At 37.0% G+C, this 144,179-nt stretch overlaps 5 protein-coding genes across 10 annotated transcripts in view; 2 read left to right on the top strand and 3 right to left on the bottom strand.

Moving 5' to 3' along the window:
* LOC121322825 (cohesin subunit SA-1) overlaps positions 1-20,145 on the bottom strand; it is a 44,115-nt gene extending 23,970 nt beyond the window's left edge. Inside the window, exon 1 of the mRNA XM_041263175.1 lies at positions 19,989-20,145. The gene's annotated coding sequence lies outside the window, so the exon portion shown is untranslated. The remainder of the gene's footprint in view (positions 1-19,988) is intronic.
* A 21,403-nt stretch (positions 20,146-41,548) lies between these two features.
* On the top strand, positions 41,549-45,964 carry LOC121323394 (solute carrier family 35 member G2-like). 3 transcript variants are annotated; one of them, XM_041264435.1, is made up of 2 exons: positions 41,549-41,725; positions 43,893-45,964. In XM_041264435.1, exon 2 carries the CDS (start codon positions 43,897-43,899, stop codon positions 45,148-45,150), a length of 1,254 nt encoding a protein of 417 aa, XP_041120369.1. In that variant the 5' UTR covers positions 41,549-41,725; positions 43,893-43,896; the 3' UTR covers positions 45,151-45,964. The 3 variants fall into 3 exon arrangements, with proteins under 3 accessions (XP_041120369.1, XP_041120368.1, XP_041120367.1); XM_041264434.1 differs by lacking the exon at positions 41,549-41,725 and adding an exon at positions 41,821-41,989; XM_041264433.1 differs by lacking the exon at positions 41,549-41,725 and adding an exon at positions 41,996-42,135.
* Positions 45,965-52,369: 6,405 nt separating this feature from the next.
* On the top strand, positions 52,370-107,458 carry LOC121323219 (cytoplasmic protein NCK1-like). 3 transcript variants are annotated; one of them, XM_041264136.1, is made up of 6 exons: positions 52,370-52,499; positions 70,447-70,608; positions 77,508-77,560; positions 84,908-85,151; positions 105,283-106,001; positions 107,252-107,458. In XM_041264136.1, the coding sequence occupies exons 4-6, from the start codon at positions 84,926-84,928 to the stop codon at positions 107,444-107,446; spliced, it is 1,140 nt and encodes a 379-aa protein (XP_041120070.1). In that variant the 5' UTR covers positions 52,370-52,499; positions 70,447-70,608; positions 77,508-77,560; positions 84,908-84,925; the 3' UTR covers positions 107,447-107,458. The 3 variants fall into 3 exon arrangements, with proteins under 3 accessions (XP_041120070.1, XP_041120069.1, XP_041120071.1); XM_041264135.1 differs by lacking the exon at positions 70,447-70,608; XM_041264137.1 differs by lacking the exons at positions 52,370-52,499; positions 70,447-70,608; positions 77,508-77,560; positions 84,908-85,151 and adding an exon at positions 93,962-94,190.
* Positions 107,459-118,112: 10,654 nt separating this feature from the next.
* On the bottom strand, positions 118,113-129,139 carry bdh1 (3-hydroxybutyrate dehydrogenase, type 1). The gene is made up of 5 exons (XM_041262677.1): positions 128,860-129,139; positions 122,213-122,323; positions 121,446-121,587; positions 119,599-119,751; positions 118,113-119,160 (listed from the first exon to the last, which is right to left on the bottom strand). The coding sequence occupies exons 1-5, from the start codon at positions 129,061-129,063 to the stop codon at positions 118,691-118,693; spliced, it is 1,080 nt and encodes a 359-aa protein (XP_041118611.1). The 5' UTR covers positions 129,064-129,139; the 3' UTR covers positions 118,113-118,690.
* Positions 129,140-137,526: 8,387 nt separating this feature from the next.
* LOC121322868 (glycogenin-1-like) overlaps positions 137,527-144,179 on the bottom strand; it is a 10,735-nt gene continuing 4,082 nt past the window's right edge. The window contains exons 5-8 of one of the 2 annotated variants that reach the window (XM_041263322.1): positions 141,105-141,231; positions 139,556-139,775; positions 139,258-139,308; positions 137,527-138,925 (exon numbers count right to left, since the gene is read on the bottom strand). In XM_041263322.1, coding sequence (XP_041119256.1) covers positions 138,758-138,925; positions 139,258-139,308; positions 139,556-139,775; positions 141,105-141,231 — 566 coding nt within the window. In that variant the 3' untranslated portion in view covers positions 137,527-138,757. The remainder of the gene's footprint in view (positions 138,926-139,257; positions 139,309-139,555; positions 139,776-141,104; positions 141,232-144,179) is intronic. The other variant, XM_041263323.1, reaches the window with a different exon arrangement.

Genomic DNA, 144,179 nt, shown 5'->3' on the forward strand with positions numbered 1-144,179 from the left:
AAACGAAATCCTTGCTACAGTCTTGATGCAACAGATTGTTTTATTTATTTATTTACTTACTTGGTGGAAACATATTCATAACACATATTTAATTCCAGATACCTGCTCTGCAAGCCGTGGATAGGAACGGTTTAAACCCCCAAACTGCTTAGCCTGCCACTAGATGGCTGCATGTTGTAGGTAGATTAATTTAAGTTTCACCTTGCTGGTACTACTATGTGCAACTCTCAAAGTGGTGATGCGTCAGCAGAGTTTTCACTTTGCACACTATATGCAGTGCATTGCCAGCAGAGGGGTCTGCTTGATCAGAAGAATTTTAAAACACTCACATTAGCATGATTCAAAAAGTAGTAAACTGCAAAAGGAAGAGAAAGCCGTCCTCCTATTCACAGCACACAGAAGGGATTGCTGCAGGTACCAGGTCACGGTGCAGTGGTTTCAATTGAATGAGAGCTTGGCTATTATGTCAAGCCGTTTTGGGATTGCCACTCTATTCTCTTTAGGCCGTTTAAGAATAGCTGGATAATGTCTTCATGCTGCCCTGGCAACCAGGAGCCTCACAATTATTTATTTTTTTTTCTATTACTGCTGGTTTGATTACACTAGAGTAAGGCTCCAGCCAATCTCCTACTGGAAATGTTTTTGTATGGAAATAGCAGACACCACCCCTCCCCCATTCTGCAGCCTGTGCAAGCTCTCTGGAGAGGGATGGGCTCTGCCCAAGAGCTCTTTCATTCTTATTATGGTTAGCAGGAAAAATCACGTAAACATCTGCATGATTGTCTTCTTAAAACAATGCAGGTATAAAAACACCAGAGATGAAATGAGGGATTCATGAACGTTCTTTTCCCTCACTACAGTGTTTTGGATTTTAACAGTTTCCATTTCCATTTTTTTATTTATATGAAATTATGTTCCTTTCTTAAAACATATTACAGCTGCCACTGAATGCACTCAGTTTGTATTTGTTTCTGCATTCATTGTCCAGGAACTGAACAAACTTGGCTGTCCTGGCATGCAGCAATACTAAAAGAAATTTACAAAATCCAATGACAAACATTTAAACTACAAATCTTTCTCAATGTCAGCCATTTATTGCAACAGAAATACAACACCAAGTGAACGAATGTGGGGGAGGGGGTATAAACTGAAATGGTGGTTTGTACAAGACTTTTTGGCATTTGTTCAATAAGCAGGCCAGGGGCAGTGACCTGGGCATAGGAGAATTATCGATATGCACCCTTGGACAATAACCTTAATCTTAAAGTGAGACAGTAAAGACTTTGAATTACACCTGAATATAATAAAAATCAACTGCACATTAAAAAATCCCTCAAAACTAATTGCAGATTCTACATTAGGAGATTAGAAATCAGGGTAATTGTTAATGATTGTCAATGGTTGGTGCTGTTAACCAAAGCTCAAGCCTAGACTGAAGAGGATGGGAGTAGTTACCCCATTCACTGCAGCTAGAGGATGCCATGCAATATTAAAATACAGGGTACAGGCATAACCAGGTGTATGGTTTAATGTTATGAATAAGAAACAAAAAGGATGAAATAAAAGCAACTGATTTTTGCATATGAATTTGAATATGTTTTTTAAATTCCCTCAACAAAAAGACAAGACCTCAATGTTTAATATATAAGATAACATTACAAAATTGAAATTGTTTTACTGGTTTCAAGGAAATGATACTGTACATATCTTAATTTACATTTAAATGTAATAAAAAAATAATTAAGAACAGCCTTGTCACATGACTGTCACCAAACCATCCATTTATAGTGGACGATTACAGCATAATACTACTGCCGTGTATCAAATGTAAGCTGTTAAAACGGCTTTCAATCACATAAGCAAGTCTCTACATGGAACATATCTGCACAAACCAATTTGTATTAGATGAAGACCTCCACAGCTTATGGTCCTTGGTGTTGATTGGGCTAATGCACCATCACAAATTCAAGCAGCTGCTTCTTCACTTGTTTTACTCTGAATGGTAAAGTGGCCCAATCAACACCAATGACCCTCACCTGACTGTCAGCGTCTGATTTCTGTGGAGAGCTCAATCCGAATAAAATCGGTTCGTGCAGCATCAACAGGTTATGCTTCAGTCACAGATTCTCAATGAACACGTTTGTTACAAGGCTGTCCGTTGCCTTGAAAATTTTGTTTCTCAATAAAAAAAATTTGGGCGTGAGCAATAAATGTTACATACAGCAAATCCCTCAACTGGGACCTAAGGAAATTCTGATTGCACCATTTGCGACCTTTTCCCTCATTCACTGTAGCTCTCAAAACAGAAATAGCTCATCAAATTTTAATGAGTTGTCGGCTTTATTTTCAATTCAGGGTTTTAAATCTACAAGTACTTCTCTTTAATATAAAATCTATGCCTCAGACTGTTCTGTTTTCATATTCCCTGCCATTGAAAAAAAAAAAAAGCTGCCACAACACATCTAGACTAACTTAAATTGTGCATCATTCGTGCTTGGATCCTTTAAGTCTACAGCAAACTACAATGTCTCATCTGCATTTTGGTTACTTTTCCTCAATCTGTTTACAGCTATGGCTCCCAAGAGGGCTAAAGACATTTCTAAGAGCAGCCAAAGTATGTAAAATGATGAGGCTTCTTCCACGAAATCCTGTTTTGGTAACACTTGCAGCATCTGGCCATTTTACAAAATTAAACTAAACTACAAGAAAGACTAAATTATGCTGGCAATGCTCTCACACAAAAACTAAATAAAATAATGAAAAAATAAAATGTAATTTTGCATTTCAGTTTGCCCCCAAACTAGAAGCAAAACTAAAAGGCTAAATTAACAGGGGTATCAAAGTGGTGTGTCAATGACCAAACCTAGCCAAACCATAGAATTCTCTAAATTAAATGTTCCATAATTTGTATCAATGACACATCCTGCTGAAGCCTATAACTGAAGCACCACCTTAAAATGTGTTCCATGCCAATAAGCAGTTTGGAAACCAGCAAAACAAGTACAGGAAAATGAAGGAAATGGGAGGTGTGCTGGTATGTTGCTCCCAATCCATTGCCATTTCTGCCCTGAATTAATAAACTTAAAAAGGTGCAAGATTGCAGTTCTAAAATATTGAAATAGCTTTCTAAATACAATTTCACAGACAAATATTTTCAGGAAAAAACTGTATCAGTTCTGGAAATTAAAACCAACCAAATATAAAACTGAATCTTAATACTGTTTAGGTGTACTCCACAGCATCCCTTGCTGGCAGGGTCAATTAAGGGGCAGCAGTCATCTTTCTCCGAGCAGATGCACCCAATAATATTCCCCAACCAAGCAAGTTTGCTGGCAGAGAAGGATCTGCAGTAAATATCTTGCTCACCTCTAACAAGAGGAAAGCACCCCTCCCCCTGTGTCTTACAAGTCTCAATTATTAATCACTTTAGCTGCTGGACAGCCAGCTACTGCTTTGCCTCACCTCCAAGATTATAAACAAAAAAAATGCTCGTTCCAAACTACCAATCTACTTAAAGTTACCATTTTACTGTTTCACAAAATGCAAAACTTCCATTGTAAATCCCAAAGCTGAAGGGGCAAAATGTAAATATATACAGGCAAAATGACAACATTTTGCAACCAGCACGATACCACAGGGGACACAATAACCTACAATCCCCTGCTTTTAGCTTTCCTATTTCACAGAGCTTGATGTTGCCATGCTGAGGCATTCTTAGGAACACTGTGCTACTGAGAAAACAATGATGAGTAATTATTTTGAATGCCAAGGCATAGAACGGTATTTAAAAGTAGAAACCTGCGCTCAAAAGGTAAAGTTAAGTGTGATGTTGATAGGGTCAATAGTTTAAGATCTTTGACCCCCTGACAATCACTCAACCAGCTCTAAAGGGACTTTGCTAACCATTCTTGGCGGAAGCCCTTGAGCTCATGTGTGCTGGAGGGAGATGAGGACAGGACTGAACTGGGCCCAGGAACTGAAAACTCAGCTTAAGATGGTTAATAACTGTGCACTCAGAATGTGGAAATAACTGAAAAATTGAGGCACACAGTCTGTAGATACTTTCTGGTCTGTTCCAAAACCATTATAATAAATGCTAACAAACTCTGCTAGCTATTCCTATCATTCCAATGATGCAATCCACATCTGTAACTCCTTCCAGCTGTCTAACTTTTACTGCAACAACTGGCGGTGATGACCTTTCTATTCTTGCTTTTCAAACTCAATAGCGGACACCTTACATGCAATTTACTTATTTCTGTTGCCAGTTTGTTGGAAACAAGGAACTGTTTCCAACTCCTTCCAGGAATCTTCAATGGCATGGGAGGCAGCAGAGGAATTTAGCTATGCTCACTAATCATTCTGGCAGGACTACTTATAAAATAACAATAACAACAACAACAATAATAATCATAAAAAAGCTGAAAAGCAAGTTGAGTTTCCTTAGAAGAAGGCCTTTAACTTTGGGGAAACAAGTCAAGTGATCCAATTAAGATTCATTTTTCAGGTTAAGACTGTGAAAAAGGTACTATACAGTACTGCAATTCAAGGTTAGTCTTTCTGTAAAGTAACTTGGCATTGAACGAGTTAAATGCATACAAAACCCACCTATGGCAACAAGGAGTCAGACAGTTCCATAACAGTTTCTTGCAATTACAGGACACAGTGAGTTATTACAGCCAGCAATTACATGCACAGAAGAATGACCTTGGAATAATTTCTGGTTTGTAAATAAACTGCATGAGATTGTTAAAATTCAACAGACTGCCACTACAGAATGAAGGAATTTAACCATTTGGTGCACTGCATCTCTAGTCAGGAATTATGCATGGAATCAGATGTTGAAAATGCAAGAAAAAGGAACCATACAACATTCAGGCTCTGTTGATTTTGAGCAGGGCAATTTCCTTATTGCATTCATGCATTCTCACCGTCACTAGAATCTTCTACATTTTTTTTGGCTGACTAATTAAGCTAGCATTAAAATGAACAAAATGTTTTCAATAAAAAAGTTGAAAGCTTATTTATACTGCCAAATGTCCATTTCTAGATGCAGGTTTAACCAGTTGCCCCAAAAAAATAAAATAAAAATACAGCACGCCTATAATCAAAACTGAAAGGTGGCCACCTGTAAAAACAACACTTACTGTTGATATACTGTATATTGTTGATTCAGTTCTGATATAAACCATTTCCTATACTGTAGCCTAGATGATTGCAACACATCAAATATCATAAAGCAAACACTGGAGGAAGATCTACGTAGGCGTAGGAAAGCAAACTACACTGCAACTGAAGCACTGATACTGTATTCATGTGAACAGAGAAGGCATCCTGGTGACCACAATGTAACACCTGATTAAATGGATGTGAAAAAGCATTTAAAAATAACACTACAAGACATGACCAGTAGATTTTGCAGCAGCAGATATCAAATCCCCTCAAGCTAACCCATTTATAATGTTACAATCCTAGATTAATTCATTAATACCCGTTGCCGATTAAATTGTAAAAATCAATTATTTTAAAATTGTGTATTCTTACAACCAACCAATGACAAAAACAAAAATGGCCTGAAGGGATGGCTAATGCGTAGTTTCCTTCTCTCACTGGTTGATCAACCAAATCAACTATCTGGTCTGCCACAGTTTGGATGTTTACATGAACATTCTTCTTTATTCTGTTTAGCTATATTTTTGTAGCTTGAGACACACCATGAGCCAGACTGCAGCAAGGACAAAGAAACATTTGCTCTAATCAACATGCGGGTCAATGGTTCAATCCAGAGAAGCTTGGATGGAAGCACCAGTAACAAACTGCTTCCGGGTCACTCATACGCGCATTGTTTATTTGCATCTTCAACCCTGCTTTATCAAAAGCATTGTGAAATCGCATAGCTGACCCACATGACACCAGGTCCTGACCCGGGTCAGTTCCGACCCTTGTAAAGCATGCCATTGTGAAAGGGACTTAACAGGATTGATTTCAAACTGCTTTCAACTCAGTCCTAGTCTTAAGGCTCTAAAATAATAATATACACCTAAACCCTACTTTCAGTTGTTTCAAAATCTGCCTGGGGTATAAAATTGTAAAAATCTCTTAAGGATGCATTAGATGCATGAGACAGTCCTGTTTCACTAATTCAACTCTGACCCTTTTCTGTAAGATTTTACAAAGCAACAATCATTGAGATGGTTATATATATATATATATATATATATATATATATATATATATATATATATATACACACACACACACACACACACGTACCTCCACTGATTGTTTTCAAACACACTTTCCCTTGACAAAGGTATGTTGGGAAGTTGGTGCTGCTTATACAAAAATTGCTTTTTACTTAAGTTCACTTAAACTGAACTAGGTTACCATTAAGTCCTCATTCAAAATTGTTTTATCTGCATTAGCAGCTATTTAAAATTGAATCCCTGCTACTACTTTGATCCATTGGATAGTCTCAAAAAGACAGATAAAGATAAATAAACAAACATTTAAAAACAACTGCTTTGTTTGGTCTAGCTACTTTTTTCGCTCACTGAATGTATTTTTTTTTTTTTTTTTTTTTACTGTCAGCCAATCACATCAGTTGAGCAGACTGTGACCTACAAGACAGTTGCCATGACAATGCTTGCCTTCTGGAATACATGTCATGCATATTAAGTGCCTTGCGCACACACCCCCAAACTGCCTTGGACTGTACCAATAGCAAAGTCGTCAAAATAACAAACAGAATGCTTAACACAGAAAGAAATATAAAATGAACCAACGGCACACAAACAACATTTAATTATATTCCTACACAACCATTTTTCTTTACACTAAACAAAAATAAAAACAAATATTAAAAAAAAAAAAAAAAAAAAACACCCCTTTCCATCAGCAAGTTAAAATAATGGTACAGTCTGGTATGTGCTCCAGAATTAAGCTCTTGACTGAGGATTAAAAAAATAAATAAAATAGCTACCTGCTATGTGCAGCTTTATCTACACACCACCAAAATCTAGCAGGTAATACTGGACTACCCAGCAAAATGGTTGTACATTATTTTATGAAAACAGATTTTCACCAGACTTATGCACTGGCCCAGAGAACAGTGTATAAAGCCTGTGAATGAAGAATTTGAAAAGAACCTGTTTTTTTTTTTTTTTTTTTTGTACAGAAGCTGTTAGCAAATTATAAAATTCTCTGGGCTGAAGATAAATGAGCCATTTTTTATAGCAACTCTTTTGACACTATGATGGCATTAGTCCAACAACATAGTCTAAAGGAGAGACTGCTTCAGAGAGTTCAAACAAGATCCCATAGTTAATTACAACTTGGTTTGCTGAGGCAGTAGCTTGAAAACAGCTTTGCCTGCACCACGGTGGCTTTGCGAACGCAAGGATTTATTGTGTTTAGTCAAATGATTTGGGGGATATTGAACATTTCCAGTATGGGGTTAGATCTGCTAAATATCTATGTTCCACCAATCTGATTATACCTTAAAAAGGGGCTTCAGCTGCAACAGAAATTAATTCACACATACATCAGCATCCTCAATCTCAGACTACATTAATCTATGGGTTAAAAAAAATAACACAACTCAATTAATAAAAACAACTCAAAATAGTATGCAAATTAAAAGTATAGTATAAATCATGTTTTTAACTACAAACATTTTTATTAAACAACTTCTGCTTTTTTAATTTTTTTTCTTTTAAAAATATAACATTGACCTAAACTGACCTCACAAAGAAACCATTTAGTTGCCATAATTTCTCATTAGCGGAAATAATGGTAACGTAGTCCCCCACTGTATTTAATTAACTGCCTGTTTACAGTAAATACTGCCCACACCCTCTACAAAAATACAGTAAGATCAAATAAATATATTTACACTGCCCTGCTATTGTGGCCCTACTATTATCGCTCCAAATATACAAGAACTAGTTAGAACTACCGTTTCCCTTCAGACCGTGTCTATGGAAAAGGCTGAGCCTTGACAACTACGATTACAAGTATTTTCCGTATAAAACCTCCCAATTAAAAAAAAAAAAAAAAAATTCTATTGTAGCGATACATGCAGTTGTGTTTGTGTACTGCAATTACCGCTGTAATTGCGTTCCCCTCCATCTCTGCATTTGCTGCCGCTTGTTTGTTACCTGTCTGTATAATACGATCCTGCGTGCAGGCACGTTCTGTGTCTCCCCTGTGATTAGTTGGTGTCTCAGTCCTCACTGGCTATTTGTCTGTGCCCATTGGTCCTAGTGTGTGGCCGAGGGCCAGTGGGATGTGTGACCAATAAGGGGGTGGGGCTAAAGTGAAAAGGCGGCACTGCGACGCCATTTTGACACCCAGAGCCATGATCTTTGTGTGTCGGAGAAAGGTGTGCTGAATAAAAGCCCTTTGGCAAGAAAGTGTGTCTCGTTTTCTGCCTCCAGCTGAAATGCTACACTGTTATCCTTAAGAATTTTTCATTTTTTACTTTTGCATTTAGTTTTATTTTGTATTTGCGAAAAACGTGGGGCTCTAGTTACCAGTATTAAAAACAAATAGAATCCTAAAAGTTGTAGACGGAGGCTTGATAAAAGTTAGGAGAATATTGGTGAAAGACAGACGAACACAATACGTGCACAAAGGTCCACATTTAAATGTTTTATTTTTATTTAGGGTCTATTTTAAAGTCACTTCACTAGTTTGTCAAATCAAACGGCTCGTGAAACTCTGGGTTTAAAAATGACATTGAGTTCTCTCATTCAGTAAGTAAATAATGATCAGTTAGACTTGGCAAGCATTGCAATACAAAATGTTAACAATTCAGCTTTGACATACGTTATATTGTTTGATATCACTGGCACAGATGCAAACACCAAAACACTGGTAGACAAACAAGGAATATTGAATAAAGCTAAATTAATCTGTACAGCACAAGACAGAAAACCCTAAATACAGGGAAATAAAATACATACTGCACAGCAGCTTATAGATCAAAAGGTAGTGTATCGTATGTTGTAGTAATTTAAAAGACAGAACTAATGAAGCTGAACAGCTGCTTCAGGTAATGAAATCCACCGGGCGCTGCTGCTACAAAGGGAGAGGGACAAAAGTGTAGCACAGAAACAATTCTGTAACAGATTGTCTCGGGGATGGATTATGGCTCTAAGAGAAAAAAAAAAAAAAAAAAAAAAGAAGAAAACCACATATGCTACACAATCAGTGACTGTAAAAAAATAAAACAAGATCGGAATTTCAATCCAATTGACCCCCAAAGCCCAGAGAAATCAAATTTTGATGGTCTTTACTTATTTTATTACTGCATATTCTATAGTCCTCGTGATTATTGTACAATCAATCGATGTAGAACAATTGTTAGAGCTGGAACAGTCCAATAAATAAACAGTTCTCTTCCCTCTAATGTGTGCATTCCCCATTTTTTGTGAAAACCCTAATTGACTATTCTGTTAACTGCTCAGTCCTGACTGCAACAAACAATGTAAATATTATATGAATATTTCAGACTGGTCTTAAAAAGAACTACCCTGACTACAGACAAAACTCCCGAACAGCTTGCATTGTTACCACTACAGCAACTGAAATACTCCCATCCCATCCCCCTAACACACACACATTTACATCACTTTTCAAGCAAAATCAATCAGTGAAATGCAATGATTAGTAGAGACCCTGCAGCTGTCCTTGTGTTGGAGGAGGGTCTGAGTGCTCAATGGCCACCACTGTTCTTTGTAAGCTATTAAATATTACCTTGCAGAAGGGTTCCAACAGCAGCCAAAACTGAAAGCAAAAACGCTAAAGATATCTTGCCAACGTACAAACCATTTACTCAGGAGTAAGGTTTAAAAAAAAAAAAAAAGGTCGAAATATTGCATTTTATCAACTTAAGACTTTAATGAATGAATTAAGAATTTATCCAAAAGATGTTTAAACTTCTGTTAAATGTGTAATCTTGTGTACGGTGGGGAAATAGTTTTAGGTTTCTCAAATGGGGCGGACATTGGTAAATGCTTTTGCCTACATAATAAATATTTAGACATATGGTATTTCTATTTTATTTATGGACACCGTACATGCGTGGACCAATTCACAATTTGTTAATGATCAAATCATGAAATTACTAATATAATTTTGGGGTGGGGGGGGGGGGGGGGGGGCGGCGGCTATGACAGCACCATTCTTTAACATTAAAATGCTTTAAATGAAAACACTTCAGCACTGCAAAACAGGAGGCACTTCAATACCCTCCTCTCACTCGTATCCTGGCGGAAGAGTAGAAAACAGCTTTCTGCCTACACCAATCCTGTCCAACAATTTAATTAAATATCAAGGTGGGAACAGGTACACCATTAAACAGGAAAGCAAATCGCTTTTTACTAGGGGTGCACCAATAACTGGTAGCCTATAGGCATGGTACCGATACAAGGGAAAAAAATACAAATCGGCTAGCGGCAGTTTGTGTTACTTTAGCCAATAACGTACACCGAAGTTCATGCTTGAATTTCTTCCAGCACAGGATTTAAGGTTTGGTCAGACGTGTTTACTAATGACACAAGAACACTGATAGTCATTTTCTCAGTGCTGTGCAACGTTTGGATTTTTTTTTTTTTTTTTTTTTTTTTTTAATATCTGAAGACAATAGATAGTGAGTTGTGTGCAGAACACTTGATGCTACATTAAGTCCAATGGTGAACTGTGATTATTCTGATGCTTCAAAATAAATTCTCATGCTTCCTAAATATAAATGATATTTAATTATTGTTCAAATACAGCATCAATGTGTGGTTAGTTACAAAACTGCCTCTTGTCCGTCTCTCTTTGGCAGGTTGACATCACATCAGGTACTCCTCAGTAACTCACTTGATCAAATCTTTGACCATAAACAGTTTAGCTTAAAAGCCCTTTAAGACCATGACTACAGCAGCAACGATAACAATCTCTCTTACTTCCAAGGAGTTGTGGGCTCTGAGCGTTAAGTGGTTATTACCTTTTGTAATTTTTGTTTCTTGCTGTGTTTGTTCATCTTGATCTGCATTGGTTGCAGGTGTATTAGGTGGCATTTTGAAGCTGGAATTTATTACTGTGCCGTCTTGGTTAGTAACAAATTCAAGTTTGACTGAATTTTGTAACCAGATATTTTCATTACATTTTTGTTTTTGATTAAGTGAACAATTTGTTGGGCTGCATTTTTAAGCAGTGTATGCTTAAAATAAGATTTTAACGAACACTGATGTAGCTGACATTGCGTAGGGTATTTTTTTTTCCTACTATACCGTACAGGTCGAAGTTATAATACGCAATGCTTGACAGCAAGTGGCTATAAAAAAAGTTAGTCATATTGTATATTCTTTCTACACAAGTGTTTTAACTAGTGCAAATGCAAAGTGTTATTTGTGTGACTGTTGTAAAACAAATGTATAAATGGCTGTCAAGCACACAATAATATTATGTTATTGTTTGTATTCATTTTCTGAAGTAAATGCAAGAAATAAACAATTCCATGTTCTTTTTTGTAATAAATACAAGTAAAACGATATCTTAATTTTTTTTTTAACATTTATAATTCTAAAACAGTTTAAATATAGGCTCTACGTCTTGTTCTAGTAGTTGCAGTAGTAGTACCTGCACTGTCTATTTATTATCGGTATTGGCCGATATGGGTAGATAACCATTGGCTATCAGTATCGGCAGAGAAAATCTTATTGGTGCACCCCTACTTTTTGCTGTTAATTGCAAAAACCATGGATATCTTACAAAACGTAGCCTACCTATTTAATTTACAGTACAAGGGCATAACAGGCATCACTAACACGCAGCCCAAACATCTGAGTTAGTTAACCTGAAAAATTAACACAATAATTATTAGTTCTTAAAATAAACCAAGGAAGGATACCAGGTTATTCAAGCCAACAACTGGGCCTTGATTTGCAAGTAAATAGCTGCATGCAAGGATCGGATTGGTCATAATACTTTTGATTAACCAAACCCTGCAGGTACTATTTGTGCTCTCCAAAAAGTCAGTTAAATAGAGGGGGAATAATATTTATTAAAAACAAACAAAAAAAAAAAAAAAACAGTTTTTATGGCTTTTCGAAATCGTTTTCAAAAGCTAGCAAAAGTTTAATAGCGTTTTAAAAATTTATAATTTTAAAAAAAAAAAATTTAGTATTTTTGATTTTTTAATAAAAACTCAGTAGATTACATAGCGTGATGTACAACCAGTAAGCAAGGCTTCAAGGTGTTTAATCGTGGTGGAAATGCATGAAATATGGGTATTTAATTTGTTTATTACAAAGTCCAGTGCGACAAAAAACATTGGGAAAGACGTTTCCTATACAACACCAGCACCCAATCAAACAGATGGACAAAGCAACCATGTTTTAAATGTAACTTCTGACATTTAGCATTAGGTGGTGCATTATGAACAAAAAGTAAACTTGAAATGCTAGAGCAGAAAAAAAAAAAAAAATACAAAACACTGACACTGACATCGATTATCGTGCAAATTCTACCAACGATTATCAATCACTATTGAGTTAAAATGCTTTTTTTTTTTTTTTAAACTTCCCTCACAGTAAGTTTAAGGAACAATAAGTCCTCTTTTTAGAGAGCATAGTATAAAAAACTAATTTAAACAAATCCTGATGTTTTAAGGCATGTTTGATAAATACATTGGCATTTAAATATTGCACTCTCCAACTTTCATATTCCTGTCGTCACTAGCCGCTGCCTTGTTGTGTGAAATCTGACAATTTCCATAAAAACATAACGGTAAATTAAGAAAAATAAATTTAAAAAAAGTCAACCCCACTGTCCAAAGGAGAAAAAAAAAGGTCTAAAACATACATTAACATTATGGCCTACTGACAAGGAAATAATTCGATCTCTCAATTTTTAATTTGTTGTTGGTTACTATTTATGAATTACATGCTCCTGCTTCTGCTAGTGAAAGCAGCAGTCCCTTCCAATGTGCCGTGGCTGTAGAGATGCATTTCATTTTTGTGCCGTCACACTTTAATCAATTTTATATGACTTTGCACAACTTGTAATCACTGAAGATAATGCAAATCTATTGTCATTTTTCCCCAAACAGTACACTCAAGGTAGCCTACCCTTTCCTGCAACTGACCTTTTGACAGCGACAACTCCGGCTGATAATTATATTTTGCATCACAATACTTCATTATGTATAATATCCCTCTTTCATACATATATGTAGATTTAGTATTAATTGACTTACTGCCCACATCGCAAACAAGATATGTAGAATCTCTTTCACACATGTATAGGCCAAATCAACCTACATACCACATCGCAACCAAAAATGTGTCACATACTGGAGTGCTCTGAGAAGCGTTTCATCCCTGTGGATTCGCTTACACTTTATACAGTACATTACTAAGGCCCTACCCATTTCATGACTCTGAAACACGTGTCACGGACTGTAAAATTCACTCTTCACCATGAACTGTATTCTGTATACTTTTACCTTGCACTTAAATTAATTAAGTTGTGTATCGGTCCAGGTTCCTGATGGGATTATAAGCTTCTTTCAATTTCAAAAACTGGACAGGATTTATTGATTGACACTTGACTGCAGTCAATAACCACTCTGGTTTCTACCCACTGATAGGCAGATATGGGCATCCGGTTGGGTTTAGTATCCTAGGCGCTCTCAACTGATATTGTTGAGAGTGTCCAAAATGAATTTTTAAAAAAAAAAGTACAATAATTTTGCATTCTATTGGTGGCAAACTATTTTGTACAGCCTGCAATGCTTCAATGGATCACATACGTCGAGCTATGATCCAGTAGCTTTTAGACTGAGACAGCAATGAAAAACAAAAAAGGCTGCGGATAGTGCATTGCTTCAAAACCAAAAAGCAATTTCTGAAACAATGTTAAATATTACTAGTTTCACTCAAGACAGATGGCTACAGTTAGGACTGTTTTAAAACAAACATTTATAAAATACATTTAAGCAGATTACTCTTGATCTCCGCAACATCATCCTGTATATGCGTCTGCGAACAAATTCTCAGTACCTTTTAGAAGTAAAAACACAGATTAGGTTCTTGACAGTAAGTTAACATATACAAGACATGGTTTTAGTTTCATGGAATATTCGATTTCATTAGAATATTATCTATTTGTTATCGTGGGGTCCTAATCAATAAATAATTAAATTATTGTTATAAGCCTAGCAACTAGCATCAGTAAGTTGATCTTCTAGTCTGTAAAAGTATTATTTTCTTGCAAAATTTGAATACTTAACATTTTGCACGTTTAATGACTGTTATGCATTACTTAACTGACTTATTCAAAATGTTTCCACCAGGTCCCTTCATCACGACAACACTTAGATGTTGAAACTTTTGGTTTGTTATTAGAATTACCTCAGGATATTTAAAAAGCAAAAAAAAAAAACAAAAAAAAAAACATTGAATCCATGTAGTGGACATCTACAGGTTAACTTCCTGTGTATCAAGTAAAAGGCCCCACCTGGTACCTGCCCATACGATACACTGCAGGACTGGGTCTCACTGTAACATAAGGGTTTTAATACAATCATATTAGCTAACAATTTATTGTAGTGAAGGGATATTTGTGCACCTCAATAAATAAGCCAAGAGACTTAAACTGAGTATTAAATATGGAACATTGCATTAATCAGAGCAAGTAATGAACAAATCATTTCTATCGTGTCAAACGACAAACTATGTCCATAATTTATGCACTTACACTGAAACGTTGTACATATCATAATTCATTCATGCCTTTACAAAAAATAGCAGAAGCCATTACCAGAAGAAAACATTGAAACAAGATCGTTCCATTAAATGTTATATTGAATAAATATATTCAAAATAGCCTCTTTCCTATTGCAAATTCCAGCAACTGTGTTGTTTTCAAGTCTAATCAGAAACTTAGGCATGGAAAAATCTTCTAACACATTTTGACCACAGTTAATTCCACAATGATTAACACATACGCTGACACCCAAGGTTTGAGGTGTTACTAGGCTTTTGCAGTCAAATGTGCTGTTAACATTTGCAAGTCTTGCTGGATACAGTTGCAAAGAAAGAATTGGTTTAGCCCCCAACCTGAAATTTTAATTAATCTTAAATATGAAAGGATTTAAAATGAGCAGTTCTCACTCCCCAGGAAAAAGTAAAGACTTGGTCTCTGAATAAGCATACTTTATCAACACCAATAGAAAGGGAATGTATTTCCCCCCCCCCCCATGCAGATTATCTTGGCAACAGTGAATTGATAACAGCCCTGTCCTACAAATAGCCTCCAGGATTTTATCACATACAAAGAGGATAGTTCAAAACCAGTCAGCTATGACTATGTTCACATCAGCCTCAAACCATAACATACACTGCATTTATTTATAAGTTCAAAACACAATCAGCCACCCCCATCTGCTTTCCTCATAAATGGCAGATGTGTTTAAGCAGAATTATGTTACAAAATGTATGAGTCTTGTATGAATCATATATTCATGTACTCATGTCCATTATAACACAGCAAAGTCAAAACAGTACATGGAGACAATCTGTGTTGAAAAGGCTTATCAAGCTGAATTCAATGTTGTCCAGAGTGGTTATATGTATGTACATTTGCCAGCTATATTCCACTTGCCCTATACCAAGAGAAAGTTTTGAATCCCTTGTTTACATTATTATTATTGGGATTAATGATACTCATAACAGTACTGATCAAAACTGGGAACAAGTGAAAGCCTCAATAAATTCCAATTCCAATAGAATTACCCATGAAGTCAATCCACAAAGCAAGAATCTAGAACAAGTGCAATTAATTTTACTGGTCACTGGTATTACCTTCTTTTTGTGCTTCTTGCGCTTTTTGCTGCATTACAGCCCTTCATTAATTATTTTCTTTATTTTAAGTTTCCAGAGCATTTTGTTAATGGCAGGTGTGCAATACATACACCTTAAGGGTATTTTTGCTTGTTGCTGTTCTTGTTCTACGTTTCTTAAATACTTAAATACTCTTTAAGCTACTTTTTTTTTTTTAACACAACAGTACTCACACGTTTGATCACTATCACAACTGTTGCAAGAAACTAGTGTTCCCATATTCTGCTGGTATTAAATTTCTGCACTTACAAGCATTTTTATTAGATAAAATTGATACTGTCTCTCGCACTTCAGTTTATTAAAACATATGATATGTGTTTTTATACAGACCGACGTCATGTCACATTCGTAAATACTGACACTTGCACATTTTTGTGCCTAACCCCTAAAAAACAGTTGCACAATATTTTTTGTTATTGCATTTGTAACCATTTTAGTCAGTCTGGCGCCATGCATCAATATTTCTCATTTCTCTGCAATTCAGTGGTACAAAGATTGATACATTACGATGATTCAATTGAGGGAGCATTGTGTTTTGAGGAATCACATCGTCATAACGGACTGTCGATGCCTATCAGTGGAAAGCCTGTTGTGTACAAGTAAAGGTACGTGTGCCACAGGTTGAAAACCACTCAGATAGAGCCTATTCTACTTTTACAGATTTAGAAGGACGAGCCTTAACAGGAATTCTTATCAGGGGACTATTTTAAAAGCTGTACCCTACTGTACAAAGTGTAAATTGAAACATACAGCAAAACTGAACTGATACCTCCAAAAACCTATGGTATTTAAAATACTTTCTTTTTTGTAACGTAAACTAAAACAACTTTACAGCCTATAGGCCTATTTAAAATACATATCTGAGTTTTACATGACTATAGCAACACAATAAACCAAGGCATTGCAAGTTTAAACCCAGTTTTTATAACTGTATATCATGTATTATGCATTTCTCTATTTGAAGTATTATGGGTGTTCTTGTTGTCACTGCATCTTGTAAAAGCGCTTTGTGATGGTGGTCCACTATGACAGGTGCTATATAAAATAAAGATTGATTGATTGCAGGATACAAGCACCGTATTTGCATGAGTCATTCATAGTAACCAACAAGGAAAGGGCTAAGGCCAGCCTTCATTGGATATGGTGGTTTGACAAATCAATAATGGGCCCAACATGGAATGTATTTCTTAGCATGCATGCCAGAAAGAAACCAATCACTCTGCTAGCACTGCTGTAGATGAAATGTTTAAATTCATTTCTTGCACATTAGATCTTATGGGTTAAAAGAGGCTTTGTAAAGCAAGTTGTTTTTCTTGACTTACAAAGCCTGGATGGTAGAGTATTGGACATGAACCCTTGTTGAAGCTAGCGTGTCTCTATTAGATATATGCACTGAATATAATTAACATAATGAAAATAGAAAAGCTGGTATACTCAGTTATTCAGAAAACATTGACCCATGGATTTGTTTACCCAATAGCACTGGTCTGATGCTTCACCCAGTTCTTGACACTTTCTCATTGTAAGAAAAAAAACAAACATGCAAAACAAAGCAGGTCCTTCTGCATTTAAGACTGGAGCTTTCCACTTCCAGATTTTCTATATTTTGGAAAACGCTGATTTTTTGGGGGGTATCCAAATCCAATGCAATGCTAATCCAATTGAATACTGTATCAAAAATCATCTGAACAGAAATGCTGTTCACTATATATATATATATATATATATATATATAATTATATATATTATATATATATATATATCTTTAATGTTACTACCCGTTGGGCAAAACAGAAGCATTTTCAATATCACCAATATATGAATAACAATACCAGACAAGATTGGAATCAAATCATTTGCACAAGTTGGGACAGACACTTTACTCTGAACTATTCATCAAAAACTTCAATGTTTGTGAAAAAGATGAGCATGCATCTTACTGGACTGCTTTTCAATAACCCAGACTCACCCAAGGCCTGATATTCCTTCCCTGTTCAACACCCCACCCCCTGCTTCTACCAATTTTCTGACAGATTATAAATAGATTAATCTTGCATGGGACCACCTAGCATGACTCATACAGACAGTGTCTTAACAAGTGATCTCAACCTCATTACATAATGCTCAAGAACGCAACTGTAAATGAGTAAATTTTAGAGGAACTTATTAAGCAATATAAGCATTAAAAAGGTCTAAAATGTTGTCATGTCATTGTATTTTTTTCTGTTTTTCTTATTCCTACAGTTTTTTGAGGTAAACAAAACAAAAACATATCTATATATACACATGACATTGTAACTGAAGCATTAAAATGAGGACATCTCCATAATGCTTCGATCATAGAAGCCTTCAAGGCTCAGAAATCATCCTATGGTGCCCCATGCCACAGCTTCTACTGCAGGTTATGTAGTACATAACTAAAACAGCACACCATAGACATTAAAAGAAATTATCAAAGAAGTAGTTTCACTCAATATCTCAATTTATTGGAAATAAAATAGTACTTCCTGAAGGCCTCAAAATAAAATAAAATAAAAATACCCTGACAGCAGCCACAACAGTAAATTCCCAAGTTTCCAAAAGCTGGCATTTCAATAAATCACTCCTTATACTACATTTGATTATTTATTTATTTATTGCAGTAAAAAACGGACTTATCAAGACCATTTTCTCCAGGCCACTGCACTGCCATACTTTAGAAAAAAAACTAAACATTGCAGATCAGACCTGATCAGGTGTTTGGACTGAAGTGTCAGCTATACAAAATTCTTCCAAAAATGGTAAACAAACTACTTTGAGCTCTTTTACTAAAATTAGTACATTCAAAGTTAATAGGAGATCAAACAAGCAATGCACTGTAGAGAGTCATGCAACCTCTATACTGGTGGATTTTTCCTTATTAAATCACTATAAAAAACAATCAGTTTAAAAGAGCAGGTAATATAAATCTCTAGTGACACTTAACCCTGATCCCCATCTCTGTGCACTTTTACATGTCTGATGGAAAGTTATCCTGCCTGCTGGTTATTTTCAGCTGTGGGTGATCTCAATACATCGGGTGCTATGCCAATTAGCAAGGTGCAATGTGTGTGATTTTGCATGTACACAGCCCTACACTGTTATAAAAAGAAAAAAAAAATGGTACAAGACAAAGATGAGAATTTTGATTTGCTGAATTAATGACGGTGTCACAACTTTGGAGGGCAGGTGGAGACAGAAAGTCCACGCATTACCGTGATAAAAAAAAAAAAAAAAAAAAAAAAAAAAAGTGTATTCCTTAATATAAACTCTCCAGTATCACCGAAATAGATGTGTGTTACAACACAGTAGCGGTCAACAACAACATACTGCAGGGGGTACAACATGCAAGCAACGTTTAAGTGTGTGACCATAGCTGTTGTTGATACATGATCCCCTCCCCCTTATAAGATTTTTTTTTATTAGCGCATTTCACCGCTAATCTTCAATAAATGCGTACCAATTCTAAAACAAACATCACCAGCATACCGTCATATTATGAGTCAACTTACAAATTAATGAGTAGGAGGCTGAATTTTCCCCACAAACAGTATATTGATTATAAACAAATAAATACTCCCCAATAAAGTTTTTTTTTTTTAATTCACAAGACAATTGTACACAGTTCATTTACAATAATCAACAGCCCTATAATTTATTGCAGCATAACTCAATAATGCACAGCACACACTGTAAAGAAATTACCACTCCAGTGCAAAACAGTACAGCACAAAAGGGGCTCCTGTGAGACTGGCTTTGTAAGAAGGCTGCCCATGTCTGCCTTCCACAAAACGTGGCTCCTGACATAAATTGTAAACACCTCAACACACACACGTGTGTCCAAAAGGAAGCCCACCGAAAGCAGTTTGTTACTGTGTCATTTTGTACGGTTAAAAACGGCGAGAAAAAAATGTAAAACCTTTAATAACGCAAGCCAGTAAAATAAAGCGCATTCCCCCCTTCAGCCGCTCCCATCCCCCACCTGCACGCTCCCTCTCCCTCTCCGTCCTCCATCTTTAATCCGCACTCCTTCATTTTCGCCCTCAGAAAATCTCAAAGCCCAAACCGACTCACCTTTCCCGTCCATTACTGTAGCGTTTAACTATCTCCAGTTGAAAAATTAGAAAATATTTTTTTTAAAACGGCAAAGGTTTTTAATTGGAAATTGGACCGCGAGCAGAACCGCGCCTTTCAGTAGAGCAGCAATCCTAAGCCGCCATCTGGTGGTATTTTCCACAATCTAATGGCGCAACAGCAGTTCGGAACCAGAGCGCCCTCTGGCGGACACAAGCGGGTACAGCAACAGCGTGCCGCTGCGCTGAAGGGATGGCTTAAAGACCCCGCCATTCATGAGAGCCAACAGAAGACGAGCTTGTACGCGGATAAGGCGGGATGCTGAGGTTAAAGAAATGGGGCGGGTCTTTATCTCAGGCGTTTACTGTACTGTTTTTTTTTTTTTTTGTTGTTGTTGATGTTTTTTTTAAACATCTGTGGCAAACAAGCCACAGCAGACAGGAGCATGTAGCAACAGACGCAGAGCACAGAGGGGCGCAAGAGCATCTTGATGGTCAGATTTGAACCTACGTGACCAGATTGGTAAAATCAAAGCAAATTGCAGGGGAGCAACCTGTGCTGTGTGCCCGTTCATTCCGGCAATCTGGGTTGGACGATCACTGTTATCTGGAGCACAGAATCTCCAACTTCACTTAATAAAAGTGGTTTAGCACTGACAAAATACAAAAGCACAGCCCTTTTTAAAATCAAGTTTGTACAATTCTGACAGTGTTTTATATAATAATGGACTTTCTTATCAAACAGATAATGATTAGGATATTATTATTATTATTATTATTATTATTATTATTATTATTATTATTATTAAAATGATCATGGTGTCATACACTCAGAAGTGGAACCCCATGGTTCAGCACTGCCCAAGGTGCATTGGTATTTGTCTAAAACCACAGTAACCAATGTGTGTTTGCTCAAACTGAGCTGGTTTATCCACATTGCATGATTCAAGCTTGAGAGTAATCATTACCAAAAAGCAAGAAAGTACCAACTGGAAAAGGAGTTTGTGGCTTGAATTTTCTATGATGTGAATAGATCATTTCCAGCTGGTGCTAGAAATTAAACTCATTTAACAACTTTTAATTAGATTTTCTGTTAAGCGTTTAAGTTTCTTAAGGACATTATGACTCATCACAAAGCTTCTGTTGGAATGAGTCATGATTATGTGTATTTCAAAAAGAGTTGGGCCCATACGTAGTAGAGATACTAGTGCCAATGTGAATTACATTGAGTTTAAAGATGCAGAATGTTTATACAGTGTTCATTTCAGTATGTATATGCAGATTAAAAATATTTCCATAAATCTCACTTCAATTCACTATATAGGTCTAACCATATAGGGTTTTGAAAGAAACACATGTTTTAATTTTATAAACGTATAAAGTTAAAGAAAGCTCTTTTTCCATGCCTCACTTTAAGATAGGCTTGTCATTCAATGACTTCTGTCCTGAGCCAACTTATGACATGCTTTACAACCAGTGACAGGCTTTCATCATAAAATTTGTGTTGTGGTGAAAATACCTAGGACGTGAAACAGTAACAGGCAACCTATTAAAAAAACTGGGAGATTTCTCTAACCCAGTAAAGTACCAGGTTCTACCAGCTTCTATTTTTTTTTTTTTAATAATATCAAAAATAAAATAAAAATGGTACGCTGATCCCCATACATGATTTAAGGAATCATTACATTAGCTTTAACCATTTTAAATAACAGCACCCGAGGAACTACAAAGATAAAGACTGACTTGCCAAAGATTGCACGATGAATCATTGTCTGTGCTGGGGTTCAAAATTCAATATCTTTTGATGTTATTGTCTTGTTATTTCCATTAGAACACACTGTCTCCTGTATTCCTTAGCTATTTTTACACCAGTGTCCAAGGTTATTACTTCTGACATTTTCTTTACTGCTTGGAAGCTACTTGGAAGGTTTTTTTTTTTTCTATAAGATTTATTTAGCTGTTTCCTGAGAGGCAGCGAGAAAACAAAAGTGAGTCATGATGAAGCTAGGACTAGTGTTTGGACTTTGGAAACTTTTTGTTTTTCTAAAAAAAGACTCCAACCTTTTCTTTCATCCAAAGCCAAATACGTCAATTTTACATTAACTGCATGTGACCTTCCTGTCTTTATTACACTTGCGACTAACCTGGGTTCAGTTTTGAAAGAACTCTGTGTGATATATAATTTGCAACTGCCACATAAATACTGTGGAATGTCTAAAGACCCATAATTAATCTTGGTTCCTTATCTGACCCATCTCACACATGGATATAGAAATGTTCTGTCATCAATGAGACATCTTGAGATAATTGCCATCTGTTCTGAAAGAGCATACAATGTTCAACATCTGTGTTTATAGCTCCATTTCCCCTCCATATTCCCTGTAGGGCTCCTAGGACAGACACCTGCTGGAGGAGGCAGAAGTAGAGCACTTGCAGGCACATTTACAGTTACTGCCTATTGCCATGCCTGCCTCGGACTGCTGCTGTGTGATACCCACAATTTGTATGCTCTTTTTTATCAGTTGAAGAGCCTTGCTCCAGGGGATCTATGCTAGCTCTCTTTGGCATCTCTCTAAAGTAAAAGGGTGCCCGCAGGTATGAGAAATGCTAGCCTGAGCAGGATTCAGTGCAGGGGTGTGAAACTGTAAAACTATAATTGTTCACACTCTCTGTTGACCTTGTGCACAGTGATACACAGAAGGAGCGGTGTTGGTTGAAGTCACAGCTGTATGAGCATTGCAGGAAGCTCACATCACAGTTTTGGTATCTTGAGACTGCTGCTATTGTGAGCCCTCCAAGATGGCCTTAGGAAAGCAGTTTAGTTTTCCCTGGAATGCATGCCCCATATCGATGAGCTGTTTATCTCTTTCACTAGCAGGATGAGAGCTGTTATTGCTATTGCTTGAGTTCTCAAGAGTTCCTGATAAGACCAATACAGATTAAAACAACACGCAAAGCATGAAGGGTAAAACATAGCATAGATATTTGCATACATTATTTTAAAGCATTACAAAATTAAAGAGAAGTTATCTAGCTACTATATTAATTTTTTTCCACCCAAATAATGGCCCACAGGTTGTTGTAAATGGGTAAATGTGTGAAGATAGACTGGTTTCGAGTATGCTATGAATCAATAGGAAGATAAATCTGCAGGGGGTTTCCTAGGTTACCAGGCTATCAGTCTGCAGTCCTTGGCTTTGTGCTCTCTGAAAGTTCTTGTCTGATTGCTTTAGCACTCTGCAGGCTCCAAGAGCAACAGGATTTCTGGCTTAAGCTATAAACTAGCGTCCATAAGCTTCCTGCGCCATGAGTGAGCATTCACACAAACCCACCCTTTCACTTTGTTTGAGGTGGGAGTAAGAAGAGTCTGTGAGCTGGGGGAGAGCTCTGTTGCATTGCTGAGGAAAATTCATTCACAGTATTAGAATTCCTTAGATTTTTGTACCATTTGAGCTTGCAGGGCAACACAGTATAGGCATTGTGTGTTTGTTTTCAGCATAATAATAATAATAATAATAATAATAATAATAATAATAATAATAATAATAATAATAATAATAACAACTGTCTAATATTCAGGTTTGTATATGGGTGTTTCAATCTTTGTCAACTTTAACATAGCCTTACCTGGACCCAAACATGATTAAGAGTATTGGAAAATGGTGACGCCTCATTAAACCACAGCTTCCTATGGATGCAATACAGGCTATCAACAGGGGTCTGTATATGTTGTTTTCTCCTTCTTGTATATAACAGAAAAGTCTCGCTGCAAGGCATGTGAACCCAGTCTTTGTTTAAGAGCCTGGCCCCATGTGCTGTTCCCTTCAATCCCACTCCCGTTTCATCCTGGTTTGAGCCTGAAGGTCATGAGAGCAGCTGTGGGGTGAATAGCAATGTGCCCTTCTAGGCTCACTGTAGCCTGAGGGGACTGGCTTCAATACACCCAGACAAGATTCATCAGCCAGCTCTTCTTAAACAGGTGCCCCTTTTCTCACACTGGATTTCATTATGTTTCATTACAGTTACAAGCTGAAGGGTATCATTCTATTATTTATTTTTTTATAAAGGCTAAGTAGCTTCAGTAGAAGCTTTAGGTATATTTATACTCTTTACGAATACAGTGAAATCTGAGGTTTGTATTACAGGAAAAACGGGGATCAAAACAGGAAATAAAACAAACAAATATTGTCAGAACAGACTATTAATAAAACCACTTGCTTGAGCTAAAGCTTTGTAAATAGGGTCCAGTATCAGCTGGTTAAAACAATAACTGTTTAACTCAACTTCAGAAAACTACAGCTGAACACCCAGGGAACAATCGCTAAAATGTGGAGCTCACGCTGTTATAGCATCTTCCAGAGGCAGAGTCTGATTTTTCATACTGCATTTGTATAAACAGCTGCCAACTGAAGCAATTACTTTCACTTTGCTGTAAAGTTATTGATCAGTGGTGAAAGCTACTGTCAAAACACTAAGCTGTAGGACTTAGTTTGGTTAGTTCAGTTTATGTGGAGCACACAGCTAAGTCACTGGAGGGGAATAGAAATTGCATTAACAACTGGTAGAATGGAGGAACTGATAGACTATTTCAGCATATTACAGATGTAGTAAGCTTCAAGAATAAACGTTCAGACGTTTGTTCCTCGTATCATTTGTAGCTCTGAGAGCAAGAACATTGTAGTGACAAAAAAACTATTGTATCTCATTTTTTGGAGTTTCTCAATGTGGTTATTAGCCAGCAATGTGTTTATACATTGCAGTGTGTTTGCTGCCCAGCAAAGTAAGCATGGAGAGCTATTAGTCTAAATTAGGACTCTATAGTTTAAAACACTGCACATTCTGTTGCTAACTATGGAAGATTATTGACTGATGACAGCTCAAGAGACCTTCCAACAGCTTATAGATTCTTGTGTATGGGCATATCCAAGATGTTAGGCCAACTTCCTACTGGTGACAACTGTGGGTGGGTTGGGGGATGTATAGTCTAGCAACTTGACCCTAACACATCACAATGTGTCCATTGACACATCACAAGTGCTGTTCAGTGTCCAAGCTCAATAAGTCATTGCCTACTTTCATGCACTACAAACAAAAGATAACAATAAAGTCCAGGGACTTGTTACTGACTGATCCACACTAACACTTAGACTAGAGGCTGGATGCATTGAGGTCTATCTGCAGAAACTCTACACAGAATCCCAGAAAACCAGACTCCCCTAATGAGTTGCTCCAAGTACAGTATCTAGTATTTTTACCCATCACAGGATGTCATTAAATAATGAAAAGTGTCCCTGTCACACAAAAAGGTCTCTGTTATTAGTTGTAAAATATTGACTGTCATTGTAAGACTGATGACCCTGCTATTTTCCTTCACTCAATGACAGCATTTTCTATTTGTGGCTACACAGACTCTGGTAGCAGCCCTGCAAGATAATAATCCCACCAGATAAAAAGCTTTCATTCACCTTTTTTTTTTAGTTAGGCTTATGTAGCCACTCCTGGGTCTAGTTTGAAATGGTAACCTGGATACCACATTGGATAATTCTGACTGGTTTGTTGGGCTTTTTGTCAAAATGACATACTCAGGTATTAAATACTTGATATTGTGTGACAGGTAAGAAATAGTACCATAGTTTAATCTAAAATGTTTAATAGATAGTTAGGAATAGTCCAAAAGCATAATGAATTGCTGTATGTAATGTTAATTTAAGTCTAAGCCACATAAAGATGACTCCCTGACCGATAACTAAAGGAGTTGTATTGTCAGATTAGCTTGGCACTTGGCAAGTGGAACATGATAAACACATTTCTCTTGTAAGCTTTGATGTACAGTTGTATAGGAGGGGGAGGGAAAGGGGCATCACAAAGGACAGACAGACAGCAAAGCAGATCCATCACTACTTGTTAGTGTAACTTATGCCAATGCAGCCCTTCTGCTGTATTTAGTGAACAATTACTGTACTGTAGTTGATGTTTGTTTCAGAAATGTATAAAGTTTTTTTTTTAGTTTCTCGATTATTATTTGTATTTTTTATTGTATTATTAATTTTTTTTTTGCAAAAACCTTTTAAGATATTTTTTTGGTGTATGTGAAATCGTAGGAAACAGGTCATTTCAGATTCGGCCTTGTAAGCCTATATCAAGCTAGCACAACCCCATTAACTTCAGCTGTGCCCGTGGGTCCACTGACACATCACATTTCCTGATTGATATCTGTCAAGTTTGCGTTTTCTCATTGGAATTTCATATAAATGGGTTATCCAACAGCAACTGTGATTGTATAAATAACAAATCACACACAAACACAAACCTATCCCACCAATGACTATAACTCATTCTTAACAACTATGCTGAAAATGGAAATGATTACCTTTATTAATTCAACTGTATTTTCTATTTTCTGCTACACAGATTATTTTTTGTTTATGTGGATTCTCACTTAACCGGATGCAGACTGCAAGGGCTGTGTGCTGCCACCAGAGGGCACTGTGAATAATAAAGGGGGCCTCGACCTGTCTGTAGCCAAGCAGAGGGCAATTACTATACTGCAACCCCCTTCCAATTGGTTTGGTTGTGTTTTGCTGGTAAGGGGTCTATGTATACACTGTTTCCATTCTGGCAGTGTACTTAGAGCTGTTCTTACAAAGGTACCACCAAATGTTCCTGTCAGGACACTGCACTCTGATTGGTTATCATGTTATTGTTAATAAAACATGAATAATCCTCTCCCTAGACCAAAACCCTAAACCTAAGGTCAGTATCCTATACTGCAGCCATACACATCTAAAGTAGTTAATGTTATTGTTAATAAAACATGAATAATCCTCTCCCTACACCAAAACCCTAAACCTAAGGTCAGTATCCTATACTGCAGCCATACACATCTAAAGTAATTCATGTTTTTGTTAATAAAACAATGAATAATCCTCTCCCAACACCAAAACCCTAAACCTAAGGTCAGTATCCTATACTGCAGCCATACACATCTAAAGTAGTTAATGTTATTGTTAATAAAACATGAATAATCCTCTCCCTAGACCAAAACCCTAAACCTAAGGTCAGTATCCTATACTGCAGCCATACACATCTAAAATAGTAGACACTGCCTAGTGCTAACCGTGAAACCTGCGGTTGGGAATTGGAACAAAACAACCCAGTGATCCGTCTGCTGCTGAATAACGCTGAAAAACACGGATTTTCTATGCTGTCGGAGAATTTTACATTTGCAAAAAACATGCATTTTTGGTTGTTTATGACCAAATCAAACGATAAAAAAAAAAAATAATAATCACCCCTATAGATTGGTGAAATGCGTTTGGCAATAGCCAGCCATGTGACAAAGACTAACTCGAGATAAACTAATATAAGTATGTTGTTTGGTTTGTATTATTAGTACACAGGCGTATTTGTAATGTTTAAAGTAAAATGGTACATTGGATTAACTTCCTTCGTATTTGTGCCAAGAAATACTTCAATAGTACTATTTGTGTATCTTATGACCCGCAGAATGTTTTCTTTGTTTTAATTTTATTGCAGATAACTAGGATCCCCGCAGATCACTAACGAACGTCTCTGCTGCCCAAGAGGCCAGTCAATTAAATTGGCTTCAAATAAAAGCAGCTGGACGATCACAATGGTTATTATTTCCTTCGAAGGAATTTGAATTGATTTTGAAAAGGAATTGGAGTTGAAAAACAGGAATTGATCCCAACCCTGCTCTCGAAGCAGTCTCTGTGGAATTCTGTGTTTGCCTTACATTTTCACAGGGTAATCTTAGCAGTGTTACATGTCTAGTGAACAGGGCTGGCGCAAAGATTTCTGCCGCCCTAGGCAAACGAAATTTTGCCGCCCTCCTCTTTTTTAAAAATGTTTTGTACAGTACCGTATTGCGTTCCTTAATTAATATACAACTGGTATGTAACTGGTTTGTAACAACCACTCTAATTTCAGTGCCTGGGCACTGATGAAGCCATCTCTTTTCCTTGTTGTGTCAGACCAATAACAGGCTGTGCGGAAATCAAATAGTTAATTATAACATATCTTATATATATATATATATATATATAAGATATATTAGATATTTCTATTATATATTGCTCGCTATATATATATTCCCCGTATATCTTATGCAGTGTTGCCAATTCAGCAAATTTCTAGACAAATCTAGTGATTTTAAGGGTTAAACGGTTGATTTGTTGTAGCAAAAGCCTTTTGCCTACAACAACCAGTTTCGTTGCGATTTTGGAAACTAATTCATCTGACATATAAAATCGGTCAAAGTTTTGATTATACTGTATCAGCAACATCCTTTTATAAGAATCATTGTCAGGGTAAGTAAATTAAATCCAATAATGCCCCGCCCCATTTGAATATGCAAGAAACTTCAATGCGTCCTTTGCTTAGCAACGGGCTCAACAACCTTTAGCCTGTTTTCAGGGGATACCAGATTTCGTGTGACACTGCACCGGCATGATCCGTGTTCCCGTACTTCCAGATTTAGGACTACATCACTTCTCATGATATGGTTCCGGAACATCAGCAATAAATTCTGAAGAACAAGAAACAGTGATCTAAGATGTTCAACGTTTTACGACTGTAGAAATGTGAAGTATAAAATGTAATTATGTACCGTTTTTGCCGCCCCCTTTAATTTGCCGCCCTAGGCGGCCGCCTGTTCTGCCTATATGATTACACTGGCCCTGTTTCTCTGGGATTAGAAATGATTATCAGCAGTGTCCTTTTAATTCACAGCAGGGGAAACTAACCTCCATTCTCCTGTGTGTGGATTGAATACATTGGTGTGGAAGGATATATTTTAACACTTGTTAACATAAAGAGAAACACACATCCTATGAACATACGTTTTAGTGGTTTAGTGAGCTTAGAATTATTAATGTTTCTCTTTGCTTTGTCACAATAACATGACAGGTTGAGTGCCAGTTTGCATTGTACAGGCAGGTGGGAATGGGGGTTGGTCTTTTTACTGTTGTAAGTTAATTGGTAACATTGTACATTCTATAAAATCCTTTGAGTTAGTTAGATTAATAGGATTGACACACATGAATCACCAGGCTTTAATATTACAATGAAAGTGAGCCAGTCCTCACAGCACACAGTTGCCAGTGACTCACTTTTTTCTATCTTGTTTACTGCATTGAAACAGTAACCAGTTTCTAGACTTTAATGCATGAATCTAAGGAAGAGTTTTTGGAAGTTTTGCATTGCATACCAGATGTAAAAAAGAAAAAGAACAAAAATGGTTGTAGTGCTACAGCTGTGAGAATTCGGACGCTGCAAAATACATTTAGATTGATACCAGTAATACATGGATTGTACCTATAATAGTTTGCAGTTGCCTTTTGTAATATGTTACAGATATGTACTATATATACATGTCATCACATGTTTATTAACTACATATTAAAATGTTAATCTTTCTCAAACATTTATCAAAAGCCTTTTCAGGTGTGCGTTGGCTGGTTACTCATTTTGTAAATTAAAAAGGGTGTCATTAATGAATCTGTGGAGTCAGAAGCTTTGAAGATATGTGGTATCACCAATAGCACCATAGTTATGTGACCAGCTTGTCTGTATGCTACTGTTCAGGAGAAGATGTCAGTTTGAGTTAAAGTTCTTTTTTAAAGCCCATGGCCAGCTTGCATGGGGAGGTTTCACACAGAATTACTGAGGTGGGAAGCAGGAATGAGATGCAGGAGAGTTGACAGGCCCACTGAGTAAGGCAGTAATAATTTCACCACAAACTATTCAGATGCGTTAATAAACCAAGTAAAGTTAGCAACTTTAAAATTCTGATTTAAAAATGAACATATAAGTGAGGCAAACATAAGCATGTCTTATTAACTGCATCCACTCTAAACATGTCCTTAAAAGGCAGACGGCCATCTAGAAAAGCAGCTGTTTGACAGTCTCCTTAGCAACCTGACAAGCAGCCAAGAATCATATAATTATAGCTACTCCATTTTAGCAATGCCCTGAATTTGAAGCCCTCTTGATTTAAGTCATTGAAAAGGTTCCCTGATCCCTGATCATATTAAAAACCTGCATTTAATAACCCCCCACAATAAGGCCAGTCTATGTTGACCCACGCTGTATGATCATTCGCATTAAGAGCTACAGCAGAGCAGTAACTCCTCATCCACCCCTGGAAAATGTGTCTAAAGTGAGCCCAGACCAGAGAAACACAATCTGTCACAACTGTGTGTAATTTGTGTCTAATTAATTCTGTAAGTATTCACCCTCCTTCCTGTGTTGCTCATTTATTTCCTTACAGCTGGCACATTAATATACCCTATACTTATCTTTCTGCTGGTTTACCACTCTTGTGTCCTCTTTCTAATTAATAACTCACAGACAATAGGAATTATCTGCTTTTCTTTCAGATAAAAACATTATCCAGCTCCACCTGCTATCCTCTTTTAATTACAATTTTCACTGTGTTTTCCATTAGAGATGCAATTTGTTAATGGGCCAGCAGGTGGCATTGGTGTATATACCAGTACTTCTTAAAAGTGATTTGCGGGTGCAAAAACCCCCACAATGCTGCCATAAATCGTGTTTAGCAACCATAAAGTCTGATTTTACTGGCTGCTAAAAATGCAACGTATGTAAAGAATAATGTTCACCTGGATTTCTGCCGCTATCAAATTTGCACTTTGCCATCATTAATCAATTAAAATTATATTGAAATGCTTACAAATGAAAAAAAGAGCATGGAATTGGTGAGATCTGGATACTAAGTGGGCACAAACATTACAATATGATGTAAAGATTTTGCCTTGCACTTAAGCAATTGCTAACCCTCCAAAAAACTTTACACCTCTTCTTACAAGGTGCAAACCACTGTAGAAGTGAGTAACTAAGAGACCGATGTCCTCATTGAGACCCTCATTATCACGATTACAGATCATTATTTGTGCGTGTTGAGTAATTTGCACTTTGCACTGCGCCTATCCTTACATCACCCCCTATATGTAGTAATGTATGTGATCTCTGCTTTCATCAAGTTCTTTATAAAGGTTTGTAAAAGCTCCACACAGATGGTAGATGTTGGGTAGGCACCAGTGAGAACAGACTTGTCTAAAGCTGTTAGGATGGTTTCATCTTTCCTTCTTGCACATAAACTTGATTTGAGAATTCACTTTGTATGTAAATGATTGTTATTTGAGCATTCCCAACCCTGAGGAATAAAACCACAATTCTTTCTTCCACACCTGGTTTCGGATACAGGTAAGACTTTAATTTCCATTGACAACAATGTTGAAATAAGCCGTATTAAGCATATCATCAAAGCACACAAACGTCCGAATGAATTTTCTAGAACATGCTTGTGTGTACAATTAATGTAGTTAACATATAGTAAGTAACATCTATTATAAAACCCACGACTAGTAAGAAATTATGTCTCCCTAGGGTAGCTTTCAAATGCATGTCAAGTTACTTAGCTACACAGGCATCATTATAAACACCTCTTAATGTTGTGCATAAATTCCAGGGGTGCTTAATATCTACTTTTAATTCTAAGTAATAATCATTAAATGTATTTACTCAGCTAATAGGTCTATAAATACTGCTTAATCTTTTGGCCACCATGGTATTCTGCTCATGTACAATAGGCTGGTGCTGAGCAAAAAATAAATAAATACAAAAATGCAATTCTGCTGCCTGCAACCTCCCCTTAAGGCGTTTTTAAAAGATGAATAAGGAACAGTTTGTTGACTCAGCTGGTGTGAGGATTTATCACCCCCAGGCACATTTTGCATCACAGAGTACAATATTTCTGTCAAACTCTTCTCTCAAAACACATCTACAGCAATATAATCTGTAATGTAAGGTCGTTGAGTCTAACTGGCAAGTAATTTCTTCTAAAGACAAGAAAGTAAATGACACATCTTATGAACAGCTTACAGGATGCAAGCAAGGAAATTAAACTCTGCAGCTGCAAAAGGTGCCAAATGTATAAATTAACTGGCTGTCAGTTTATTAACCTTACAAGTTTGCAATCTTCTGTGAACATCTGCAAATATAAAAACAACAATTGCAACAAAACTTTGTCATTTATAAACCTTAACATGTCTTAACAATATATTAACTAACAATAAAAAAACAGCACTTCTTATCACAAGCAACATTATCATTTTGGTATCATTTTGTACTCGGTATCTTTTTATTTGTTCTTTCTTTGCTTGCTTCTGCTTCATGGTATCTACAGTATACAATTTATGTGCAGTAGTTCAAAGTCACTCGTACAGCAATACAGGATCCTGCAGTTTATGTATTGTATTGCATATGAAGCATTAGCAAATCCTGAATTAGCCTTACAAAACAAGTGAAGAAGGCGTTAATAAAGGATCATAATGCAGCATTGGTTAGTGTTGAGTGTCTTTCATTTTGCCTGTCAGATTCTACTCAACTGCAAACAGATTCTGAAAGCATCTGAAGCTTTTCACACCTCATTATATCACAGAGCTGTTCAGAGTGTAACGTGTATAAAAAGCTCTTCATGTTTGTTTAATCATCCACTTGATTCCCTTAAGCACTCCCACAGAAATCAGTATCTGCCATCTATTTGATGCTGAGTTGTCATTGCATTTTAAAATAAATGAAGGTTTTATAAAATACAGATACCTATACAATGTTAAGGGACGTGTGGAAGGGCATATCAGTGTCCCCTACATTGCCTAGCGTAGGTGTCAGTATCTGAGGATTGATGAACGTTTGGAAGAAGGATGAGATGTGATTTCAACATCAGATTCTTGGTTTACTCAGTAGCACCCACAATCTGGAACTTCATAAGGGTAACATTCTTAAAGTTGCAAAGGATTTCTTTGAGAATAGGGTGTACAATTGAGGAACACAATGATCAATATTTAATCATGTACAATGACTCATCTAGTAAAGTGATGAATACAAATGATCTACAATTTAGGTATTATTCATATTTCATATCACACGGAGGAGTGAGTGGGCGGGGCAGTGGTGAAACAATGTGATTTCATTCTCTTTGCTCACTGGGAGAAGAATGAGAAAAGCTTTACTAGTTTTTTTTAGTATTGATTCATATCAGTCATTTTTCTGTTGTGTCTGTTACATTGTGTTAATAGTGGTGTTAAAGTCCATATATTTCAGTACAGCTTGATTTACCACACAGTTTACTCATTATAACCCTACAAATACATCTTAATGTTATATCTTGCATTTACACTGGCCAGTGACAAGCCATTAGTTGGTTGAATGTAATGGTAAAAACAGCTAAAAATATCTTCTTGTCTTCATGCTTTCTATTTCTATCTAGGTTTCAATTTAGGTTGTTTGAAGGGATAGGGTTTGAAAGGGTCCCCACCACATGGTTTGACTAAATGATGGTTGTCCGTGTTGTGTAAAATGATTACTACAAAAACAAGTTTGGTTTCTAGACTCTAATAGCACGTTGTAAGACAGTCTTGGGGCTCGATAGTGATTTGAGATGCAAATATGTGATTGTATTTAAATAAGGCTAAAAAAAAAAAAAAAACAGTTGCCCTGTGCTCAGAAGGAAATATTAGAAACATAGTTGTTGTTTTTTTTTTTGTTCATATATATATTTTTTATCCCCCAATGTTTTTAGTGACCAATCCTTTGGTGTAGCTTTGCCCCTTTTCTAGATGTCACATATTTTTATGACTGGTCCCATTTAACTTGATTGTTTTGGTAAATGTGAAATGTTTGACCAGACACAGTAATTGTGTATTGTGTGTATTTCATTACATATGTGGTGCCCAAACCAAATGTGAAATTGAGTATAATACAAAATGTAAAACATTCAATTGAAAAAAAAAAAAACCTCCATCTTGAATGTTTGTAAGATCTGAATTAGGCTATACAGATATATTTTAAAAAAACATATAAAAGTGACTTTTGTGCCCTATGCTCTTCAAGGTTTTGTATACACACAAAATAGTTCATAACAGCATTGCTGTAAAAAGTAAGTACTGCCAGTGCTACTGTAATGACTTTGGCACAGCTCTGCAGTGCTGCTGTAGTTTAAAAAAAAGAAGCTATGTTTGACTGTCCTTTAGGGTAATTAAACAGAACCCAAAAAGCCAGAGCACTATTCATATGGCATCAACCCTGTGCCTGATCTTTTCTACATAATTCACATTGAAGCATCTAAATTTGTGTTAAACATATATATAAAAAAAAAAGTGTTTACAAAACCAACTTTGATGTTGGGAATATTTTAATTAGTACTTTAAAGCCATAAAATCATAGCTTGATTATTTGATACTTCATATGACTCAGGGGGGGGTGTAGCTATGAGAAACTAAATCGGTTCATATATGTACCTTCATGTGATGTAGGAAAGTCGTTCCTCTGGTAAAGTGACACTGCTGTCTGCACTCTCTGCATTACAATGAATGGCTATCATGCTTCTCCCTGATGCTTCATTGCTGGGATAGGAAATAACCATCTCAAAGGATAGATTTGCCAAATAAAACTAATCTACTTACCTGGTTTAAAAATAAGAGTGTCTTTGTCAGTCACACACATTGCTCATCAGCTGTGAGTGGCTTGACATTCCGTTGCAAATGGCAGAGGACATGTTTTTAAATATTGTTTAAGAGTGCACAGAAACACAGCCCTGGTGTGTTGTTCTGTGCAAAGCTATATGTCTGATGTAACGCTGGCACAGTTGAAAAGACCTGATAGGAAAAATGAGGTACCAGGGGAAGACCATCAAACTAATTTCACTTGTAGCCAAAAGCCGTTGAATTAAGTCATTGCAGTCCCCAGCCTTGAAACAGTAAAGAGTTCATGTGTTGCTCATGAGAGCAGGTAATGCAGAGTTTATGTGTCTGCATTTTGGTCCTGTAACAATGACGCCTAGCTAAATAAACCTATCTGCCTTATGAGTGGGTTGTGCATAATAATAGCCACTTAGCAGCAGTTTAAAAACACAGCAAGTAAGTTTAAGCCATGTGGGGTTTATGGAACTGCATCTTTGCAACATAGCAGGTAATTTAGAAGACCTCATTAGCTTTACGCTTTTAGCTTTTACTGCAAAGTTAATTAACAAAACACAATCATCCATAGTGTGATGTACAGCATGCTTGTCTATATATCTCCTTTTCAAGACAAAATGTCTTCATTAGTAGTCAATGCTTCACAAAGTGGCAGACACTGCAATAATCATTAACGTTTAACCTGAATACCTCTCATTACCATTGAGGTCTGCAGAATGATAGGGTAACAAAAGACCAACAAAGCAACAATACCAGCATATTCGGTTCAATTAAATTCAAACAAAAGGAAGAAAACAAGCAATTTTAGATGATAAAATGTGGTAAAATGATAAACAAATACAAGCTGACAAACCTTTTGTACTGATAAACCTTTATTTAGTTGACTCTTAGGTGTGAAGAAAGGTGGGCATTTGATATTGTTATTCAAAATACAGTATTTATATTGTCCTAAAAGGCTTTAACTGAAGTGGGGCCTGGTTTTCATTTAGCCCCTTAAGAAAAGTAGGCTTTTAATGTTCTGCATTTCATTTATGATTCTTTGTGGATTTTGTATTTGTTTTATTAGAATGGACGTCACATTTTACACATGGCTCTGGAATATAAACTCATAATTCACTTCATTCAGAACAACTGCTCCAGAGCAACGACATTTAAATATCACAGAGAATCTTGTAACAGTGATTCATTCTTCACTTCTGCTGAGCTAATGCTATTTATGTTGTTCTTTTTATTTACTGTGTTGAACTGCAGGAAAGTCGATAATAATCCTTGCTGATAATAACCTTTGACAGCGTTCCATTCAATGATAAATAAATACATAAACAAAAAAGTAGATGCAGGTGATACATCTCAAGAGTAAAATACAGATGTTATTTATTAGAAATTAAAGACAGAGACACATGTATGGCACTGTCACTGTTCATGTAAACACCGTATCATCACACACTGCACTCACCCAGTATCTAACAAATTGCTTGCAAACCTGATGAGAATACAACTCAGGCTGCTGTGTTTATTCAGAACAGACTGACTGAAAAGTTTTGTAATGGATACTTTGAGGAAGTGGGATAACATATTCAAACGTCTTTCCACAATTGACATGCACTGATGCCATGAGAAAGGTTAGCAAGACTATCTTTTATGCATTGGTGGAGAAACTTTTCAACTGGAACTGCTGTACAGTCAGGCTGTGTTTAAGTTAATTGTAAAACAGACACACACAGGCATTGGAACAGCTGCAAGTTCACTGCATTTCTGCCATGCTCATGAGAAAACATTATGTATGTAATGTGTACAGTGTTCAGTTTTGCCACATTTGGCTAAAGCAATCAAAGATCAATTTTAAAAGATTTGTTAACAATACCAATTACAATTAAAAAAGAGTAAAATAACTATTTATTAATGAAGTAATGAAAAGTAATTTTAAATAATATTATTAGAAATACTAAATTATCAAATTACTTAGTTTATGTATTTGAACTGAATAACCAGTAGTCGCTTTCTTGGTCATATATGTTCATTTCTTTACTTGATATTAGCAGCAGCTGCAAGTAAATTAAACTAATGCCATGCAATTTGTAGTTATTTTCAGTTGTGTGCATTACTTATAGTAAAAATAATCCAGTAATGTTTTGTGTGTGTGTGTGTGTGTGTGTAAGAACTGAAAACTTGCATTAAGTTGTTAATGTCTCTGTTTTGTATCATTATCTTGGAATTAAAAAACAAATAGGAGTTAATTAAAGGCTGGTGTTATTGCTTTGAAAAGCTGTCCCCTAGGTTCATTTAAACAGTCAAACATTAAACTGGCACTGGCCTGCCATTCATTCAGGAGTTTCTGACAGTGATTTAGCCCTGGAGGAGTTTGAAGAAGGGTGTGAAGATGATTATCAGTTGATTTATAGATTCTGGAAGAATATGGTAGGAAAGGCTACTTAATGAAGAAAATGTAAGGACATATTATGAGGCTAAAAATAAAGACTGCGCTGAGTGTGACTGTAGAAAATAGCTCACAGCAGCAGATTCATACACAGATTCATGTTTCAATTGCATCTGAGCAACAGTATATTAGACTCCATTAGTGGTGCATGTACAGTATAAGCTTACCAGCTAAGACTTTGAGGCAATGAAGTAAGCAGAAATATCATGAGAAGGCCAGACAAGTCATTATAGAGAACAAGTACACATATGAAGAACCTCTCTATTTAGTCACAGAAGCAATACAAGATGAAAGGCTCACATTTAGTTTGGTACCAGATCTAACTTTGTTTTAAATAGGTCAGAGCTGTTTTCTGCAGCATACAATGCAGCTTGTGAGTATTGTATATCAATATAAATGTTTAAAAAGTGCCCATGACAATGTCATTAAATTGAAAGCTGTTATATTACAAGGGACCGTCACTACCCTGTTCAGGAACATATTGACTAACTCCTGTTAGGATTCTGTGTCTGAATTGTTTGCTGTAAGAAAGCGTTGGTGTCATAGCACAAATCCATTTCTTAAAGCATCCACTTGGGGTGATTTGTGAGCAGTTCATATGCTTTTATGGTTATCTATTTGATCATTGTTTTTAGAACAGTATATTCATAAGTACTAAACCAATTTTCACCAAGGGTACTGTTACTTTCAGCTGAGCATATTTGTGTTGGATAGGATTTATTACGGTGCGATTTTATGATAAGCGAATGAAACAAATCAGATGAGTGTTAAGCCAAAGTGTTTACCAGAGATTTTACACTGCGGTGTATGAGCTGCATAATATTTTACACATGCTTACACTCTTTGGGAACTCTTTTGGGTCTTTTTAGACGTGCAGTGAGTAGCTTTCTGTGGATCTTAACATGTAGTGTTTCACAACAAGACTCCAACATTACAGAAACACAGGAAACAGCTACTAGTTTTTTTTTTTTTTTGCTGTATTCTATTGTTTCTACAGTGTTATTTCCTTCCCAATATATATTGGATAACAGGATTTCAAAGGATGCCCTTACTTTATTCCAAAATAATAATATGTACAAATTCCATTATTGAGACCTTTTTGTATTAGGACAGGATGTTGAAGGATTTGTATTCAATGGCTAGGTCAGGCTACAAGGTTAGGATTAGCAAGATCACAAAATAATTGATGTATGTTTCTAGATTCTACATCTTAAACATATGGTTTCTGACAAGATTAGGCCAATTTCTAAGCTCATTTCTATATAACCCGCCCAGCTAATGCAGAACTATGCACTAACTGAGTTTTGCATTTTCACAGATTATTTATTTGGCTACTCAGGATAATTAGAAGGAGGCAGAATGAGCATCTTTAAATATTTATACCCAGTGAAAGCTTCTACATGACAATGAGCCAAAAGAAATGTCTTGCTCTGTATCAAAACATGCCAGGTGACATTTCTATATTTAAGCCTGGTTTCACCAAAGTATGTTCATTATTCAACATTATGAAACAGAAAAGGATCAGATAATAAAGTGAGAACTTCTGCCTTACAGTGACAGGGCCATCGCAACATTCAAGTCAGATCTATTCACGGTGTATTTCTGGTAGCTGGCTTAAAAAACAGAAAGATAACAGCTATAACTGACACCCTCCGTGTTCTGCAGAAGAGTCAGGGACCGTCGAACTCATTTCATATACATTCTTTTTATAGCAAAATACTGTAAAATGAAACTGGGACTCATTTCAAGTCTGTTTTTTTCTGTACAGAATGGTAAAAATAGAGACTTACACATATATATATATATATATATATATATATATATATATATATATATATATATATATATATAATATATATAATAATGTTGTGCTGACTGATAGAATACGCCAAGGAACAATACAAGTTGAGAAGATATTTCTTACAAAACAGCAAAGAATGAACAAGAGTGTAACAGAACCAGTAACTATGAACTAGCAAATGAATCATGATGCAATCGTATCCATAGCAACGAGCTCCATAGAATACAAATGGTCACTCCTTTGACATCATTACCGTCCTACGCACCAGACCTGTGCTGCTCATACATTGTAGTTTTAATAAACAGACTTGTCCATTAATCATTATTCAAGTTCACTCAAGGCATTAGATTACTGCAGTGCATTGTAGTCACAGGTTTTAGAAATAATTGTGTTTTAAAAATATTTCACAATTGAAAAGCATTGGGACTATTTCCTTTTGCTGTAGGTTAAAAGTGATAGCAATGCATGGACTGAATTATAAATGTGGTATTAAGCACAGTTTGTCCTTTTCAAGACATTTGGGTTGTGTGTAAACAGTTACTCAAATGATGCAATTACCCCTGTTATATTTCATTTCACAACAGTATTGCTTTTCAACACATTACTATAGAAAACATATGCTGAATGTTGCTAACAGCTTCTGTGCTCCATATATGGAAAGGCATGGCTGATTGTTTGTGCTTTCGCAAGATTCTTCCAGACACAGGATCTGTGTTTATAAATGTCAATTCAGATGATTAATCAACGCCCCATTAAAGGTAAATCCTGACCCAAAGCTATGTATAAAAATCACTATTTTAAACCACAGCTGGTCAAACTATATAATATTTTTTCCTAAAACATGTTTACACTCTTTTGGTTATATATAATTTTGGCTTTCATCTGTAAAATGTTGCCATAAAAAATATCTCAGCCATTTTACCTCAACAATGTCTTCAGGGTCAAAACGTGTCAGTCATTAGGGGAAGCAGTTGGTTGGCTAATGACAAGAAAGAAAGCCTTGAAGGGATGAAGAACTCAAGTATCAAGGTTTGACCATCTGTGTTTAATGTTAACATGATTTTTATATTATCAAGTTGAAACAATGTGGAATTCTGATTACTGATCAAAGAGGGGTCTTCAGATGTAATAGCAGTCTGTTTAAGGAGTATAAAAATAAAATGTTGAGTACATTTCTTCAAACAACTCAGACTGATTGTTAAATATACATCTACAGTATATGTGCTACCTGTGCAAACTAAATATAAACATACTATAGAAAGCGTCTTGCATTTGAATCCAGTTTATGATATATAATGCTAGAATCTAGTATCTCACTGTTGCATTCATCAATCAGATCTTGGTCTCTTTTCAGAAAGCTATTGGTTTGAGGGTTTATTTGTAATCAATAATTACTAGATTAAATGGAGTTTATCTAGTTCAAGAAATGAATATGATGTTCAGTATTGTACAGACTCCACTATGTCCCTTGAACATGAATGGATATTTGGCTGAATTGAAATACACAGCAAGCTGCAAATTTTTTCTAGAAAATAAATGTTCTTTTTTTCTATGAATGTTGATGAGGGTGTACAATGTTCACACTGAATGTACTGAAAATATAATTCTTCAGAAAACACTCCAAAATTTGAAAGCTGCAGTAACTATAAATCTCTTGCTTTTCTGCTGAGAAGTACTGGTGATAAATCATAACATTAATTTATATATAAGGAGCATTGGCTCATTTTAAACTCTCTGTTTCCATGGGAAAGGCTGAGTTGTTTCTTGCAAATGTCTTTCCCCTGTTTCTTTTGACAGTCACTGATTAATGGGCATGATGCATGCTTGGGCTTTGTTATTGATTTTGTCTAGCAACAAGCAGGAAAAAATAACAAATAGGTTACTTTTGAGCACGGAAAGCGGTCAAACAAATAACGAGAACCTAGGTTTACAAATAAAAAACCAGCCTGCACTGAACTGTTTAATCTAATACCCAACACAATTATCTGTTTATGATTTTCCCATATCTGTCTAGAAACTTTCAGATGCAGTAAATGAATTGGGTATTTAAGCACTGACATCAGTGCAGCATTGGAACTCCTTTTGTAGAAATGAATAAGCAGAAATAACAGACCTAAACAAGGGGGCTGTTTTTTTTTTTTTGTTTTTTTTTGCAACATTATGAGTTTCTATTACTCTATTGCCATTAGAGGAATGATTTACTTGTTCTAAACCAGTTTGTTCCAGGTAGGATTCAAAGCTGGACCGTTTGAATGTTACCCCAGACTTTCCAAATGGAAAGCTAGTTCTTGTCGTCACCACATAAACTGTTAACAGACACAGCTGACCCCCCAGACCAGCTCCAGTATTTACAATATATAGCCTGCTGAGTCACTGCTGGAGCTGTTCAGCATCTCCACAGCACAGAAACACACACCAACCAGGACATGTACCTGCTCAAGTTAGATTAGAGCGTATCAAACACATTCACTGTGTGGACACTGAGACACACATTCACAGTGTGGACACTGAGAGACACACATTCAGTGTGGACACTGAAACACATTCAGTGTGGACACTGAGAGACACACATTCACAGTGTGGACACTGAGAGACACACATTCACAGTGTAGACACTGAGAGACACACATTCACAGTGTGGACACTGAGAGAAACACATTCAGTGTGGACACTGAAACACATTCAGTGTGGACACTGAGAGACACACATTCACAGTGTGGACACTGAGAGAAACACATTCACAGTGTGGACACATTCACAGTGTGGACACTGAGAGACACACATTCACAGTGTGGACACTGAGAGAAACACTTTCACAGTGTGGACACTGAAAGACACACATTCACAGTGTGGACACTGAAAGACACACATTCACAGTGTGGACACTGAGAGACCCAACCACTTGAATTTCGGATCGGGGAAATGAGACCTAAGAAGTGAAACCAGAGAAGAAACCCGTAGATGCAGAATATTTTTTAAAGGTGATGAGAATTGGGGTCTATGGACTTCACTGGAAGCTCGCTCTCTCTCTCTCTCTCTCTCTCTCTCTCTCTCTCTCTCTCTCTCTCTCTCTCTCTCTCTCTCTCTCTCTCTCTGCGGGAACGAAGTGCAAATTAGGATGGCGAGATGGCAAGCACACTTCAGGTTCCCCGTAAAAGGAAATATTACCTTTTTAAGCCAATGCTAATATTTATATAAATGTGATTGTTTTACTTCGGAAGCAACCCAGCTTAGTGTACAAAAAGGTGAGACTGGTTTATTTGTAATGCTCTAGTTTTAAGTAGCTTGTAGTGACTGGATCGCCTTTGCAAAGATTATACACCTCATTACACTATGGCGATGTGGAATTTCTATCTGGACAAAATGTAATTTATAGCATTTTCATAATGAGGTACAGAGATCGACTTTTCTTTTTATCACTAACACAAACGCAATTGTTTAAATAGTGCATTTGCAAAAATATATATATATATATATATAATATAGATATATATAATATATTATATATATATATATATATATGTGTGTGTGTGTGTGTGTGTGTGTGTGTGTGTGTGTATATATATATATATATATATATATATATATATATATATATATATATATATATATATATACGATTTAAGTTATGACCACGTATAGACATACTCTTAACGATTAAATAAAGTGCCAAGTAAATAAATAGCAGTTTTAGTTTCTGGTAGCCTGACAATTCGTATAGATATAGGCTGTAATGATCGGAATGAAAATGGTTTTACAAATCAATATGCTGTTTAATTGCATCTAGAATGAGGCTAGTTACATGTATGATACTCTCATTGATTCACATGCAACGGCATTCATTGTTGCGCGTACATTGATAGTAAATCATGTTGCATTTTTTTGAATGACAAATGTGGTAGACCGTAGCCTACTGTGACACCTAATGTGGATTGAATTGCTTTTCTTTCTGTATACTGGCACATTATTGATTGGTATAAAACATACGCTTGAGAGCTGTGTGACCTCCACTGATATCGAGAATTGCAATGGGAGTAATTAGCCTATGTGGGAATTTGGGGTTTAGTATTTTATTTTTATTTTTTGTGACATGTCATTAGTAGAATATTTGTAATATTGTGCATAGAGTTTAATCATAATCATAGATTTAAAAAAAAAATCGAATAAAACAAAACAAAACAAATTATTTAAATGATATTTAAAGTGACATTTATTTATTTTCATTATTTACATCAATACAACCACTCAATTGAATTAGAAGAACAGATTTTGCAAAGAAACCTATTTGTAATGCCCCCCTGTGGCGCTTTATATGCTGAACTTTGTATGGCACTTATAAAGATTGTGTTTTAATTTAAGCTAATTGCAAGGAGTGCCTAGAGTTATGTGTTTTTAAAAAAGTAATTAATATATAAAGTATTAGATGAAAAAAGCTTATATATTTCACCTGATAAGTAGGTCAAAAACAGAAATTAATTTTATTCATAGATACAAGTGATCTCATTTTTAGTTTTTGATCAAATTTATAGTAACAAGCGATTCACAGAACCTTTTTTGTACTTGTTTCGATTAATATTAAGATATTTCAGATAATTTGTTTTAGATCAGAATTATTATAGATGCATTGCAAGATTTAAAAGCATCCAATTAAAGACTTCCTGAACTGGCTATCAATAAAAGAGTTGTCAAGTATATTCTTAAGGGTGTTTTTGTCAGTTGTACTAACAGTAAAAATTAAAAAAAATAAATAAATAAATAAATAAAAAATTCCCTGTAATTTTGCCAAACAAGTCCAGTGTTTATAACAGGAAAAGTAGATACATTAAATGTATTTCCATTTTCTTTGATTTTCTTTCTTACATAATAAGCCCTTGATGACTATTTATAGCATTATGCAGTAGTTAAGACTTAAGCAGCTCTGCCCTACATACCACTGGTATCAAAACCCATGAAGTAATTCAACCTGTCATTTAGTTGTCCCACAATATTGGTAATTGTTTTTATTAGTTTTGCATTTATTTTGGAAAAATCCTTAATGCTTCATTTGACAATATTTGTCAATCTAAAATAAATCAATCATGTACTACAGTCTGTCAAATTCAAATTAAAACCTGTGTATCTCATTAATGCGTATTGTTTCACATGTAGGAAAATGGACATCTCCCCCTCCAAAAAACAGTCTGCTCCAAAAAAGAGAGTTAAAATTCACCCCAACACAGTTACTGTGAAGTACAGCTCCCACTACCCCCAGCCTGGAGATGGGGCGTATGATGACTCACCCTCTTCAGAAGACCATGAGCTTTTTGTAGATGAAACCCCAGGCAAGAAATTGCTGAGTGGTGGCAAAGGACAAGCAAGAACTTTCTTTGGCACAATGGATGCGCGCTCCAAGCCCCCAGAGGAACAGAAAGACAATGGAGTCAGTCATCAGCTGCAGAGCTTTGCTAATTCCTCAATATTCACCTCCAAGATGACTTGGGCTGCCCTTTTTGGAGCTGCTATGGCCCACGGATGCGTTGCGCTGATCACTAGACTAGCAGCAGACCGCTCCAAAGTTCCATCCTTGGAACTGCTCTTCATTCGCTCTGTGATCCAAGTGCTGTCCATCATTGTAGTCTATTACTACCAGGAGCCTCCTTTTGGCCCTAGGGGATACAGGCTACGTCTCTTTTTCTATGGAGTGTGCAATGTCATATCTATCACTTGCGCCTACACGTCCTTCGCGATCGTGCCTCCTAGCAATGGGACTATAATGTGGAGGGCGACCACCACTGTTTTCAGTGCCGTCCTAGCTTTCCTCCTCATCGATGAAAGACTGGCTTACACAGACATTGTGACGGTGGTGAGCAGTGTCTTTGGGCTTTGTTTGGTCATGATCCCCAACATTGTGGACGAAGACAACTCCTTGCTTGGGTTTTGGAAGGAAGCCTTTGGGTACAGCATGACCGTGATGGCAGGGTTAACCGCTGCCCTGTCCATGATCATTTACAGAGCCATCAAGGAGAAGGTTAGCATGTGGACTGCCCTTTTCACCTTTGGCTGGACTGGTACAGTCTGGGGCGCATCCACTATGTTCATTCTTCAAGAACCAATCATACCCTTGGATGGCGAAACCTGGGGCTATCTCATTGGCATCTGCATATGCTCCACTGTAGCATTCCTAGGAGTTTATTATGCTTTAAATAAGTTTCACCCAGCACTGGTCAGCACAGTCCAGCATTTGGAAATCGTGGTGGCTATGATCCTCCAGCTTTTAGTGTTACGTATGATCCCTTCTGTTTACGATGTAATTGGTGGTTCTATAATTATTTTCAGTGTCTTTCTTCTTGCAGGTTATAAGCTTTATTGGGTGGGGCGGGGAAGGAGGCAAGATTATGAAGAGATCCTAGACTCCCCTATTAAGTGAGAGCAACCGTATGGTGTACAGTGTTCCCTAATGTGCAATTTAACAGTCTTATGAATGTCTGAATCAAGATATAGTTATTTTGTATTGTGCCATTGAAAGTGCCAACTGTGTAATGTCTTTGATAACTCTCATATGTGAAATAAAATGGTCAGCAAATTTCTCCTTGATTTCCTTTGGATGTGATGCTATTATGCTATCCTAATATCTAGATAAAATCTGAATATTATTAACTGGGTTAAAAGGTCAATGGATATTTTTTTCCATGCTATCTATGCTGAAATAACATATAGGACATGTATTTCTAATACTGTACAGCTACCAATCCACATGTATAGTATAAAGTCTGCCAGATTTTGAGTGGCATTTCTCAAATGTATTTTAATTATTTATTCATTTAAACAGGAGATTCACCCATTGAGACCAATGCCTCATTTACAAGGGGATCCTGGAAAACAATAAAAAACTAGAGTTGCCAGCAACTTCACAGCTTCCAGGACCAGTACCAGTAACAGTACCAGTATCAAACACTTTAGCAAATAGTGCAGAATGCCAGTAACAGCACCAGTACCAATACAAAACAATTACAGAGTGCAAACAACAGAATAAAAACATGTGTGATTCAAACGTACTCACTGGCATACAGAAATCAAAGAATAGAATAAATAAGACTATGTGGCAGAGCAGAGCTCTGTCCTTTATAGATTGGCAGGGATGGGGTTAAATTCCCCTACCTGCCCGGGTTTATTGTGTTCAGGTGGCTGGGATTGATTGGAGTAATTAACGATCAATCAGGAGGCTGCAGCGTCCCATTAGGAAGAGGAGGGAGCTGAGGAAGCAAGCAGATGGTTGTGCTTGCTGTTTTTGGTTTGCTGTTTTCTGGTTTTTGAACTTTCTGATCCAGTGAAGGCATTGCCCAGCCTGGAAACCTTTATTTTTGTAAGTTTTGCTTTGTGTTTGGTAGCTGTGTTTAAATACCTTTGTTTTGGCCCTTGTGCCCTTTTATTTTGTGCTTATTTATAATAAAAGTATTATTTTTTTGAACTGCAGTCTGTCTCTGGGCCTCTGTCCATTCGTTAGCCTGTCACACTTGGTGTCAGAGTGGGATATAGCGCCTCCAGGAGGCTCAAAACAGTATTGCAGGTTTTTTTTTGAACTTTTGGGATCATTTTTTTTATTTATTTTTTTAAAATTAAAAAACAAAAACAATGGGAAAGAAAACCAGAAAGTAGCAACAGAAACCGCAACAGCAGGAAAAGGTCAGGGATGACAGCTGGAAATTTTTTTTGAAGAGCCTCGCGGCGGAGTTGTGCCCCAGCTGTGGGGCGTATGGACACACTGTGGCTATCTGCCCCACGCAGTATGAGGGGGAGGAGCCAAATCTGCCACCCCGAGAGCCAGATAGGGAGGAGCTGACGTCCCGAGAGCCATAGAAGGAGAATCTGCCGTCCCGAGAGCCAGAGAGGGAGGAGCCGCCGTCCTGAGAGCCAGAGAGAGAGGAGCCGCCGTCCTGAGAGCCAGAGAGGGAGGAACCACTGCCCCGAGAGCACAGAGGGGAGGAGCTGCCACTCCCAGAGCCCAGAGGGGAGGAGCTGCCTCTCCCAAAGCCCAGAGGGGAGGATCCACCACTCCCAGAGCCCAGAGGGGAGGAGCCATGGACCAGGGAGCCAGAAGGGGAGAAGGCTGATGCTCCACAGCTGCCTCTACCTGTGTTGCTGAGAGGAGTCCAGAGGAGGCGCACCCGATCGTTACGGCAGGTACCAGCCCTGCCTCTGAGGCCATTAGAATGGCCACAGCCCCCACTACTGGTGGTGGAGGGGCTGCAGCATTGCCACAGGAGGAGCTGGAGCTGCAGCTACCGGAGTGGCACCAGTCCTTGTCTGCTGTTCCCGAGAGTCGCATGGTCCCACCTGCTGTTCCAGAGGGAGCCGGGTCACCGTCCCCACTTCCACCACCAGAGGGAGCGCCACCGCCGGGAGCTGGGCCACTGTCGCCACCAGAGGGAGCCAGAGGCTGTCCCCGCCTCCGCCACCAGAGGGAGCCGGGCCACCATTCCTGCCTCCGCCACTGGAGGGTCCGACGCTGCCAGAGGGTCCGACGCTGCTAGGGAAACCCACACCGTCTAAGGAGGCTACGCCCACACTGTCCAGGGGTGCTGCCTGCCCGCCAGCGCTGCATCTGCTGGAGGGTCCAGGTCCACTGACAGCGGCTTGGGGGCTCTGACATCAACCCCGCCCACCACCGCCCACCGAAACAGCCCACCCAAGGGACATAATGGGACTCTTAGGGGGAGGGGTTGGGTTTAAAAAAAGGGGGGGGGGGGGAGTTGGCCGATTGCGGCCTGCGTACTTTGTATGTGGGGTGAGGTGTGTGGCAGAGCAGAACTCTGCCCTTTATAGATTGGCAGGGATGGGGTTAAATTCCCCTACCTTCCTGGGTTTATTGTGTGCAGGTGGCTTGGGTTGATTGGAGTAATTAACTATCAATCAGCAACCAGCCACCTGACATAAAAGGAGGCCTCAGCTGCCTATTAGGGAGAAGAGGTAGCTGTGGAAGCAAGCAGATGGTTGTGTTTGTTGTTTTTGGTTTGCTGTTTTGTGTTTTTTTAATTTTCTGATTTTCTGATCCAGTGAAGGCATCACCCAGCCTGGAAACCTTTATTTTTTTAAGTTTTGCTTTGTGTTTGGTAGCTGTGTTTAAATACCTTTGTTTTGGCCCTTGTGCCCTTTTATTTTGTGCTTATTTATAATAAAAGTATTATTTTTTTGATCTGCAGTCTGTCGCTGGGCCTCTGTCCATTCGCCAGCGTGTCACAGATCCAGTAATGTGGTGCGTAGATCAGGCAAATCCAGTGCATAGTAGGAGGGGTAGGTCAAGAGGTTTTGCATTGGTAGACAAGCCATTGAGAGTATTATAGTACAGTACATTTAAGATATCAAACTATGAAATGTGTTTTTTAAACTGTGTGACCACAGGACTGACACTGCAATTATTCCACAGCTCAGGTGAGATTGAATGCAAACAGGGATTTCAAGGGTATCAATGGGCAGTAAATGTCCCACCCTGGTTGATTGTCACTGGTAAGGCAGCACTGCTCATTTGATTTGGCTTACTTAATAAAACCATTAGCAGATATATAAAAAGGGAGCAGATATATACAGTATATTCTGAGATACCAAGATAAATAGTGTGGAAGTGGTCACAATGGGGTAAAACTGACAACAGAAAAGCCCCACAAACCACTGTCATCACAATTTACCATTGTCACCACAGGGGGGCATTCTTGTTCTTGAAAGCAAATGCATGTACAGTGTGTTTAAGAAACCGGCTTCACCGATCTGTTAAGGGCACATGCAACACTAGTGGGGTTTTTCCCTTCTCAGTCAGTCTTGTAGTGCCTGTTCAGACACTGTTTTTGCAGGAATGCTTAGTAAACATGGCAAATCATCATCTGAGCAGGGACAATATTTTTCGTAATATAGAATCATACACATATAACTGGTCCTTGGCTGGAGAGATTGATCAATGGATTAAAGACTGAGATTATTACATCGGATTCATTGACAGATGCAGAAACCTGTCTTTTATTAATCACAGCATTTAGCAGCATTGTTCTCAATCAGTGCCTAATATAAAATAATAGATCGAAATGTTCAAAGTCATGATCATTTCATCTTGATTTAGCAGTGCTATATGGACTCTCTTATATATAAAAACTAAATGCATAGTCCACTTATTAAGAAAGGTAGGGCCAGATTTCCAAAGCACTTACACAAGTCTGTATACTATACAGAAACCCCACGTGAATGTTGAAACAGGAGTATAATTATAGTATTAAAGTACCCTAACTCACCCTTTATAGACTGCACAAAGCTGAAGAACAATTGTTTTTTAGTAGTATACTGTATATCTATTTACAGGGTAGAAATAGCACAAGCACCGAATCAATCTATTTTAACTAGAGTAAAAAAAAAAATGAGACGGGAACTAACCCTTTGATGGTAAACTGTAAGTGATACATGGTGTCTTCTGTGCAGAACTGCTGATAAAAGGACTCCGTCTCTGCTAATAAAGTACCAATAATGACACCTCAGGGATTTCTTCCGCTTGTTTAGTAAAGCTGCAACGTGAACGCGTAGTAAAACCATGGTAAAGTATTGGCAAGCGTGGTAAATTTTAAGGTAAAGGTGTAGTAAGATGCAAAACTATAGTGCAAAATTACTATGGTAAACTTCTGTAAGGGAAGTCTACTTTTATGCAAATCTGATAACCGGTTTAAAAATACTAAAAATATTGAATGATTTGAAATGTTTGCACTCCAAAGGAATGCTGTAGGGAAAAAGGCACAGTTACCACAATCGTGTTCTTAAATTCGAATTTGCAAAACCTGTTTATCGAATTTATTTCTTTAGTGATTCATTTAAAGACGAAGCCAATATGTAGATGTGCAATTGTAAAGGTGTAACCTGAGACTGTAGGAACGGAGTAACATCGTTTGAGGTTTTTTTTTTCTCTATCATGTTTGAAAATAAATTATTTGAGCTGTAAAAAAACAAAAAAAAAAAACCTGTGCTCTTGTTTCCAACCCAAATGACGGAGGGCATCACTGCATGCTGTCTCGATAAGAAAAGCCAAGGATAAGGGTGGGCATATTCCCTCAGTCCCTTAGGGTGGTCCCACCAAGCCAAGCATGGTGGGCAATGAGGCTGAGCTGTGGTGCAGAAAGGCACCTTTCACGAGCACCAAAGTCCGTTGCAAAAGTAAATGTTGCAAGAAACATTCTCCAGTGAAATAATCATTACCAATGGTGTGTACCGTATGTCTTATTAACAAGTTGTGTTACATTCTTCGGTGGTGGTTACACACGAGTGCATTGTCTCTTTAAAGTCTCTTTTTTTTTCTAACGTGTTGATTAGAAATAGGGGAAACAGACATTTTAATGCACGTGTGCATCTACAAGAACAGGAAACAGATTGCGTCCTGCAGACAGCATGACCATTCCTGAGAGTTACATCACTACAGAACTGTAACACAGGCCCTCTGTGTTACACAGGAAGAACATCACCTCTCCTGCCTGTCAAAGGAATGTATCGAGAAACTGGAGGGCATACTTGATGCACAAAATCTCGTAATCAACCACCACTTGATTTTGGTGATAATGATGATGACTGTAGTTTGTGGTTTGTGTCATTCAGAAATCCCTATTTCATTTCTGTAACTTTGCTGTTCTGAATAAGTAGTCTTTGGAAATGCATTTGAAAGAAGCTATTAAAACATGTGATGATTACTACAATTTAAACAACACCAGTCCAATGGACTTTGACAGTTCACTGAACTGTAGCACCCTGCATGTAAATGTAGTGCACATCATATACAATGGCACATTGTTGCCTTTGCTCCAGAGCAAATATTGTATTCCATTTTTATTTAAGAACCTTTTAATGCTTTAAACGTGGAAATAAATACATACTACAACATGCAAGGCATGTAGTTGGCACACATTTTCTTTCTAGCTTTATGACCATCAAATGGTTAATGTTTTAAAACTAAAATTGACTTTTATGTTTATAGTATTTATTTATGAGTGCCAGGCATTCCATGTAATTATTCATTAGGCAGTCTATATAATAAAACACTGATAAGTAAACTTGGTGTGCTCAACCAAGCACTCTTTCATGCACACTGTTTCTTACTGGAGCAAAGGTATTAATATTTTAACTGAAGTTTCATTCCATAGAATAAATAAATTAGAGACCATTTATAGCAGATACAGTGCCTATAGAAAGTCTACACCCCCCTTTCAAAATGTTCCCCTTATGTTGCCTTATAGCCTGGAATTTTTTTTATTTAGCTACACATCCTACCCCACAACTTCCAAGTGAAAAAATAATCTAGAAATTAATTAAAAATAAAAACTGAAATAACCTGTGGATAAGTGTCTAACTCCCTTGTAATAGCAATCCTAAATTTGCTCAGGTGTAACCAATCATCTTCAAAATCACACACCAAGTTAAATGGCCTCTGCCTGTGTTAAATAATAGTGATTCACATGATTTCAGGATAAATTCAGCAGTTCCTGTAGGTTCCCTCTGCTGGGTAGTGCATTTCAAAGCAAAGACTCAACCATCAGCACCAAGGCGCTTTCAAAAGGACTCTGGGACAAAGTTGTCGAAAGGCACAAATCAGGGGATGGGAAGTTTGGGAAGTATCAAAGGCCTTGAATATCCCTTGTAGCACGGTCAAGACGATTATTAAGGAGTGGAAGGTATGGCACCACAAAGACCCTGCCTAGATCAGGCCAGCCATCCAAACTGGATGACCGAGCAAAGAGACTGATCAGAGAGGCTACCAAGAGGCCAATGGCAACTTTATAAGAGCTACAGGCTTTTATGGCTATGACTGGTCAAAGTATGCATGTGATAACAATAACCCAAGCACTCCACAAATCTGGCCTGTATGGTAGGGTGGCAAGAAGGAAGTCATTACTTAAGAAAGCCCACCTTGAATCCTGTTTGAAGTATGCAAAAAAACACTCAGGAGATTCAGTAGCCATGTGGCAATGAGTTTTGTGGTCTGACGTATGTATCAACCAGATGTCCAATCTTTAAATAGCAATAATAATGTAGCGTGCATGGGGGTAGGCAGCAGCAGGGCTGGTAGGTGACCTAATCTTTTGTACGGCGCTATGATTTAGTGGAGAGGTCCCGAGTTCGCGCCCACCCTCTGCTTGTGTGTGATTGCCTCGCCCTGTGTGATGCGCCTGCCTATGTTGACCTAATTTGCTATAATAATAATAATAATAATAATAATAATAATAATAACAACAACCTAACAAAACATCTTTGCGTGAATTTCCCAAAGGTACAGCTAAACTACTTTAACAGGTCTGTAACCTTAGAAGTAGCTAATGCCTAGTTTTGTGCACGTGGATTCTCTCACATTTTACTCACAATAAATGTTAATGAATAAGAAATCCATCCCATGTCTATAAATCCATGAACAGTCAACAGTTAGTTTTCAAGACAATATGTAGGTTTAAATCACTGAAGTGTGTGTTAAACTATACAGTATATATGCATGCAAGGTGCTCGGGTGTATTTGACTGACGTGGTACTTACCAAACGAAACAAGCATTATTTTGAGGAAACGACCAATTGGCGTACGAGAGGGCAGGACTTTGGAAGCAAGTTAGATTGTAGAGAAAATTGCCAGGAGTTAGCTCACACAGCGGGACGAGCTGTTTGAAGAAAATTGTTTCGCTGCAACCAGCATTCTGTCATTTTTCAAACGCTTGAGAATATTTGCTTTTCAATATTTCAAGGACGGTAACGCCTTTCGACCTAGGTACTAAGGTAGGAAAGCAACCAACATGGTTTTCTTTGTGTTTATTTTGCCTTAGATAATAAAATGGACTGTGGAATGTGAGAAACGCGACTCCATGAAATTGACAACACTGCTACTAGAGATTGAAACTTGTTAAAGTTAACGTTCTATGTATTTTTGCATTTTAAAACGAGTATTCATATCCAGAATACAGTCCAGCATATTGCGTTTCATAATGAATAATACCACTTTTTTCTGTTTAGCGGTATTTTTGCAATGGGGTTTGGCATGGTCTCGTTTCTTCCAATATTGTGCCATGAGGTTTGGTAATGATGTAGTTAGTGTACAGTAGTTCATTAACGTTAGGTTGGAGGATTTTCAAAAACTATGGAATAGAACTACTGTGTGCATGTCTTTGTTAAGCGGTAAACCATCGAAAATGCTGTGAGGTCAGAACAAAGCTCCCATTCAAAAGCACTCTTTGCGATTACTATACCATATATATATATATATATATATATATATATATATATATATATATATACATGTGTGTGTGTGTGTGTGTGTGTGTGTGTGTGTGTGTGTGTGTGTGTGTGTGAACACACCTATGGAACGTCGAGAGCTGGAGATCAAACACAATTGCTCAGACTGTGGGTAAAATACAGTCGTGCTTTTTCCATTTTTCTGTTTGTCCCTGTGGAATGTTAGCAGCAGAAGCTACTCCCTGGAATGACTAAACACAAACTGATTCTCTCCAACACACACAAGGTTTTTTCAGGGAGCTTAATCACACCAGTGCCAAACACACAGGCAGGCAGGCAGTCACACACAGAAAGTATAGTTACTTGGATTTGCACTGTAAAAAAACAGACCACCACCACTAAAGTGTCATTGGTAGGTTTGAAAAAGACTGGCAAAATGTTACTGTACTGGAAAAGAAAATATCACCGTACAGTAAAGTTTATGTATTAACTAATTTAGCAGCCTACATAGACTGAAAGCTGAATACAGAGCATGTAGTCCAGATTTAAAAAAAGGGAAGTGCTGTGCTGTAGGCTCTGATTGCCTGAGGTAGGAAACTGGTGGTGCTATAAGGTGGTGAGTAGATTGCAGCACAACTTTGTTTTCTATTTGAGTTTGCTCAAGGCACATTTGTATTTCCTAGTCTGTTCAGTGGTTATGACCTCTGTTCATCATTTTTAACCCTTGGTATTGCAGAACCGTACTATTCAACCATACTAAATGCATTTTCTAATACACTGTATATATGTTCTTAAGACCAAGTATTGTTTAAATAGCGATTTGATGCTTAAGGATACCCAGCTGCTAAAACTGATGCCTGTCTTAAGTCACAGACACACACTGAGTTTGCTCTTCCTCCTCTACTGTATGTGTGGCATAGCTGACAATTTGGTCATCACCATGCACACAGCCACAGGGAAAACCACTTTACAGAGCTGACACTGCATAGTACTGATTGATTCACATCCCTTTATGGTCCTGCATGGGCTGCGTGTTTTTCCACTCGCTATGACATTGTGAAATGTACTTTTATGGCATGCCAGCCAGCTTGCCATCTGTGGAAGTATCAGAGAATGACCCAGCAGCTTCGGTCAAGAAGCTGAAAGCAGAGTGCAGTGCACAGGAATCTAGTATTCTATATCAAGACCTTCCAGGACTGTTTTAGATGTATTGCAGTTTAATATGCAGAGTCTTTGGATAGAGATGTTCATGGGGTCTTGGAGAAGAAACTCCAGTCACTAAACTGCTTAAGTTAACCATTGTAATTTTGCTAGGCCATGTAATGAGTGTGGTAACTTGTGATAGGCTTCAGTCTCCCACTGCTCATTCAAAGATTTTGTGTTTAAAGTGAAGACTTGGCAAAGTAACGTGGGTGTAGGGAGGGGGGCATTCTGAGTTTGAGAGTGTGAGCTACCTTAATGTAGGATGTGAAAGTGGGGGGGGGGGGGGTTCACTTGTCGGGTATGAAAGCCTCCAGTTGATTTTCTTCATTTTGTCTCTGCACTTTTGCTCTTACACATCCCTTTTTCAGCAGCTTCAAACCAGTGCTTTTGCTAGTGTGTCCTTTAAGGTTGAAATTGATCTCCATCTCTGATTTGACTGCTTTAAAAGCATACCTCTGCAGAAGCTTTTTCTTGGTGCCCAAGTTGAGGACATAACAGGGCAGCTGGAGCAGGTACCTGCCCAGTTGAGGTAGCTGAGTGGTGCAGATGCCGAAGAAGCTGCCACAATCTGTTGTAATGTAAACCATACCAAACATGACCGCTGAGTGGGAAGCACAATTTGACAGACGGTTCAGCTAATGTTAACTTCCAGGTGTAATCAAAAGGAAGAAGAAAAAATATATATATGCTGAAGCAATTTCCTATTTTGATGATCAATAATCATGAATATCTTATCAGGCCTATTATATGGGGTCAGGGGGTTAGTTCAGTGATCTGTAACTATCTTAAGGGTTATTCTCTCATTTGAGTGGAAACATTTGACCCAGGCAGCTTAAACATTAACCTTAACTATTTAATTGCACGTGCACTAAGCAGGCCCTAAATTATACAATGTGTCCTTATAAATTGAGTAAGGACAAATAATAACACTGTGTAACAATTTTTTTTTTTTTGTTCCTGGGTAGTAAGTGTTATTTCCTAATTGCTTATGCCTCAAAAGTATAGAAAATGGCTATTATTCCCCACAAACTTTGCTTTTGTGACCAGGACAGGCAAATTTCAAAATATCACTATTTCCAATGAGAAAATGGGCAAATGTGTGTGTCTTCGTTCACATAGTCAGAAAAAAACAACATATGAATCCAAATTAACATGTATTTATACTAAAGTAATACAAAAATGACTACAAAAGATTTAGAAGTGAGTAGTTTTTCGAGATTTACGATTATACTGTAAATTTTAGTAAGTTTTTGTAAGTTTGTGGGGAATAATAGCCATTTTCTATACTTTTGAGGCATAAGCAATTAGGAAATAACTTACTAGCCAGGAACAAAAATTGTGTTACATAGTGTAATCAGTATCCTAATTCTTTTTAAAATAATCTTTAATCTTAATAATCTTAATCTTAAACTACACACTAAACCAGAAGATTTTGGCTTTGTACCTGTGTTAAACCTCTTAATAAACCTGTTAGAAGCAGAAATGGTGTAAAAATATCGGATTGGCAAGCAATTGTTTAACTGCAAAGTAGCAACCGCCATTCTTTTTGTGACTTAACACCTCTGCTCCATGGTATTCGACCCAGTCAGCCCATTCTGGGTGAGTCCAGTCTCTTGGCATGCCATTGTGTTGTGAATAAAAGCAGCATTTATAGCTCTGAGCACCAGCGTTCCCTCGAAGGCTAAAACGCGCACATTTTTCGCAGTAACTTTGCAACAACCTTTGCACTTCGTTTACTAACTTTCGCAAGTTGTTATCATAAATGTCAACCTCAGTCAGGACTCCAGCCTCTTGAGGTAAACCTATTATTTTGAAACCATTCTTACAAAGCATTGACATAAGCATATTTGTGTATGTCTTGCAGCTCATTCCCCTCTGTAAAAGTGCATATCACTTTAGTGCAGAACTCGCTGGCGCACCAGCGAATCTACTGGTACAGGGTGGGCGAAACAGGTGTCTGGCGATTCTACCTCTATAGAGTGTGCTGCTCATGAACTTTACAGTTTTTAACTTGTCGTGTAATTGAATACTAAAATCAATGAAGCACAATCTTCCTGCATTAGAAGTGTAAATACTCTGGTAAACATAAATAATAATCACAGCGCTCACACTTTGACGGTTTGTGTTTTGTTTCCCTTTTAAAAAAACGACCATTTCAGAAATCATCTTAAGCGTTTTGAAACTAGTAAAAACGTAATCAGCACATTAGTCAAAAACACACATTTAAGTGTATAGGAATTGAAGAAGACATACCATGTCCATTATTTCGTTCTTTTTTTTTTTTTTTTTGCGAGTTTATTCATCATGTGACTTCACTTCAGGTCTCTGCTGAAACTCAACATGGCGGCTGCTCCAATGAAGAAAAAAAAGCAATGTTTCAGAAAGACAGAGCTAAAGGAAACCTGAATATCTGTATGAGGATGGTGCGATTGTGTTCTTAAAGCTCTGCTGTAATTCTCGTGATTATGTACAAGTCAGTACCATTAAATATCATAATGCCAGTCGTAAACACGTAGAGAATAAGAAAACAAATAAGACGGCAACAATGGCAAAGCACTGCATTCTATGCTGAAAAAGTAAGACCTAAGGTAGAGCTTTCCCAAAGTAAGCTAAATTAATTGCGTGTCATTAATACATCAGTGAACCTGTTTTTAGAGCAATGAGTCAGACACCACGCCTTTAACAGTGTTTCATATTTTATCCTGATTATTATTGTAATGCCAGTGAAATGCTAAACTTAATTTGTGCAGTACTGTACATAGGATTACTCTCGCATGACATTGCTGGACTGTTACTAAACCGTTTCATTTTTTTTTATTGTTATTGTAATGCCAGCAATAAGATAAACAGGTCTTTTCAAAACAACTTAATTTGTAGACTGAACTACAGTGTCAGTGGAAGACTGTAAATATGATTCTCACAACTATGTTGGACATTTGTTTTTCTGAACTGTTGTCATATAATTCTTAGGTTTTCTTGCTTGTTTTAATGCTAGCAATGAGCCAAGTGATGTCGATAAACATTATGACAGGTTTGAAGTGTTTTCATGTGCTTTACTTACTATTACAGCAACAAGAATCTGATTGGGAATAAAATAAGTTATCGGAATATTTATTACATTTACTTATTTTAACTGTCAACATTATATTTATTAATGTCATATTTCATTATTAATATGTTGATAAAAAGTGGGAACAAATGGAATTGGCCATGTTTTGAAAAATGGAATTTGGTATTCCCAAGAATGGAACAATTAGTAGCCCTAAAGATGGTTACAATTGAAGGCAGTGCAGATGCCAGTGTTTTATGCAGTTGTATAAAACAATTTTATGCAGGCCACCAGTTAAGCATGCAGTCTATACCTATGATAACAACCGACAGGGCTGCATAGGATCAGAGGATGATTCAAAATCGGAGACAGAGCCACAATAAATGTTTTGTTTAAATTTCAAGTAAGTTGTAAAATTGTTGAGATACTTGTGTTGGAATATTGTTTCAAAATTATATAATGCAACAAAAATATATTGAAAGGGTTAATATGTGGCTGAAGGCTTCTCGCTAATTTACCCTTTCTCAGTCTAAACGGCAAGTTTCTCAATATCTAAAAAGCTTAGAGGGAACGCTGCTGACTAGATTAAAGGTTATGAGTTTATCAACAGTTGGTACTTTATTTTACACCTTATATAACACCTTACTGGAAACTTTCAGCTGTTACTACAGTACAGATCTTTGAAACTACTGTTTTTAAATTTAAAATAAATAAATGGGAGACAAATGTACCCTACATTTCTGTAACATTGTGTCTGGTCAGTTATACTTGTTGGAAATTCAATAATAGCTACCTTGCTTCCAAAGTAATAGCAATGTCGATGTCATTTAAAATCTGCATTTATCTGACTTTCTGTAAAACAGGGAATATTTTAAGATCAGGCTTCTCTTCGTTCTTGCAGGGAGTTTGTTGTGCTTAACCTTTTTGCTGAACTTCTACAGTACCTGCAACTTAATTAAGCCAGTAGCTAAAATGTGGTCTTCATAAACCTACAAAGTAAATTTGCTTAGGTGTGTGTTCATTTCTGAAAATAAACGTAACCCTAATCTTCAATACACTTTTTTACCCTAAACCTTTAACTAATTCCTAACCTTAGTCACTGTCACAATGCTAATTTGCTATTCAGGCCCCTAGCAGGATGATTGAAATATTATTCTCTATAACACATGTTATTCAAAGTGTGGATTCCTGGAACATGTAGTACTGAACTGCCTGACCAACAACCTGCAACACTTATACGTCACTTCACTTTCAGTCACTCTGTTCTATACTGTCTAGGCTGTCGGAACTCTCTTTACCTTCACTTTCCACTTGCCTGCAGACAAGACCTTTGTGGTCTTTATTCAGCTGATCCTATTTAAAGGTATCTAAAACAAAAAAAACCCTTTTTAAATGTTTAATCTTAAACCTGAAAAGCACAGATACACATGACTTTCATTATATGATGCCTTCCTGACATCTTGGTGCGTAGTCTGACAGGGGGGCAGAGATAACAGCTAGATAATGACTAAAATGTTTATTTTGAAGAAACAACAGATTACCAAAGTTACAAAAGATGAAACATCTCGAGGTTTGTTGCATGTTTTCCTTTTGTTCAGAGATAAAGCAGCTTGATGGATTAGGTGTTTTGCTTTCTGGCACCTAATCACTGCTTGTGTTCTGTCTTCTATTTACACCAGTGATCAAACTTCAGCCAGAACAAGCACAGGACGTGAATAGGAAGGAAGCTGAAGTGATTTAAAAAAAAAAAAAAATAAATAAAAATAACAAAGAGAAATAACAGAAAGGGACAGAGATGTGTCTATGTTAAAGTAATGAATACTTTTTTTGCCAGCCTTTATCACTTTAAATAGTTGATTTGATTAGAAAAGAGATTCTCTTATTGGTGTAGTTAACGTGTTCCATAACATCCTGTGAAGTTTACTAGAAATGCCTCCGTATTGCAGCGGTATATTTTTAAACATACTGCTGATTACTCTTTTTACATTTTTAATCTCACATCCATGAATCCACTTATTTCTCAACGTTTAAGCTGGAGTATTTGCCAGGAGTTTGCCAAAAAAATCTTTTGAGGATCGCAGTGTATCCAGATCACTCTTCCTCCTGCAACAATGCTGTTTTTCTGTTCCCACATTACTGCACCCATTTCAGTTGTTGCAGAAGGGAGCGTGAACTGGATACACTGCAATGTTTAGAAGAAAAAAATCACTTGGCTAACACTCATGAGAGTTGAAAAAAAGCAGTTCCCTAGTTTCTTTACCTGTGATGTGTGAATGTTGAAAAAACAAATTGTTGCAATATAAACAACACAAGAAAGGCAAAGTCATCTGTTCCTTTTATACACTGCAGAGGGTTCTGTAACACTGTGTTTAAACTATGGTACAGTACCAGTATTCAGTATCTGTGGAAGCTTGTATTAGATTTGCATACTGTAGGTTTTCATATTGTTGCATCATACTACGCAGGTTTGTATTTATTTTAATGTATGTATGTATTTATTATTGTAGGTGTAGATATTGAATATTTTATATTAGAAAATTCTTTGTACCTCCATGTTGTTTTTAAAAAAAAAAGGGGGGGGGGGGGGGGTTTACAAAAGCTCCTTTTGTTACAAAGCACTCATGCTTCCAGTAATGCTGCGTTGATTCACACCAGGACTGAGTAAAAGTGGAAGTGATAATCTCAGCATTTTTTTTGTAATGAGGAGGTTCCTTCAATTAAAGAACTAAAGGCATTCTCTGCAGCATGCAAATCAAGGCAGCAGTCTGACAAATGGTGAACTCTGTCTGATAGACGCTGCTGTTATATCACAAGAAAAAACCTGTGTTATATAATACGAAAATTAAAACCTCCTGAGATGGATGTGGTCATTCTTGCCGTTCGACTGACCAGACCTTTTCAGCGCTTTGGTTTCTTGGTGGACGTGGAGTGCATTACTTATGGTAGAGTGTGAAATATGATTTGGAACACATTTGACATCTACGCCTCTTGAGCACGGGAGTAGTTTGTGAACGGCCGTTCGTTTTCATTGCCTGCTCTTCTACACTGGATAGATTGGTCAAGCAGAGGCCTCCACTTTTGGCTAGCTCTAGATTCTTGTTCTGTAAACTTGACTGCAGGGAAATCGCTGTATCGAGCAGCCTTTTCTGACAGGCACCAGAATGCATTCAGTAATTAGTACTTCCTGTAACCTCGCCTTGTTCAGTGAACTGGTCCTCTTCCTTGTTTTAGGTGGAATGTGTTGCACAGGATGGTGCGTCTAGCTGATAAAACTAGGAGGAGATTTGCATAAACGTCTAGGTTACTTGTCATTTTAGAATAGAAGAGCATCTCAAGCATTTGACTCCAAAGCACAATGAGAAGTTGCACTGCACAGATCTGGGTCTGCTCTGGGATGTTCAGACAGAGTCAATATTGTCTACTGCAAATTTATAGAGTGCCATTTACTTTGATTGAAGGGACAATCTGATGTGTAATTTTAAGAGTTGAGGCTTTTAGTTGGCCTACCCCCACAATGAATACTGAATTCCAAAAGTCTGTCCAGCCAGTCGGAGGGGTGCACCTGGAAAGGCACAATGTGTTTCCAGACTCACTAATCTGTAGCACCAGACCTGTAGCACTTGACCTGTAGCACCAGACCTGTGTCCATGCTTAGGTACAATCATATTGGTGCTACCTAGTTGCTTGTGGGCATGACACAAAGATGGCAAATTTTGACCTGTTTTTAATCTATAGTGTGCTGAGGGATTGATTGCTGCTGTTTTACGTACTTACTGTATGTTTAAACCATTGTATCCCAGATAAGTACTAATCTTAGATCCCCCTACCTTTAGCAGAGAGTTCAAGATTATCAGGGCCTTATACTTGTTATATATCTGCATGGTTCCTTTCATGCTTTCTTCTTCTGAAGAAATAGTGCAGCCCGGAAATCTTCTACCTTGCAGGTTTTTCAAACGCCTGTAATTCAACCATTGTTGTTGAAAATAACTTTTGCTCCAGTGAGTCATATTGGGGGTGGGGGTGGGGGGGGGGAGATCTTTAATATGCATGGGCGCTACTGTACCTTCGGAACTGCCCCCTCCCCCGAATGAATTTGCTGTGTCCGTTCTGCGTGCTGTCGGATTCTTTGTTGATTTCTGTATTCTTTTTCTTTGTTTCAGTGTTTGTTTCTATGCAGAACCTCCTGCTGTAAAATATTTCAACATCACTGAAAGAGAAGGAATAACACACTGTGTTAAAAACCTACCTTTCCTTTTCATAAATGTTGCAGTAGATTCTAGGGGTCATTTTCTTAAACACACGTCTTGAGTGAACCAACTGTAATTGTAATGGGGGTGCAGGCAGATGCAATTTATTTTTAGCCAGAATGTACCATTTACACAGGATTCAGGAGATTACTGTGTGGAGTAATTTGCACTGTAGTCTGAGTCTTGCCTTGCAGCCTGTGAATCACAGGATTACACCCACCTGGATTTCTGTTGTAAGTAGGCTTTCTCTCTGTTGCATTGCTGTTCTTGTTTAAGCATGTTCATGATTAGACTCCCCTTGCCCAGACTGAATAATGGCCTAGAAGACGTGTATCTATATATATATATATATATCATATATACTATAGATATATATATATATATATATATATATATATATATTATTATCTATATAGATATATATATATAATATCATATATATATATATCAGGGTATATTAGCCCACAAATCGGTGTATGGACTAACAATTGACTCCCCAAATTCCCCGTGTTTGTGAACAGAAACTTTATTGTGGAAGCATACAAGAAGAGTGTGTTTATGCTGGACACAGTGCAAATGAAACATGAGATTCACAATTAGGTTAGCTGTGCAAACCAGGCTGGTTTATTATATTGTATTAAAGATGTCCTCCTCATTGTTTTTTGAAAAATTCCTTCACGCATGGTGAACCTTTCCGTGGATTAAATCCAGGCTTCTACAGTGTTTGTATTTCCAATATTAAGCCTATAAACACTGTTAAAAATGAGTCTGTGCCCTTGACTTCCAACTAAAAGAGAAGCCAACTTTCGAATGAATACAGGATTCTGACATGAGTACATGAGTGAATGGTTTCGCATCTATGCAAGTCCCCGTCAAATGGACTTCATTGTTGTGGACCAGTAATTGGAGGGTGCCCGTGATGGAGCACTGCAAAGGGGTTGTGTTTGAGAGGTCAGATCTTTCAGTGGTATCTTCTTGATACTTGCTGCGCACACAGGTCTAGTTTAATTATGTGTCAACCTATTGCCTATTTGTGGTCATGGATGTTAATGTGGTGAAGAATTGTAGAAAAAAAGTTCAGTGCTGCCAAAAAAAGCTGTATTGCACTTGTGAGAACTCCTGAACCACAGTAGTTATCGCACCCTCTGTGGTTCCTACAGGTAATCCAACAAGAACTTTGACCGTATATGCAATGTCAGTGTCGCAGGATAAATGTTTACTGAATCATGAACCCCCAAAGTGGATGTCAGGTTGGAAATGGCACGCCAGAACACCTGAAGGATGGGTAGCAGATACACACTTATGCTTTTAATATGTCGTGCATCTATTTGAAGTCTGGAAAATAATTGTAAAATGAGTCCTTCTACTTAAATACAGTGTACTTTGTCCTTAAAAATGGCACACTTTTTGTACACTCACTGATTTTTACATGTATGGTATTCAACAAAGTTTACATGCGTCTAGACGGCCAGAAATTGACAGCACAGATAGTGAAACAAGTGGTGGTACATTACCCTACAGTATTATATTCAACTCTAAAGGAGACTGCTCCCTTTGGCAATACTGAAAGATCTTTTCTAGGGCAGTTTGAGTCAGCCATTTTAGTTTTTTGAAATAATAAAATAGTGTGTCAGGAATGTGATCATCAAGCCCATGCTAATTATGCTGTGATCTGGTTAAGATAAACTGCTCTCGCCTTATGGTTGCCTAGGTCAGGGTGAGATTGATTTCTGGTTGTACAACCAATAAGTCATCGTTTTAGGGGATTTTGATTTGCTTTTGATAGTTGTCAATCATTAAGTTCCTCATTGAAAAAATTATAAACTTGAAGTCTTCATTCTATCCGTCTCTCTGCCACAAAATTTTGAAAATGGTCATTGAATATTTTTTTTAATTGGTTAACTTTTTACAAAAAAACAATGTAAAAACATGTGAAAAAAAATGGATGTAATTACCTTCACAGGTAGTAGAGGGAGAAGAGCTCCGAATTAATTGTTTCTTTATTTTGCTAATAGCCGACAGTACGACAATCTATTGATACAGTTTTGTGTTTAGTTTCTAACAGGAATTGGTGACTTCTTTAGATATCGCAATTCTTTTTTGGTGCTGCTTGTTGTTTAAATATTTGACCCACTTCCCTTGAGTTGTCTGTATTTTGTGTATTTCTTTTTAGCATTCTTATATCATGGTGTCATCATCCTCCAGCATTGTCTGAGCTGCCCCCATACCAAACAAGCTGCAGCACATCTGTAGTTAAAGCGCCCATTGGGGATCCACCCTCCTGTTTGGAAGCCCTTCCTAAAATAAAGCTACAGAAGATGCTGTCAGCAGGGCTATTTTAATCTTGAACCGTAACGTTTGAAGTGGTGAAAATGTCTGGCAGGGGAACCGTATTCTGAAAATCCCAGCGCATCAACTGAACTCTTTTAACTCTGCATGATGTGTGTGTGTGTGTGTCTGACTGGAAAGATTAGCGGGTATTTTGACTAGACCGATACACAGGTGTTTTCTGCCACAATTACAGTACTGCAGGAAGGCGGGGGGAATCCAAAACAACTTTCCAGAAGAAAGCCCATGCATCTGCATTCCAGAACTGCCAGAGGGATGAAAAAATTAAATCTCTTCGATATGCCTTTGAGGAAAACCTAAATATATAAATCTTCCAAAGGGGCGTGGGACGGGCGGGGGGTTACTTGCTTTAGAATATGAACACTCTTCATATGTATTCCTTTTCAGTCAGCAGTAAATAAAGGCATTTTCTGTTGTTTTTAGGCATTGTAAGAATCTAGCCGAAAATAATCGATGTTTTACTACTGTATTGTTGCTGTAGTCTTCAGACCCTTGTGTGGTTTATTATAGAACAGGGAATAAAAATGTTAATAAAATAAAAACTCTTTGATTTGATCAACAGGAATCATTCCTAGACTGAGTGAGCAGTCTTAGCCAACAGACCATTCCATGTTAAAAACCTGCTTACCTGAGATCCTAATCCACACACAAGTACACTGGCATCTTTCCTACCAAAAGGATATAAACAGATGCGTAGGATCTAACATCACTTGGCATATATGTGCACAATAATTGAGCTGCGTTTAGTTAAAACTCAACATTGCTCTTCTCTTGCATGAAGCCTGTAATTTTAGAATTCCATGGTAAAGAATTCAAAGACTCTTATTATCCTAAAAGCAGTGAAAGGCACTCAAAGATTAGGGAAGTTTCTTGAAAAGTTTCACAGCTTGAAACCCTGCTGTATTAGTGACACTGACGTGGAGGCTGTACAGCTGCTTTAGTGCTGTCTAGAATACCGCAGAGCCACTCTACACAGACCACTAATATTAATATGCCAGCATGATGGATGTGATTTGGGCCTAAAAAAGGAAAGTTTAAAGATTCTGTTTTTTATACTGGTACAAATTCATTAAATTTAGTAGTAGTTTAATCTACAGAAAATGTTAAAGGCTACAGCTGTTCCCTCTGCAAAGAACGAAAATGAACACAATCAATGATTTTGAAATGGGCCTTAATAAGAACTAGCAAGCAAAATACCACATAAAAACCTGCCACTAAGATTGGATTTCTAGTCATAAACTGTCCATCAGACAGTAGGGTTTTCTGAATATTGTCTATAGCGTCTCTATAGTGTGTTTTGTTAACATTACCAATAGTAGTATTTACAGCCTTTATTTTTAATGTACTTAAAGTAGCAGTGTTCTGAATTGAGTTGCCATTGCAGTCTCTGCTTAGACCCTAGTGGAGGGTGGTGTATATCAGAAAATCCCCTTGCGGTCTAGCATGGCTGGCAGTTATTACTGGAGTTACTTAATGATCTATCAAACAGTCCTTCTGGTTGCTGGGTAGTGTAAGCTTTGGAGAGGAGAATCCAGGGGAAGCCCCTTTTTAGTAAAGCATTTTTCAGTATTAGACAAAGTATGTCACAGATACAGAGGTTAAAAAGTGTGGGCTGTAGTAAGCGCCATTGAACATTCACAGTTTTCTTTATTAATGTTTTTTATCCACGTCTTCTCAATTGATTAGGGGATTGCTCCTAAAATGAAATTCACTAGTACCTACAAATAAAATGACCTGAATTACCTGTTAAATTGCTGTGGGTTTCTGGGTAAAAAAAAAAATAAAGTCCCATTCAGTCCCGGTATTGTTGACACTGAGAAAACAGCAAAGTGGTTGAGAGGGACTTCAATTAAAAAGCAGAAATGTATGACAATATGATGTTTCGAAAGGAAAAGACCGTTTGAGTGGTGGCGGCAGGAAGATTGCTTCAGAGTGCACACGAAGATAATAATTGTTAGTTCCGTATGTAATATATATATATATATATATATACACACACACACACACACACACACACACACACACACACACAGTACTGTGCAAAAGTTTTACGCAGGTGTGAAAAAATGCTGTAAAATAAGAATGCTTTCAAAAATAGACATGTTAATAGATTATATTTATCAATTAAAACTAAATGCAAAGTGAGTGAACAGAAGAAAAATCTAAATCAAATCCATATTTGGTGTGACCACCCTTTGCCTTCAAAACAGCATCAATTCTTCTAGGTACGCTTGCACAAAGTCAGGGACTTTGTAGGCATATAGTCAGGTGTATGATTAAACAATTATACCAAACAGGTGCTAATGATCGTCAATTCAATATGTAGGTTGAAAGACAATCATTAACTGAAACAGAAACAGCTGTGTAGGAGGAATAAAACTGGGTGAGGAACAGCCAAGCTCAGCTAACAAGGTGAGGTTGCTGAAAACAGTTTACTGTCAAAAGTCATACACCATGGCAAGACTGAGCACAGCAACAAGACACAAGGTAGTTATACTGCATCAGCAAGGTCTCTCCCAGGCAGAAATTTCAAGGCAGACAGGGGTTTCCAGATGTGCTGTCCAAGCTCTTTTGAAGAAGCACAAAGAAATGGGCAACGTTGAGGACCGTAGACGCAGTGGTCGGCCAAGGAAACTTACTGCAGCAGATGAAAGACACATCATGCTTACTTCCCTTTGCAATCGGAAGATGTCCAGCAATGCCATCAGCTCAGAATTGGCAGAAAACAGTGGGACCCTGGTACACCCATCTACTGTCCGGAGAAGTCTGGTCAGAAGTGGCCTTCATGGAAGACTTGCGGCCAAAAAGCCATACCTCCGACGTGGAAACAAGGCCAAGCGACTCAACTATGCACGAAAACACAGGAACTGGGGTGCAGAACAATGGCAGCAGGTGCTCTGGACTGATGAGTCAAAATTTGAAATATTTGGCTGTAGCAGAAGGCAATTTGTTCGCCGAAGGGCTGGAGAGCGGTACACGAATGAGTGTCTGCAGGCAACAGTGAAGCATGGTGGAGGTTCCTTGCAAGTTTGGGGCTGCATTTCTGCAAATGGAGTTGGGGATTTGGTCAGAATTAATGGTCTCCTCAATGCTGAGAAGTACAGGCAGATACTTATCCATCATGCAATACCATCAGGGAGGCATCTGATTGGCCCCAAATTTATTCTGCAGCATGACAACGACCCCAAACATACAGTGAAAGTCATTAAGAACTATCTTCAGCGTAAAGAAGAACAAGGAGTCGTGGAAGTGATGGTATGGCCCCCACAGAGCCCTGATCTCAACATCATCGAGTCTGTCTGGGATTACATGAAGAGAGAGAAGCAACTGAGGCTGCCTAAATCCACAGAAGAACTGTGGTTAGTTCTCCAAGATGTTTGGGCCAACCTACCTGCCGAGTTCCTTCAAAAACTGTGCAAGTGTACCTAGAAGAATTGATGCTGTTTTGAAGGCAAAAGGTGGTCACACCAAATATTGATTTGATGTAGATTTTTCTTCTGTTCACTCACTTTGCATTTTCTTAATTGATAAATATAAACTATTAACAGGTCTGTTTTTGAAAGCATTCTTACTTTATAGCATTTTTTCACACCTGCCTAAAACTTTTGCACAGTACTGTGTGTGTGTGTGTGTGTATATATATATATATATATATATATATATATATATATATATATATATATATATATATATATATATATATATATATATATTTCTCTACACTGTAGTGGATAGAGGGAGTATGAGAGAAAAAATGACATCAATATTTGGTGGTGCTTTCATTTGTTTGGTGTGCAAGGTAATCAACCATGCAATCTTCAGGTGTGAAAAGTTATTGGGATAGTTAGGGTCAGCTGTTTGAATACTTTGGTTAACAGTCAGGCCTGATTTGGGCCAACCCTGCCCAATATAAATCTGCCTAACTTTGGCCCTTCCCATCAGAGTGAAGTTGTCAGCACACAGGTTCTAGAGGCACATCATGCCACGATCAAAAGAAATTTCCTGAAGACCTCCGGCAAAAGTTATTGATGCCTATCAGTCTGGAAAGGGTTACAAAGCCATTTCAAATGCTCTGGGGCTCCACCAAACCACAGTCAGAGCCATATTGTCCAAATGGAGAAAGTTTGGGACAGTAGTGAATCTTTCAAGGAGTGGACATCCTGCCAAAATCTCTCCAAGAGCAAGACGTAAAATCATCCAGGGAGTCACAAAGAACCATAGAACAACATCCAGGGATTTGCAGGTCTCGCTCGCCTCTGCTAAGGTCAGTGTTCATGACTTCACCATCAGAAAGACACTGGGCATAAATGGGATTCATGGCAGAGTAGCAAGGCAGAAACCACTCCTCACTAACAAGAACATGAATGCTCGTCTCAAGTTTGCCAAAAAGCACCTGGATGACCTTCAAGAGTTCTTGAACAATGTTCTATGGACAGATGAGTCGAAAGTGGGACTTTTTGGTCAACATGGGCCCCGTTATATCTGGCGAAAACCAAACACTGCATTCCACAGTAAGAACCTCATACCAATGGTCAAGCATGGTGGTGGTAGTGTACTGCATCAGGACAGTGAACGACTAGCTATCATTGAATGAACCATGAATTCTGCTCTGTATCAGAGAATTCTACACGAGAATGTCAGGCCATCTGTCCGTGAGCAGAAGCTGAAGCGCAGCTGGGTCATGCAGCAAGACAATGATCCAAAACACACAAGCAAGTCTACATCAGAATGGTTGTAGAACAAGAAATTTTAAGTTTTGGAATGGCCTAGTCAAAGTCCAGACCTAAACCCTATTGAGATGTTGTGGCAGGACCTGAAACAATCAGTTCATGCTCGAAAACCCCCAACCGTCACCGAGCTGAAGCAGTTCTGCATGAAGGAGTTGACCAGAATTCCTCCATGGCGCTGTGAGAGATGTCAATAATTACAGGAAACGTTTGGTTGCAGTTATTGCTGCTAAAGGTGGCGTAACCAGTTATTAAGTGGGCGACTACTTTTTCACACTGGGGCATTGGGTGTTGCATAACTTTATTTAATAAATAAATTAATCGTGTTATCTGTTCACACAGGGTCTCATCTAATATTAGATTTTGGTTGAAGATCTGATAACATTCAAATATGCAAAAATGCAGAAAATCAGACGGTGCAAATACTTTTTCACGGCACTGTGTGTGTGTGTGTGTGTGTATATAAATAGGGAAAAATCACTTGGCCAAACTATTATCAGTTAAATCATTATGGAAGAATATTACAGGCTACTTTTTGGGGAGAATAAAAAAAAAAAAAAAAAAAAAAAAGGTGCTGTTTATTATGGGAGGGAACGTTACCTATAATCCAAGAAGGAACAAATATCCAGTATTCCTGCAAAGGCTTTATATATGAGAATGTCGCTTCCTTTTGAACAAATGAGCCTTGAACTGCATGTAGGTTGCGTTTATCCCATGACCTTCCATTGCTTCAGTTTCAGCATCTGTGTCTGTGTGGCTTGTGCTGGCATTTATAAAGAAAGCAAAAGATAGATGGCTGCTTTAAGGAAATTCCAGAGGAGGATGAGGAAGTTTAATTTCACACAGATTGAGTCAGGGCCACATGGAGCAGTGTTGACCTGCAGGGGGTTGCTATTGTCCTGAGACCAGTGAGTAAGTGACCTTCATATTGAAACCATTTTCTTTAATTCCCACTGTACTGTCTCACTGTGGTATGGGACTTTCATTCTCTGCTTTATAACTATTCTATGCTGTGAGCCGGAGAGACCCTTTTTTTTTTTCCCAAAATGGCCAGTTTTTACACATTTTTCTTTGGATAAACCTCAGAATACAGATTCATGAACTACACTAAACACTAGTTGCCATGTGGTAATGTATAGAGATCTGTGATTGTGTGGTTGTTTTCCTTATCATATCTCTGTTGTACGAGTATGTAATAGACAGTTGAAAAAGATTTCAATGAGATTACACTCCTAGGAGAGTTATTTCTCACTCACTCCCATCTCCTACCATCTAATATCCTGAATATTCGGTTACTGAGAGGTTGTGGTTTCTTGAGTAATCCAGATTGCATGTGAATTAAAAAAAATATAAAATACTGGACTTGTGATCTTGTGATGCTAGCCATCGAATTCCCTAGTTATGTCAGTTTCCATAGCAGCCATAAGTGCTAAACCTGTATTGTTTGGGGTGGGGGATGGTGCTGACTGCTATTTAACTGCTATTGTAATTAATGAAGGCTGCCAGCCGGTTTTGCTAAAAACAAAAGTCCATTAATATGATAAATGCCTTGTTTCTATTTTGAATACAGGTATTTGGTGTATTGGGCTAACTCTGGTTGGTGTAGAAAAAATTAACATTTCATGCCATTTGGGATAGTGTTTTCAACAGTAAGTGAGCGTCGTCAAAAACTCTCTTATCAGTGCTTCCTACCAGCTCGGGTCTGATACAGTTTTAGTACAGGCATGGAAGCTAATCTTTTTAGTGTGTAGAAATGACGAGAACAATTCAAGTGCTTTGACTTTGTATTGCATGTGTAAAAGGAAATTGCCCACTGCAACGGTGAGATAAGATCCGTTTTTACATTGTTCTGGCACGCTGATAGGTTGTCAAGGAAACCACTGACTTGTGTTTTTTTTTTTTTCTTTTTTCTTTTTCAGTGTGTCTTAAGGAGCACACATTTCTTCTTTGCTGTCTTGTGGACCTGCTTTCAAATGGAAATGCATTAAATTCAATTGTGTGAAAGATTCTTGACAAGGTCATGGACTGGGTTTGTTGCTGATATCCAGTTAATGCACAGATCACGGTTAGATGAAGATAAGGTACAGTCTTCAGGGCTTTTTTACTCTGTAGAGGCTCCCTTCAGTTTACTAAAACAAACAAATAAATAAATAAACTTTAAATGCTGACTTGATAGGTTTTTTTTTCTGCATTAATAAGTGAAAATGTGTTTTTTGTTTTGTAATTTACGTTGGTTCATACGTTTACATTAACAATTTTAAATGTGATTACTGGCATTTTGGCTCTTTTCCCTTCCACTACACTTTAAAGTAAGCATTACTGCTGCTAGTATTACTTACTACTACTAATAATTAGGGCATCTGAGTTTCGGGTTTTACCTGATTTCTCCCCCCGAAATGCTTTTTTCTGCATTCGGGTTTAACCCGAAAACTCCCTGAGTAGGCACATATTGTATATGATTAAATGCATGTGCAGTTGTCTGATTCAAATGCAACAGAGCAGAACTGGCTCCGATGACGGTAAGCTGATTTACCTATTAGAAAAATGTGGCTTCTTAGCGTTATATATATATATATATATATATATATATATATATATATATATATATATATATATATATATATATATATATAATCAACATTACAGTAATATGCTTTAAGGTTTTTGCTTTTTTTGAACACTTTTCTTCCCAGTTATTTGTTTTATGAGTGTGTCTTTAGCCAAGAGCATTTAGAAACAGTTGATCATTTCTCTTTGTAAAACAGCATGGAGTTGTTTAGTTTTCCCCTATGTTCTGTGTGCAATTAGATTTGCAACTCTGCTACAAAATCAAACTTGAATGGAGAAATGCCTTCATGTACAGTATGTGTCTGTGTGAGAGAGATAGATGTCATCAAAAGTTTGCATACCCCAATGTGTGGAAATACACATACGTTAGGGATTTAAACTGTTGACGACAACTTTGTTGTCAGACACTTTGTGCTTAAGCATTTGTTTATTTCTTTCTAAATAAAACCTGATTTCTGCCAGAATATTTTTATTTATTTATTCTTTTTTGGTTCTATATGTAAAAAAAAAAAAAAAAAAAAAAATCCACCCAATTTTTTCATTAAATAATTCTACCTGATTTTTTTCACCTAAAAATTCACCCAAAAGTCGGACGCCCTACTAATTAAAACATAGACATACCTTGATTAAACAAAGGCTTATCTTTTTACATGTTAATATAGGTAATGAAGCTTTTTCCTATTACAACTGGATGGGTGTGAAGTTTATTTAGGATGTGGTTTTTAGCAGCCGACAGCATTTGGCATTCAATATCTGCATTTGTTTCAAAGTGACATGCTTAAATGTCATCGGAAGAGGTTTCTGGGACAGTTTAAAATTGTCCCCCTTCACGTCGGTTCCCATGGATTGCTGCAGGCAGATGGTAAAACATTTAGACATTGCTTGACAGGTGTCCAACTTCTCAGTACAGGTGCAGCCTGTGTGGTTAGCAATGCACAGTGATGTTGGTTTTCTTGATGGTTATCTTGCTACATATTGTAGTAGTTGCAATGTAAATTATCAAGCCAAGCTCTTAACAGCACAAATGAACTAGTTTAGTTTCTGCCTCTGCCATGTTTGACTACAAATACATTAGAAGACTGCTTTGAAAGGAAATTGTGCGTTTGAAATAAAGAAGTCTGTGTTTTAAGTTCATGGGGAAAATCTATTAATTTTGAAAAAGGATGGTTTTACTACAGTAGTCTGTTTTTTCCTTCCTTTGGGGTATTACGTTTTTAAAAGCTACAGCGTACTGTCTCTTGCAGAGCCAAAAATAGGCAACAAAAAGTTAGTTGCAAATGTGCTGTAATATACAGTCTCTGATAGTGGGATAAAGACTGATGGAACAAACCACTATGGAATATGTTGTTCTACCATCATTTTATGATCTTTTAAAAAAAGACAACTCATATGGGAGTAAGTTAATGATTTTTAGTTTTAGAGGAGTGTTATTCTGTTTTAGTGGCCAGTGTTGCTTTTTTATATTCTTCAGCAGTGCATCCTGCTCCTGTATGCACTGTGCGTTCCCAGAAAGCAGGCAGATGACATTGCCAAGAATCCCGAAGGTCGTTTTAGCTGTAGGAACACAGACTCCTTCCTTCTGATATTCCAATGATTCCTATTAGATCTGGAGTGGAATGACTCTTCAGTTGATAACCCCTGCCTTAGATTTGATTTTTAGATTAGTGCTTGGATGAACACAGGATTTTCATGTTCAAGTATTAGCTCATAATTTATATTGATTAGGGTATTTGTTTGATTTCAAAAAGTAATAAAATCCATTATAATGCTCTGAACGCAGCCAGAAATACCAGAGCAGGGGGCCTGGCTGTGGCCCCTGTGTGTGCACCTTTATTTTACAGCAAGACCTTACAATACACATTAAAATAGAAAAGTATCCCAGGAGTATAGAATACATTGTGTAGGACTTACTTTACCCCAGTGAGTTAACTACAAGGCAAAGGGTGCCAAATAGCAGTTCAAGTTAAATGTTGATTTTATTTGTTGTTGAAATAAATAGTAAAGCTGACAACACATTTTATTTATTTTTTCTTTCCATGCCATTGCCGCTAGACTGCTAGACCAAGGTTGTGCTGTTTTCATTATAAAAGATATTGAGAAGAGTAATAACAATCTGTAATTACCAACAATCGCACAAATGCACTTCTCTGTCCTTGGATCTGATCATGCACCTGAATTTAAGGTTCATGTGCATTCCGTATTGCACCTTGCACACAGAGTCCGTAATTGTTGTACAACGGTGATGCGTTAATTTTGGAATTGAAAGATTCGATTTGATCCGATTTGATGTTCGTTAAAAATGACACTGACCAATGAAAAACGACTGGGAAGACACGTGGATTCTTGCAGTTTCCTCAACAATATAAGAGAGAAAGAAGCGTGACTGGGCAAGAGTGGTCAGGGCTTAAGAGTCAGAAGAGAGGGGCAGTACATGGAAGTGATGGAATTTCTGGCTCCATACACTGAGTAGTAGAAGGTCATTGTTGTGAAGTATTTTCAGTAGCTCATTGCTAGCTTCCCAACTTTGATATAAAATATATATATAATATAATTACAGGAGTGAGTGTTTGAAAAACTAAATATTCGTCATATGGTTTCTGACACTATGACAACAGTTGCTTAATATCATACGTTTTTATTAATTTATTTTTATTCTGTATTGCATGACAACATTATTATAGATCTAGTAGAAATGTTACAATTAGCAAACGTTTTAACTTCCATCAGTGTTTTTCTGATCATTTAAGTTTATACTTAACATGTTTTTGTGTTCAGAGTTACGTACAACAGAATTGTATTTTTTTTTTTAAATTAAAATACTTATTTACTATAAAGCCTCCACTGAATATCAGTGCTCTGAAGTATGATATTAACGCATCCTAGTGTGGAATGGACTGTCGCATGACTCTTTCGGATGACGGATGATCAATTGCCTTTAGTCTTTAACTAGACTGACCAACGGGAGAAAGTTGAGGACCCCACCATAGACACTTTTGGCATATCTTTCTCATCTGTGTCTTGGTTTCCTGAGACTAAAAACAGTCCTTTTTTTGTCTTGCATATTTTTATTAATGTTCAAAAATCCCTGTTCTATTTTCAGTACCAATAATGTTGTTGCAGCTGTTGGCATATTTCATGTCCTTGCTGCAGTAATCTTGTGTGTGTTGCTGTATGTTTTGGAAAGAGAAATCAAATTTAGGTTGACGTGTTATTTAGCTGTTTTCTGGGACTTGAATCTTAGAGGTCAGGAATAAAGACCAACTACTTGTACAGTTGTGTGCAATTAAACTTCTGTGTTCTACTCTTCAGTTTAAGTCTTAATTTATGTGAGCAAATAAAAAAAAAAAAAAACCTGTAGATTTTTTTGTTTGTTTTTTTAAACCCTAATAAAGTATTACTTCAAAAATGTAATGTCTTGCTGGAGGATTGGAAGCGAAGCATGCAAATAAAGGGTGGAAGGTCAGTAGTTTTTAACTGTTGGAGCAGTACTGCAGCTTTCTACAGTCATTATTGGTAAATACAAATCCTTCAACTATTTCCTTCCATGCGCAATGTGGAAAAACTTGCAGTACATTGTGACATTTTTGGCCTGTGCGAAATTGTGAAGTGCTGACTTATTGGTGTGGGTGTGGATAAATGATAGAATTTCCATTATCTCTTTACTGCTGGACAGGATTCAGTAGAACCAGGCTTGCTGCATCTTGTTTATATGCAAACGTCTCTCGGTGGTTAAAGGCATTAACAAGGAATACAATTGCAAACGTTTGTTATTCTGTTTCTATTAAAGTGATAAGCAGATGCTCATGTGTGAGAAGAGTTACACACTTTGTCATTCATAGGTAAGGAAGGCAAGCAGTGAACTGTGATCAGAATCTCTGTGGCTTGCCTTCACATAATCACTAGCAGTTTCTAAAGCATTCACACCAGCTGATTTTTCTCTTCCAAAAATGCTGATGGATAAAACACTACTGATGTAGAATTGACTCGCTTTGTAAATCACTGAGCTGCACAAACATTTGTTCTTAATAAACTCCCACTGTTTGTGGATAGCAGAAAGGGATTGTGACTGGGCTAAAACATGTTTATCAAATTACTCTGTTAACTAAATTGCACCACTGGCCAAGGTCATTCAGCTTTACAGCTGGGTCTGCTGTATTCTTCCAAGGTGTATAAGCATTCCAGAGTGCTGAAAATAAGTGCTGAGCTCACTTTTAGTAGATCTGTATTCCTAACCATAATTGCATATGTTATTTACTGTCAACCAATTTGCAGCTGTACATTATTAAAGAATGTCAAAGCAAATGGAACTTGGTAACTGTGGGTTTAGGGTTTCCTTTGACCACAGAATTAGGTTGGATAGCTTTTGTTGAGTTTATGATCTCCAGGGATAATTCACTGTACGAGTCTCATCGTTGTCATAAAAACTGTTTTACAGTTTGACACATTCCTCATCGATATGCATTTTAATTAGCAAAATACATGAAGCCAACTGTATGACTCCCCCTTTCAGAAATCTGATGCAGTTTCTCTGTTGTACGTGGTATGTGCCCATGGACTCTACTGTTGCTCCAGTTTAGCAATAACTTTGTATAAGCAATAACAGTACATATTTAAATATTTGCCACAAAGTGAGCCACATTTCACAATTTAGAATAGTCTGCATAATGTCCTAGACAGCATTATGTATTGACTTCTATTTATATATCTCTGCAAAACCTCAGGAAACATCCCATTCTTAAATAAAACAAATACAGAATGCAGACACAGTTTTCATGCAAAATTTACCAAGGACTTAACAAGATTTTTTTTTTTTTTTCTAGCAAGTAAGGGTAAAAACGTGCACTAGTCCTGCACCCACTCCTGGTTTCAGAATTCCCCTGAATAAGTGGACAGTGTTCCCTTGCTATAAGGCTCTCGGTTGTAACACGCCTTGGATATAATGCTCCTACAGCAGGTCCCCCAATTCCCTATACTAGTGATTCATGTAATATTTCTATAGTAAATACAGTACCGGTGTTCAAACTGTAAACAACTTCTCATTCTAACTCTCCCTTTTGATACAGCATCTGAACTGAAGAAAAAGTGCCTGCGCAGTTTATAACACAGACATCCTATTCAGCATTTGTATTATAACTAAATAAACATTAGGCCTATTTACATGGTTATCTTTCTTCCTGTATTTGCTTTTTTTGTGCGAGAGGAGCTGCAGATTACTGTGGGAGATGAGACGCTTCAGCCCAGCTCCAGCAGCCGAACCTGGGGCGAGCCCATTCTGTTCCCCTCTCCCGACCAGCTCTCCTTCTCGCACTTGGTTTGCTTGTCTGTCGTTTCGAACTGAACTCCCAATTGCCATTTAGCCAGGCTATTTATAGTTTAAAAACTGCTAATTAAAATGATCCATGAGTGGGAATGTTATCTTCTTTTTTTTTTTTTTTTGTAAAAAATACAGCATTCATTACATGGTGTATTTTTGCTTCACTACACATTATAGAGAGGGAGTTATTTTATTTTGTAGTTTAGTTAGATGTGTGTTGTGTTCTGCGGCGCCCCCTTCCCTGTTTATAACGCTCTTCTGTTATAATGCACATATTGCATTATAGCGAGGGAGCGCTGTATTTAACTTATCAAGAGTCTGAGCAATAAGTCAACCAACTTCTACCAGTTCAGTGCAGTTCAATTCAGGTTTTGAAAACAGCATTGACCAAAACATTTGTATGCTTTACTTGGTTTCCAGTGTGTTTTACTGCCCTGTCTAATTGACCACAGTCAAGAAAGAGATTATCAAATATAAGGTGAGGGAACTTGGTCACAGGAATCTATTTCATAACAGATGCAGAAAGTCCCCAAATTAGGCAAATTTTAAATGTTCTCTTTTTCAATTTGTTGAATTGTGACAAATTTAAAACCAACCATGAAACAGCAAAACATGGATATTCCCCGTACCTTCTATAAATACACAAATTATGGAAATAGCTGTTGTGGTTTTTTTTTTTTTTTTTTTCCCCACTGTAGTTGTGGTTTAAGAGAAATTTGTGTTCACAAAATCTGTCAATATTTTAAATAAGTCTTTTAACGATAGCATTTATTCTAAAAGGCAGTATTTTACTAAATCATGTAGTCAGGCCATGTAAAGCTCGGCTGGCAGTTCAGTATATTAAGTGTCTAAGAATTGTACAGGCACAGTATTGCTGACAGTGTAGTAAACCTCTTAAGCTACATGTGTGCTGCAAGTCGTGTTATATATTTGTCTTAATCAAACTGATTGCGTACCTTTTTTAAAAAAACAAAGCAAGAGGACACTTAAAATGTGTTCTGATTTCAACCTATTTGTGCAGCCTTCTTAGACTCTTGTCTGTTCGTCTGACTTTAAGAACGCTAGTGATTTTAATATCTATATCTCTTTTCTTTTTAGGTCAGCATTGAGCAATACACCGTTTTGAAGTGGACAGCTTTGATGTGGCACAGGTGAGATTAGAACATAAACCTAATCCTGTCAGATGTGTTTGTGCTCTCATAATGTTTGTGATCTACAGTATGCACCCACCCCACCATTTTGATTGGATTGTCTATGCACATCAGTCACAGTTCAGAGCAATACAAACAGACCATAGTATACATCCATAAAATGATGTACAGCACATTTCCCATTAACTGCTTCTTGATGTCTGTGTTAGCCAGTGAAGTACCCTGAGGGGGTGTTCATCCAGCTTCCTCTGTTCACCTCTGGAATGTAATTGTTATCCTGTGACTCCTACAGTGCTGGAGACCTGATGTCCTTTCAAGGCAGTGATTTTGTTTTGCAGAAAGTCTGCATATCATCGAATGCAGATATCAATCTCTCTTTTTATATTCACTTTAAATGGGCGACAGACTTCGAGACAGACGTTTTGTTGTGTAAGTGACAGAAACTTAGATTGAGATGGTGTAGTATCTACTCACTGTCTTTTAAAACCACTGCTCCGCTGACAGTTTTTAAGTGTTTCGTTTGCTTGTGCTGTCCCTGCTTGGCTTCGTGCCACAACATGGTCAGAAGATTAGAGGACGAGTCACTGGAGGCCTGTTATCCGGGTTGTCCATTCATTATGAGCATTTTGGGTTTGCAGGCTAGAAACGTTCATAACTGTCAGGGTTTTGTTTTTAAAGCGGACAAAGGTACTTTCTTAAATGTTATTTCACGTGAAATGTAACAGCACTGTGTTCTTGAAAGAGTGAAATTCAAATGATTACTGGTACTTATTTGTATTCTGATTAAGGTACAGTATATGTTAACATGTTTGGTTTGCAAAGTGGTGTATTTACTGTACTGTCAGGGTGTGGGTTAATTCTCATGAAATTCAAGTAACAAGACTACCTGCATATCCACATTAAGTCTGGTTACTTGATGTTGTACTGTATCCTTTGTTTGCTGTATTGTCACCTTAGGAAGGCAGCCAAGTTATTAAATCCAAATAAATGACTGCAGTCTGGAAATGCCATGCTAGCCAAAACAGGCATGCAGAACTGACCGTCTTTCAATATAATTTAAATTTGAGTACCAGCTCTGCCAATTAAGAATTGCATGCATTCATTTCAAAGTTAAATCAACTTAAGCCAGAATGTCTGGGAAGCTTTTTGTTTCTGTTAGGATTTTTTTTTTCTTCCTCTTTTCTTTTCCTTAATGGCTCTAAAATCAACACTGTCACAAAGTCACAAAACTTGGTAGGGTTGTAGAGACCTTTTGGGAAGTTGTATCAGAGCGAAAGTGAATGTCATAGGTCACGTGGTCACATAGGTCACATGTCACAGCGAGAGTGCACTGTCATAGTTACTATAGAACACTTATTAACCATATATGCTCTATCAAAAAATGTCTGCCTGTGACCTCAGACCTCTCCTAAAGGTCAAATGCAAAACTTGCTAACTCTTTAGAGAGTGCAGATAAGGTCATGGTTATTATAGAACACATATAGAAACCTACACATTTCATAGAATTGTAGAGGTCTATGGGAAGTAATGTACACAAGTGAATGAAGCTGATTGGTCACCTGAATGGTGGCCATATTGACATTTTACTCAAATTACTCATATGTTCCATAACATCAACCACTCACAAGAAGAGGTATAAGTTAAAACCTGGGCTGCAGAATTCTGTAGATCCTGAAGCCTATTTAGTACTTTTAACAGTAACCCCAGTCAAAAGGGCATTGCAGTAGTCTAATCTTGAGGGGATAAATGCATGAATTAATTTCTCAGCAGAAGATGAGGACAAAAATCATTGTAACTGGGCAATGTTACGCAGATGAAAGAATGACACTTTAGTTATATTTCTAACATTAGCTTCAAACGGTAAGGTGGAATCGAAAATGGCATCTAAGTTTTGTACTTGAGGTAAAGCTGTAATGTCAGTGCCTTCCACAGCCAAACTAAAATCAGTGACCTTGAGCAGCAATTGTTGGGAGCCAATTAGCAGAACATTAGTCTTGTCACAATTTAACTTCATGAAATTAAGCTGCATCCAGTGCTTGATATCAGACAGACAATGAGTATAGGAGTGTTAGCCACATCAGTGTTGGGTTTAGTGTGTAGGTAGATCTGGGTGTCATCGGCATAAAAATGAAAGCTGAGACCATGATGTCGAATAATCTGGCCAAGTGGAAGCATGTGTAATAATGGTCCCAGATCAGAGCCCTGAGGGACTTCTGTAACTGGGGAAATATCAGATTTATAGTTGCCTCAGATAACAAATGGCTTCCTATTAGACAGACAGATATGACCTGGACCAACAAAGAGATGTGCCAGTGATAACACCTTGGAAGCCATAAAGTTGTTTGCAACTTCAAGTCCTGTTTTTAAATAGATAGTTAATGTTGTAATCTGTATTTGTATGTGGTCGCTCTTAAACAAGAATGTAATGAAACAGCAAGTGTCCAGATCTTAAGCAGCCGTGCATAATCCACAGACTCTGGGGGAGTCCTTTACCGTCAAGAGCATGACCTTCTGCTGACCAGGAGTGGACCTTTGCATGGGTGAAACCCCAGACAATGCTAGTTTGATTGCAGTATTTTGGTTTGTTGCTGATGGTACAAACTGCCCACTTGTGTTCTTTCCTTTCAGTTCAAAGAGAGAATGTCCACATAAGTAGAGGACAAAAAATAAATAAAATACTGTGAATATTTATGGTGAAATGTTTTGGTTTCACAGTGCAGCCTGACTGCAACCTCCAAGGAATCTGAAGCAATCTGAGGAAGATATAAATATCTAGTGGTCAGATGTGTCCATCCAGGCTATGCTTTCAGCTGATAACACTATGTAACACAATTTTTGTTCCTGGGTAGTAAGTGTTATTTCCTAATTGCTTATGCCTCAAAAGTATAGAAAATGGCTATTATTCCCTACAAACTTTGCTTTTGTGACCAAGACAGTGATATTTCAAAATATCAGTATAATCGTAAATCTCGAAAAGCTACTCGCTTCTAAATCTTTTGTAGTCATTTTTGTATTACTTTAGTAAAATACATGTTAATTTGGATTCATATGTTGTTTTTTCTGACTTTATGTGAACGAAAAGACACACATTTGCCCGTTTTCCCATTGGAAATAGTGATATTTTGAAATTTTTTTGTGGGGAATAATAGCCATTTTCTATACTTTTGAGGCATAAGCAATTAGGAAATAACAAATACATACCCAGGAACAAAAAAAAAATAATAAAATTTGTTACACGGTGTAATCGTTCTGTTTAGTGGCAGAGGAATGCTGAAATGATTTCTGTGTTCTTGGTAAAAAATCCAAACAAGCTGCATTCAACGTTGAAGGGTTTCAAGGCTGTGCCAGTCACGCTGTGATACACAACCAGCCCAGAGATCCAGCTTATGTCTTGATCCAAATTGTTTATGGCAGCTAGGTCAGATGATGATGGCATAGACCCTTTGGGATAAAAAGTGCAGGAAATGTCACAGCTAATCTGCTTGTAGCTATATAGCAGGCAACTAAGGAAGGTACAGATTCCACCAGCCAAAGTTTGGGGGGAGCGTGACTGAACAGGATGGGATCCACAAAATATAATCAAAAAGAGAAGACAGTCAAGCATTTCATCTGTTTTTAAACATGTACTGTGGATGTTATTTTTCCCCAAAATGCCCCTTTGTTTTCTGAAAAGGATCATTCAGTGTTTTTGGATTTCTGTATGCTGAAGTGTGCAGTGAATACATTTCACAGTGCTCCATTGTGAAGATGAATGTGTTCAATGGTAAAATTCTCCTGGGACGGCCATGTCAATTTTGCATGCGATTGTTTTGATAAATATTGGTACTTCCTGTCGTAATCTCAGTGGCATAACAAGGTAGAATGTGAGCGTGTGTGCAAATGTGTGACTCATGTTTACAGCATTTCATTAAAATGTGTTATTAATACTTTAACCCTGTACTTCCAAATTGTGTATGCAGCCTAAAGTGTGTGGCACTGTATACTGTGTATAAAACTAACATTCCAATCACAACCTCTGTGGTACCTCGATCTGAAAGGTACAACCTCGCAAACAACTGTTTAGTAGTTTAGTCCTTAATTGATATCTGTACATGAACTGGTGACAAATGCGATGTTTGAAGCTATCTAAAATGTTTGTATTTTGTTTTTATATTTGTACAAACCTAGTATACGATTAATAAAATATGCTACTGGGGAAGCATTGGGGAATGTTGTCTTTATTCAGACTAGTACATTTCAGCCAGCAGCATTGAAAACCAGCTTATTTCCCATCAGTGTAAATCTACCCACCCTGGGAGATTATGCTGCAAGATACAATTCACTATTACCAATAAAACTCGAGGTTCTGCATGCACAATCTGCAACCTTTTTCCTCTTCAGTTTTTGGTCTTTCCCACAGCGCTCTGTGTTGCGTTGCCATTTTGATACTAAGTAAAACCAGCAAGTGAAGTTTATTATCTGTGTCAACCTGGATGGAAAAATTTGAACTAAAGAGAGAGTGGCCTGGGTGATGCTTCACAAACGCTTCTGTCAAAACAAGTGTCAGATTTTGTTACAAGACTTTCCGTTTCAAATGAAAGCAATCAAGCCACTTGTGGATTAGCGACACTAGTGTTTCATCACCACTGGTTGGATATCTCAAATATGGTTAAGTGATGGTCCCTTTTGAGAACTGCAATCACAGCTGCAATGTGTTGAAACTGAATGAAGAAATTCAGTAGAACAGTTGGGTTTCTTGAATTTACACCAGGTATTTCATAACAACATTGAATAAACTGCCCTGGGCTTAGTAATATTACACAGCAGTCTGTATTGCTCAGACACGACAAGCACACCCACATGTTACTGAGTAGGGCTGTATTATCCCTTTATTCAGGGTGGGGGGAAAGATCAGCTGTCAGATTGCTAAATCATAATTGTGTAGAGGGCCTTTTTTAGGATTGAAAAAAATAAAATTCAAATAAATCTTCAGTTGGGTTTCTGAATATCCCTGTTTCCTCAATGCTGTGTGAAAGGTCAGAGAAGTTCAGCATATTCCCTCGTGGTTTTGAAAAACTTGTGTATTTCAGCTTGGGAGCAGAAAACATCATAAATTTTAAGGCGTTCCAGCTGCCAGATGTGTTTTCATAGACTCTAAGAACCTATAGCATCATGTGTGGAAATTTGCAAAATGAATTGTAAGTTAAAGGCTCAGCTGTTTCTAACAGTGTCCCACATTTACCGTGGCATGGGTTTGAGTTGATACTAAAGCAGTATTGGCAGTGCAGAACCCAGAGGTCTATGTTTCTCATAATCTTTGTATCCAGATGTAAGAATATGAGTGCTGACACAACCCAACCTTTTGGCTACAAGACATTACCATGATATCATACAGTAAGCTGCGCTTTCCATAGCCTTGTGAGTATCACTGAGGAATTTTAAACAGTCTTCAAATGTTCTCATTCAAGTTGTTTTTTAATAATTTTGTTTTTGCAAATTAAGTCACACAGTTTTGTGTAAGTATTTTAAAATGCTTTCTAATTAGAAAAACAGAATGTGCTGTGTTTCTGACAAGACAATAAACATGGGCTAATAAGATGACAGCTGCTGTAGATATATGTGTAGGGCTTCTGATTTTCAGTTTTAACTGATAAAAACCGATAAACACCCCTGATTTAAAAATAAATAAATAAATAACAAATTCAGTTTATAGCCAGTAAACACATTGGAAATGGTTAATCAGTTCACATTGACTTGACCCCTTTTCCAGTTAAATTAAATAAAATAACCTACAAAAAATACCCCAAAACTCCCAGTACAGTTGGGAAATGTCCCTCCTTCTGGAAGTTGTATCTCACATTGATTAGTTTTGAATACTTTAAATCCACTAGTCCAATACTTTAAAAATTAGATTACATTCAGAAGCAAAGGATTGTTCTTGCTCGCGAGATCTAAAGCTATATTACAGTTTGAGAGTGATATATATTGGTGTACGGCACAATATTTTACATTATCAGTAGGCATGTGTTTTTTTTTTTTTTTTTTAAATCTTGTATGTCCCTTTTATTAGCATGTTTTACAAATAGATAAACTAACATCTTGGTACTTTTTTCTCTTTTATCTCAGTCCTTTTCAGTCCAGAACATTTTTACTTATTCTGGTCTTTTATTATTGAATTGAGCATCCCAGAGCCTTGTTCCTTCCACGTCTTTAATTGCATTTAATCTAGATGTTCAATTAAGTAATTAAGGACATGAGAATGGAATCGACTGAGAAACCCAAGAGAGAACAACTGGTATAAAATGTGCGTGTGTACTGTAGGGGGATACTAAAGATCTGAACGAATGCTAGCACAAAATGAATGTTACAGAAAGTGTCAGTAACTGGAAACCCCAACTCCCCTGCTTCCTGTGTTGTATCTTCATTTTTACACAGAGTAACAGGAAGGCTCATTTATCTTACTCGGTGCTGGTTATTGACAGAAAGAAGTGTGATGGCTGTGGTACTGTTGAGGTTTACAATTTAGTGTTGTGCTGCATTGCATAAGAGCAGTGACTAAACAAAAGAAAAACGATCAGAAGCAAACACTTGCAGTAATATGAAGAGATTTGAGAGAAAGACTTCTAGTCCTGTCGTTTGTCAAATAATTTTTGCAATAATCTTGCGTTTCTGTAATTCTCCTGCATTTTTTTTTTAAATTGCTACACAGGCTGTTCTCAGTTTAATTACATCTTTCTCCTTTCCATTTTCCTGTTGCCACGGTTTTAAATACGTTTTTAAATAAATTGACTGCAGTGAATTATTAATGACAAAAACAGTTAATGTTCTGTCTGTTGGAATCTACCTGCCTCTTGTGTACAAACATCTCCCATCTGCTGACCACAGCTGACTATGCCAGGGATGTAATGTAGACCTGCTTCAGCAAACCGCTTTTTAGTGTTCACCGCCCTTGTATGAGCGCTCCTGTTCTTTTGGGACAGCCTGCAGTGTTGCGTTTTTAGGGTTGTGTTCAGGAGCTGTCGTCAAGCATGACTGCACTTTCACAACACACTGCACAGGAAACAGATAAAACGCCACTGCACAGGCACTGTAAATGAGAAATCCATTTACATTTAAATGGAATGTTTCATAATTTAATGCGAATCTGAATTCATTTTGCAGTAGAAGGTTGTCTTTTCTTCTGGGGTTGACATTATTATAGTAGTAAATAATAAGAATGATACTTGTATTATCTATGGGCCATGGTGTAATTATTTTTTTAACATGAAGAATGGGGATTACTTCTGATTGGCAGGCATATACTGTAATTGTGTGCACTGTATTGTGCTGTCGCTGATGGTTCACTGATTGCACTCTCCTTTCTAACAGTGCTGAGGTCAGTCGAAGATGACGGAAGAGGTTATTGTCATCGCCAAGTTTGACTACGTGGCCCAGCAGGACCAGGAGCTGGACATTAAGAAGAACGAGAGACTTTGGCTGCTTGACGACTCCAAGTCATGGTGGCGAGTTCGGAACTCCACGAACAAGACCGGCTTTGTGCCATCAAATTATGTGGAAAGGAAGAACAGTGCAAGAAAAGCTTCTATTGTAAAGAATTTAAAGGACACTTTAGGTAAGGTTTGCTTTAGAAAAAAACACACCACCACATCATTTATGAAAATATTGTGGTATGATTTATTTTTCTGCTTTTTATTTGATTGTTTTTTACCATGTATCTCAAATACAAACTTACTAGGTGGATGATGTAAATGTTCTCCATGCATGTATGCTCACAAAGTCCATATGGTTCTTAGTTTTCTTGAAATGCAGAACAGTTGAGTAGGTGAAGTATTTATCTTGGATCCCTGAAAGGAAAGGTTGTTTTTGAATAAATTTGAAATCATTCCTTTAAGTGCAAGTCCCAAGTATCATTAATTTATACCAATACAGAGAATTATTAAAAAAAAAAAAAAAAAAAAAAAAGTTACCTCAATCTGCAGTGTTGACTGCCCAAAATTATACCAGCATTGCAGACCCCCATATTTCAAATGGTTGTCTAAGTTGGAACCAATTATTGGTTACTCTTTTGCACATAACATTTATTTTATAACCTAATGTGTTAGTTTGCATACATTTCTGAATTTTTAAATATCTGGTGCAAACTACAGAAGGAGGTTTTGAGCTGTTCTCTATTTTGGTCTTTTTGGTATTTTGAGCTGTGTAGCATGATCAGCTGGTGTGACACAGGAAGATACAGACAGCTAGGTGGTCACTGCAGGATGGGGCTACTCACACAGTGCAGCTCCATCAGATCTGGTGCAATTGTTTAATCAGAGGTCCTGAATGCTTTTCTCAAGAGGACTTGGATATTAATTTACAATAATGTCATTTATTATGAGAAGAATTAAAGGGCGTAGTTGTAATCTTAAAGGACTACCACCAGGTAAAGTAGCTGGCTTTTTAATTTTATTGGTGTTTTTAGCAACATTTAATGATATACAGGATTTGGCTGTCTGGTATCAGTGGCACATTTTGAAGAAAGAAAAGCCCCTGAAACATTCAACATTTAAATATTATGGTGCTGTTTTAATCCTTAATAGGAAGTGAATAAAGGAACGGCATAAGGTGCAGCAGTGCAGTTTAAATACATGATTTATCCTACACTGAGACGATTGTAGTATTGATAATTAATGTCTTTTTTTCTCATTGTAACTTATTTGTTTTTAGACAGATTTTGTCTTATGGTAAGTCATACCCTTGAGTTTCCATGTAGTTGTTGCCAGTCTGTCTATCGTCCATACCACCGACGATGTTATCACAAAACTTGAGAAAAAGTCAGATATAACTAATGCCCACAATCCTGATTTAGAATCGCATGGATGGCAGGTTCCTAAGTGGCTTAAATTTACCAGAGTTGCCATTAGTTTATTGTCTAGTTTATACTAGGTTAGCATTGTTGTTATAATTTTGATATGCTAAACAGCCTGCTGTAACAGTTATATGGAATTCAGACATCTTTGTTGTGAGGTTGATTGAACATAAGAACATAAGAAAGTTTACAAACGAGAGGAGGCCATTCGGCCCATCTTGCTCGTTTGGTTGTTAGTAGCTTATTGATCCCAAAATCTCATCAAGCAGCTTCTTGAAGGATCCCAGGGTGTCAGCTTCAACAACATTACTGGGGAGTTGATTCCAGACCCTCACAATTCTCTGTGTAAAAAAGTGTCTCCTATTTTCTGTTCTGAATGCCCCTTTTTCTAAACTCCATTTGTGACCCCTGGTCCTTGTTTCTTTTTTCGTCATAAAGGCAGCTCAGGGGAAAGCAGGTGTCATTTTAGCTGCTAATGGTTAACTTATAAAATGTGTTTCGTAACCTGTGTTATCTTGAAGATCAATTGAAAGTAAAAACGGCTTATTTTTTTTATAGGGAGCGGACTTTCTTCTATTTCTTTTTAAAGTACAAAAGTTGACAAAGTCTGGTTTGAAAAGGTTTGCCCAAAGCCGTCATGCAATGTCTTTGGTCTAAGAAATTTTGTCTAAAAGAGAACCAGTTCATAAAGGAAGTAACTTTGTGTGATGTGCCTTTGTCTTTGCAGTAAGATTTGTTTTAACAAGCGGGTTTTCAAACTTGCTTATTTTACTCATCCTTTTAATATCTTATTGGTGGTAGGCAGACCTCTTTGTTATTGTGAAACCCACCCCAACAAAAGCATAGAGTGAAAAACTTTAAGGCTTGCATGTAAGGACAAAGCTGACATGTGAATGCGGATAATTCATGATTTTCAGGAGTCCCATATTGCAGCCTGTGAATATTCAGAACAATAGTACCTTACATTTATATATATATATATATATATATATATATATATATATATATATATATATATATTGGAAAAAATTTGGAGCCTCGATAGCGAAAATTTAGAAATGTAAACCTCTTTTTTTTCTACATGTAAAAAAAAGATGCGACATTGAGTAGCGCTGTCAATAGGTGACATTTGTTATATACTGTCCACAGACAATAATTAAGACATCTGTGTGGTTAATTCTGTATCACACTTGCAGTACACACTGTTTTGTTATATATATATATATATATATATATATATATATATATACCTTATACACTGAAATTTTAAAGGACACTGTGAAATCATCTGGGGACTTACATTGTACGTACGAATGTAACATGTAACACAAGATAATACATTGAGTGGTTCTATAGGACTGACTCTTTTACAGCACATTACAGGCCAGCTCCAAATTATTATTATTTTTTATTTATTTTTTGATAACCAAAATCACTGGTAACCTGATTTGTCCCTAGATTCTTTGCGTTTTATTTTGAAAACACATTGCATGTGTATTATACTGCTCTATATATATATATAGTTCAGCACTTTTTAAAAAGAATGTGTACTGTAAAACATTGTTGGCAAACGCGTTTATTCCTTGGGTAAAATATCATAGTGATGTGCCCTATAGTATGGATCATTTGATTTATACAAGGGCTGAACAATCCCATTGTTTGATCTTCTTCTTTTTATTGCTGCAGAGTAATTTTTTTTTTTTTGCATTATTGAATTTGCTGACTTGACTATGAAAATGTTCCGTCATTTCTGCCAACTATTGTAAAAATAAAAACAGATAATCCCCACTTTCATTCGCTGTTGCAGTTTAAAAAAAACAAAAGTGCTTTCTTTAATAGTCTGCCAACTCTGTCAAGACATCTTTAAATTTGATTTCGATCTGCTAGTACAAGTTCAGATGTGCTTTTATTTGGTTTTGCTATAGGATAATGTTACATCTGTGAAAAACTTAAATTCAGTTAGCATTAAACCCATCCTTTGCTGTCCTGGTTTTGTTTTCATTCAGCCCAGTGACTTGCATTTCCCCATTGGCCTTGCCCTCTCTCTAGAAATGTAAAAAGTATTTGATTGATTGATTGCATGTCATGCTATAGGCTCTTTTAAAAATATCATAATTAGTCTGTGGTAACTAGGCTACCTGCTAAATGAAACAAAACTTTCCACATAGTATTAGTAACATTTTGGGTGGTGAAACTTTTATGGCGCGGGACTGTTTCTATACAAACTTTATCACTGCCAACAATGTTGTTCCTGGTATAAAATGTGAAAAAATGTGTAACCAGAGTGAAGAGGATGTTATGTTTGACACCTAGGCTTTATTTGTATAGCAGATTGGCCTGGTTGTTTGTAAAGCAACCGGCAAAAAATAATGAACATTTTATCGAGCAGCTCTGCCTTTGTGATGACAAAGGTGGAAATGCTGAGGCTTCTGTGTGTGTGTGTGTGTGTGTGTGTGTGTGTGTGTGTGTGTGTGTGTGTGTCTGCCATCATAAAACAGCACTGGATCTACGCAGTCGTGAAGCTCTCCAGCATCCACACATTTGAATGTTTGCAGTATGAAGGAAACTTAAAGGACTGCTCCTCCAATTACAGGTGAGGATTGTGGGGCAGAGGTCTGTTCAAAGACAACTTGTTGCATGGAACACGTGCACAAATAATATTTTAATGCATAAATTAAGTATCAAACTTTGTGGTATAAGCTGTAATGCATTGTATATTCAAGCTACATTTGCATTATGAAAAATCTTAATATAAAGTGCACTAATTTTCGACAAACATGTTAGATACCAAATGTGTTGCAATAAAATGGACTGTATTAGTAAAAGAAACTGTGTGATTTATCTGCTTGACTTGCTGTTTGTTGGTATAGGCTTATTCAGCTTGTACTGTTGAGCTGCATCCCCCATTCTTGCTGCCTGCATGTGGGCAGTTGAACTATTTTATATTTTGATGTGAAATGGTGTTAAGCTGTGGTTGTTTACATAGAGCTTTAAGACTTGGCATTGTAACAAACTTCTTGTTGCCCGATTTTACCACATCATTCCATGCAGTGATTCATTTCAAATGTACCCAGGCAACCCTGCTATGACAAGTAGCCAAGCTTGACATGGATTCAAGAAGATAAATAATGAGCATGAATCACTTGCTGGATAAGTCCATACATTGAACCGTGGCAATCGGTGCAGAGGCCGACAGTCATGCAAGTCTTTTCTACAGCTGTTAGGATTCGTCTTGGCTAAATGCATGGAGCATCCCTGTGAATACAATGGGAAAGAGTATGGCTTGTGGTCTCGTACATTGCATGTAGCCAGTGTCACAGTGAGGTATGTGTTGTTGTGCATAGTGATGGGACAATCCCCTTTTGCGCCAGTATTTATATAAACCAGAACCAAACAGTTTTATTTTCTGATTGAACTGAAATGTCCAGGTTTTTTTAAATATAGTTCAGAAGGGAACATCAGTAATACCCATTTGCCAGACAGCTAGTAGATTATGGATTTATTCATTTTCACACTGGAGCTTCCATTTTGGTACTGGCATTCCAAAGTCTACAAAAATTTAAACAGTCTGAATTTACAGAACATATCCGTAAACTGGCTTCATTTTTAATCTGGTCCACATTTGAGTTGTGATATATATATATTTTTGTTGTTTTTATCATTCCCTGCATGTGTCCTTTAAGCACACTGCTCCAACCCATTTGAGCCAAGGTCAAAATGTCATAATTGTCTACCATTTGGATAATGTGTGACTTGGTGACTAATTGCTATCTTTTACACAGTGAAATTGGGTGAACCACACTTATTACTTTGGTGTGCATGTTTCAATTTCCAGGTCCCCTGGCGGGGATATCTGTCTAAATCAGTCCTGGATTAGCCTCTACCCAGCAGAGCTGGTAAGCCAGTGACATCTCTGCAAAATGACAGCCTTGCCAAGATTGCTTTGAGATGGAGACATGCAATGCCTCATACACAAGATGGTATAGCTGAGACTTCTGAAATAAAGAACCTAAATATATCTGTGATTTTAAAAGCATATGCAGTACCATGTTCTGATTGGGTCGACTTTTGAATGTTGCAGTCTATATAAATAGTGCTGCTACTAAAACAGAATGTCTGCTTCTGACATTCATTGTGTTTTTAATAAGCAGAGTGTTTTTAAAGTTTTTAAATTTAAGAATTTCCATTACACCCTTGGAAGTTGGCTCCATTGTTTAACTGTTAGATCGAGGCTGGTGTACACCCCTCCCTGTAGCAATGACTGTGTTACGTAAACCTGAACTCTCTGAATAAACGACTTGATGCTAACCCTTTTAATAGCTTGCTACAGAAACCCTGTAGTTCATAGTAGTGTTTTACATTTTTAAGAAGATTGGTACTTTAAGGCCATGTTGAAAAATACCTGCTCCTACAATTGTCACCTATTGTTGCAAACAAGTTGGCCTATTCACAGATTGTGTAGAATGCACAGAAAGCTACATTTAAGAATGCAAAAGGCTAAACTATCTGGAATTGGAGCACATAAACCAGTACTTTTAGCTGTGTGTTCTGGAATATTATTTTTATGGTGTACATGCCTTTTATTGAGTGCACTTTCACGGAGATTAATCCCAGCTGGGGTTTCCTGTAAAATTATGTAATATAAATGAAGGTCACATTGCAGTGAGTTTGCTAGAGAACAGTCAGAGGAAATTGTTTACTTTTGATACTGGATGCGCCAGTGTCTCCTCCTAATTTTTTTTTTAATTTTTTTTTTTAAATACAATGTTTGTTGTATAGTGTGTCAGGCTTTGTGTAAATAAACATTCAACCCTTGATAGATATGTTGGATTTATGTTTCTCATTAACTTTTTACTTGTATTGATATGAAATTGGTCCAACATCTCACAATGTCCCATACACAAGTTAATGGTACCATTATGCCTAGAATAGCATTTGCAAATAATCATCAAAAATGAATCTTGAATATATTTTACCCTGCATTTTTCAGTTATAAAATAGAAAATTGTTTATATAAAAAAAAAAAAAGTTTTGAGGCAACTTGAACATGCAATGTGCAACAGAACATTTCAATAGTTGATGGAACAGTTGATTGTGTGATTGTACCATACATCATAATACAGTTATGTTATTTTTTTTATAGTTTACTTTGCTATTATGTGATCTATCTTAACTGCTGTTGTAACACTTTGAAAAATCTATGTTCCTACTCATGACAGTAGTATGGAACACTTCAGGAGCTCTAGTACTCTTGTGTGGCCAGGAATAGCATGTGGAGTTCATGTCATTAATCCCACAGCTCCTCCGCTTCAGGAAGAGGCAGATATTGAGGTATTAACACTCAAGTACCTGTTTCACATAGATATGCTGTACTGTTATTGCAAGAGAACTTCTAATCGATCGTCCTTGATTTTAATTGCCCTGAACCACATTTGCACTGGAATTGAACAACATCGCTGTTTGTTCATCCTGCATAGATTTTAACGTTGTTTAGGAACAGACAAAGCCTGAACAGTTTCTTTCTTGATCCGCAGTAAATAATTAACTCCCTAATTGCAGTGGTTTGGGTTCAGTTTCACTGTTTATTGATGCAGTTGTGAGCTGCTCGGGGGCTGGGACCCCCAGAGCCATGGAGAGAAGAGGTTCCCGGGAGCAGGAATGAGGAAGCATGAGAACTCTTTCATATCTGTCACTGAACTGGGCTGACAACTTATCCACCCCTGATCAGTACAGCCCAGTTGAGTTTTTCAATGTGAAGAAATTGATATACCTTGCAGTGGTTTTTATCTTGTTTTAGGTATTTATTTTAGGCTCGAAGACCCAGTAGGTCAAGAAAAAACAGCCATTGTTCAAAAAGCAGCAGATAGATGTGATGGAATGCTCAGATAATGTGTATGGGCTGTGGTTGATGTGTACAGTTTGCTTGATTAGTGGTATTTTCAATAAAGTAAATTGCTGAATTATATTTAACTCATATGGGTATTATGTTAGGCAGCATTGTAAACCACCACTCACTTATTCAAATCTGTTTTCGTTATCACAAAGGTACAAATAGTTACAAGTAGGGTGACCAGACGTCCCGATATTAGTGGCTTTGTCCCGCGTCCCAATCAAGGTATTGTCGGGACACTGTGTCCTGATTTTTTAGAGTAAACGTTTAAAACCCAGGCGTAAAATGTGACATTTTTATTTTCTCATTAGGAAATTTTGGATAGGTGTCTCGCATACTTCACTGGTTTAGGGCGTGTTTGCAGTGCATCTATGCAGCTATCCAATCATGTTAACCTGCATTATGCGTAATATGTTTTTCTGGTTTTACTGGCAAAGTGTCATGATGGCTGGTGTTGTTGACGAGCCTGTCACTAAAAACAAAAAAGACAAACACAATGGGGGAAAAAAATGGATCCAATCATATGCCCATGGTCAATTCATCCAATTAGGATTATAATTAGGATTTCAGACATTTCACGGCCCTGTTTAAACATTAAGTACACCTTATTTCAGAGCACTTGGTTTGCTTTGTTGTCCATTTTTGGTATTTTAATGCTGAAAACTAGATTTTAGCAACCTAAACCAAAACAATGCAGCACTGACTTTGTTCCACATGCTACGTGCAGTACACAGGTCACAGAAAAGCCAGTACAGACGCACTGATAGGCTGATTAAAACATTGTTGTCACCCGAACAGTAAACAAGAATGTTTAACTGTTTTGGAGTATTTTTCTTTTTCTCAAGTTTTTGTTTTTGCCTAAGTGCAATGCACACCGAAGGAATAAAAAAAAAAAAAAAAAAAGCCTATCTACAGAGAAAGATACGTAGTTTGCGTCTCTTGCGTTGTGCAGTAGTTCACAAGGTTTCTTTCCTCCCCTCAACAACTGAAAATGTCCCAGTTTTTCACTCTTGCTATCTGGTCACCCTAGTTACAAGCACCTAAGCACCTCGGAGGATGGTAAACCGAGGATTCTTGAAAAATATAAACGAAATGCTGAAAGGATTAGCGTTTTAAAGTTGAAGTAACGGGTCTTTAGGTGTTCTATTTTGAGAGCTAAATTACAGAAACCAGTGCTTAAATAGCTGTGACTAGAAAGAATTTTAGTAGTCATTCTTCTGTATGTTTTTATTCTTTTTAAAGAATCTTGCTGCATGGATAAACTAAGTGAATCATGTGGCTTGATTTATTGTCACCATATGCCAACGAATCAGTATACTGTATAATATGACCGTTTATTGATTTAACCTCACTTCATTAGCAAAAATTGCATGTGTGGGTAGTTGTAGCTGTTGTGAAGGATCATGTGGTTAGGGTGCACTGCATTTTAACTTTTACATTTTGTGAGCACAGAGCAGTATTCAGTGCACAATGCTAGTACAGAATGGAAGAATACTGTAGGTTTTTTGTTTCAATGATTAAAGAGTATGTTTGTGCAGGCAAGTTCACTGGGTGATGTGGAGGTTTTTTTTGTTTTTAAAACGTACAGGAAGGTCATTTCCTACAGGAAGGTAATTTCCGGCTGTAAGTGGTGAAATTCTGGTTGTCCTGACAACCGGCAGTGACTTGTTGGACAGGTTTCTTCAGAAGCCTACAGGAATGGGACAGCCCAGCAGCTGGAAAGTTTCAGTGAAGGCCCCAGAGCTGTTCATTTGCTGGGCTGGTCACATGGCTGGGTGGGGAGTTTCAGTGATAATTACAGAATGCTTTCAGGACGTTCAACGGGAATAATTTAACACTAACTTTAACACTGGGAAGAGGACAGACACAGGGAGCAAAAATGGATATGTCAAACCTCTTTAAACATTTCTTCCGTAAGTTGTTTATTTTTTATTTTTCTATCTATCTTCTCTCTCTCTATCTATCTATTTATATATATATATATATATATATATATATATATATATATATATATTATAATATATATATATATATATTATATATCTATATATACGTTTCCTATCATTACTTATTGCTTATTAGCTATTTCCTTAGTGCTGAGTTGACCTGCATTTCTGACTCGCCTTGCTTTTCTAGTTTTAAATGTATTGAATACATGTGTAAGTAAATGTTATTTTTTTTCTTCAAAGAAAAAAAAAAACATTTGAAAAAGGGGTATGTCTAAAGTTCTAGATTCTGTTAGTTGTTGTTGGTAATATTTGACTTCCACAAAGTTAATGCTTGTGACTGAATCACTAAGAATTTAAAATGCAGAGATTCTTCCATTCATTCATCTGTGTTGACTAGCTCCCTCTAGTCATGTGAATTTCCCATCTGAAGTGGATTTAATTCAACTAGAGAGTCTTCAAACAATTAATACCACCCCATACCCCCCGCCCCCGTCAAGATACTATTACATAAGTAAACCAAGATCGTTAAATGAAATGCAAAACCAGACCAGTTTGTGAACTTTAGAATAAGCAGCAGTGAAATACATTAGCAAAGTGCAGCTTCTTAGCAGTACATAAATGTAATTCTCTTTTGTTGGCTTGCTCACAGATTGTTGTTTCCACGAGCGGAAACCATCTCGGTCAAGGCATACTTGTCATTGTCTGAATCCAACAAGAAATTGAGCTAAAGGAAGTGAAATGGGTTGGGGCTGCTGAATCTGCTTAGATCTGGCTGATATTTTTAGGGTTCTTAGCAGAATAGCAGGAAGGGTATCCGTGTGTTGTAACTTGGCACAGAAAATGCAGCTTAAAGGACAAAAGCAGCGTGTGGGTGGGGGGTGGGGGTATCCTGAGAACAGTGTGGTCAGAAGTACTGCTGTACTAAAATCAACACAAGGCAGATGGGATTGCATAAAAGGAAATTAAGATTGTTGTGTGTGTGTGTTTTTTTTTTTTTTGTTATTTATGCACATCCAGATTCCTAATATTTGAAACCTTAGCTTCAATATACAGAACTTTGCATTGCGGTCATTGACGGTTTGCCTCCTGTTCATCTAAGATATTTGCCTAGCAGCAGTGGTAATTATTTATTCCAACACACTGACTATTATTTAGCCAACACATTTATTTACTGTAGATGTTTAAATTTATCCTGTAAAGCAAACTGTTAACAAAGGGATCCGGTGAGGGGGAAACAGTGTCTCGGACACAGATGGTATGCCTTCTTTTTATACAATACCAGTATTTTTTGCTGAGAAAAACAGCAGATGCTAGCCTACTCTATTTTGAAGGAGTTTAGAAAAGGACAAAAACTGGGCATTTATCCCAAACTTCGTATTCACAATGCAAACTGCATGTAATGTACACCAACAACATAGAGTATTGTGCAGGATGGCTGTCTCCCAATTTACTACATGTATTATATTATGTTATATGTGGAACACATAGCACAGCATTTTAACTATGGCTCCCAACTATAATGACAGAGTACAGTATATATTTTTTGAATTGGTAATTAAGGTTTTAAATTGTATACCTCGTCATCTGCTTCAAGTTGACAGACCTGCATTCTTTCGTTGCGTTTTTCTTTCAAACAGTCACATGTCAGGACATAATCGCATAAGTTTATTAAGTGTATATTTTTTATGCAGTGCCTATGATAGCGTCTGCCTCATCTGGCTGTGGACTATCCTGCATCAATAGGTTTCTTTAAACAGGGGGGTTCTATTTTGAGTGTGATGCAACAAGATACTGCACCAGTTGAATTTAAAAGTGGATGTCTTCATGACCCTCTGGGGAGCACATTTGTGCTAGTTCTTTTTGTCCTGCATGTGAGTGCATCAAATTTAATGGGAAATTGTCAAGAATATATTTGAAGCATCTCTGATAGATATGCAGATTCTGTACTACGCTGTGACTGATATCACCTGTCACTGTGGGGTGTTTGTGGAGTGTTTGCACACCTTGTTTTGTGTTATTCCACAGAAGCAAGCTGCTAGTTAATGGCGGGTGAGCTTTTGAAGGCTACTCACCCAGTTTTTCCCCATTATCAAGCAGCAGTGGTCCCTGAGAACCATGACTGTTTGCTCAGCTAGTTTGTTTTGTGATGTCATTTCTTCATTGATTCCAGTCGAAACAGAGGAAGAGAACGACTTGATTTATATTTTGCTTGGATAATTTAAACCCAGAGAGGCGCCAAAAAATATATATTTTGTTCACACAAGGTTGCAAAATGTTGAAAATCTTTCCTACATTTTCAAAAGGATGTGGGCGTTGCTGTTTGTTTGAGTTTTTTTCACCCATGTCTACTCTAATTTTAATTAATATGTTATCAAAAATTACATAATAAATGTCAGTAGCATCGAGCACCCTCTGTTGTTACATTGCTGGTTTGAGCCTTCAGTCGTCTTTATATTCAAAATGCTAATAAAATGCTCTGTTAATAGATATTATGTTAAACTGACTTGTATGTATTATAAGTAGAGCTGCTGATTTTCAGTTTTAACCGATAAAAAAAAAAATTATGGTAAAATAACCAGATACAAAAAATGAAATCGGTGTATAGCCAATAAACACCGTAAATGTAAAATAAAATTCCCACTGGAAATGGTAACAATTCACGGTGACCTTAAAAAAAAAAAAACATTCTTCAAAAATCAAACTACCTTTTCGTGCAGTTGGACAAAGTCCCTCCTTCCTGACTCGTATCTATCATTGATTTGTTTTGAATACTTTAAACCCACCCCAACTACTGAGTGGCAGCAAATTCTGCATTTCTCTTGGAGACTCCACTTGTAAGATTTTAAAAAGAGATTACAGTAGAAGGCTTATTCATGGGATTTAAAGCTGTATTACAGTTAGATAGTGAGAATTTAAAACAGAATAGCAAATTGTGGCAAAATGTAAAACAATACCAAGATACACAAAAGAATGTTTCCGAGACCATAAGAATTTTGTTATGCAAGACAGCAAAAGGTACAACTTAAGTACGCAAGCACTGTCGAGTTACTGCTATTGTGACCGAAAAAGCGGCCAAGCATTTTGGAAAGTAACTGAAAACAATAATTTCATACAGCGTATAAAAACTATGAGCCCTGGGGGAAGAAAAAAAACAAAACAACAAAAAAAACATTTTTTTACATAACTCAAATCGCTCAAAATAAGCACTAAAAAATCTAATTAATAAAACAGAAGCTCCTAATTATAGAACAGGATGGTATTGGAGAGATGGAAGTAGCCAGAGACAGTGCTTGCTTAATTGTGACAAAGGAAATGCAGCAAAAATAGATATTGGTAGAAGTAAAACGTGCCTTAAATACAGCTCTCCCCTGCGATAACGTGGGTCTCCAAGGACACACAGTATGAGCATTATAACCAAAGAGCGTCATTAATGCTCTTTGGTTCTAACGCTTATTTTTTGACTAAAATACAAAATAAAATAGCTCCCTCTCTATAATGCACATATAGTGAAGCAAAAATGTAACTTTCCATGAATTAACCGTGCATAAAGCACCATGTAATCAATGCTATATTTCCAGCATTGAAACATTTCCAGCAAATAAAAAAAAGTAACATTCCTGCTCGTGGATCATTTTAATTAGCCGTTTTTAAACTATAAATAGCCTGTCTAAACAGGGGTCGGGAGTTCAGTTTGAAGCGACAGACAAGTAAACTAAGTGCGAGGAGAGCAGATTGGGCGAGGGGAAGAGGGAACGGGCTCGCCCCAGGTTCGGCAGCCGGGGCAGGGCTGAAGCATCCTGTCTCCTGGAGAAAGCTGCAGCTCCTTTTGCAGCAAAAAAGTAAACTTAATAGGAAAGATAACCACGTAATAGGCCTAATATTTATTTAGTTCTATAAAACAAATGCAGTACAGACACTATCAAAAGGGAGAGACAGAAGTGGAAGTTAGACTGAAAAGTTGTTTAAAGTTTGAACAACACCAGTATTGTATTTACTGTAGAAATACTGCATGAATCACTAGTATAGGGAATTGGGGGACATGCTGTAGGAGCGTTATATCTGAGGCTCGTTATAATCGAGAGCCTTATAGCGAGGGAGCACTGTAGTCAATTCATAACATATTCGTCTGGGCAGTTGACAGTTTTATATTTCGTGTATCTACTTGTAGCAAACCTACATTTATTTTTAGTAGTATTGTTTTGTGCTTGGCCAGTTTCATGCCAATACATTAATTTCTGTCTATAATTCTACTTGGCTTTAAAAGCTATTATAAATATAGTAGTCTTTAACACTGTCTTCGTTCCTTCTTGTTTCAGAAAATGACACAATTGGCACTTGAGCTCCAAATTGGCTTCACTTTTATGCGAGTGAAACTTACCTTTGCTTTGAGGTGCTTTTAAGTTGAGATTAAAATGTGCTGACTAATTGTTGCTACCTCTGCAGACTTGATGCTGGATCAGTCTTGTTCAGTGTCCATGTGACTGAGACAGGACAGTTGGAGAGTTTTGAAAGGCATTTACAGTACAAAGTTTAAAATAAATCAATGGTAATCTTCCCCTCAATGTTGCCAAGCTACTGAACACTTAAGGCTAGGCCAAGACTGGCTGGTTTCTTCCTGACCAGTCAGGGTGCTGAAGCACGGTGAGTTTACTGCCCCCGGACAACTCTTCTCCCCAAAGGTTAAGGCTGATGCTGCTTTCCATCTTTTAGTTTCTAACTTATTTTATGGATGGTGGCAATGCATGATCTCATCATCCCCCTCCAGCATGTTGTGTTAACCACTTGAACATGATGCCTACCTCATACTTTTCCTTCATCCGGTATTAGCTTCTGACAGTTTTGTAATGGTGTGCGCTGGCCTTAGTATCACCACCAGGTCTGATCCATTGAGTCAGTGAAAAGCTATTTCCTTTGAAAATCAGTTGACTGACGCCTTGGAACTGAATTGTTTCTTCATCGTACAATGATGATTCAATGTTTGTATCACTGCTATAATTGTTAACATTTTTCTGTGGCAATTTAAACATCTATTTCGATAAACGGCGTTTATCTGTAATAAGCAGTGAACACAAATGGCAGGAAAAAATGGTTTTCTGATTAATGTGGTGCTGCCCTGCCTCCATAGTAATAATTTTGACTGAGCACAAGTCATGATTCAACTGTATCCTTATCACTAACAGAATTCAAGCTTGCGTTTTTAAAATCAAAATATGTACATTTTTTCAGTACAGTTCTGTAGGTGCTGCAGTAGAGGCCTGTTTGAGTGAAAAAGAACTCAAAGCAGCTGCTGAGTACCAGCAATGCAAGTAGGAGAGCCAACAGGCAGTGTTAGCCCACTCACAGTAAAACTCCATCTATAACTCAAATTAATGCTTGCATGGTGCAAAACAAAATACGAAATGCAACCCAAATGCTTGTAGAAACTCGTAAAAATAATTGAGTACCTGTCAAAACGTTCTTGAGATATTATGAGATGGTTACTGTATACTGCAACTCCTGTTGGCAGTGTTTTATAGTGAAATGGCTTGCTATACCCAACAGCAATAAAACAAATGAATTTCTTGTATTGTGTGTATTTTCTTTACAAGAAAAGTGGAAAAGCCTTGTAGCTCTGAATCCAAATGCCAACAGCCTCAAATCTGATTTCAGTTTGAATGTTTCGGGGGGCAATTACTGTCTCCTGGAATCGGAAATGGAAAATGTTTCAGTGAAAATGTAATCCTGATTTTCTGTTATGCTTTTTTTTAATTCAAATTTGTAAATGCTGTTTGGCTTTAAGGTATATGCATATCAATGCCAAAGAGGAAATCAACATGTTAGTTTAGTTAAACTAACACTTGGGCAGTTAGAGAGAAGACTGGTTTGGAACATCTGGATAAAATGTGCCTTTCAAAACCGAAACATTGCTGGACAGTGCAAGCTGTTTGAAGTAAAAAAACAAAAAACAAAAAAAATAACGTTTTTAACAGTTTATAGAACAGTCTTTATTTGTTTTTATTAGATCTATATCATCAAGGTACCGTGCAACTTAATTTCAGTCTGCTTTGATATAATACAGATGAAATGAGTTTGTAGGATTATTAGTCTTTGCTTCACATATTAGCTTTTAATATTGAGCAGTGCTGTTTTTATTTCTTTTGGCGCAGTCCAGTTTGGCCTGGAGGCCTGCACCTGTCTCTGCTATCAACAGCATTTTCCAGTTATCAGTTGTAAAGCACAAAGGTGAAACATCTTCACTACAGAATCCATTGTTCTAAAGAGTAAAGCTTATAATCAAATTAGTTTTCTGTTCCAGGTAATGATCATATAGACACAGTGTCTATATATATATATATATATATATAGCACTATATATAGTATATATATATATATATATATATATATATATATATATATATATATATCATATATATCAAAAATGTAAAATGTTATCAAGTAGTCTTTTAGTTCAATTCTGTTTCTAAAGACACAAATGTGTTAACACAATTTATTTAATCCGTCTCTAATCTGTACAGTTCAGCACATTTTTGGTTTTCACTCCCAACAAGTGTTTTTACTTTTTTTTTTTTGTTTGTTTTTTTTGACTGCACTGTTTGAGGGTTTGGTTCGTACTGTGCTTTTATGCGTTTTAAAATAAACCATTCCCCAAACAAAACACGCGTTCAATTGAATTGTACACCTCACAGCGAGGTTAGCTGTAAATATTGCTCTGCGTTGTCTCGCAGTTTGGACTGAAAGAAGAATTGGTTTGGAATCTGCTGTCTGCTCTTTCATTGCAATTTGCATCTGCCAGTTTTTTTTTTTTTTTTTTTTTTTGTGAGTCAAATATTCATTGTTTCTTTAACCTTTACTATAATAAGATGGAGGCAAAGATTAAATATTGTTATTGTGTTTTAAATTGAATTTAAGCCAGTCATTCAGTCTAATAAGCTTTGTGCTGCAGTATGTTGTTATTGGACGGTCATCTTTAGACCTGTAGTTCTCTTATCAAGTAATTCAAGTGAATACACATTGTCCAGTTTTGTATGTTACCCCTGTCTTTTTTCTGTAACCTGATAATGCCTTAGGCTAATATGACCAGAGATATTACCCATGTAGCTTTGCATACATTAAGAAAAGCCTTTCAATTGTTCTTTTATCATTATATTTTTGTATTACTACAATTTATTATTATGATGTCTGAAATTGGTTGTACCTGTCTGAAGAAATGTTTTAAAAAGGGCTTATAAAAATCTGTGCTAAGTTTAAGTTAGTAGAGACTAATTTTCTCCATGTAACAGCCACTCTGATAATGTACCATAGTTATACAACTTATTTTTGTGTTCTAAAGTTGACATGATGTAATTAAATACTGTATAGCTCAGTTTATTACTTTCTAATATTTCACATATAAACATACATACCACATTACATAATAATTGAGATTAAAGTTTGTTTCATTTACAGCAAACTGCAGCATGACCAGCAATTGGTGTCCTTAAAATATTTAAGATTATCGGAAGACTTTTCCCATTTTCCAATGATTGGTACTGAAAACAACACCTAGATGAATGTAAATGCAAGGAGTCTCATCTTGTAATTACAAGTTTTTAATCGGCACCTCCCTCTTAAGTGATATCTTTCTAAAATGTGTTTTAAAGGGGGGAATATTTGGAAATCCCTCTGAACTGTTGTCAGCCCCAACCACACCAGCCACCACCGAGATATTTCATTGACCTGATAAGTATAGTTTAACAAACAATGTTTATTCCACTTAATAAATTAGTGAATTAAAACTTTGTTTCATATACAGGGTGTCAATGCTTATGTCTGCAACTGTACATACATGAAAACCGGAGACTGAAAGACTGAGAAAGGATGTAAAAGACATGCTTGTGCTGATGTAATACCTAGTTAAGTGTGAAAGGGGATTTTCTGTCTTGTGCACATTAAATTGTAGTTACCATGACAATGCGTGATGCAATAATGATGGCTGTGATGACACTCCAGAAAGCCTTTTTAGAAAACAAAGCATATTATAGTTCACATTTAGAGAGTGCCACAATAAGTAATTTGCTGTTTAAGTATTAAGATTGAGTAATTTTGGTTTGGTATGTAACTATTCACAAACCCTAAGAAGGTTAAACTTATAGTATTTGGAGGTACTGTAGAGCTACAGCACTATTAAATATTCCATAATTTGAAAAAAATCTTAAATCTATTTCAATTTTAAAAAATCGGCAAACCTGTAAATGGGTCAATAAATTGTTGGTTAGACCTATTTCAGTGGCATTCTTACTTGAATTGCAGTAATGCAAGGAACTAGAGACCAGTGTTGATTGTGCAAATCCGGTATCTTACTGTATTTAAAATAATTAGCACTAAAACTGTTTTTTGACAACTGAAAGAAATGATTACTCATAGGTCACATGACTCGGAATGTATTCCTGTCCATAGTAAATGCCCTGAGCCCTGACTGGAAGGCACTGTCATGTGTACCTGCACTTACCATTGATATAATCTTTCATGGCTAGCCAGACTAGAAAATAAATACCACTTGTACGCCTAGAAATGGTAATGTTGAATGTTAGAAATGCTTGTTGACTCAACAGTTGTCTAATATTGTGTGTGCTGACCTATGAATATGTGTGTTTTTAGTATGGACTGTTTTATAATCTTCAGAGGATTAATAATTATAATGTAGTTGTTTGTTTTTTTTTTTTATCCCTGTCGAGTTTATTTATTTTTTTAAATGTAAAGCTGGTGGTGTTTTAGAGCTCCTGCCTTTAAACTTGTACCTGCTGCCTGGTGAAAGCTATGAGCCAGGAGATCTAGTATTGAATCTCAATTCTGTGACTGGCCTTGCATTTTGAGCCTTACAGTTCTTGGTGCTGTGGAGCCCATTAACAGGGTGCACTCAAGTAGAGTTAGAGCTTCTTCACAAAGCGCTAAAGATGTGTTGGGTGTGCTTGCATTATTACAGCTGTAGTTACTTTGGTCACTGGGGTTCGGTGTAATTAAAGGCTGTCTTAATGTAGTTTGCATGTGGAACACATGCTTGATTTGAAGTTTTCAAGATGTATAGGTCAAAACCAAATACACACAGTATGTTTAGGAATAAAGCCTCCAGTTTTATGGTTGTTATATTCACTTGCTGTACATGAAAGTGCACATGCATGTTTATTTTAGTTCTGTTTTATTTGGTGCCGACTTAAGTACAGAGGTTGTGTAGGAAAATAGTAATGGCCAATGATAGTATATGGTGGCAATACTGCTCCATTCTCTGCTGGTTTTGGGATCCAGACTTAACCCTTTAATCTTCCACACGTCTCATGGGCAAGATTGACCACAGTATCTGTGTGAATACACCTGCTCTTTCTTATTGTGCCAGTGTCCTGCCGTCTGAGCTAGAAGCACCCTTTAACATCTAGAGAATCAAGAAGATAAACATTTCAGCAATGGAGTGTTTAGTGTTTAAGCACTGTAGACTTTTTGAACAGCTCACTGGTGGTCTGTGCATCTTTATCAGGAACCTTTTCACACTATTGTGTGGTTCCAGTTGAATCTTCCTCCCACCTAGCTGCCAGCAAAAAAACAAAGCCAGACCAACCTATTAAAAGAAGCACACAAAAACCGCACATTGGGCTCCAGATTAGTACCTCACCTCCCGTGTAATTGTACACTAGAGAGCCAAACTTGCAAAAGCAAACCTGGCACTCTAGTGATTCATTTATTTATTTTACAAGCAGAAGTGACGTCCCAGGCTACAGTCTGCTAAAGCCGTTTACCCAGATCTGTTGTCATTGCCTTGTGCATTCAAAGCAAATATTTTGACTTGACTCACTGGATAGAGATTAACTGTGAGGGAGTTTCCTGGGTGACTTGATGCAAAGGGTTGAACTGGAGAGGATTTAGTAACATTGCCAAACAGTGACTCGCTAAGGAATGATTTAGATCCGTGGTGGCCAATATGTGGATCGCAAAAGATTGTTGGTGAATCTCAGGACAAATGTAGTTTAAAAATATGTTATATAGAACAGTAATCATGTTTTTGTAATTTAAATAATAATAATAAAAAAAAAAAATACATGTTTTATTTGCACGTAATTGAGCCTGCTTGCAATCTATACAGTAAACTTGCATTGCACCAGTACCAACTGCAGCGGACAAAGCTTTATTCTACAGTCACTGTTCCAAGCAAGTTATCAGTCACATTTTGCTACTACTAAAAGTATTAATTCAGTACTAATAATAATATTAACTTACGCTTGTTACTTAACTGCAGCAATTGCTATGCATCCATGATACGAGTCGCTTGCACAGTTTGCATTCAGCTTATTTTTTGGTTGTCTGGGCATTTAAGAAAAAAAAAACATCCTGAACAGCAGAGTGGTAAGTTTCTGTTTTATAACTACCTATGCTTAATATTAAAAATGCTTTGATTGCGTTTTTTTGTTAAGTTTCTCTTGTTGCTTTGTTTTATTATTGCTATCTTACGTATTGGACTGTATTGTAAATCTTGCTAATAATTGTTGGTCATAGCTTACTGGTCGATCATTGAGCCCCCTTGATATCCACCAAAATGGATTGCAGTGTTTGGACTTGGTTTTTGACTCTGCATGCATTTATATAAAACTTTGTATACAGATAGTTGCAATATATTACCTTGTTTTAAAACTTGCAATCAGAGAGCATATGCTGTATTGAGGCTATGCCAGCGAAATCATTTCATTTGGCTGATGGTATTTAACTGTTCTTGCTTGGGTCTCGACAGACTATACAAAGTGTTGCAGCCACACTGATATTGCCTCATATCATGTCTGTATATATGTGCAGGGTGATATAAAAAACTAAAGTGTTTCTACATTTGAGGGGGTGGGGGGCGGGGGGTGACTACAAAACTGACTTGTAAAAATTCATTAAAATGGTATGAATACTCATGTGAGTTGTATGAAATATTTCTTGTTTTGTGTTCTATACCATTTTAAGTACCCCTTCATGCATAATCCTATGGATTCCATTGCACAAGCAGTCGTACAAAAGAAACAGCTAACCATCTCCTTATTGTACATTCCAGGAATTGGGAAAGTGAAGCGGAAAACCAGCATGAGGGACACTGCTTCAAACGCAGACGCCGACTTTTACTCGGACAATGGCGAGCGGCTCTATGACCTCAATCTGCCAGCGCTGGTCAAGTTCAGCTACGCAGCCGAGCGGGAGGACGAGCTTTCTCTGGTCAAGGGGACGAAGGTCATAGTCATGGAGAAGTGCAGCGATGGCTGGTGGAGGGGCGGCTACAATGGGCACGTGGGGTGGTTCCCTTCCAACTACGTGGTGGAGGATTCGGACGGCTCGTCTGCAGACCCTGTGAGCTCACTGACTGAAAAGCTGGCTGCCGTGGTGCATAATGCCAACAGCAGCCGTGTGTTACACGTGGTGCAAGCCCTCTACCCCTTCAGCTCCTCCAATGACGAGGAGCTCAACTTCGAGAAGGGAGAGATCATGGATGTTGTCGAGAAGCCAGAGAATGACCCAGAGTGGTGGAAGTGCAGGAAGAGCGATGGCCAAGTGGGGCTGGTGCCAAAGAACTATGTGAACGTGATTCCGAATTCTCAGAACTCTCCAAATAGTGCCGGGCCCCCCCCACCAGACTGCGATTACATAGTGCCAGCCACCAGAGGGAAGTTTGCAGGCAGACCGTGGTACTATGGGAAGGTAACGAGACATCAGGCGGAAATGGCTTTGAATGAGAGGGGGGAAGAAGGAGATTTCCTTATTCGAGACAGCGAGTCCTCGGTAAGCTGAATGAGTGGGCTTTAACATGAATTAGAGAGCGTTGTAGGCTAGTTAAAATGGTTAGGAGGATAATGGTTTCAGGGTTGCACCTATTATACTTTCAGCTACCAGCTGTTTTTTAATGTTTGAGTGAAATGTCAAGGTGTCTGATATGGCTTCTGGCTGGCCTGGTGAACCCGTGCCTCGCATGATAGAGTAGTCAGTGTGTTTAACCAAATAAGTAACGTCACAGTTGCTCTCAAGGGTGGAACCACAATGTTTCATTTTGGGGGGAAAAAAAAAAAAAAGTTAACCTGGAAAAACCTGCTCATGTAATATATATGTTTATGAAAAACAGAAGCTACACATTCACATATCTAAACTTGAATGCAGTTACATAACACAGCCTGGATACATTATTTAAGTGTAAATGGACAATGATATCCTTATGTGCATTTCAGAAATGTTTCCAGCCATAGATACCTTAGGGGAATCCTGTTTAACTTAAATAGATGGTTCAATTTGGAGTTCAAAGTAAAATCGTCTAGTTCTGACACGACAGCTGTGATGGGTTCTGTGACCGTCTATACTAAGTGGACAAATCTATAAAGTAAATTAGAAGCAGTATAGTGAGCAATGCAAGTATAAGCGAGGACAGGGGTCTTGAGCGAAGCAGCCACTTCCTGTACTCCCACTGCAGTTTTGCCAGGGTGGTGATATGAATTTCTGTCAATGAAGAGATGGGTTTATTGAAACGTTTATGCTGTAGAACTGTACTTGGGTTTTGTCGTAGGAAAAGTAAATTGAATCTACTTGGTATACTTTTGGAACCCCTGGCACAAACCTTCTGTAATGTGTGCATAACGTATTCCCACTCTTATATTTGTTATCTCCATCGCTTTTAAACATCTCTGAGCACTACCAAACACTGTACAAATGTGCTTTCGTGTGCTTTTTGAACTGCATTTTAAGGATTACATCACAGTTTCTTACGCATTCCATGTCTTTGATCACATGCTGAATTCTTTGCATACCACCACTATGGTTTGAACTAACCCCAGCATGCTGAAAGAGGCTAGCCATGGAAATGTTATTTCAAAGGCATAAAGAAACTTGTCAAACCTTTTAACACTCCTTTTTAGATAAAGAACAGTTTATTTTTAAACGGTGATTGTCTTACTCCAGTTACACCTGTATTTCTGTGTCCATGGTAACAATAACTAGAGTATTTTGGTATTTTTTTTTTTTAATGTTCTTTCTTTCTTTTCTAGCCAAATGACTTCTCAATCTCCTTGAAAGCACAAGGCAAAAATAAGCATTTCAAGGTGCAGCTAAAGGATGGCCTCTATTGCATTGGACAGCGCAAATTCGATTCTATGGAAGAGCTGGTGGAACATTACAAAAAGGCACCCATTTTTACCAGTGAACAGGGAGATAAACTGTACCTCGTTAAGGCCTTGTCTTGATCACCAGAAAAATAAACTTGGATACTTTATTGTGACCAGCTGGTGGTCAAGAACTAAATTACTGTGGATGCTATATAACAAAAAGACTTCTTGAATAATGTTCAGTTCATGTTTTTAGGTCATAGGTATGTATGTATGTATAGTAACTACAACAGTTATTTAGCTTGTACCAATTTCTTTTGTTAGTATATCTTCCAATTTTAAAACTCTCCTTTTTTAATGTGATCCTCTGGCCCTGAAAATCCATTTTATGATAGCCCCATGATGTCATTTTAAAGCTAAAGTATATTTTTTATCAATTTCCACAGATGGAAGATACAATTTCAATTTGGTATTTCAACAAACCTACTCCTGTAAATGACCAGTAATCATCAACAACAATAATAGTAAAGAAGTCTGCCTTATGTTATGATGCTGTTTTTAGTTTTGCTGGCAGTTTATTTTAAGGGTAAGAAATGGTGTTTGAATTGAATTCAGTTAAAGTACAGTACACTAAACCATTTTGCTGTCATTTTTTAAACATGCCAAAAAAGAAAGAACCGTAATTTTTGTCTGTTTGCCTCAGTTGTCAACATAAGCCATCATTTCACAATGTAAGATGCAACCTTTGCAAGAAAGGAAGAAACCAAAAGTATAACTACAAACAGACCATCCTACAACAACCTAATGAAATAGTTTTTAGTGTCTTGTACTGAAAAGTAAATACAAATGTACAGATATTAATAATAAAATGCATATTCGTTCAGTTTATTGTTCAGCTGTTTTGAGTGAAAGTGTCTTTCTTAGCTGTGTGTACAGACATGCAATGTTGAAAGTACTAATGAAGAGTATAAACTGCTGTACCATTGTTTACTATAATTTAGCATTCGTGGATACATGGAAAAGTAAATCTGAAAATAGTCTTTGAGGTGCAACTGTAACAGAGCTCTATACCACACCTGTTTCTGCGTTAGACTGCAGATGAACTATTTTAAATGGGACTGCTTCACACAAGAGATCATCTTTTCACAAGGCATAATGACCGGTAGCAGAACAATATTCCGATTCACTGGATGGGTTTAACATTTATTGCAACCATATGCTGCTCTGTTTAAATAAGGTTCAAAGAACCGAACATTTTAGTTAAGCTAAACTGTATATAAAGTTGAATTGGCAGCAAGCATTCATCACAGAAACTGTAGCAAATGCATCAAGTATCCCTTTTGAGAAGATCAATTACAGATGTTAAGCTTCTGTACTAGTAGTACTACTGTAGTATTTTTCCTTTTACTGCATATATACTTTTATAATCGAATTGTTCTATCTAAATTATTTAACTTTCCAAGATATATGCAACCACCCCTCCCCTCTGCAGTTTTGCTGGAATCAATTTTAGCCAAGGTGACATTGTTAGCTGAGAGAAAAGTATCATAGCCAAGATCATGGCTATCTTGGGTACTAGTGTGGCACCTAGGAGATTTATAAAAGCTGGACTTTTTTGTTTTTAAAATATGTTTTGGATGATAGGAAATAAATCCAAGCAATGATATAGAAACCGGTAGCGTATTCTACAGCAAAGAGGCAAAACAACCTGTACCTTAAGACTATACGCCAAAGCAAATTATTTATCTCCTCTTAGCATTTGATTCGCATGTATGATAATTTTGGTAACAGATAGACATAGCCCACATGTTTGCTTGTTTAAATCTGTTAACTTGACAAGACTTTCTGGGTACCTGACAAAAAAAAAGCTGTACTGATTTGTCAGTTGTCAGGAAGGGTTTGTATGCAGCCACAGGAGATTTAGTGTATAGGCAGTCCTCGTAATATTTGTATCATGTGCACATTGTTAATGGTCTTGGCTCTGGAAAGCCTTCATTTATATATATATATATATATATATATATATATATATATATATATATATATATATATATATATATATATATATATATATAGTATGTGTGTGTGTGTGTGATATATAGATAGATAGATAGATAGATAGAATGTATGTGTGTTGACTCAGCCTATTTTGTTTTTTACATGGGGACCCAGGGTTTATGCCCTAGCATGTTATGGGTCTGAGAAGGTAGAGGAGGATGAAAGCTCTCAATAAGAAATGGTACAGTCCCTGGAACTGTGAGTGAGAGAGTTGTAATGCAACTAGGATTCCTTTAAATGTCAACAATAGCTGCTGGAGTTTGTCACTTCCTAAAAAGAAAAAAATAAATAGATTTAAATTGAAAGGGGCTTATGTTTGCTTGTATGTCTTTCCCTTTTCTGTTTATACTAAAATTAAGCCAAAAAAGAGTTGGCTGTCGGCGGCCAGATAATGTGAGAATGCCCTGGCTGTTTTAAACTTGTGCCTTGTGAGAAACCAAAGCTTGCAGGGGTGCCGTATACCATCTACATGTTCCTTAGTTATTTTGTTACCTGTTAAATGTCTTAATAATCATGTTTTGAATGATTTTATGTTTCTGCTTAAATCATTATTTGCCTTGCTTACTGTTCCAGCAAAAAAACACTGAAGAGACTCCTCTGGTGGTGTTATGGGGAATCGAGGTGCAGAAGGATGTGTGTCCCACACAAGCTTCAGTGCACAATGCTTTACCTATGGGCTTCAGTGCACAGCCCAATACTAATCTTCATCCCATCTCATCACCATTAATGCAGATAATGATCAAAGAAACAACAATAGAGAATCACAGAGAACACCCTTAATAGAATATTAAGAAATAAGATATTAGGAATATGTAGATGTTATGAATCCCTGGTGCTTCCAGTGTTTGCAATGTTTCTGCTGAACTCCTAGAGCATGCACCCTTTATTGTGGGTGTGTATGCTGGTCATGGCATTTGCTTTGCTGGGGCTTTTTAACTATTATTATTATTATTAGTAGTAGTAGTATTATTATTTTGTCTTTGATGCATTTAAATAGTTAAGTGCATGTGCTTTTATTACCTATTGCAGTATCACTATTGTGACTGATATTCCTTGTTTTAAAGGTTGTTACTTTATCTTAGTCTAGGGGACATCGATGCTTGATTTTAGATTAGGTTAGCTGTTGTGTATAGAATCAAGTGACTTTCTATTTAGATTTATTTTCAGTTGTTTGTTTCCTTAGACAATTCTGTTATTCACTGTCACAGTTGTAATTGGTGTATAAACAGGGGATTGCTAATAACACCGTGTAACAAATTTTTTATTTTTTTTTGTTCCTGGGTAGTAAGTGTTTTTTCCTAACTGCTTATGCCTCAAAAGTATAGAAAATGGTTATTATTCCCCACAAACTTTGCTTTTGTGACCAGGACAGTGATATTTCAAAATATCACTATTTCCAATGGGAAAACGGGCAAATGTGTGTCTTTTCGTTCACATAGTCAGAAAAAAACAACATATGAATCCAAAATAACATGTATTTATACTAAAGTAATACAAAAATGACTACAAAAGATTTAGAAGTGAGTAGTTTTTCAAGATTTACGATTATACTGTATTTACGAAAAGACACACATTTGCCCGTTTTCCCATTGGAAATAGTGATATTTTGAAATATCACTGTCCATTTGTGTTACATAGTGTAATATTTATCTTAATAATAATGTCCCAGATGTAGAGGGTGGATTTATTACAGAAATGATATGCCACACATCTCCAGTTAATCCAGGTCAAGAATTTGTCACCTCAGAAGCTCACATTTACATTTTAATGGATTAACCAGCCAGCTTCTATACAGCAGGAAGAGTAATCTACTGTACACGTTCCAAAACATATTAACTTTAAGAGAACACTCTTGTCATTTTCAAATGTCTTTGCCAAATTCAGAAAAAGATCTTGGACAACTAAAAGGAATATTAAGTGTAGTATGTTAACATTGTAAGTGTCATTTAAATGTAGACAATGAGCAATGGAGTGATGTGGCCTATACTGTGAAATTAATGTATTGTATTCTTGCTGTTAAAGGAGGGGAATAAACTTCACTTGTGATTTTTTTATTTTATTTTTACAACAAAGTTTATTAGACGTGTAGATAACATAATAAAATCATTAACTCTGTTTTGTTTCTTGGTATGTGTGATTTTAAAAGCAATCTATAGTGAGAGTATATATATAAAAGGCTCAATATGCTGGCTCCCTGCTGAGTGATCATCTTGTCAGATATGTGTAACTTATTACCCCTAAGTGAATACCTTAACCTGTAAGACTTTATATTATTAATGCTTGCTTAAAGTGTAATGCGCTAACGTCTAGTTAAAACTACCCAGTGAAATAGGTAGAGTGGTAAAACTAAGACACTGTATTTACTTTAGATGAGGAGCTGTATCTCTGTAAAGCTGTGATTTTTAAGACACTTTCTAGCCTCCATAGTTATAAAAAAAACAAAAACAAAAGTTGTGAGCCTAGACATCTGAATTGCTATAAAGTGGTCAGTAATCCCTGATAACCTGCTAGATATCAGAATGTAAACACATTACAAGGAGGGGGATAATATAATGTCTTTATATTGTGCCTTTCATGCTGGACCACCATCACAAAGTGCTTTACGGAGTTAGGCTGTAAGGACATTGATTTAACATCTCATCTGCAGGATGGAGCACAAGGAGGTTAAGTGACTTGCTCAGGTTCTCACAGTGAGTCAGTCAGTCAGTGAGAGGTGGGATTTGAACAGGTGACCTTCTGTTTACAAGCCTGGGACTTATACTCACTGGACCACACTGAAGTGGATAGCGCATGTTTCATTATTTATAATGCATTTTCTGTAGCATCAATTAAGATGTATCCTGAATAGAAAAACAGAAAAAAAAAAATTATAAAATGCACATCCTTTATTGTTGTTGACCTATAATTGCAAAAACACACCTTGTTTTGGAACACTGAACTACAAATAGTTTACTGCAAAAACTCTTTAATCTCTGTATAATATACAAACAGTTTGCTTGTAGCATGTATATGCTATATTTAATTATCTAGCATAAATTCAGTGTTCCACATGAAGCAGGTTAAGCATTTTCTTAAAGGGAGCTTGCAGACACTACTGTACACACAGTTTTGAACCGTGAGGGGAATGTGTCCTTGCATAGTTACTTCATGATTATTAAACACAGTGGAAAGCATACGTGTATCTTGGCATATGACTCTGGCACTGTTTTATTTTGTGCTGAGCCCAGATTCTGTGACGGTATCCAGTGCTTCCAGATTTGTTTCAGGGGACAGGATTATAAATCACCACCCATCTGCTTCTATACCCTACTTCTGACCATCCAGTTGCATTCATATTTGGATTACTAATCTAGATCTCTTAGTAATCAGACATCCATATCAATTTGTATGTGCATTCTTCTATGCGTAAAACAAACTCTTAATATTTTGCCTCAAGTAAATGCTTAGCAATGTACAGGGACCTCTAGAGGCCATCTCAGGCATAGCACACTATGTTGTCATGCTTGATTGTAAAATATAATTTCAGCATGTTATTTTTTTTTAAATTGTGATAGATTCACGTAGTACAAATACTGAAACTTAGGTTGTTATATAAGTGTAAGGCTTGGTTTGATCCCACACTAAATGCTGAGGGGTTTTTTAAAAAATTTTTTTGCAGAATTGTATGACCCTGACCATATACAAGTGTCTTCTTAGCACAGACATTTACAGTTTACTTGTTGAATGATGTCACGCGCATATTGCCTCAGTCATTCTCTGTTGAAACTCACTATCTGTAATAAATTCCTAAAATTCAACGTTCTTTAAATTAAAAATAAACCTACTCTAAAATATAACAAATATACATATATTTTTGGACCATGATTCACAAGTCCTTGCATGCAGCAGTGGATGCATTTTGAAAGCATGATAGATAATGAATAGGTTTATGGAGTTGTAGTTATTAAACACAGTAAATTCTTTAAGAAGTATATTTTTTTTTCCTATTTTGTTGCCTTACAACCTGGAATTTTAAAATTGATTTTTATTTGGATTTCATGTAATGGACATACACAAAATAGTCCAAATTGGTGAAGTGAAATGAAAAAAATAACTTGTTTCAAAAAATTCTAAAAAAGAAATGGAAAAGTGGTGCATGCATATGTATTCACCCCCTTTGCTATTAAGCCTCTAAATAAGATCTGGTGCAACCAATTACCTTCAGAAGTCACATAATTAGTTAAATAAAGTCCACCTGTGTGCAGTCTAAGTGTCACATGATCTGTCACATGATCTCAGTATATATACACCTGTTCTGAAAGGCCCCAGAGCCTGCAACACCACTAAGCAAGCGGCACCATGAAGACCAAGGAGCTCTCCAAACAGGTCAGGGACAAAGTTGTGGAGAAGTACAGATCAAGGTTGGGTTATAAAAAAATATCCGAAACTTTGAACATCTCACGGAGCACCATTAAAGCCATTATTAAAAAATGGAAAGAATATGGCACCACAACAAACCTGGCAATAAAGGGCCGCCCACCAAAACTCACGGACCAGGCAAGGAGGGCATTAATCAAAGAGGCAACAAAGAGACCAAAGATAACCCCGAAGGAGCTGCAAAGCTCCACAGCGGAGATTGAAGTATCTGTCCATAGGACCACTTTAAGCCGTACACTCCACAGAGCTGGGCTTTACGGAAGAGTGGCCAGAAAAAAGCCATTGCTTAAAGAAAAAAATAAGCAAACACGTTTGGTGTTCGCCAAAAGGCATGTGGGAGACTCCCCAAACATATGGAAGAAGGTACTCTGGTCAGATGAGACTAAAATTGAGCTTTTTGGCCATCAAGGAAAACGTTATGTCTGGCGCAAACCCAACACCTCTCATCACCCCGAGAACACCATCCCCACAGTGAAGCATGGTGGTGGCAGCATCATGCTGTGGGGATGTTTTTCATCGGCAGGGACTGGGAAACTGTTCAGAATTGAAGGAATGATGGATGGCGCTAAATACAGGGAAATTCTTGAGGGAAACCTGTTTCAGTCTTCCAGAGATTTGAGAGTGGGACGGAGGTTCACCTTCCAGCAGGACAATGACCCTAAGCATACTGCTAAAGCAACACTCAAGTGGTTTAAGGGGAAACATTTAAACATCTTAGAATGGCCTAGTCAAAGCCCAGACCTCAATCCAATTGAGAATCTGTGGTATGACTTAAAGATTGCTGTACACCAGCGGAACCCATCCAACTTGAAGGAGCTGGAGCAGTTTTGCCTTGAAGAATGGGCAAAAATCCCAGTGGCTAGATGTGCCAAGCTTATAGATACATACCCCAAGAGACTTGCAGCTGTAATTGCTGCAAAAGGTGGCTCTACAAAGTATTGACTTTGTGGTGGTGGTGTGGTGTGGTGTGGTGTGGTGTGGTGTGGGGGTGGGGGGGGGGGTGTGAATACTTATGCACGCTCAAGTTTTCTGTTTTTTTGTCTTATTTCTTGTTTGTTTCACAATAAAAAATATTTTGCATCTTCAAAGTGGTAGGCATGTTGTGTAAATCAAATGATACAAACCCCCAAAAAATCAATTTTAATTCCAGGTTGTAAGGCAATAAAGTAGGAAAAATGTCAAGGAGGTATGGTATCAAGGGTGGTCCACCACCCAAATGACATCCAGCCAACAGCAGGCCAGTGGTCGAAAATGGCTCATTGATAAAAGAGGCCAAAGGAGGCTGACATGAACTGTGCAGAGCAACAGATTGGCTACAATCAGTCAACTGACAGTCCAGTACAGCATTGGTGCCGAAAGACCCATAAAAGAATGCACAACTCGGCGTACCTTCACACGAATGGGGTATGGCAGCCGATGACCTAACAGAGTTCCACTTCTTTCAGCAAAACGCAAGAAACTGCGGTTGCAGTGGGCTAAGGAACGAAAACACTGGACACTGGAGGATTGGAAAAACATTGCCTGGTCTGATGATTCCCAGTTTCATGCCGATGGGATTACTAGGGTATGGAGAAAACCACATCAGTACATGCATCCATCATGACTCCTGTTAATATTGCAGGCTGGTGGTGGTGAAGCTGCATCCCTTCATGGCAGCAGTGTATCCATCTGCTAATGGATTTTTTCAGCAGGATAATGCCCCGTGCCACAAGCCTAAGATTGTCCAGGAATGGTTCCACGAACATGACAGTGAATTCAGCTTACTGCAGTGGCCTGCCCAGTCACCAGATCTCAATCAAATAAACATACAAATGCATTGGACTGATTTACCAGTGACAAATAAGAGCATTCAAGTCATTGCTGTGTTGTGTTCCTTGGGGGAAAAAGTCAGGTCACATTAGAAATGTCTTGTTACTGTCTCAACAGATACTGAAAGCAGCAGGAAAACATCATCACTGGAGGGAGGGCTCCTTCCCTTTGAGAGGTTGTCTGTTGCCTCAGAAATCAGCAACAGATTTTATTTCTATTGCATGCGGGTTCTTGCTCAGGGTGGCCTGGGGCTCCAAGTCCTTATTTCATTCTTCTAAGTGTTTTGATGTTTAGATCTCCACTATAGTGTTTGTACAGACATAATACAGAAGAGCCATTTTTAACCTCTTCTATTACAGAGGTAACGTCACAAAACATGCCAATGTGTTATTAGCTCCAATTTTGTTTCAGGCAGGAGAAAAACACAATTTATTTTGCAAAACTAGAAATAAACAGCTAAGAATAATAACGCTATTGGATTAAAAAAAAAAAAAAAATCTTTGTGAATCTCTTATTTTGGCCAAAAATAAACAATGTGAGCTTCAATTTTAGCATCAGAATACTGGAACAGTAAATATTGTAATATGAACGTTTGTAGGTATTTTGTTTTGTTTCATAGTGCCCTATTAATAACAGTATTATGAACAGAAGCAATAATATTTAAAAAACAGAGAATTGCCATAAATTACAGACCTTTCATGCCACATAGTGGCAATTTTGGGAAATCCTGACGTGGATTCTTTTTCAGATTTTCCTTTAAAAAGTACTATGCTTTTGATGTATGGTGTATTGTCAGACACAGAGCTCTGTCGTGAAGTCCCTCCAGAGCCAGTAGCTAGCTGCCCAAAGATCCCATTAGATCTACTCTTACCTAAAAACTACAAGAACAACTATAATATCATTGAGGGCCACAGGTGGATATTATAGTCATCTTAATTCCACAAACATTTAAAATAAAATATTTTCCAGTGCTCTTTCTTATTACTAAAGTATAAATTACTAAAAAGGTTAATTAATAAAGCTTAAAAATGTTTTTATTATTATTATTATTATTATTTACTGTTCAATGACAAGCGTTCCAATAAGTTCCAACCACCGCTCAGGTCTGCTTTATGTCACCTGACCCCAGTATTCCAATCATGCCCTTAAGAGTTTTGGTGTGTCACAAACATTTAGCAAATTCGACATGAAAGTTGGTCACACTTGCCTTTAACTGTAAACTTACTTAGTACTAAGCTGCACTATGCTTTACTGATGCAAAACTTACAGCCAAAACTTCTTAGTGTTCAGATCGTTCTGCTTCATGCTAACCCACACAGCGCGTTCTTTGTTTTGAGGCCGATTACCTGCGATTATGGATTGGGCATTCAGGAAATATGTAACTTCAGTTTTGTAGTACAGCTCTGATCAAAAGTTTTGCATGACTATAGAATTAACTAATTTTGCTTCATAAAGTTGAATGAAAGTGCCTGAATAATGTTACGTTAACATATTGAATTACATGCCGCTTTGTAGTTTTCCATATACTTAACGAAAAACTGACAAATTGAAAAATGTTACTTTCCGAAATCTAACATGAAATAGTGTGCTAATATTATGATTTCGGGTAAATTTTTGATGTATCATTTTGTAGCTTCTTTGATTACACGATGTTAATTAAAATATTTAAATTATGTTCATTTACTGCTAAAAAAAAAAAAAAAGTGTGTGTGTGTATATATATATATATATATATATATATATATATATATATATATATATATATATTTTTATTCTAGGTGATGCAAAACATTTGGCCATAGCTGTAGACATTACCAATGTCATTGTCATCAGAAATCACCAGCCTATGTAAGACCATATTAATGCTGTTTTGTTTTGTCAAGTAGGTCCAGCATGTCATGTAACCATAGCACTGTGTCCTTCAGAGGAAGAAATGAAAGAAAGCTTTGTTTTCTATGCTGTAGTTCAGATCTATTTTCTGCCATCTCTAAGTAAGCATGAGGCTTGTCAGAAACATTATTTCTGAGATTATTTTTGAGGTTAGCATGTACAACATTCAATCAGGCAGTTTTTGTTACTTCAATTTCAAGTATTAGTCTGTAAAGCTTATGTTGCCCAAGGCAGATTTTACCTAGATACAGAGCTGCAGTCAGATCTGTTTTTTTTACATCGAACACCTGAAATCTTAAACCAAGACATTATCATTCTGCCTTTTCCTAACCTCAAAAAAAATCTCAGAAATAATGCTGCTGACAAGCCTCATGCTTACAGATGGCAGAAAATTGGTCTGAACTACAGCATAGAAAACAAAGCTTTCTTTCTCCATCTGAAGGACGCGATGCTATGGTCAGATGACATGCTAGACCAACTTGACAAAACAGCATTTATGTGATCTTAATTAGGCTGGTGGTTTGTATAATACATTTTTATTCTGGTTATTTATTTTACAATCTTTCCATATGAATCTGTAAAGGGTAGTGTGCTTCTGCAAGAATAAAGAATGAACTCCATTGACAATTAGTTTGAATTAACATGTTTTAATTCTATAAGTGATTACGGAAAAAGCAGAATTGTAATAATAATAATGCATTTTTAAGAGGTGACCCCAACAACAGCATTTCACAAAAAGCAACAGAATTATTTATCACCATCTAGGCAGATCACCTGAGTGGATTATAAATAATTATTTCCGCATATCACATTGTTAGAAATGTTTGGTACTGGCTGCTTTAACAGGATAGGTTAGTTTATAATGTCAATTTGTCAAGCAATAGAACAGATTAACAGATCAGTCTGTGCAAGAGCTATGTTCAAGGTCTATACATTGAATTCTTAATTATCAGACTTGTATAGACTAAAGAACAGGCTTGAGATTAAGCCCTGAAAATGTGTATTCATTTCTCTTCAGGTCTTTCTCCAGAAAATCCTTGAATTTCTACAGATGTGGGCAAAAATCTCAGTAGTGCGTATTGAATCACTTCACCTTTACACTACAAATAAAAACACAATGTTCTGTAGCTGTAGTGCATACTTTGACCTGTTTAAGAGAATGCTTTTTTCTTATTAACATAAAGTACTGGTAACCCGGTCACGCTCAAGTTAATAAATATACAGCCTGTCTGCGATGGCAGCAGGAAGATGGGTCATTATCTGCAACCTGATCCACCAATAGGCATCCATCGGATTGTAGCGTGTGTATGGGTAGCAGGAAGTGACTGCGTCTGTAATGTCCTTTATAACAACTGCTACGTCTCTCAACCCACTGTTGCAATAGGACTTCAAGACTGAAACGTGGCGGTCGAAGTACGCCCTCCCATAGTCCTCTTGGACAATCTGAGGGGCCTCCTTCCACAGTTTGTCCGCTGTTTCCATGACAATGTCATGTGTCAGGATCCCTGTGGCAGCAATGAAGTTTCCAGGCTCGATGATGCTGACTTTAACTCCCCAGCGATGCATTTCGTACCTCAGGCAATCTGAAAAGGCCTCCACACCATACTTGGACACACAGTACGGGGAACGAGATGAGTTGCTCATTCTTCCAAACATGCTGGCAATGTTTACAACCCTGCCTGGAAACAAGGAACAACTCTGGAGTCTTAATAAAAACCTGGTTGAGAGAGAGAGAGAGAGAGAGAGAGAGAGAGAGAGAGAGGGAGAGAGGGAGAGGGCACAGAAAATGTACTAATAGAGAATGCCGTTAAAAGTGAAGTGGTCTTTATGCTGAGTTGATCACCAGGAGGGGGTGTTACTGTATTTTTCCTTGGTTAATTACAAAGTAATTGGGCCCAATTGTACTGACAAGAAATAATTCATTGAAGTAGTTTAAGTAGTCTGAACTGTACTGTGGTTTGTAACTAGTTTGCACATGTCGTTAATAAGACTAGGAGAGCATTTTATGACAAGAACATAAACAACACACTGTCTAAACTAGTTTTCTTGACAGCACTACTCCCAGTTTTTTTTGTGTTAAATCGTTCTTCTCTTTCTAGCACATTAGTCCAGCTTACCTTTGGCTCTGCGGATGAGCGGAAGAAAAGCCTTTGTCACCCTGATGGTGCCCCACAGATTCACGTCTGCAACCTGCTTGTATGTTTCTAGGCTTGTAAACTCCACCTCTCCAAATATTGATACTCCAGCATTGTTTACCAGCGCCCACAGACCTGGAGAGATTATGAACAATATCAAAATTGACTGCATTCATAATAAAGCTTTGTGAATATGACTAGCCCCTGCAACTGCAAGAACATGATCACAGATAGTACAAGTAGAAACAGCTACCAGCTCTCCTGCTCGCACCTAACTCCATTACATGATACTATTCCTCCTCCATTCTGTTATCTGTTGTGTCAACACGTATCCCAGAGAACAATGAGGCACTGAAAATGCATTACTGAGAAAACAACTATCAAAAGGTAACCTTTGGTTTCATTAACAGTGATGAAAACAGTATAATTTTCACATGTCTCTCATCCAACAGAAGCAACCACCAGAGATTAAACAGCAGGTGGCAATAATAAGCAAAGTAGAAGTGTCATTAAAACTCATACTAGAAAGTAAATACATATTGGCTTAACCTATATGCAAATTATGCTATAGAGTAGGGCCCCCAGTAGAATTGGGGCCCCTACGAGGTCGACGTTTGTTTGGAACATTTTACAAAACCTGCCTGCGGGCGGCCGGGCCCACACACACAGGAAGAGAGGCGCACAGAAGCTTGCTTTTGGTTAATTTTGTTATTTTATGAAGGCTAGGTATTTCTTTCTCGATTACAGTATACCTGGTATCTGAGTCCCTCATGCAAGCAGTTTTCTGCTAGTAATGTACAATATCAAAGCCCCAGTTTAAGTCCAGAGTGTTTGTTTCTCTTGCTACAAAAGAAAACCCAAAAAGAAGTAAAGGACAGAAAAGTTATTCCCTTTTGTTTTGTTCTACTGAATGCAATGCTACTACTAATCCGTAGAGGGAATCTACGAATAGGTTTGGGAGAAAAATACAAATACACATTGTTTTTGTTTTGCTGTGTTATTATTGCTTGGTACTGCAAACGCGTACATTGAAAACGAAGTCAAAATTAGGAAGTCTCATCTTGTATTAAACAGTTGTATCCGACTATCTCTTAGGGAGCTCAAAGTAACCCATGAACACATATGAGACAGTCTCAACCTATAGTGTATGAACTATTAATAGTGCAGAAAATAGAAACCGGGATCACAGCGCTGTATTGGGGCATAACCGTGGAACTGTATAAGAACAATATAGGCTATGTAATGGACACATGGATGATGTGTCTCACATTTCTATATGGCAGCTCCACAATTGGGAGAATATATATATATAATTAAAAAAAAAAAAAAAAAAAAAAAATTTATTTTCAATGTTACTGACTTTGCATTTTATATTTCATTATGGAGGAGAATATAATATATATATATATATATATATATATATATATATATATATATATATATATATTCTCCTCCATAATGAAATATAAAATGCAAAGTCAGTAACATTGAATATAAAAGATTTTTTTTTTTTTTTTAATGCAGTTCTTAAGTCTGCAAACCATAAAAGTGCCTAATTTTGGTATAAAACTGGAAAGATTAATGGTTACCATGCACAGGCATGATGGGAAACACTGTACAATGACTTCATCTGTATTTGTTACATTTAAAAAAAAAAATAATTGCAATGTATGTATTGTATGCATGTATTTAAAAAAAATAAAACAGTGCTCAGTTCTGGAAGGTGGCGTGTTCAGAAACATGAGCTCCCTTATCTGTGTCAGTAGATAGCATGGTAAATTCTGCCTGCTCATGGAAGGTGGCGTGTTCAGAAATGCGCAGTCCCTTACCTGTCTCAGTGTCCTGTAAGTGTTTCCTCACACACTTCACAGCCTCAGCCACCTCCTCCTCACTGCACACGTTCAGCTGCACAACCTTCATCCTGTTCGATTTTATGCTTTCCAGCTCGCGCATCCCGGTCCCTTCCTTCTCCTGCCATACAAACAAAAAACTAACTACATTTAGCTTGAGAAGGGAGAAAAATAGCAATTTCTATTTTTTTGTTTCTGTGTACTCCCCCCAAAACACCCTTCTGGTGCTCCAATTGCATTTTCCAAGGTGGGGTGTTGTGCATGTCACAAACTACCCACTGAACTGGGATCTAATGGATAAGCACAAAGACTGAAACCTCCTTTCTTTCATGGGGCAGACAGTTATAATTGTCAATCATTAGCATATATGTCTGCTATTAAAATAAATAACATTCTTGTACGTTATGTACATATATTTGATTTGATGACTTCTGAAATGCAAAATGCAGTGCCACTATAGTGACATTTTAATCATAGCCTCTCATTTACTTGTAACCCTGTATCTGTTTGATTTACAGCAAAGTCTGACTAATTAAAATCAAATGGGCACTTCCGTACTGTAAGAGCTTTAACACTGGATGCCTGGAGGCTTCATGGAGGATATATTAGGTCAGCTACAGATACTGAACTCTTTCTGTTTGAAATGAGTTGTGTTTCCAAAGGATGAACCCTTTTTACATATATAGCATAACAAAGACTACATAAGTGGCTTAACAGAACAATTCTATACCTGCTTGCCAGCTTACCTTCAGGAGGCATCCTGCAAACACTGTGAACCCCAGTGCATGCAGATGCATTGCCAGAGCAAACCCAAATCCACTATCACAGCCTGTAATGAACACAGCCTTCCCTTCAACCTGTTCAGGAAAACCCAACAATTAAAACACCATCTATGGTAATAGCTTTCATGGGAGAGTGTGATTAAAGAGCTTAAAGCTACATCGAAGAAAAAAACAAAAAAACAGTCAGGACAGGTCATCCACACGCAAAATAAAGGAAAATACAAAAACCAAGTGAAGTAACTTACAAAAAATGATGGTGATTAAGTAGATTCAAGAAAATGCACAGAGTCCTTTTCTTCAATCAGTTGCCAGGTTTATTGAAATATGCAGGGAGTCTGGTCCCAGGTACTGGACAAAAAGAATACTCAACATTACAATGTTTGCATGACATTAAATACCCTTCTGTATAGATGGTCCACCTCCCCTTTCTCTGACACTTAACCAATGGTCAAGGTAATTTAATTTATTGTGTGAGTGTTAATGTGTGTATGTCTGTGTGTGTAGTCTAGTGTGACAACCTCTGAACTCAGTGCATTCTTCACACTCCTGGAGACAAAAGGTCCATACATCTGCCTTTTGTTATCTCCTTGCGACCCCCTTTAATGCCAGTGGCATTATCTCTTTTGATCTCTCTGAAGTCTTTAGAACCTGTTCCCTTCTAGTCTACAGCATTGTTATCTCGTTAGCTTGCAGTCATTGTTGGGCAAGTGTTTGTAGACGCAGCGTCTCTATCAATGGTTAGCAGTACATGCAATTTGAACCAAACAGTCTGCTATCTGCAATATTAGTCTCTTTTCAGAAAAGAACACCAGTATAGCTCTGCCAGTCCACATGCGTAGCAAACCCCTAATCAATTCTCGATCCATGTTTTCCAACATACCCTACTTTTAAAATATAAGATGGGGGGGGGTGACCCGCTACAACCAAGTTGCTCACGTGATCCCGAGCCCTCAGATGTCCTCTTCGCTGGTTCTGAGTAGTCACATCAAGTAACGTGTTTGTATAATATATTATAGTGAAGCATGTTCCTTCATTCTAAGTCTCTCCATTATGTGTAGGTATCTACCTTGCTTTCGCCTCTTTGTAATCTTTTATTGTACTACCTATTTCTCTTTGAAGCCAATTCTGGATATTGGTATGTTGCTCTGACCTTACAAATTTAGGTGAATCATTGTTATTTTTAACTTGCATATGTAAAATTCCATCATTCTATAATCCAATATTCTAGCTCGACCATCTCAATCTTAAAATGCACGTAAGATTGATTACAAACTAAAACTATGACTTAAAAATGATCACTATACATTGAACAAATAGTAAAATAGCATGTGAATGCTTAACTATCTATATGTAATACATTAGTAGGTAAGTGTTTCTTTTCTTATACAGTTATAAAAAACCTTAATTACATCTCGTGATATTCTCTATACAATACCCCCACAAATATAATCATTTTGCACAACACTTCTACTGCTAACCTATTACAAATAATGTTAACATGAATTTCCCTTCATTCATTTTAGACATATACAACACTGAATCATTCAAATGTCACGTTCTTTTCAAAATGAATGTCCAGTATAGCTGACAATATTCTTCAGTAGCACAGCAGTTTTCAGTGGTCTCATCCCATTCACAGCCCCTGCTGTATGATCAGTTGTTTCACCGTTGTCTCCACCTGTGTCCCAATACTTGAATCTCCATCAGAATTATTTCTTTTCCAAACCTAGAAGAAAAATCAAGTGCAATATTAATTCTTTTGATAACATCTGATTTCATTTAAACCTTCAATGGGGTTATTCTCTCCTTGAATTTTCTTTATTTCATCTGGGAATGTATAGGCTATTAAAGCAGTTTGTAACAGAGAAATATAATACTCGCTTCTTAAATCCAGTGATCTGTTTAAGCCTTTGTAAGCTTATTTATTTACAAGATCTCTACTGGTGTTTAAGTGCACGTTTTAAGTCTTTTTATTTTTGTCTTATCACAAAACAGCGATTTCTGAGCACACCACCCAGAATCGAAAAAAAACTTCAAGTTAATATATTTTATACAATCTTTATTGATTTGCACAAGTTTGTCCATAGTTTCATATGGAACTTTCCCAATTGGCACCCTAGCCATCCCCCATTTTTTTTTTTTTTTTTCATAAGCAACATTTGTTCCCCAATTTGAAATTGTAACCCTTTAGGTAGGGGCTTAGTCCTATGCTAATTGTGCACTACTTCGATTTGTGCTTATAATTGACAAAAAAACCCTGTAGGGTGACAGTATACTAACACAGACAGCCTAATGTCAACCAAAGATTTTACACGTAGTTGCTGGTCCATTTAGTATACATTATCCCTCAGTGATATCTTGTATATGTAATAAAAAAAAAAAAGTTATTGGTATTGGCTTATTCAATTTTCAATTTAATAACCCACCCTCTTGCAGCTGATAAAACAGTAGCCTATTAGGTAAGTTATTTAGTCTCTCTGTGTTAGTTTATCTGCCTGTAGCAAACAGATTCCTTTCTCTGTTTTTATTGTTTTTTAAATCAAGTTATAAAACCCTTTTCAAAAACGTGTTAGTTTGATTAATATCACGCCATGCATTTTCAAGAATTTACAAATAAATCTGTTAATTCTTGAAAAATAAGTTTCCAATAAATCTGTTAATTCTTGAAAAATAAGTTTCTAAAAACTTTCCATAATCAGTACTGCTGATTATCCAGTACCACTATCCACCAAGCCTACAGTCCTATACTGCACTGTAAAATCCCTTGCGCCAACATTCCTGTTTCATTCTCATGTGATCTGTGGTTTCAAATATGTATTCATAGGTGATTCATAAAATTCACAAACAAACAAACACTTAACTTGCTTCATGAAAATATTTAATAAAATATTTCAAGGTTGATTTACTTAGTTTCAGATTTATTGATCGACAGAAACATTTGTTTTCAGCAATCTCTACATTATCTCTCTCTCTACACTTTCTTTTCTAGTTAACCTTTAGAAAAACAAAAAGCTCTGTGTATATCAATATAATCCAATACAAACTTTTTCATTGTTTCTTTGTATATTTGTGTTACTGTTTTAGTCCAAAGGTTGGCCATTTTTTTGCAGTCAAATAATTCATCAATTAACCTGGGTCTCTTTCCCTTATCAAACCCTCTTATGATCGGGGCAACACAATAAGTATTCGTGCTGGTTCTTAGTACGTAGTTTTACTAAGAAGTTACTTTATCTCCACGCTTAAGCAAAATCAGAATTACTCAAACAATCATTAATAAACAACTTATTAGTACGTAGTTTTACTAAGAAGTTACTTTATCTCCACGCTTGAGCAAAATCAGAATTACTCAAACAATCATTAATAAACAATTTCTTAGTACGTAATTTTACTAAGAAGTTACTTTATCTCCACGCTTAAGCAAAATCAGAATTACTCAAACAATCATTAATAAACAACTTCTTAATTACATTTTAATGTGACCTTTTAATTTTATTTTTACAACATGTATTCCTCAAAGTTGATATAGAATCTTTAGCATTACAGTTTATTTTTATTTTTTTTGTTTTGTTTAGTTTTTTGTGGGCTACCAGTCTTGAATTGCCTTTGTCTTTTTCTTCTTATGAGACACACACTCCTGATCTGTTACATGAACATGTACATTACTGTTCTGTACATAGCTTCCCTTTTTGCCATGTTTTAAAACATAGCCTATGTTCCATATTCTCCAGTCATCCATTTGATGACCGTCAATATTATATTTTAACATATTTGGAGTTGATCAGACTCCCAACAAAACAAAACTAACAAAAAAAACAACAACACTTTTTAGTTTTGTCTTGTTGTTACCAATGTTCTTAACTGGAACTTACTGTCTGATTGTTCCTTATTTGTACCACCTAATGTGGACAGTTAAATAAGAGGCTTATCCTATTGCCCCCTTATCGTGACATATAAACCAAACAGTACAAACAAAGACAAAACAAGTGTAACAAATCTTCTCAAAAACAAACATAAAACATAAATCCGAGTATGCCCGTACCTGTTGAGCAATACAAGTCCGTGTAACTAGTCCAATAAACTCTACTGGCACGTCATAACACTACACGATTTACTCATGACTTTTTTTAGGATTCCAGAGGTCCTCTTTCATACCTAAAGTCCTAATAGTCAATACACTTTTAATTAAGCAGTCTTAACTAATTGTGTCCTCAATGTACATGAATTATCAAGTAGTCAAAAGTCCTCTTTCATACTTTACCCTTGATTCTCACTACATTCTAAAAACTGCATATAAAACAAAAAAACCAGTAACTACTCACCAATGTACGTGGTTATATGTTCGATCTGAAGTCCTGATTCAAAGATTCTCCACACCGTCTGAGCTGAAAGTAGAAACAGTCTCCTTCTGTTTGCTTTGTCCTGGTCCTCTTCATGGGATACAGGCTTGCAAAAAAGGTTTCTCCGTAATCAAGTATCAACCCCCCGGTATTTGGAAAAAAAAAGTTTCAGGAAACAGTCCGCAGGTGGCTCGCCAATGAAGTAACTTACAAAAAAAAATAGATGGTGAGTAAGTAGATTCAAGAAAATGCACAGAGTCCTTTTCTTCAATCAGTTGCCAGGTTTATTGAAATATGCAGGGAGTCTGGTCCCAGGTACAGGACAAGCAGAATACTCAACATTACAATGTTTGCATGACATTAAATACCCTTCTGTATAGATGGTCCACCTCCCCTTTCTCTGACACTTAACCAATGGTCAAGGTAATTTAATTTATTGTGTGAGTGTTAATGTGTGTATGTCTGTGTGTGTAGTCTAGTGTGACAACCTCTGAACTCAGTGCATTCTTCACACTCCTGGAGACAAAAGGTCCATACATCTGCCTTTTGTTATCTCCTTGCGACCCCCTTTGATGCCAGTGGCATTATCTCTTTTGATCTCTCTGAAGTCTTTAGAACCTGTTCCCTTCTAGTCCACAGCATTGTTATCTCGTTAGCTTGCAGTCATTGTTGGGCAAGAGTTTGTAGACGCAGCGTCTTTATCAATGGTTAGCAGTACATGCAATTTGAACCAAACAGTCTGCTATCTGCAATATTAGTCTCTTCAGAAAAGAACACCAGTATAGCTCTGCCAGTCCACATGCGTAGCAAACCCCTAATCAATTCTCGATCCATGTTTTCCAACACCAAGTATTAACAATGTGCTCTTTTATTTAAGAAATGATGTCGTGCAGCAAACTTGGTGCCTTTCCAATAACTACAAGGGAAATAAAGCATTGCATTTTGTTCCCACAGATTTGACAGTGGAAGAATCATGGGCCACATAGAATTCAAAGCCAAAGAATTCACTGGAAACACACTGTCCGCTGACTGCCTTGATGTATAACCAGTATTACTATAACATGACCCTATATAAAAGCTTACTGTCCTACAGTTACATTTTAATGCTGTTTTTTTTTTGTTTTGTTTTAATTGGCACTGCTATACTATCATCAGTATTATCTTTGTTAAGTTTATAGATTGTCAAGGCAGAATCAAACTGCATTCCTATTTCTGCCTGAAAGATGACAGAATGTGGTAGACATGTAGTGTAGTAAGGTTCTGCTAACAGTAAGGAATAATGCATGGAACATTGGACCTCAATATGGCTTCACACCATGGGGCTCTATATCAGTACAGTATGTGAAATGTGATTATCTATTAGTGAAAACCAAACGTTACCTCCTCCTCTCTCTTATTGGAATAACCTGCTGCTTTAAAATTACATTTTAGACCACAGCTTTCAATAAACAAGAGTTAATGTTTAGACAAGTGGTTTGAATTGCACTTTGAACTAAGCTTCTACTATCCAAAATATTTATTTAGCAATAATTTAACCCAGACTTTGACTAATTAACTTACAAAAACACCTAGATATGCCATTAAATTGAGCTTCCTGATAGGTACGTGATCAATATTTATTGTGCTCTTGTTTTGTCACACAGAAAGCGCAGGTCAGGGAGTATATATATATATATATATATATATATATACATTTCCTAAATTGGATTTATTTTATCAGACTTCTTGTTTTTACTCCCGGTTCATCCTCAGCATGCCCTCACAAACTAAAGCAGTCGTCTGAACTAATACCTAAGTTACTTGGGAGATTCTCCTGCCAATTAGTGTTAACGTTTGATAGAGCAAAGCTACAGTTGCAATGCTTTCTGGTCCTGATTTATACAGACCGCGCTATAAATAAAAACTAAAACAAAGAAATGCAAATAAACTGGCAAACTATATACTGTATATATTCGGCACTGTTCGTATTGGTCATTTTTTTCATATACAGTATTGCATGCAATGACATGTATAGTACTGGCGACAAAAAGTCAGTTGCACAGCAAACAAACAAACAAAAAAATGTGTTTAATAGTTACTTCGGATGGGACAAAACCTATTGGAAGTGACTCTGCAGCAGCAGTCATGGATGCATAGTTCACCCCAAGTCTTTAAGTCGTTGTGGATAAAAGTGTCTGCTAAATGACTTATTATTATTAATAATAATAATAATAATAATAATAATAATAATAATAATAATAATAATAATAATAATAATAATAATAATAATCTTACCTTCACGGATCCCCTGGGCAAACCGGGCATTGCCACACATATCAGCACAAACAAGAAATACACCAGCACAATGCTTTGAGTTACTGTAAAACCACAAAGCCCTGCAACGAGATTTAAAGCGTCGGGGAGCCATAACCCTAAAACTAGAGTTAATGACACAGAAAACAACACCATGACTATCTTCACACAGGAAATGTTCGACATTTTAAATGCTGCTGCCCCTCGAGTACTCTGCTTTGCAACACTGAAATAGTCGGTGTTAGGACTCAAGAACACACCCCAAACAGATTTCAGCTTCCTGCTCTGACCTATCCTATCACACTGCAGCTTTATTTAGAAGTGTTGGCTTTACAAATAAATGCATACTGAGCAGGGAACTAACTAAAGCTCCCTTTTATGGTTTGTACATTAAGTTTTTCCTGAAAGGCTGTTCTCACAATATTTTACATACGCCGTTAGTATTTAGCTACATGGTTCCAAGAAGTTCTAGTTAACTAGTAATATTACTTCAAGTACAATATTTAGAAAATTCATTAATTTTGTAATCTTGTAGCCTACTACTCCTGTGTGGACAGTACTAATTCTGCAGATATAGTCAATGTTCCCTAAAACCCTGTAGTATTTTTGTATTGGGAGAAATTACGTCACAAGTAACCCTGCAATTACTTTAACAATGCATCACTAATAGCTGTATCGTTACATTATTTCCACTTAGAGTTGGTTAAATAATAATACTTGTCAAATGAATTTGAAATCGATCAAATATATTCTGTCAAATGCTGCTGCACTTTGCAAACAGATTCCAATGCAGATGCGGTGTATATTTCTTGATTGTATTTAAGTAAAAATGCATTTGAACTCAACCCTGGTATTGGTATACAGGAAGGAAGCAATGTCTAATAACGAATAATGTGTGTTATACCGGTCCTAAGAAACTTTTGAGAAGACCTTACCAGTCTGCACTGTTGAGTGGAGTTACCTTTAACACACCACTGTACCTATTCCAGTCTGCAGTGTTGAGTGGAGTTACCATTAACACACCGCTGTACCTATTCCAGTCTGCAGTGTTCAAATAGTTAAAGAGCTGGGACAACCAGAAACAAAGTTAATCAATATTCTTTACTTTGCTATAGCCCAGATTTCATTTAAAATCTCATTACCCGAAGTGTACACTTTTCATGTGGTTGCAAAATGCAGTCAATAATATTGAAAGTTGTTACACGGTCTGATCTCTCCAACCTGCAAAACTTATTTTTGCAGCGTTTAAAATTGGGATTAAGTTAACAGCCTGTAAATTCCTAATCACTTTCACTGCTAGGTCCCGACATTTAAATAAATCCAAGAATCCTAAAATGTTGTTTCAGAAGAAAAAAGCCTTCACCGATTATTTTTAGTCCACTCACACGAAGCTGATGGAACAGGTTAGATTTTTTTTATATGCCACATGGTTTGAATGCAATTTAATCAGGCTTGTTAAAACCAAGAGTATATGCACAAGCTAAAATAATAACAGAACATAGGTGGACAAGAGTGGAAATGCACTGTAAGATAGAGAAGGAGGAAATGACAGTGTACAAAGAAAGATATAGAAGAATTAACGTATCTGGGTATGTTAGACAATTTTGCTATTTTGAAACGCGCTTGCTTGCACAACTATCCTCAGTAGGACACGAAGTACTGTGAATGTGTTAATGAAATACAGTGTTAACATAAGAATTATTAAGAAACCAGCTGAAAGGACTGGTGGTTGGACCTTGAATACAATATATCGAAACCGGTCCCTGCGAACCACACATAACAACACTTGTGCACACAGCTGCATATACCCTATAATTTTAAGGCTTGATACATCATTTAAAAGCAAGGTTTGAGTTAAATGCGCTGGGTTGTAATGAAGGAGTGTGTCAGTGCCAGCCGGCGGTCCAGAGTTGCTGTAGGTAGATAACTGTTGACAGTTTTAGGTCGGACAAATATCTAGCAGTTGTCTTTATTTAGCACAGATGTGCTGTTGTTTCCTGCTGCTAATACAACTAATAGTTACACCTGCTGCTTTATTGCATTTATTAGATTGTATAATATCAGCAGATCAGTTATACATATTGAATACATAAAAATAGCCATGTAATTTATCCCAGCGTTTAATATGGTTTGCTGCACCTCTGTTTCTGCAAACCACAAGACTTCGCTGATCTATAGAAAGGACCCCATTACCAGTACTGAGAATTACACAAAACAAATTAATCTCTACATTGTATTTAGGAACCGTACAATATCGGAATTCACAAGTAGGAATACGTTAGAAAACTACTAAATGTACAAATACATGTGCATTGCCCTAGTGTATGTCTGTTTTACACAAAACGTTTTCATAATATATTATTATTAGGGTCTAATTTGAGCTCCTAATACAATTCCACTTGTAATAGAATAAGTATCAAAACAAATAACTACTGTTTAATCAAATAGAGCAGCGGAGATTGTGTTCTAATAACGACTTCACAGAAAGCTAGGTAAGGTTTGATGTTGAAATACGTGGCTTTTATTAATGAGAACAAATGATTACAGTATATTGAAAAACAGCACCACCCAAAGTTCACATGTGCTACTGCAGTTCAAAAATGGAACTTTGTGAAAGGCAGGCAAGGCAGGCAGGTAGGCGGTGGAACCCGCATGGATTTCAATGATGATGCATTGACATTGCGAGGAACGGTAATTTGCAAGCGTGGTGTGTTATTATACTGTCAGTGCTGTATTATTACACGATACACGATTAGTTGAGAAAGCTAGCAGTATTTTGAAAGATGGAATCAGCCAGCTGAGAATGCTCGGAACAGACCTTTCGAGTCATCATCATCATTCTGAGATCTTTAGCTCTGAAAAATTTTGGTTTCCTGTCAGTGTAACGCTCATTGTGGTCCCTATTGGCGCAAGGAAGTACGTTCTCCTCTCGATACTGGTTGATGAAAGTAACGCTATTTGTTGTAAGGAACGTTAATTTTTTGATAATTAGCTGTGCTGAAGGATATCCTATATATTTGGGTAAAAGTAAAACATAAATACATCAATATTGAAATAGATTGATACATAAATCAATAACAGTTTGCCAATTATTATTTTGGTGTCGTGAATTCCGGCCCCCGGCAGGAATTCTCTGTAGTTTGAAATAAAACAAACATTTTGGGAATTCAGCATCGTCTCCCTGAGTACTGCTTCCTAAACATGAAAACGTTACAATATACCAAATGAACAGATCGTGCTAGTTTGCCAAATCAGATGAAAGGTTTCAGAATAATTGGGATAATACATAATCATTTCCAAAATCTTGTTGGTCTCGTTACAAACTGTAACACTACTGCTATACTTGCAATGTTGCAAAATGGAAGGATAAACTGTAGCATAACATTGCAAACATGTCTTGGGTTCGATTCCCACACAAATTTTATATTGCAAATTTAAAGGAACGTTAAATGTTTTAAAAAAAGCATCTGGAAGGCTTAGGTTTATTCAAGATACTTTTTTTTTAAAAATTTTGTAAAATTAGTATTTCAGTTATCAACATTTAAAGGCTGCTATTTAAAACTATTAATAAAATAAATAAATATTGATGATGGTACTTATTTATTTGTTAAATTTGCTAAAAGTTATTATTGTATTGTCATGCTGCCTCTAGATAATTAATCAACTGAATCAATTTAGCAAAGGTTTAGCGCTCAATTCACACGTTGAGTTCCTTCAGTTAAAAGGCAACTTCAAAATCCTGTTGTCTCCCAGTGTTCCAGAATTATGGGGCCAGGTGGCAACCCTAGCTATTACAGTGGCCTGGTACATAAGCTATGAAGTAATGCATTGTCGCTAGTGGATATAACATAAATCTGACTTATGAGGAGAACATTACTGATACTGTCTCATGCTCGAATTAACACTTTATCCATAACACAGCTTCCTAAAAAATTGACACATTCCAGATTCCTGTTATATAGCAGTCTGACCTATTTCAGGTTTTACTAAGAGCTTGATTGGCCACAGTGTACAGGTAAGCTCAAATGTGGCTTAGACCTAGTAAAACTAGGATTGGCTCAAACTGCAATGCAATGGGAGCCTTATTTCTCTGCAGTTAACAAACATCTATTGAACCACCTCCCTGTGACAGGTGACCAGTATTAGTCAGGTGGAATCGGTGTCTTCCATGGTCTGTTATGGTTTAAGCTCAGATCAATAACCAAAAGTTTCTTTTTAAGCATGAAAACGAATTCCAATATTCTACTTTTTTTTTCAGTATTTTCTGTGGAAAGGTCCTTTTTCTTTTTACTAAAGCGAGTTTGTAATATCTGTATCGTATATCACCTTAAACACAGAATATTTATTTTTCCCTATTACTCTACATTTGTGGTGGTAAAGTCTTCTGTATTATTAGGCTTCCAAGCTTGTTTGGGAAGCCTATTGTTGAAAATATATTTTTTTTATTTATTTATTTGTACTTATTATTATTGTTGTTTTTCCTCCAAAAACTTTAAACTGCTCCTGTTCGCACGCAGTGTATCCAATCATCATGAAACTTGGCAGGTATCAGCCCGTGTAGATTACAGTTCAGATACAAACAAAATCTTTGGTCAAATGTAAAACTAGCTTATAACTCCTTACAAATTGCGCAGATAGGTTAATGGTTACAATGGAACACATATAGGAAATCATATGTGCACTATCCAAAAATGACCCTGCCTGTGATATTTGACCTCTCCTTAAGTTAAAATGTAAAACTAGCTTACAACTCCTTACAGAGTGTATATAGGTTAATGGTTACTGTAGAACACAGATAGGAACCCATATATGCTCTATCCAAAAATCACCTTACCTGTGACGTTTGACCTCTTTAAGGTCAAATATAAAACTAGCTTATAACTCTTTATCGTACTGATAGGGTTATGGTTACTATACGACACATTTAGGAACCCATATATGCTCTATTAAAAAATTACCTTGATCATTACCTTTGACCACTCCTTACAGTTAAATGTAAAATTAGCTTATAACTCCTTGCAGTGTGTAGATAGGGTCATGGTTACTATGGTGTTTAAAGTTATAAAGCATTATTAACTAATGCAGTATTTTGAATTGAAACTGCTCCATAAAACTGAGCTGTTAATGACACGCAGTGCTACAGCTTGCCAAAATTTCCAGTTGGTACTGAGCTTGGAATCATGTAATACTGCCCAGCAGTTCTAGTTTTTTTTATACTATTCTAAAACTAGAGTGGCATTTATATATATTATGTTTTTACTTGCCAGTACTTTTTTTAGGCAGCTCAGTTATCCTTGTAAATATTTCCAAATGCGTACAGATTTCCTGCAGTTAATTTTCTTTTCATCCTTTGGGTTGTTTTCTTAGGGGAACTCTGCCCATGATTGCACTGATTCTTACAAACTTTCATAAAGAAATGCCTCTTCCCCTTGAGAAGATTGATGAAGAGGAGACTGCAAAGGTACAGCCATTTTATTTTCATTGTATTTTGAAATGTCAACCAAGTTGTTTGCAGGAAGGAGATGCTGATGCTGCTACAATTCCAATGAACTTCAAACAGTCCATCATAAATTCGGTGGTTAAACTTATGAGAAACCAAGGGGTCGATATCTATGTATCTATTTTTCAAATATGTTTGCATTTGGGATATTTATTGGGCTTAACGTCCATTTTTTAAAGAAATGTAACCTTTTTTTGTGGTGGATGAGCAATTGTCCCGTGTAACACGTAACACTTCAGCACAATTACTTTTTTACTGCTTGCAGGCATTCAAGGAAAACAGAACAATATGGTTTTACTTCATCAATGGTAGAGAATTACCGCAACACCAATATGTTGACACCCACACTAAATCTTCATTCAGTTATTGGTACAGGACCACAATCTTACATTAACACTCTCAAGATGTCTGCACAAGGAACTAAAATGGTTGAATAAGTTTTTAAAAAGATCAGTGTTTAATCACCTTTAATAATATTGTCAAACCAAAAAAAAAAAATCATGTTTCTGACTGGCTGTGATCGACAGGCTCTTGAAAACTACTTGCAGTGTTTTAATCCAAGTTGGTGCATAAAGGTTCACTTTTTTTTTGCATGTATGGGTTTTATTTTGTTTTGTAGAACATGTTTCTACCCGGATGGAGTGTTTTGATTTTGAATGTTAAAAAAACAACAACATTTTGACCACTTTTTTAAAACTTTTAAATTGCATTCCCTGCCTCAAGGTGGCTTCACATGTACCCACATGGAACTCTCAGAACTACATTTCCCTCCAGCTCACATATATAACTGAGACGGATTTAACAGTGAGCAGGAGGATGATAGGAAATTTAGTTCCGAGAGTTCCTTGCAGGTACATGTGAAGCCATCTTGAGGCAGGAAATGCAATTTAAAAGTTTAAAAAAGTGGTCAAAATGTAAAAAAAAAAAAAAAAAAAAAACACACACACACCTTACATACAGTTGTAGCAACACATGGGAACATGTAACAGTAAAATAAAAAGGTCCTTATGTACCCTTTAATTCTAGTAATTGTATTTTTTTCCATATGCCATCTCATAAATTAGTCTAGACATGGACAATTTAATACAATTGTAGCCTAGAAGAGAGACTTGAAAAGGCATTGCTCCCAGTAGATTTGTGGCACAGTAATCTGCATCTGCGTATTTAAGGTCTTTCATAATGTAAGAATTCATAAAGAATGTTAGTGTCCTGCTTCAATAATATTACTGAGCTTTAATTTTAATAAGAGGAAACCTTTTTTCACCCTTTTTGCATATCTCTATAATTAATGAATGCAGAACACTCCACAGTTGAAAACATGAGCTCTGTAGGTTTTCTTAGAAATGTTATCAGTAGGCAAAAACACAAAAAAAACAAGATTTCCCATTTTTCCCTTTGGTTTATTTTTTCTTTAATGAGCCAGTGCAGGTAGTAACAGGCTAGATGTTTGGTTGATAGAGTGGAAGGAAGTTTGTGTGTCTGCAACGAAAACTATTTTACTTTCTACAAACTGGTAAGTCAGCTTACTGGTAATGCTGGTAGACAGAATGTAGACATTTGATACATGAAAGAAAACCTCTTTTAGGATAACAAATGGTGCATGCAACAGCAACCCATACTGTTAGTATTAAACTATACATTTTAAAGGCTTTATCCTTATAATCAATAATGAATACTCTTTCTTTTATACAAGATGATGCCACACCCACTGTGCTACAGTAGATGCTTAAAAAAAAAAAAAAAGAAAAAGAATCTCACGGTGTTGGGCTCCAATGAAGAATGTGCCATTTCTCGGGTGGGGATAGCCTTGCTCACACAGCAGGGTTTTCCACATGGATCTGGTACATTTGACCGTTATTCACATCCAACAAAAGCTAAATATCACACAGATGAGAACCTCAGATTTGTGCTCCAACTTTTTTTTTTTTTTTTAAATGTACAGCTACAGGTATTTGTTGTGTTCTAATTGGAACCAAAACTGCGTCTATTACTTGAAGCAGATTCTTTCCAACAGCTTTCACGTATATGTTAACATGTCTTCGTAGGCATGGAATCCTGCAGCAGAGGACCAGTGCTTTGATAGATACCATAGGCTCAGCCAGACAAGACATGTGATCACCAAGGTGAGTTCATTATTTAATTTTTGCATCATCACTCTTGCTGTAAAAGGGGTACTACTCTCTTTGCCAAGCATTCACTCATAGCAGGAGGAGTGGTGATTACTTTATAATCTTAATAGAATAAACTTACCATTTCCAAAATTACAACACCTTTGAATTAGGCATAGTAACTTGTACAGTGTATAGATTTTTTTTTTCTGTTGGTTTGACGGTCCTCCCCATTCTAAAATGTATTCCCTTCATATAATTTTGTTTTAAATCTAATTCATTAAAGGATTTGGTAGAAGACAATGACAATACAGATTAACAAGAGATCTTGCAGAAACAGCCTTTGAAAGCAAGAATACCAATTAAATTAAACAAGCAAGGGCTGAAGAGATCAAAAACCTAATGGATATCTGAACCGTTGCAAATGAGCCAGATAAATTTTTATACTGTTATTTTTGGTCATTATTTCACACATTCCTCTACTGCAACAACTCTCCATGGTCCAGAAAAGGGGTACAAATTCTATTTTAAAATCAAGTCTAGTTTCAACAGTATATCATCCATGAGCCAAGGAATGCTTTATCTTGGAACTTTGATTTTTTTTTTTTCCTTTTTTTTTTTTTTTTTTTTTTTTACTAAATCCTGCGTGGAATACAGGTTGTCTACCTATTCCTATTTGTAGTTATGCAACAGACTTCAATAATGAAATCTAAATGCTTTTCTTTGAAAAAATGACAATGCTGGCTCTTTGTCTTAGGCTGGCAAACATGAGGCAGTTGCTACTGTATCTAGTTTCCTGTTCTAAAATGTAAATGACAAAGCATTTTACAGCTTTGTTATGGGGGGGAAAAAAAAAAAAAAAAAAAAAAAAAAAAAAGAGAATAAAATGCAGCCATCAGTTTATCCAAGTTGTTTCAATTCTGTATGTTCATAACACCACCACTATCAAAGCATCATTTTCAAATGTCGCATAAAAAGAAAATAAACCCACTGTACAGCAAAAAAGACACATGAATCAATTAAAACACCACAGCTACAATATAGTTTCACATCACTAGTTTTTTTTTTAATTTTGCAGATAAAGTGCCATGGTACAGGAAACATGCAGCAGTTCAGTTGTAATGCCATTGGACTTTGATAAACTTAATGGCTGCACAAGCTTTCCCTTAAGTGCCAGTATAGATACATCAGTGAATACTTAAGACTCCTGACAAATATGTAACATGAGACAACCTTGACCACACATTTTGAAGTTGGAGTGTTTTGCAGTTTAAAAAAGGCCCATGCAATACTGGATGTTCATTTGATCAATGCATGAAAAGAGATTTGCAAAAAGGTAAGAACTGCAAGTTAATTAGTCAATGGCTATACCTCAGCTGGCCCTATGTCAGTGCAATAGTTAAAATGTCTTGTAAACAGTAGATTAAGCCCAAGGCAGCAGTAAAGTTTGTCCTTTAGGTTTGCATATTCACTAGTAACGTTAGTAAATCCTAGTAGCTTAAGTACTGAATGTGCTTTACATGGAGCAAGTGTCAAACCAGCTTAAAACATGCAAAATATTTACAAAAGTAGACTTAACAGCAAGTTCCAATTTTACATTAATACTGAAGATATCATGGCAAGTGACAGTTACCAAATTTGAGGTCTGCAAAACAGCCAAATCAGAATAGATTAATCTAAATTTAAGCCACTCTGTTCCCTTTTGTAACAAAGAGTAAAGCCTTAAAAAAATTGAAAAAGATGCAATATTCTGAAACAATTTTTAGATCTAGAGGAAACACTAGCTTGAGGATAGGATTGTACTTTGAACTGATACCCAATACAATATTTATACAGAAAATAAAGAAAAAACAGGATGACAATTACCAATAAAGAGGAGTCACTGGCACATAAATTAACAAAGTTACTGAACTGTCAAGTAGCATTTCCAAAGTTGATAAATTCTTCGCTGCCTGGTACAGCTAACAGCTGTGAAAAACTGTACCTTTCAGGTGATCTAGGGCACTAAATTTAAACAGCCTAAAGTTAACTACTTAACTGCTACTTTAAAAATGGCATTAGTTTGATACAGCCATGCCAAAAGGTGTTTGAAACACTAGAACACAAGAAAAAAAAAAAACACACTACAAAGTCCGTCCTGTTTTACCTACAGTAACCTCGGTAAACAATCAGTCCGCGAGTAGAAGCATATGGACCGTAATTCTGAAATTACATAAATTTTGGAATCATTTCCTGTACAGCTGAAAGTTCACCAAGTTTGAGAGACTACATTTTACTTTAGGTAGGCATCAAGCTTCTTCTGAATATTGTCGAAGGAGTCAGCTCCCATGTAATCTGCTTGTCCCTGTTCCCACTTCTGCTTGCGTTCTGCAGAGGACATGGGAGGGGGAGGTGGGGGTGCACCTATGTGGATACGAGATACTGCTTCAGTAGCTTCATCCTGAAATTATTACAGAACACAAGGTAAGATACAAAGTGGAGTAATTAAGAGCAGAAATTAAGTGAGTGGACAGAGGGAAACTTGATACAAAATACACAACATCCCAACTGGTGAATCTGCATCTACAGAATCAGCCCACATTAACCAACATCCTCTCATGTATGGCAGAACTAGCATTAGTTGTACTATTTGCCAATGTCCTTGAATTGCCACAAGACTTTAAAGGATAGAAGCGATCATGCAATACAAGTGACATACAGGCAGCGTTGCTGAAAGTCAGGATGCCGTAAGACTGAACAAGCAGAGGCAGGCCTATGTCTGAGTCTGCATACCTCACTACAGAAGCCACAAGAGAATGCCAGTGTAGAAACCAGATTGGATAGCTGAAAACAGTTGTCAGGAGGTATAGAAAGAAAGGAAAATGTAGCATTTAGTATAGCAAGTGTGCCAGAATTCCCATTTACATATTTAAAAGAAACCCAAGACACATGAAACTGATTCAATTGTACTTGCAAGTATACTAGTTTTGTCAGAAGGACATTTTATGCCAAATTATTTAAATTGTGCCATGATGCACTGCTGTTAAATTAGGAGCCCTGCAGGGGATAGGTTAACAACAAAAACACATACCGATTGGCACACAGGCTCCGAATGGATCACCACGCCATGTTCTGCAAGCAGAGGCTGAATGGACGTAGAGAATATGTCCCACCACATGTTCAGGAATTCCGGATGAAGCATGGGTGGATCCTGGCTGTCTTTAGTCACACTCTTTGTTTTGGAGTCATATCTGCAATTCCATGGCTTGACTGTTCCCAGGAAGTGGACCACCTTGGCTTCTGCACCATACCTGTACATGACAAGGCTTGTTAGTCAAACCCAATGCCCAACCCCTCCACCCCCCCCCCCCCCCCCAAAAAAAAAAAAAAAAAAGCACGAAAACAAAGTACACCAAGAACTCAAACCATGCCTCAAAAATGATTACTCGTCCAGAGTTATGCATGCCAAGAAATGACATGACTCATGCTTGAACAAAGTCATTTTTCTAAATTGCTAGGATTTTCAATACTTTCTAAAACATAGTACCTGCACATCAGAGTAAAGAAAATGACATTTACTCAGAATCACAACTTATAGCAATCACTATTAAAATTCATTTGAACTATATATAAAAAATTACATGTTTGTGTACATATAAATACAGTACCTTTTAAATACAAAATGTATCGAGTGTACTAGGACTGATGCCACAGTTTCTACGAGCAGACATGTTTGAACTTCAGGAGGACACAACAAGGCAGCTGTGTAGTGGCACTTGAGGTTCAGTACTATTTTACACTTCAGCTATGCATAAAAATGTCTTTAAATAAACCATCCTATTTTTAGTCATTGGTATCTGAGGCCCATGGTGGATCACCAAGCACAGAGAGCCAGCCAGCACTGGTTGCTTATGCTAGTTATTGCTCCAGTCTACAGTAACCAGAGGTCATAAAACAGTAGGACTAGGAATTCTTAGTTACTTACATTTCAACTAAGGCTACACATTGTTTATACCCATTTTGGCTACTAGATTAAAAATGTAGTTATTTTTGAAGTTCACTCCAGTTTAAAGTGAAGTATTTAAAAACTAAAGCGCTGCCATGTCAGATAGGATTTATACTTTCAGCATTTTCCAACAGTGCAGTTTAATAGTCCCAGATATGGATTCTGGAGAAGGTACTGCCCTTCTAGCAAAAGTAACCACTAGATGTTTTGATAGTTACAAGGTGCTCATCTGCATTCCCGATTTGAGCTTCTAACCTGATCTCACAACAGGAGACATAATCAGTAATGTCAGTGTACTACACAATACTGTTAGTTATGGAGTTAAGTATGCTTTTATATAAAGTAAAAAAACAAAACAAAAAAAAACAAACAAAAAAAAAAAAAACACATTTCTATAGAACTGCCAGATCTTTGGGAACATTACACTGCAGTTCAGAAAATGAGTTGCATCATGAGGATTGCATTATATTCTGATTAGATGAATAGTTCAGATAGGAAGTCAAGCACAGATCTTGTCTTAGATGCTACTGATTCATGGTTAAGCATGTTAGGAGGTACACCAACATCCTCGTTACAACTTAGAAACTGATTTGTTTATACAAGTATAAAACATGTAACATGTTAAAGTACTTACTGTTTAAATGCTGGCAAGTAGGAGTATATGGCTATACTGCTCAGGTTGTAAATAAATGGTAGATGTTTTTGGATGTCTGCTGTTGCCCAGTTGCTAAAGAAACTGTTCAGAATCCCCTGGTCCCCACCTGAAACACAAACACACATTACAGAAATTGCTTTATTAGACAGTCAATCTCCACAGTGAAAAAGACCCCCCCCCCCCCCCCCCCCCATTATCTTGTTACAGATCAAGGAGCAAAGATTACAGCAAGTGTTTATATCCCCAATCCTATTACACAATATCTTCAAATGGATTTGAATTGCACTGTAAATCTCATTAGGAAAAAAAAATCCCATTAACGTGCTCCGTTAAACCACATTTATCCAGCCTATCCAAAAAAAAAAAAAAAAACCAAAAAACTTTGTACAAAGAACTAACCAAATACCATGGAGCTGTGTATAATACCAAATATTCCTTGCATGTTTGGTTTACACCTACATGTAACTGACAGAGTTAAAGTTATTTCAAGGAGTCATTAAAAGCACAATATTCAGAGAATGACAGGCCACAGATCCAGAACACCTGTAACTCCCTCCCTAATTGTTCTAGTCTACTTTACTCTAGCCCACTGCAAGAGACTGCCCCAAATCCACACCAGGCAGGAAGCAAATGCCAATGATTCTAAAAACAAGCTTTCACAATTGAAGCCTGCATTACTGCTGGATGAATGTGATTTGGATCCAATCAAGCAGAATAGTGTGAACCTTTCCACGAGCCATTTCAAAATTACCCCCCCTCCCAAAAAAAAAAAACACACACCATTACTGTGCTATTTCCAGGCTACATCCAACAGAATACAGCAATAAAATAGATGCAAGACTAGTTAAGACATTTCATTATTACTACATAAACCAAACATACCCTTAAACCACACAATTCAATCAAAAAGGTAGGTATTGAAGGGGGCATGTCTTTATTGCAACAGAGGAAGTGGATTTACACACAGCTTCAAAGTTCTGTTACTCAATTTCAAACGGTTGCGTGTCCCTGCACAACTCAGCAAGAACAGTGTTTGAAACAATCTGCTGTTCAGCTGCTCTTGAGCCCCTATTGTCAAGATGCAGAATATGGAAATAATCGTGCAAAGGGTCACCCATCAGAGCAGGAAACAGATGTAAGCAAGCCATACCTCTATGCAGATTTACTTGAACAGAACATATTTACAAAAAGTACAATTGGTTAATGTAATGCTCAAAGTTGTACAACCTGAATTTTGCAAGCAGTGTACAAAACATTAAGACAATAACTCAAACTTATCTATACAGCAGAAACAAAGTTGCAAGACCTCAATTTAGTAGTCATAGGTCAGAGAACAAGTGACATGGTAACTTCATAAAGGAATTATATAACCCATGTTGGAACTTGACAGTCACTGAACACAGGATGTATACAGAGGGGTGCTGCCTCTTGTACAAATGCTTGCCTTGTGTCGTGTATACCCCCCACAATAGTGTATACAGTAGCAGAGACTTTGGGTACATTTGTGATTTTTTTTTTTTTTTTTAAGCTTCCATATGATAAATTGAAATGCAAGTTTAATATTCTATTGTGTTGAAATGTGTTCCTTGCAGCAAGTGCTAAACTTCAGGTATATGAGACATATTCTAGTTAATCATTTGCCATGGCCAATGATTCAGTTTTTAATCCTTGTTCAACAAATCAAGCATCCCAGAAGTAGTTTACACCTGCGAGTTCAATAACCCAAAGAATCTCAGGCCTGTGCCATCAACTGGACGACTCCCTGGGTTTAAAAATACACAGGACATCTGTAGACCAATGGCTTTGCTGAACAAAACCCCTCTGGGCTTCTTAATGCTAGCCACTTCATAACAGCATGCTGGTTTAAAGCCCTCATTTCGAAGAGATAACTAGACACTTAAACATATCTTCATCATTAAACCGATGAGTTTATGGCATTCAGATCAGTCACCAAAATGCCATTTTGATTAGAACACAGGAAATGAGAAAGATTGTGATTTTATTTTATTTTTTTCTCCTGGATCAGTAAGCTAGGGTACAAAGTTTAATAAATACAATTCGTATTGCAATGTGTAGCTAGAGGCAGCAATGCATACCCATAACCAAGCCATATAATCAGATGGTTCAGCCTGTAAAGTCTGAAAGTTAGAGGCAGCATTTCAACGTGAGTTTATATAAGCACCCCAATATGTGGCAGTTTGGTGAAGAATTCATGCACTTCACATTAAGCAACCATTTCAAAAATCAGAACGTATCCAATAAACATGTTACCAAAATTAGGTTCAAGCAGGTACAGAAATAACTTTACTGTTCTCTTTACTTTTATAGTGGTTATGTTCTGATCTTATACTGCAAAGCAAAGTTGTGCCAAGAGTGCAGCTGTTGGATGCCAATAAGGACAGTCCTGATTAAAAGCAAACTGCCATCTTTTCACCCACCAGATTTCAAAATGTCATAGTACCTTAGTAAACTGCACTGCTCCATTGTGCATTCACTTAAGTACATTATTTTGGGGGTTGTCCTTTCAGTCACAAGGCCAAAAGAAATAAAACCTTAAAACAGAAGGTCTGTTTAAGACAAGACTGCCATAGACGAGAACACATTTTAGCTGGGTCTTGCATACATTTAGGAGACTGAAGGGAATTGCTGGGAAGCCATTTTACAACTTTATGCCAACCAATAATGCAACAGATTGTCAAACAGGGGTAAAAACACAGGACTCCAAAGGTCCATTCTTAATTCTATTGCAGCAGGAAGAAAGTACCAATAAAAAGGTCAAGACAGTTTCTGCAAGCACAGAGCTAAATATATCCAACCCCAAATGATGTACCCCCAGTGGATTTACTGGGTAAAGTCCTGTATAAAGAGAGGGTGCGAACTTAAAACACACTGCACAGCAATGATAAGAACAGGATGAGCTTTGGGCACATTGCTGCAATGTAATATTAAATGTAGAAATGCATGTAAAACTAAAAAAAAAAAAAAAAAAGTCCCCAGAATTAAAAACAGATTAAATACAAATCATAGTATACTTTCATCGAAAGTTTTAGATTA

This window comes from Polyodon spathula, chromosome 11 (assembly GCF_017654505.1).
Source record: "Polyodon spathula isolate WHYD16114869_AA chromosome 11, ASM1765450v1, whole genome shotgun sequence".
NCBI lineage: Eukaryota > Metazoa > Chordata > Actinopteri > Acipenseriformes > Polyodontidae > Polyodon > Polyodon spathula.

What these genes read in the sequence shown, in the direction of transcription:
- bdh1 (XM_041262677.1), bottom strand. Translation starts at nt 129,063, where the DNA reads ATGTCGAACATTTCCTGTGTGAAGATAGTCATGGTGTTGTTTTCTGTG. An exon ending in TGCCCAGGGGATCCGTGAAG is followed by an intron (nt 122,324 to 128,859) that starts GTAAGATTATTA and finishes TTTCCTGAACAG; the next exon opens with GTTGAAGGGAAGGCTGTGTT. An exon ending in TTGCAGGATGCCTCCTGAAG is followed by an intron (nt 121,588 to 122,212) that starts GTAAGCTGGCAA and finishes TTTGTATGGCAG; the next exon opens with GAGAAGGAAGGGACCGGGAT.
- LOC121323219 (XM_041264136.1), top strand. Translation starts at nt 84,926, where the DNA reads ATGACGGAAGAGGTTATTGTCATCGCCAAGTTTGACTACGTGGCCCAG. An exon ending in GAATTTAAAGGACACTTTAG is followed by an intron (nt 85,152 to 105,282) that starts GTAAGGTTTGCT and finishes TGTACATTCCAG; the next exon opens with GAATTGGGAAAGTGAAGCGG. An exon ending in TTCGAGACAGCGAGTCCTCG is followed by an intron (nt 106,002 to 107,251) that starts GTAAGCTGAATG and finishes TTTCTTTTCTAG; the next exon opens with CCAAATGACTTCTCAATCTC.